This window comes from Rhinolophus sinicus, chromosome 14, assembly GCF_057876585.1.
Source record: "Rhinolophus sinicus isolate RSI-liver-muscle chromosome 14, RSI-T2T, whole genome shotgun sequence".
NCBI classification, from domain to species: Eukaryota; Metazoa; Chordata; class Mammalia; order Chiroptera; family Rhinolophidae; genus Rhinolophus; species Rhinolophus sinicus.
The window spans coordinates 70,532,299-70,676,477 of NC_142514.1; the positions used below are offsets into that span (position 1 = coordinate 70,532,299).

The 144,179-nt window shown below is 35.9% G+C and overlaps 2 protein-coding genes, 1 non-coding gene and 1 pseudogene across 14 annotated transcripts; 2 read left to right on the forward strand and 2 right to left on the reverse strand.

Annotated features, from left to right (window-relative positions):
* Positions 1-629: 629 nt before the first annotated feature.
* TMED5 (transmembrane p24 trafficking protein 5) lies at positions 630-16,337 on the reverse strand. 2 transcript variants are annotated; one of them, XM_019752756.3, is made up of 4 exons: positions 15,863-16,337; positions 10,735-10,832; positions 6,331-6,514; positions 630-3,657 (listed from the first exon to the last, which is right to left on the reverse strand). In XM_019752756.3, exons 1-4 carry the CDS (start codon positions 16,049-16,051, stop codon positions 3,439-3,441), a joined length of 690 nt encoding a protein of 229 aa, XP_019608315.1. In that variant the 5' UTR covers positions 16,052-16,337; the 3' UTR covers positions 630-3,438. The 2 variants fall into 2 exon arrangements, with proteins under 2 accessions (XP_019608315.1, XP_019608321.1); XM_019752762.3 differs by having other exon boundaries at positions 3,461-3,694; positions 15,863-16,248.
* On the forward strand, positions 16,108-105,243 carry CCDC18 (coiled-coil domain containing 18). Of its 11 annotated transcripts, none has more exons than XM_088791330.1 (30): positions 16,108-16,242; positions 17,363-17,533; positions 18,646-18,782; positions 19,284-19,458; positions 21,342-21,500; positions 21,893-21,999; positions 23,411-23,539; positions 30,227-30,323; positions 31,890-32,011; positions 32,902-33,193; positions 34,831-34,955; positions 35,798-35,958; positions 41,760-41,980; positions 43,690-43,800; positions 44,254-44,385; positions 46,748-46,882; positions 47,041-47,118; positions 54,812-54,928; positions 56,902-57,069; positions 60,354-60,496; positions 64,901-65,064; positions 65,287-65,500; positions 69,268-69,367; positions 73,374-73,490; positions 74,496-74,639; positions 75,973-76,176; positions 77,890-78,027; positions 81,513-81,713; positions 90,806-91,273; positions 97,196-105,243. In XM_088791330.1, the coding sequence occupies exons 3-30, from the start codon at positions 18,649-18,651 to the stop codon at positions 97,208-97,210; spliced, it is 4,371 nt and encodes a 1,456-aa protein (XP_088647456.1). In that variant the 5' UTR covers positions 16,108-16,242; positions 17,363-17,533; positions 18,646-18,648; the 3' UTR covers positions 97,211-105,243. The 11 variants fall into 11 exon arrangements, with proteins under 11 accessions (XP_088647456.1, XP_088647458.1, XP_088647457.1 ...); XM_088791332.1 differs by having other exon boundaries at positions 17,369-17,533; XM_088791331.1 differs by having other exon boundaries at positions 16,117-16,242; positions 17,359-17,533.
* Positions 31,286-31,359, reverse strand: TRNAV-AAC (transfer RNA valine (anticodon AAC)). The gene has a single exon. It is a non-coding gene; the product is annotated as a tRNA-Val (tRNA).
* LOC141572390 (archaemetzincin-2 pseudogene) lies at positions 79,560-80,591 on the forward strand (annotated as a pseudogene).
* Positions 105,244-144,179: the final 38,936 nt, after the last annotated feature.

Sequence of the window (144,179 nt, forward strand, 5' to 3'; positions counted from 1 at the left end):
TCTAATGAAACAAGCCTTCCAGAAGCCCAGATACCTGAATGTGGTGGGAGTGTAGAAGCAGAAAGGTGCCTTAGGAATTCCCCCAGCGTGTAGAACTGAGGAAGAGTGGCTTGTTGAGATGATATGAAGAAAATGACCAATAATACACCAACCTCCCGCAAGTACTGGACTTTAAAATATGCCATTTTAATTAAGTTTTAAGGTGTTACTTAAAATATTTCTACAAATGAATAGGCTCAATGGAGTTTTTATTTCCCAAGGTCACCCAGTTAACGAATGGTCCAAGGGTGATGGACACCAGGATCCCAAATTGTGTTGGTTAATTTACGATTCTGGAGTCATATTCCAGAACTAAACAATCCATTTCTGGGGAGGTGTAGAGGAGTGGAACAAGCTCCCAGACTTTCAGAACTGATGGTCTTTGTCTCTATTATGAGCACCTTTTAGTTACAATGCATGTTTGGCAACAGATGAGTACACATATACAGAAATCCAATGCAGCGTAGAATAATAAACAATAAGAAGTGTGGAGAACTGGGTTTTTAAAGAGAAGGGAGAGCACACTTGCTAAGATAAAATCAATGAAGACGTTAAGGATTAGATAGCATTTACAATGACTCATAGATAAGTTAGACTTAAAAATTTTTATTATATATATTCAGTGCAGCATTCATTGCTCATTTAATACGGCTGTCTGTTCACAACTGAGGCAACTGGAGCAACACTGCATTATTACACTTCAGATGAATAACCATTACATGCATGTTCAGTTTCTTAAAAAATTTCAGATAAAGAATTTTCATTGGGGGAGGCATACAATTACAGATACTCAGTCTTTTGTCAGTTTAAGACATAATGATGCTTACGAAGGATAAACAACAAAATTACATTAGAATTTGTAATTTATTTCAATGTTATTTCAACCACTTATTATTTACCCTCTATGCCTTGGCATTCACATGAAAGCGTATCATTAATGATCCAGATGTAAATCAGCAAAACGCTAGGCCTTATATATTGTAGTATTTTAAAAGTTTAACTAAAAACTGAAGAGAAAAAGCTATTAGTGATAGCTTAATCAATTTTAGCATAATTTTAATTTTGAAATTGAATACTGACATTAAACCATTTGAGGCAGATAATACACCTTTAGAAATATTAAAGAATTTAGTCTTTGCTTACAAATTATTTTGGTTAATAAAGATAACATACTTTTTAAATCATCTCTTTTCACTTCGTGTCTATAAAAATAAAATTGTCCTCAATATTCCTAAATTCTTTGTTTTCCAAATAAGGCTATTGTAAGAAGTTACTGAATTGGTATAACATCAGTGGTACAAATCATGTAGAAGATGATATAACAAATCGTTAGGTAAGGAACCAAGAGTACAGTATAGTAACTAGCCTTACACAAGAGGTAGAATTATTAATCACAGCTTTATAGAAAAGATGCAGTAGTTGATATCTGTACTGTTTTATTAGTTATAGTACTATAAGTTTGCTTCTCATTATGAGGTTAACAGAAGAGGGAAAAGGGAGGGCCCCTCAGAGGCAATGATCTTACTAGCCCTTGTTTTGCATGTGCTACAGGGGCTTCTGAACACTTAAAGCACTTTCTCGGCTAATGAAGGTAACTGATCATATACATATTGCATTTCTCTCATTTTTAAAAAGCTTCAGAGTAGGGTAAGGAAATCTAAGTTTCTGTTCTCTCAAAGGCATAAGGAGGGAAATAAATCTTTTAGTACCACTCTGAGTGTAAATTATAAATAAAACCATTCTCTCTGGATGTCATTTATTGCTTGAAATTCCAGCGGTCCTAACCTACAAGGGTTCTACACTCAGATTTGTAAGTTGATTGTTTCTGACTCATTTGTCATAAACAATATTACAAATGGATATAACCTAAAAATTCTATTTAATTCATGATGTAGCTAAATTACTAGTATTTGAGTAAGACTCCACAGACTGCAATAAGCTAGGATGGCACAGACTTTACATAGAATTAATCACGTATGGAGTATTTAAACCTGGGTTTCCAATCCTTACTTGAATCAATAAAATGATCAGAAGTCATTTCATGAAAGTTATAATAAAAATTGTAATAAATACGTGTACTGTGTTTCCCCGAAAATAAGACGTAGCCGGACAAGCAGCGCTAAGTCGCATTAGCGCTGCTTGTCCCGCTACGTCTTATTTTCGGGGAAACACAGTACCCAGTGCTAAACCTTACAGTAGGGCTTATATTTCATAAAATGTACCTGAATACTTATAAAAGATTATTCAAAACAGAATAAAACAGTTGTAAAAAATAAAACTCAGCCAAGTAATACTTCTTCCAGTTAACTGGAAATTAGTTCATGATTTGTATTAGGATTGGGTCATGATGAGCCAATCAGATTCCAGATACTTAGTTTATTTAAGTATCTAGATATTGATCAGATATTCTCAAGCTTACCTCAGTTTTTTTCTTAATTTTACTAGTTCTTTTTTTACTGATTTTGAGAACTCAGAAAAGGAGATATTTGTTAGGCCCAGATCCTTCTAGCAATATTTCCTTTACAACTGCTGGTAATAATGCATTATCCAAGTCAATAAGATGACAAATAATAGAAAAATAAAATTTATTTCCCTCAGATTTAATTTTCAAATCCTATACCTTAGTTAAGGATTAAACAGAATGTATACTTAAAGAGACTGAACAACCTTTAGGTATTCTTCATGTCAAAGAAAATTTGTCCTAATTTTAATAAGTATAACTTAGCATTTTTAAGAATTATCAAAATGTCAGCTTTTGGGAGTATAGGATAAATATATAAAACTGATACTTTTTGCTGATATTTTAAATTGAAATATATTTGGTTATAAAAGTCTCACAAATCTGCTTTTCACAGCAGTGCTTCGATTTACATTATAAGAGAGATGCCATGTGTAAAACAGAAGAGTTGAGTCTTTGTCTTCTAAAGATATATTCAATCCATGACTAGGTAATTCTCAGGTGTTTTATAACTTGATATATTGAAAATGTCTACAATTAATTTGTAATTGCCACATTTACAAAGAAACTTCTGAGTAAGAGAATCTTTTAAAAACATTGTTCAGTGTTGCATTTAGGCCCAAAGTTCATTTATCAGTCACCTATGACATTTGCAAAATTTTTTTAAACTTTGGAAAATGCCATTATTAATATGGCTTCTTTCAGTTATACTTTCCAAAATACCTGTTATACACGTAAGTACAACTGGAGCAATACGATTACTTGCACAGAAGAAAGTGAAGACTTCTTTCTCATTAAAATTATACTTGTTTCACACTATGGTAATGACTGAAAACATCTTGGAAAAGACATTTTAGAAAAAAACATTTCTTGACTGTAATAGTTTATTGCATTTTTCTGTCATTTTTTTTTTCCAATGTTAAGTACACTAATTTGGAATGTTAAGTTCTACTTTTCCTCTTATCTTCAAATAGACTCTTCAGCATGTAAACCTGAATGGCTGACACCACTACCATTACCATTAAATTAACCAGAGACCAGAAATTGACTCTATCAAAGTTGCTTTCTTGTATGTTTCGATCACGAGCTTCAAATGCTCTAAGCAGAGTTTGGATATGACCACTTTTGCTTAGTCTGGACTTGATACTGTTGATAGATTCCTGGGGACAAAGAAAATAATTTTATTATAAAAGAATTCTAATTTTAAGTTAATTTTAAAATGTGTTTTATAGTACTGTGATATTCATATTAGTTTTATATCCAAAACAACTTTAATTAAGGAACAAATACTACTTAGATTACCTAAAGATCTTCTGTAAGGTTATATAATAGTTTGGATATACATACATATATATATATATATATATATATATATATATATATGTATTGTTTATAAATAGTGATTTAACAAAGGAGCACAGCTACTGTGAATTGAAAATAAAAAATACAAAAATGTATTTGAGTGGAATAGTGCCAGGAATTTTACATACTTTATCTCTTTCTTAGCCCTTGCAACCATAAGAAAATGATTAAGTTTTAAAAAATCTACTTGGCAAACAGCTTTTAGGTATTTATCTAATGCATTGTGTGTTAATATTTTCTTCTTTGAGTGTTAGTTTGGTCCAATTTAGTATTTAGTAAAACACCCAATGTTTTTATCTCACAAAGTAGTAGTGAAGTTAGAAAATATTCTTAGCCTTAGATGTGTATACTATACATCCAAAAGTATAACCTCTTTTAAATACAAACATGTTCCAAGATCACATTCATTAAACAAACTTATTAAAATGTATTCTAAGTTGCATGTCTTCCAAAAAAACTATTTTACAGTAGGGACTTGGTCAGAAATAATTTGAAAACTATAGACTATATGAATATAAGGTATTAATTTTACTTAATTTGTTCAGAAATGAAATGATGTCAAAGTATTTATATCAAAAATAAAATACTAGAAACGGATTTTCCTGGAGTGTCACTAGCTTAAAATCCTCATTTAAGCAAAACAAAATACAATCAAAATTTCAGACTGCTGTGTTAAACTTACAAAACCACAAAATGTAACATTTATCAATGGGCATATTTATAAAGCAATGAAAATACTTTCAAAAAAATGGGATTCAGATCCTCAAAAAGAGCAGGCATAGTTCTCTTCAATATCCTAATGATAGTTAAACATAAAATTATTTATTCAAGTTTGCTATTGTGATACAAAATTTGGAGAAAGTAAGTGAAAAAAATTCCTGAAAGACATTTCATTTTTCTTAAAAAGGGATTTGTAAGTATTTTAAGTCGTATTTAAATCTGAATTTTCTGGTCATTTTGTTTAACTGTATAAATAAAGTCAATCTCTTGAGAATGCAGTGAAGTACTAATAAGATTTATACTTGTATTTTGTTCTTGTACATCTTAAATGAAGAGTATATTCATATGATTGAGATTTTAAAAGTGGGTGGGAAGATGGAACTATGGATCCATCATTTCCATTTTCACTTTAAGGCAGTTCATTATCTATAAAATGGAATGAAAAGGAGGGAGGTTGGAGCTAGACTAACAACTAAGTCATTTTCCAGTTCTAAAATTCAACTAAGTTTAATGCACATATGAAATCATGGTGAAATAAAAAACTGTCATGGAAAAAACTCATGCCAATCAAACTTAATCCTTTCAGTTTGTATTCAGAGTAACACCGGTGGAAAAGGTAAGATTAAAACATTGTGTGCCGGACACTTACACATGCTTAGATCACATTTCATTCTCACCACTCTAGAGGTAGTATCCCCATTTTGCAGGTTAAGAAACCAAGGTTCAGAGAGGTCAGGCACCAAGGAATTACGCATGTGATACCATTTAATATTCCAAATTTTAAAGCTAACTATACATACATACATACATACATATATATATATATATAGTGTCTTCTGCTGTTTGATAGTTCCTTTCCTAAGAAACTGCAAATGGAGAACTGACTAGGTGGTGAACTATATACAGATGATATATTATAGAAATGTACACTTGAAACCTAATATAATTTTACTAACCAATGTCACCTCAATACAATAAAAATTAAAATAAACACGGAAATAGTCAAAATATCGTATTATAAAATAGTTTGTGTTATAAGAGTATTATAAAGTTTCAGACTTGCAATAACCATGTTATTTCTCCTGCAGGAATTTCTACAATAGAAGTATATGTTATTTATAAATAACACTGAGTAAATTCTATCATTTGATTACATCTAGCTGCGATTGAAGTTATAACCTTGCCCCCATCATTGGTAGTACTATTATTAGCAAATAGGTTCTTATACATGCACGTTTCATTATGTATGTTTATGAGAAACAAAGCATAAAGCAATTCAAGCAAAGACGCCATATCCTAAAAATTTTTACTCCCAAGTGTAGTGCTAGTTTCTGTAACTGCTAGGTCTGGTCTGAGTATTGCAAACAGTGTTCCCAAATTAATCAAATAATATCAAATTTCATGTTATAAAAACGGTGCTGTGAGAAAAACGCCTTTACATCTTAAGTGTTTACAAATTACTCAGTTTAATGCTATGTGCAAGTATGCTACAGATCATTACATTCTTCTGTTAGGGAATATTCTAACGGAGTTTTGTAGTTAAGAGTCTGTGTTCAAATTTTAGTTCTCCCTCACTCTGGTTATGTGATCTCCCTAAGCTACAATTTCCCCATGGGCAAGATAGAGCTAATCCTCAGCGTTAAGTAAGGATTACATGAGACAATGCAGATAAAATTCTTAGCTCACTGCCTACCACATAGTAAGGTCTCTGGATGTTAGTAATTTTTATTTTATTAAAATACCATACTGACCAGGATGTCTTCCAGTTTCATATCCAACATATCTGTGCCAGTAATATATTTCTTCCAGTCCTCTTGTTCTTGCCCCTGTTCTCCCATATTATCCAGGATTAATTCAAAGAAAATAACCTTCTCTGAAATGGTGCTGAATGTATTATCAAAACAGAACATGTAGTCACCAACTTCAGTCTCTACCCTGTATTAAAAAAAGGACATGTCTTCAGTTATCTGTATTTCTATTTGGGATCAGAGGAGAAACTACTACAGATAGAAGAAATGGTTTATAATAATTGCACAGCTTACTGGTAGACTTCCTTAGTTTTTAAAGATAAATTTATAATTTCTTGGGAAAGAGACAAAGTGGAAATATATATTCAGGTAATATATATAGAGGTGTGCTTAGCCTTTACTCAGTAAACTATGGTAAATGATGACCTAATTTTTGGAAAAGGATAGAATTAAAAACCTAGATACATGATACCTCACAATGAACTTCAATATTTATGTTATTAAAATAATTTACCATGAGTTCAACTCATGCAAATATGACTATAAACCTCCCTTCCATTGAGTTTAATCTGTAAATTGAGTTTTGTTTTCAAAAACAGTAATGGATTTTCCTAAATACTTTTTTCCAGGCCTCCTACCAATTAAGTACATCTTTGTAATACTGTTCACAAAGGTTAGGGATGAGGTTAGTGGCCAAAAACCAGAGCTTTACTCTCAGTGGCATTGTCTTTACTGAATAAATGCAATTCACATTTAAACTAACCTTATGATCTTAGTTTCACATTGGCTTCACATTCAAGATAACTGGCCTGGGCAGATTTAATTTATCAAAGTGGATTTCTAATAATTTTTTTTGTGGAAAGAAACTTTAACAAGGAAAATATTGCACAGGATAATGACATTTATTACTGCTATCCACAAAAAACACTGTTCAAACTCTGTTTTACCTTTTGTTGTGATTATTCATGGAAGGTTAGTCTAAATGATTTTGAAATTGTCTTATCTGCAGTATGCTGGATTGCTAAAATTTTGAGGTGGTTTGTATTATTTTTCTATAGCATTCTGAACACGACATGTGATTCTCATCTTTTAAGCCAATCTCCATCTCTTCCCTCCCCATTTCCAACTCATTATTTTTGTTTAAACATAGAAGTTAACTACTTTGAAATGTGACTGACTCTTAACATATATACGATAAATAAAAATATCCAATATTTATATACCCCCTTCAAAATTTACATCCTATTTGATAGTAGGCATACTTTACTTTTCCAAGGTAAGTAAAGTAAGAGTTACATAGATGAAGACACTTGCCCATGATCTCACAGCCTGTTATAGCCATAGACAAAGCTTGGTTTTCTGACTCGCAAGTTAATTGATCTTTCTACAATACTGCTCAGAGCCTGTCTGCATTCTCTGCAATCTCCTCAATCATGGGGAACAATTTTAAAAGGAAAAAAACGAAACAAAATGTCATGCCTATTACATAAAGTTAAATTTAATGTTAATAGCTCTTTAACTTTTTATTTTGTTTAGTCTTAATTTTATTTAACTCAACTTTAGCTGTTCTTAACCCAGCATTGGATAAAAAGGGTAAGCTTTGTACCTACTCTTTATATACAGAGGGTACCAAAAGAAAATGTACACACATTTTAAGAAAGGAAAAAACTGTATTAAAATTGTAATACTCAATGTATACCCATAACGAAAGATGAACACAAGTCGTGTGTATAAATTTTTTTGGCATCCTCGGTAAAATGTACGTGTGTGTGTATGTACACATACATACATACACAGTACAAAACCATATTTAGTATATCTGGTATTAAAATTTCATGGGGAGATGATTAGGAAAAAATATCGTAAAAGGTTGCATGGAGATGGGTAAAAATGAAAAAAAGTTTGAGAAACAGTGACTTAAATGTCTGAGCTTTGGCATGTGTGTAAAGATGATGTTTATACTACTTTACAGTCATTCGTATATTAATCTCTAAATCTGTGTCGAGACTGCTTTTAGTAGAAAGGAATTTTATTACTACAAATAATACAAAATATACAAATAAAAATGCACAGACAAATTGACTAAATTTTCCTGTCAAGTATAATAAAGAGTTAGCATAAGTAGTCCAAAATGTGTAAGTTCTGGAGTGAGTTGGGGTAATATTAATTCAGTTGTTTAGAAAAATGAATTTATGTATAACTCCTCTTTACAGGCAGTACTAGACAAACAAGTATTATTAAAGCTTTAAAGGGCTCTGTTTGGAGAAATTTTTACTAACCCTCCCTGACTTCTGGAAGGACAGTATTTGTTTTAAAGATTTTAATGCTATAACTGAGATTTCAGTTGCCTTTAAAAAGTTAATGTAGCTAAAGATAAAATTTTTATTGAAATCTAATTTTTAGAAAGTAGATATGTAAATTTGGTGTAAAGATTAAGAGTGAGTTAGACCGCGGGTTTTAAATCCTGGCTTTGCTGTTTACTAGCTGTATAACTTTCATCAATGTACCTAACAGCTTTATGCCTCAATTTCCTCATTGGTAAAATGATAATTTCCTCATAGAATGGTGGTGAATAATATATATTAATACATGTAAAGTGCTTAGAACAGTGACCTGGCACGTCAAAAGATCTCAATAAATATGAACTCTTATAAAAACGCATTCTTGTCTCCCAGTGTTATAATGGGAGGTAATTCTATGCATTAAAGTAGTAAGATACTTTTGTCCCCTAAAAATTAATATTTATCTCGAAAAGAAAGCAGAAAATTGGAGAGAAATAAAAACTGACAGAAATTCTATACATTTTCTATTCTGAAATTTAAGGATGAACTACATTTCTAGTTCTTGCTCAGATACCTATCAAAGAGAAAGCATAAACTGACTTTTTAAATCACTTCGTCTCTATTATATTTATTAATATATGCAGATATTTTTTTCTGAGCTCTGCACAGGTAAAATGCCATTTTAAAAAGCACTTTGAAATGACTATCTTAAAAATTATGGTGGAGATATCCCCTCCCCCCTCACCATTCATTCATACATGTATTTAGTATTTACTATGAGTTATGTGCCAGGTACTTTGGTTATCAAAGACCAATAATTATAGTAATAGCTAGTACTTACATAGTGCTATGTGCCAGGGATGTTCTAAGCATCGTATGGTAGAAATAAGAATTTTGGTCCATCCTGCCTCCTCCTCTTAATAAATGTGTATCCCTGCAGACTTATTTAACTTCTCTGAGCCTCCTTGTCTGTAAAGATTCCTTGTCTGTAAAATGGGAATTAGGGGATCAAAGAATCTATCTCATAGTGGGTTGGAATGATTAATTTAGAAGCATATATAAAGCAAAGGCTAGTTTATGACAAATATTAGACACTCGGTATTCATTCTTCCTATAAACTTAGTTTAATTTTAACACAGTAACAATACTGAGTAAAGAAAGTAATATAGTAAAACAATAGAATGGAACAGGGAACCACCAAAGAGAGATGAAAAATGGAAGTGAGATGTAAGAAGAGAATATATATGGCTTTTTGTCAAACTTTAAACTGAAAGCATTATAACAAGTATTTTCTTTCCATATGGTTTCCTATGGTGAGAGCTTTTACTTTCAGGTCCTCTGTCTAAAAAGAGTGAGGTCTGAGTAAAAAAAAAAAAAAAAAAAATTTTTTTTACACTGAGATGTACTTTAATGTTTTAAGAAATACAAGAATGGACAAAGATGATATAGCCAGCAGCTCAAGAAACTTTAGGATACATACTTGGAACAGTAACTTATAGTTAAAGTAATTTACACCGTGTTTCCCGGAAAATAAGACCTAGCCGGACCATCAGCTCTAATGCGTCCTTTGGAGCAAACATTAAGACCTGGTCTTATTTTCATATAAGACTGGATCTTTAATATAATATGTAATTTAATATAATATAATATACATAATAAATATAATATATATAATAAATATAACATAATACAATATAATAGGCCCGGTCTTATATAAGACTGGGCCATATATTAATTTTTGCTCCAAAAGACACATTAGAGCTGATGGTATGGCTAGGTCTTATTTTCAGGAAAATACAGTAGTTACTTACAGTAATGGGAAGCCTGTGCTAGCCAGAAAGGCAGGTTTAAAATACCACAAGAGATTGAATGCAATACCTACGGAATACTCTTCTATTTAACCAGAACAAGGGAAAAAAATTTAGTTAGGATCAATGCCAAATGCCTGAACAAAAATAAAATGGTTAATGGAAAAAACTTTTAGAACACTATTGAAGACTGTTTAAAATGCTCCCGTGGAATAATTTAATACTGATATTTAGTATCAAATGTACTAAATTTCCCTGCTCTGCAGATAGCCTACTGGTATTATTTAGACCAAGGAATCAACTAAGAGATTACTTACGTATGAACTCCATCTGATTTTCTTTGTTCAAAAACTAAGGTTCTTCCTTCTGGAGAAGCAAGATGGAAATCAATATCTAATCCTGCTCCATCTAAAACCTGTAGAAAAAAGTACAGAAGAGAAGAACACATATTAAAAATTCTGGGAAAAAAAATAGATCATATGGTAAAAAGATTTTCTTTGTAAATCCAGAGGGGTAAGAAAGTCAATGGACTCATGTTAGAGCTAGAAAGGAGCAGAAAGATCAAGTTCAATTCCATTCATTTTTGGAAGTGATCCCTTTCCTACCAATTCATCTTGGCTATCACTTAAATTTAGGCCTTATGGGTGCTACTGAAATAATCTTCCTAAAACAATACCTTCATTGAGAAGCCCTGCAGAGTAAAAAGAAACACAGAAAGGAGTTCAAATGGTGAACCTTTTACTTAGACAATTTAGGGTATGCTATGTAACTTTTCTGCATTTGTTTTCTCTTCAATAAAATCTGAATAATAATTAGCTACTTCGCTACTTCTTAGCCTAGAACTCAAGACCTCCATAATCTGACTCCAACTGACTTCTTCAATGTATTCATTCCCCAATATGAACTGTATTTATTCCCCGATATGAACTGTATATTCGAAGTAGGCTATTTATTTACTGTCCAATGAACACAATCTATTCCTTTATTATCCCAAAATGTCCTGCTGCTGCTATCAGTTAACAATTACAACTTATGCCACACATTGCCTTTTAAGTGCTCTATGTGGATTAATTTTTTTCCTCACAATAACTCTAAAAAGTAGGTCTTATTATTGTTCACTCATTTCAGTAAAATATAAAAAAACTTGGGCACAGAAGTAATTTTCCCAAGATGATACAGCAAATAAGTGCCATGGCCAAAATATGAACTCAGCATTCTGCTTACAAGTGTTCTTTTTTCTCTTATATGACACTCCCATTTTATTTTTCTTAGTGCCTTTAATGGAATGATATAAAAAGATTATCTGCTCCTGTGCTCGCTCTACTTACTGATCAAAAGAATTGGTTTCAAATGACTAGCTAAATACACGTAATTCTTTTTCTTCTTTAAATCTCAGTAAAATGAAGAAAACATATAATACAAATAATCTGTAACAACACTGGAAATCTAGGAAGGCATTTCTGGATGATCACTGAGCAAAGGATAGATCTAGGTACCAACATCTCAAAACTCAAGTGTCCACTGCCAACAAATGTCATGATAGCAGAATGAACACGGATGGAGATGAAAAATCAGAACTAGAAGGAGCCAAGGACTTCTCAGAACAAGGTGAAAAAGTATAGGTGAAAAGTATGAAGGAAATGGTAAGACCCTTCATGAAGAACAGAGCTAAAGATTTGAAATGATCCATCTAATAAGCATTTCAAAGGGGAGAACCAAGAGAAACGAAGGGAGAAAATTATCAAATAACAATAAAAATTCCTGCTTCAAGAGATAAAATTCACTAAACTGAAAGTGTCTAACAGATTTGAAACAGGATAAATGAAAAAATATCCAAATATCCTACTTGAGTTTTCCAACAAATCTAAAAAGAACCGACGGTGTTTCTCGGAAAATAAGACCTAGCCAGACAATCAGTTCTAATGTGTCTTTTGGAGCAAAAATTAACATAAGACTGGGTCTTATGTTAATTTTTGCTCCAAAAGACTCATTAGAGTTGATTGTCCGGCTAGGTCTTATTTTCAGGGAAACATGGTAGAAACGTCCAATGACAAGTAGTAGAGTACTACAAAATAACACAATGGAGCCATGTCTTCAATGTTCCCAAGTAAAAAAATTATAGTATTTACTGAGGTGAGCAAAAAGTAAAACCATTTTCAGATCCAAGGACTCAAAAAATTCCAAAAGAATTACTCAAGGTTATCCTCCAAAAAAAAAAAAAAAAAAACACATTAAATCAGAAAACGAGCTATAACAAAATGAAGCAGATTTCAGTAAAAATAAGTTTAAAAGATATTATTGGTAGTGGCTATTAGGCTTAATGAAATTTTTTAAAACGGTATTTAAGAACACAGACGCTAACTTAAAAATATATAAAGCAAATATTTAAAATATAAATTACTTATTAAAAAATAATACCATAATTTGAAACTATACTTCCCAATGATTTCAATGGAACATGATGGGCGGGTACCATTTTCCCGTCTGTAAGCTGTCGTAGTAATAGTGTGCCAGTCCCTCAAAAGTAGTCTTCTGTCTTCTTCCTCAAAACTTTTGCACATACTGTTTTTTTTAGCTATCACTTTGTTCTACTCACCCACTTATGGCTAGTAAGCCCGATTCTTCTACACATCTGAACTCCATTTACTCTGGAATGTCTTCTCTCAGTTACCAGATAAAATCAAATCCTCCTATTGAATACTCTCATAGCTGTATGCATGTACATTCATAGCACTTATAGGATTATAATTTCACATTTATTTGTGTAATAATTTGATTAACGTTTGTCCCCATACAAGACTGAGGGCACAGACTATATTCTCACTTATCATTGTATCATAGCACCTAGCATATTGCTGATACAAATTAAGCACACAATAAAGATGTAGATTTTTAAATGAATGCTCTAGTTTATTCATAAGATATATGTATTGACATTTTAAAATGTCAAGAACTTAATACAATGTGGGGCTTGTCAATTATCCTAAAAGTGTCCTCCTAAACCTGAAAAGTAAGAAATAGTTACAATTTTTCAGTAAGTCACAGTAACCCAAGGGCAATGTCTGTAATGTTGGTTCCCTGAAATTTTATAAACTAAGACAAAAACCAGTAGCTTGTAATTAATGGAAAATTAATCATGGAGTAGGAAAATGCAAACAAAGGGCTGAAGATGATCTCTGTTCTACAAACCCCTCTGGGATTATAGATATTAAACGATTTTACTTCTCAGCGGAAACAAATTGTGTAGGGAGAATGCTTTGGGAGAACAGTCCCTTTAAGAGTGACTAAAAGATGCAAAGTATGTAACACAAGAAGTGTAAATGTAAAAAAACTAACATTCATTTTATACCAGGGGTGCCAAAAAAATGTACACAGGTGGACACTTTGGTCAATCCTACTCAAGCAGTGGTTCCTAGTAATCAGAAGTGTCTGGACGCTGATGGTAACCACTTTGAGCACCTCTTGTAATTGCAGAAGTCAAACGTGACTGGTATTCATCTTTTGTTATCGGTATATATTGAGTATTACAATTTTAATACAGTTTTCCTTTCTTAAAATGTGTACACTTTTTTTTGGCACCCTCTGTATTTACTATGTGTCAGGGATGGTCTATGAACACTTACTAACTCATTTTTTCAAATCTATGAAGTAATTATTACTATTATCCCTGATTGAAAAGTTGGAGAGTAAGTAACTTGTTCAAAGTTCAAAAATCACACAGGTAGTGAGAGGATTTCAACCCAGCCATTTTATCTGTAGAGCTGGTGGTCTTAATAATAAGAGGTCAGTAGTTAAAATAGATTCCCTCCCTAATACCTGGTTAAATACTGAGGAATTTTTGAATAACACGAATTGTTTTCTTGGAGTATTTCCCTGATTTCCTTGCCTCTAATTTTGAGTTTCTTAAACTCATCTTCCACACTGTACCCAGTGATCTACCTGAAAAACATTTTTGACTATGTTTCCATGCTGTATAAATTTTTAATGGTGCTTGCACAGAATAAGGGCAAAGCTACTTAGCATGGCGCACAAGGCTAAGATCATGATGCAGCCTCCTCATCTCTCTAATCTTGCTCTTTTACTCCTATCCTGACTTTCTAGTTTAAAGTCTAATAAAAACTCAGCACTATATACTGCCCACTGCCAAAACACACACATTTTCAGAACTGTCTATTTCTTTTATTCTTTTTCTTGAAATGTCCCTCTTCCTTTCATGTTTGTCTCACTTAAGCATCTTTCTAGATTCAAATTTATTTTCTCCAGGAATCCGTTTCTGAAATGTCAGAGAAGTGGCCCTCCTCTAATAACACTTAACTATATTTTATTGAAATTTCCTGTTTATGAGCCAGTACCTTAAATATTAAGATCCTTGAAAACAGGGACTCTTGCATTTCCTCCCCACCCACAATTACTGGCACATGGTAACTGTTCAGTAACTGAACTGGAAATCAAAAAAACGTTGAGTTATGGCCTGTTTTGCTCACTATGTGACTTTAGATACTTTACTCTCTATGCTTACCTTATAAATCTATAAATAATCTGAAGTCCCTTCGGAAGAAAATTCTACATAACTTTGCTCTATATGTGACACTACCTGTTACTGAAAAAAATTCTCTACATCATCTTTAAAAATTAACATCTGATTATAAATTAAGTAAGTTATCAAAAATTTAAAAGATGAACCGCACCAATGCATCTTTTTTTTGCAGTGCTACCTAGAATCGTGGGAATTAGCTGTGTGAAACTAACAAAATTTCTTCTAAGAAATTACTCTCTACCAGAATTACTACATAAATTAAGGCTATTCCCTATATATTATGCAGATACTAAAAAAGAAACAATGATATGGGAGAAATACTTACAATGCTAAATGAAAGGTTACAAAGTTTTAACATACAATTAGATCTTCTTTGATTAAAAAATAAGATATATAACTGATAATGTACCATTAAATACATCAACAGCCCCTTTCACAATTTTCCAAAATCGGATTTAGTCATAATTACATGGTCACAAGTCAAACATCCTTAACTGAAGCAATGAGAGTGAAGATGTGGGGTGAATAAATCAAGTGTCATCATCTCGTCCAATGATGAAGGAGAACGTGTATCAGTCCTGTATTGTGAAATTCTCAACTGGAGCGTGTACTGGCTAACAACGCGACAGGCGTATTATGAAACAGAAAAACCTCCGACATCACCAGTACTGGCCTCTTTCCGACCGGAGGAAAGGGGAGAGGGAAAGTTAATTCCAGGTCTCGCCTAACTTCTCGGTACCCGGCCCACCGAGAGCCCAGCCTCGTGCGCCTGCGCAGAGCTGGCCGGCTTCCCGGGCAGCCCTCGCCTCACCACCCCGGCCCGCCACAGGAAGTTTTTAAGCGAGTGAGGGGCGACGACACGGCGAGCTGGGCTAAAGGATGGAGGCTGGCTCACTCTCCGCACTTACCTGGTACTCGATCTCCAGCGAGGCCTTCAGGGGCATGGGCTGGTAGAAACACTCCCGCTGGCCAGCCGGAAGGGTAAACGTGAAGTCGCTGTCTAAGGAGTGCGTGAAGCCGGCCACCCTAGGCAGCAGCACTGCGAGCAAAGCAGCCAGGAGGAGCACCGAGAAGGGCAGCCAGATCTTGTCGCCCATCCCTGCCGGGGCGATCTCGGGCTGGAAGAGGCGTGGGAGGTGTGGGTTATTGGCACCTTGGCTCCGCTTTTCCTCCCTGGACTCCTCGTGGTTGGCAGTGAAACCTGGAGCCTGAACAAACTCCAGGTGGCGGCCGCGGCGGCGGCGGCGGCAAACGCTCCCTCAGAGTGGGAAGCGCGGACCTTCAAAGGGTAGGAACTGAGGGCGGGGCCAGTAGTCCCTTTCCGCAACCTCCAGTCTCGGCTCCCTCGGGCGGGGCGTCAGCTCCGCTCGCCTCACACCCGGACCGCCGCAGGTTCCCATGGTTTCCCCTACACCAATGGGTGTCTTGGGAGTAACTGTGGGAAATGTAGTTCCGAGAGTGGAGTCTGGGACGCGCCTTCAGACCACGATACCCAACAGGCGCCGCGCCCCTTGCGCGGCCTCACGTTGAGCTTGCGCGGGAGGTGGGGCTGCGTCCGTGAAGCGCTTCACCAACGGCTCCCGCGTCGGTTCGAACTCTGCAGGCGGGTTCCTCTGGTACCTCCGCGTGTTGTGCTTGATGGTTGCACCACTTGGGCTGGGGAAAGGGTCCCAGGCTTCCGAACGCAGGCGAAAGCGCGGCGGCTTCTGTCATCGAGTGGATCTCTTTCCCGATTGCGACTTGGGTGGTGGGCGACTGCTCCCTGGAGGGTGGAAACAGGCCTACTTGGGAGAATTTTGTTCCTTTCCCTCCTGGCATCCTCGGATACCCCTCGTCTGGTCCTCTCCCCTTCTGCGCACGCTGCTCTGCAGGGTTATATTTTGAGGAAAAATGGAGAGGAAGATTTCATAGTTGCCTCAATTTCTAGATGAACGTAGGATCAATTCTGTCCAATTGAGCGTTCTTGATACCGGACAGTACTGTATAAAGCTATGACTTTCCAAAGTGAGAAATCTTTTTTGACTACAGCACTTCCTGTTACATCGTTGTGATGAGTGTGCGTATATACAGCTACAAATGCATTGTTATTTGGGTCAAAAAATGACGTTAGGGCTTGTAGGTGCATGATGTGCTTTTCCACGTATGTACAGGCAGTGAAGGTAAACTTATTACTACTACAAGGAGGAAAACAATCTTCATTAGACAGTAAATGGCCCACTAGGAAAAAATAATATTTGAATATCAAACGTATTCATTGATACTAAAGGAGGGTTAGAGAACTCATATATTAAAATACATAGAGTATGTCAGAGATAAAACCTAATTTAGTTGGACCACAATGTCAAATGACATTTTAGAACTTACCCAAATTTTCTTTACCCCTTTTTCCTTCACCATCCTGGAGGAAGCTATAGGTGTTGAAAAGATAAAGCAGAATGAGGACCTGAGCCGTTGACTTATCTGGGAGAGTCTTCTCACTTAAGCGGAAGCGAATTTGTGGGGAAAACGGAAAGAGGATAGAAACATTTTCTCTAAGATTACATAATATTTAATTTCCTGCCATAGTTTCTTCCAATAAGGTGAGAGTTTTTAATCTTCTTCAGAGAAATTTTGAGTAGGGAATAAATTTGTTATGCTGTTTTAGCTGGGGGAGGGGAAGGAAGGGCAGTTTTGTAATCATTTGTGCACTGAAAATACTGAGCTTCTCTAAGTGCCTTACAGTCCTGAACATAATACACAGGACTGCTGGTCTTTTGGATCTTTAGGTGTGGTCAGAATTCTAGAAGAGTGATGAAAGAGAGATGCTACAATGGCAAAGGTAAATGGGATCTGAAAGAGGACTGTAATTTTAAGATTATGAAGAAAGATCTACAGGAGTAGTGGAGATTATAAAGCCTTCATTTAATTGTATTAATTATGAATAATAATGTGTTTTCATACATAATTGTATTATTAATAAAATGTTGCCCTTTATCACGATTTTTATGTGCAAAGGTATTTAGCAGAGAATTTCACAACCCTAGAGATACACTTTTGTTGAAGAAACAAAGGCTTTTATTTATATATTTCTATGAGTTAACTTGCCAAATGTTATTTTGATCTCTGTGGTTGTGATGTGAATGTGTGTAATTTAAAAATTTTATAACCATTGTGAATGAGAGAAGGGGATAATCTTTATCTGGTAATAAATTGCCTTTAGCAAAATATGAATGATACTAATTTTATCAGATGTTTAGAGCTTGTAATGTGATTATGTAAGATCAAGCACCTCATATTGAAATTGATCTATAGTAAGAAAATTGCGATGTGGCATAATTATAAGGTCTTTGGATTCTGATGACTTAGGTTCAAATCTTGGTTCCTTTAGTTTGTGTGACCTTGAGTATGTTATTTAATTTGTCTTATTCTTAGTTTCTTCATCTTTAACATGGAATAAAAATACTTAGTTCACACACTTGTTAGAAAAATGTGGTTAGGAAAGGGGAACTATAATAACTAGACCCTGGCTTTGTTTTGTTTTGTTTTGTTTTAAATCACCATGAAAGATTTCACAACATCGGAGAAAGAAAAATAATGAGTTAAATTCTATTAGTAGAAAAGAATGAGTTAAATTCTGTTAGTGTTGGAGTATTTTAACTGACACCAAAGATTCTTTCTTTCAAGGTACAGTAAATTCATTTCTTTTTTTTAGGAAATGGCATCTAATTCACCAGACTACTATAATAAAGACAATGAAGAAGAAAGTTTGCTTGCAAATGTTGCTTCCTTAAGACATGAACTGAAGATAACAGAATGGAGTTTGCAGAGTGTAGGGGAAGAGTTATCCAGGTAAGTAAGTAGAATCACATATAGAATTCAGAGTATGACTTTAATTTATGAATGTAAAATGTATGAATTTTATTATTACTTACTGTGTTTCTAATATGTCTCTAGAATACGAAATAATGTTCTATAATTTTGAATATAACTCAGTTTAGGAAAAAATAGAAATATTAGAAAATCATTTACATATTAGGAAAACACCTTTCATGTATTAGGACTCTGTGAAATACATGTTTTGGGTGTAATTAATCTATTATGACTATTTTTTTAGTCTTAAGTAATTCTAGCATAGAGGCTCTCGAAATTCTACATAGATTGGTAGTTTAAAACTAACTGGTCTATTTAAAAATTTGGTTGAAACATTGCCTTAGGTTCATAACTGTGAATCTGATTTCCAGCAGCATTTCAGGTGCTTTTCTTTCTGTTTTCTTATATAATATACAGAAATTTGGAGTTGAACATTTAAACTACCTAAGAACTAAAATGTATTTTTTCTTTTTTCTCTAGTGTTAGTCCAAGTGAAAATTCTGATTATGCCTCTAATCCCTCAAGGTCTGAAAGGCTCATTGTGGAAGATTTTTCTCAGCCTAGCCAGCTTGGACTTTTGAATTACTCACCTTATAAAAAAGTTTGTAAACTGCCCAGTAGCAGTACTGTTTTTCAAAAAAAGCCAAGAGATAAGGTTATTGTTTTTAGACCTCTTTACTTAAAAGTAGTGTTTGTTTTTGACCTGTCTACTTAAAATAGTTTTTCTTTGAGTTTTTTTTCTTCAAATGCCTTATTCATGTTTTCCAGTCTTTTACTATAGTGCTAAAGACTTGTTGAATTTAAATATAATGGTTATGGTCTTGTCTTAACAGAAAAATAGTTATTTTTGGTGTATTATTCTATTTTTAAACTTTTATATTTATCGCCTTTTTGCAATTAAATGTTTTGTTTTCTCAAATAAATTAAACCCCCTTGATTTTAACACTATGCCGTATACATAATAGGTAATCAACTATTTATTAAGTTGTTAAAGTATGCTTACTGTATAACCTGGGTCAGAGTGCTTTGTGATAGCATTTCACATTTTTTATTGTGAAAATAGAAAATGATATTCTATTTTCATTATTGCTGAATTTTGTGGATGATCTTAGATATCTTCCCTGGTCTGGAACTCGTCTGTCTCTCTGTGCTTCTTTCTTATTCAGCCGTATAAATATCTCCCTGTGTTTACCCCTCTACTTTAGTCAACCCTTTATCTGCTTTTCTACTCTTCTTCCTGTTCTTTATTACCCGAGTATATATATGGTTGCATATGTAGATCATAATCTTGTTTGATAAAAATTTGCTCTTCCCACTTCATGCAGTCAACAATTGAGAGATTATCTTTTTGTAAGAAAGCTGTTTAATGAAGCTGTTTGACTGAGCCTACATTTTAGAAAATGAATTCAAGTTCCAGGTCAACAAAGATTATATCATTCTGGGAAACATGATCTATATCCTAATTCAAATTGCTGATTATTTTTTTAATCATATTTATGCCTTAGTTGAAATCATTGTTTTTCCCGAAGCAAAATCGAAAGAGAAATGACAAATTGGAGGAGAAAAAATATTGGTAATGCCTATTAAAGACAAAAGGCTAATCTTTTCCATACATAAAGAGCTCCTTAAAAAGATCAACAACCCAATAGAAAAATGGGCAAAAGACATGTATAAAAAAGGAAATTAAAATGATCTTCAAACCAAAAAAAAGTTCACTTTCACTCATAATAAATTTGCAATAAAATTATAGTTAGGTACCAGTTCTTATGTAACAGATTGTTAGACATCCAAACGTTTGACACTATTTTGTTGGTAAAAATAGGTGGAAATAGGCACTCTCATATTGCGGTAGGAATGCAAAATTATATAACCCCTATGGAGAGTATTTAGTAATTTTTGCCAAAATCACAAAACTGTGTTTACCCTTGACTTGTAAATCCCATTTCTAGAAAATTACCCTATAGGTACGCTTGCATAAGTGCAAAATGAGGTATTGTTTGTCTCAACAGAAGATTAGAAATAGCTCTCAAGTGTCCAGTAATAGGGGATTGATTGAACAGACATGTAGTGGAAACTGTAGTTGATGGAAAAAAAAGAATAGGAGTTTCTCACTGTATTGATTGTGGAGAGGTTGCCAAGATGTATCACTTAAGTAAAAAATGCCGAGTTTAGAATGATATACAGTCCTTTGTTGGTATCTGCGGAAGGTTGGTTCCAGGATCCCCTACAGACACCAAAATTCGAACATGCTCATGTCCCTTATGTAAAATGGCATAGTGTTTGCATATAACCTATGCAATCCTCCCATATACTTTAAATCATCTCTAGATTACTTACAGTACCTAATACAATGTAAATGCTTTGTGAATAGTTGTTGCACTGTGTTGTTTAGGGAAGAATGATATCTCACCAACATTCACTAAATATCTTAACTCATTTTTTGAGCTCTTAGTCATTTTATTGATAATTGTTCATCATTTTACAGTAACATGTAATGCTTAATGGAATAAAAATAAATTGTTCTTTTTCATTTTTCAGATATCTTTTCCATCTACCCCCGTGGATCAGGAGATCAAAAGTCTTCGAGAGAAACTTAATAAACTTAGGCAACAGAATGCCTGTTTGGTTTCACAGAATCATTCTTTGATGACTAAAATAGAATCTGTCCACTTTGAATTAACACAGTCAAGAGCAAAAGTATGTTTCTTGAATTGGTGATTATGTCAACCGAATCTTCATCACTTAAAGATTTATAATTGGAAAACTATTCCTTGTATTGCTTTAATGTGTTATGTATAATTTTTATTATGATAATATAGTATCAATATGTTATGGAATCAGTTTCATATGACTTTAGTATCTGAAAATGAATCAGGGGAACTTGTATAGTCTGCATTTAGATAAGTCAGCTTCTTAAAATCTTAAGATTACCAGTTTCTGTGGTTCTTTGTACAAAGGAAATATAATTTATTTATCTTCCTTTTTAAAATAATACATTCTCATTGTTGAAAACTTTATAAATTTGAAAAAAGAACAGAGAGAAAGGTTAACCAGTTTCCACCATCTAGGAACTACCTTATTTGTTTTAGGTCTCTATGCTTGAATCTGCTCACCAACAGGCAGCCAATGTGCCAATCTTAGAAGAACAGATTATAAATTTGGAAGCAGAGGTTTCAGCTCAAGATAAAGTTTTGAGGTAAATATACTTTTTATGACTTTAAAATTTTTATTTCCTACTTCTGCTTTTTGATGTATCTTGTTAAATCTTGTTCTCCACCCCAATAAGTCTATAGTGGCTATAGACTATTTTACAACATGTTGAATCTGTGTTCAGTCCATCATAACTCCACTTGGCTGCAGTATATGGGGGCTAAAAAAGACTAAATCTAAGCTGAGATACTTATTTACATGCTTTTATTAAATATGAACTAGTTCATTTCTTGCCTTACATAGTAATGTATACTCAGTACAGCAAGGAATTAGGCAATTTATAATTTATCCTCTTCTGCTTTGAAATGAGATATATATGCATATTAAATAGCACATTACTCCATTTTAGTGATTCTCAAATTGTAGTTCTGGGATCAGCAGTATTAGCATCATCTGGAAACTTGTTAGGAGTGCAAATCTCAGGTCCTATTTCAGACTTACCGAATCACAAACTCTAGGAGGTAGGACCCAGCCTTCTATTGTTTAACAAGTCCTGCAGCTGATTCAGATACACACTAAAGTCATCTTTCATGACCATTAGAAATTTGCAATTTTCTTTGTAATACATATTTTATGTTTATTCCTAGGTATTTTATAGTTTTGGTTGTTGTGAATTTGTTCTTGTTTTGTTCATTGGTGGTGTAAGAAAAGGCTGCTACTTTTTGTGTAATATAATTATTTTGTAATTGGACTATTTGTCATACTCTTATTATAATAATTTTTCATTTGATTCTCTTGGATTTTCCAGGTAGTTAATGATATTAGCAAAAAAAGAAAATTTTGCCTTTTCTTTTATATATTTATACTTACTATGTTTTCATTTCTGCTTTTTTGCAACTCAGAAAAAAATCATTGGATATAGTGGTGATAACAGTCATTTTTATCTAGTTTCTGAACTATATGGTAATGCTTCTAGTATCTCAGTATGAAATAGGATATAAGCTATATATGTATCATTTGATGGAAGTATTCTTTTATTCCTTATTTAAACTCTTAGTTAACAAAGGATAAATATGCCTTTTCTCTGTCTCCTATTAAATATTTGTTTCTCTTAACTCAGTGGTTTAAACTAATAGAATTTCTAATGTTGAACTTCCGTGTTTCCCCGAAAGTAAGACCTAGCCGGACAATCAGCTCTAATGTGTCTTTTGGAGCGAAAATTAATATAAGACCCGGTCTTCTATTACTGTAATATAAGACCAGGTCTAATATAATATAGTATAATATAATACAATATAGTATAATATAATACCGGGTCTTATATTAATTTTTGCTACAAAAGACGCATTAGAGCTGATTGTCTGGCTAGGTCTTATTTTCAGAGAAACATGGTATTCTTGCATACTGGCATAATCTCTTTAATTAATAGCTTTTAAAAAATATCCTTTGTTTTGTAGAGAGGCAGAAGATAAATTAGAGCAGAGCCAGAAAATGGTAATTGAAAAAGAACAGAGTTTGCAGAAGTCCCAAGAGGAATGTATAAAGTTGAAGGTGGATTTACTTGAACAAAGTAAACAAGGAAAAAGGTATTGTGTTTTTAAAGCAAGTAATTGTTTTTATAGGGGAGAATAGAATCTATTACCTGTTTAAAATTCTAGCTAAGTTTTGAAGTGAAAACTTTTCAGAAATTTGGCAGTAGAACAACTTTTCTTTTTTGTCCATTTTTTTTTCATTAAAATTTTCATGTGTGGATTTTGTTATTGGCATTCTTGATTGTGATTAATTCCTAGAAGCTCGATAATGATTATCAATGTAATGATATTTACTTATTTCTGAAATAAAGTTGCACGACCTCTATAAAATTCATGAGAAACTGTGTTTCGGTCTTCCTTACTTATTTTTACATACGTAATGTAAAAATATCTATTTTGTATAAACCATGTCTTAAGATAAAGTTTTGTAGGTAGCCTTGACCCAGGAATCATTAACTTTGAATGTCAGTTAACTTTTAACTAATATTTAAAAACAATTTTAGTTTAATGAGATTTTACAACATAATAATGTAATTACAACAGCTTCTATGTACAATACAGTAAGATCATAATCTGCATTTTAATCTTGAACAATAAAAATATTTTTTCAAAATTTATACTACCATAATGTTACAAAGAAAGTATGTTTTGACACATTGTAATAAATAGGTTAAATATTTGTTTGCATTTATACTTCTAAAAACCTCTCAAACCCATCAATAAGTCATTTTTTGTTAAAATGGGTTTGGAAGAATATTTTTCCAGCAGCATTTGGTTACTCTAGTTCCAGTTACAATATATATTTGGTAGACAATATTACTTAGTGGAAATACTTAGTTTTTGGAGCCCAACAGCCAGATTTTATCTCTCAGTGGATTTGTTAACCTTGGACAAATGATTTAACCTTCTTGAATCTCAGTTTGTTCATCTGTTAAATCAAGGTGATATTGTCTTGATTAAATGAAGAAAGAAATGTAGGGTGCCTCTTATATAATAAGCACTAACATGTACCTATTGTAAGTGTAAATTGTATGGTTAAATATTCTGAAATTCAGGCTTATTCAGATAAGCTTTTTGTACATGGTTATTTAAAATAGTGAGATAATAGTACATGAAAACTAACTTTATAATATAGCTAAGTAAAAGTACAGAGGAAAGCGACTGGTTCTACAGAGAACTTAAATAGAGATGATTTTTAGGGTAGGATATTGACTTTGTTTTCAGAAGATGAGTAAGTGGGCATGGACAGTCTGGACAGCATGTGTAAAGACATAGAAGTATAAAATAGCATCATTCCTGAAGAATTCTAAAGAATTTTATGTCCTTATGAATGGATAGGTGTAGTAGGAAATGAGGCAAGAAGACATTTGATCCGGACTGTAAACGGCTTTGTTTGTTACACCAAAGGATTTGTATTGTAACCTGCAGAGCATAAATAGGCAATTGACGTTTTTAGGTAGAGGTGTTACATGAAGACTCTTAGAGCGTTTTGAAGAACTAGAATGAATATAGGCTTCACTAGAATTCACTAGAATGAAATTCAAAGATTGATATCTTTGCAAAGACATTTTTGGGAGGGTGCAGAAGATTAATCACAATGGATTAAAAAGTGTAAAGGCAGAGGTTGTTTAGTTTTATGCTGTTTATAAGAGACATACCTAAAATATAGAGACACAAAAAAGTTGAAAGGAGGGAGAGAAAGAAATATTTCAGGCAAATATCACTAAAACAAAGTAAATACAGCTATATTAATATCACACAGACTAGATTTAAGTGCAACAAGCATTACTAGAGTTAATAACACATGATATATTTTAAGTAACACTTAAGCAGGAAGCTATAAAGATTCTAAATTTGTATGTATCTAGTAATTTAGTCTCAAAATATATAAAGAAAAATAACAAAATTTCAAGTAGAAATGAACAAATCTATACTCATACAGCATTTTTACAAATTTACAGGAATTGTTAGATTAAACAACAAAAAAGTAAGAAGTTGAAGATGAATGACAATAATCTTGATCTAATGGATGTAGATACGGAACACTGTACCTAACAATTTGAGAATTCACATTCTTTGGAGCACTTCTAGAACATTTATAATCTGTTACCTCACTATGCCAGAAAGCAAGTTTGATGTCATAGATATAACCTTCTCCGACTACAGTACAATTAAATTAGAATATACGCCCCCAAATCGTGTATGTTTGGAAATTTGAAATCAGACTTCTTGTTACTTATGGACCATTGAAGGATTTATGAAGACAATTAGAAAACTTTTAGAACTTAGTGAGATAAAAAATATTGTATATCACATTTTATGGACTGTAGCCAGAGATATTCTTAGAGGAAAATTTTTAAGCCTATGCATATATTAAAATTAATATATGACTGAAAATGAGTGAGCTAAAACATCCAGTTTACATAGTCAGTAAAGGGACATCAGGAGAAAGCATCGACAGAAAAATAGAAGTAATAAAATAATAAAGGTGAAATGGATGAGCAGAAAACAAAGAAATGAGAAGATTACCAAAACTTAAATTTTGTTTTTTCTTAATGACCAAGATAATGGGCATCAGACAAGATTAATCAAGGAGGAAAAACAATTTTGGGATTGAAAGGGGACTCCTAAATTATACTTTTTGCTGTGATTTAAAAAGACCAAACTATATGAACCATTTTAGGATGATAATTTGAAAATTTAGAGTAAATAAATAATTCCCCAACAAAATATGACTTCACAATACTAACTTAAGAATAAATTGAAAACCAGAATAAATATAGAGCCATTAGAGGTATTGACTCAGTAGTAGAAAATTTGCCTACAAAAAAGCAAACCAATCAAAACATGATAACAAAAGGCCAGGGCCATTGCGGCCCCCAGTGGCCAAAATGAAAAAAACTCACAGTATTAAGCTTTGGCAAGGTTGTGGAGTAACTGGAATCCTCATATATTTCTAGTTTTTTCCTTCAAAAATGTCAGTGTCATGAAAGACTAAGAAAAGCCGAGAAGATGTTTCAAATTGAGACTAAAGAGACATAACTAAAGCAGTATGTGATCCTGGAAAAGAAGGAAAAAAAAAAAAACACCTATAAAAATATTATTGGAGTAATTGATGAAACTTAACATGTGAATTGTATATTAGATAATAGTATTGTATCACTTTTAATTTTCTTGAATTTGATAATTGGGTTGTGGTTGTGAGGCAATGTCCATGTTTGTAGAAGATGTGTGCTCAAGTATTTAGGAGTGAAGGTTACTAATTAGAATGTAGTTCAGTGCAAAAAAACTCAAGTGAGACATATAAAGCAAATGTGACAAAATGTTAAAACTTGGTGAGTCCACATTCCGGGTGTGCCAATTTGAAATTTTAAAAACAAAAATTCAAAAAATGATGCTGAGAGAATTGATTATTGATTTTAAAAATTAAATTAGAGCCCTGCCTCATATTATGCCTGCATATTAAAAAAATTTTTCAGATGTAATAAAGATCCAATTGTGAAAAGTAAAACTTTTAGAAAAACTATAGGGGAGTAGTTTCCAGAATGTATCATGGTAGGGAAAACTGTATTTAAATGAGATCCAGACAGCATAAATATTACAGGAAAAGACTGCTAAATTTTAAGTCCATTAAAATAAAAACTTTATGTTCTGTAAAACACAGCATTTAAGAACTGAAAAAGACAAGCCAGGTACTTGGGGAAGTATTTGCAAATAATATAATTCACAAAGATTACTACCCAGAATTTATAAAGAACTCTCACAAATCAGTAAGAAAAAGGTGGGGTGGGGGGATCCAGGAGTAAAAGACAAAGCATCTGAACGGGTGAAGGACAGGAATCCCAAATGGCCAATGAAACAGGAAATTGTTCAAGATTACCATCATTAAAAATGCAGATCAAAATTACAATGAGGTAAAACTACAATAATCTCACACTATTGGCAAACATTTTTAATTTGATAATAATATTAACTTACTGAGTGTAAGTTACTATGTGTAAACACTTTTCCAAATGTGTAAAGAGTAACTTGGGGCCTGCCCGGTGGCTCAGGTGGTTGGAGCGTAGCTCCTAACATGGAGGTCGCCCGGTTCGATTCCCACATGGACCAGTGAGCTGCGCCCTCTATAGCTAAGATTGTGAACAACAGCTCTCCCTGGAGCTGGGCTGCTGTGGGCAGCGGGAGGTTGGAGTGAGCTGCCGTGGGCTGCTGAGTGCTGCCGGACAGCGGCCGGCCGACGTCTGGAAACCCACTGCCTCAGCCTGGGGGAGCGCAAGGCTCATAATACCAACATGGGTCAGGGAGCTGTGTGCTACACAACTAGACAGAAACAATGGCTTGAACCGGATTGGGGGGGGGGGGGCTGTGGAAGAAGGGGGAAAAAATAAAAAACAAAGAGTAACTCATTTACTCCTCAGTCAGATGAGATCAATAACATCCTCATTTTACAGATGAGGAAACTAAATTAGAGAAAACTTAGAAATGTTGAGGTCACACAGAAAGTAGTAGAGGTAGAATTTGAATCCAGATGCTGGCTCTACGGCCCACTGGATTGAATACCATGCTAGAGGTAGCCAAAGTAGTTAAGTAGAGAGATTTTGGGAACAGGTTACCTCTCAGTGCCTCATTTTGTGCGCTTATCTTCATTATAGATTGTTGGGAAGCTTAAATAGGTTACTATTTTATTATTACGCTGTACTGGTTCTCTAAGCGTAGGTGAAGGTGTGGTTCAACAGAAACTCATACACGTTTCTAGTTGGGAATGTAAATTGGTACAGCTGCTATATTAATTTTTTAAAAAGGATTGAATAAAGTTGAAGTACTACCTAGTACTTTCCTAGTACTACCTAGTACCTTCAACTTGGAAATAACCTTTTGGAAAATATGTAGCAATTCAGCTCATAGTTATTTATCTTAAAGAAACTCACACATACTGCCAAGGAGCTGTGCACCTGGGTGTTCACTGCAACGTTGTTTGTATTAGCTGGAGAAAACCTCAATGTCTACCATCTGAAAATGGATAAATTATAGTATTTTCATACAATGGAATAGCATGTAATAGATTTTTTTAAATGAACTATGGTCTCATAGGTGAACATAGTTGTTGAATGACATTGATCAAAATCTGCAGAAGGATATTGGCAGTGTGATGTCATTCACATAAAGTATAAAAACATGGGGAAAAGACTATTCATTGAATGTAACATTACACAAATTTTAAGATACACCATTATTTTTAGTAATCACGAAGAAAAAATATCACCATGGAACTATGATACACCATTAATTGTAAAAATACTTATGTTTAGAGATGTTAAAAATGTGACAACAACCTGCCTGTTAAAATAGATGAATGATGTACTATTTGTGAATTTAGGTTAGCATGAATGTACAAAATGTTTGGTAATTAAAAAACAACAACAACAAAGTGATTCTAGGATTACCTTTGTGGAAGAAGTCGGGAATGGGATTTAGAAAGGACTCACAGAGACCTCAACTATAATGTCTAATGTTTTGTTTGCTTAAAATAAAAGGTTACATGAAGCAAAAATAGCAGAGTTAAGATTCATTAAAGTTGGATTGGAAGTACATAGATACATGTATCCATACTTTTCTGTGTGGCCGAAATATGTCATGATTTTTAATTGGTGGTGAGAAAGAGTAGATAAGTGAAACGTGGATAAGTTTGGCTTTAAAGGAAGGATGACAGAGGAAAACAATGTGGGGTTTTTTATTTAAGTGAGAGATATAGGTACCCTTTGCGCTCTGAATTCTAGCTATGCAAATTAAGGAATAGAATATGTTCTCTTAGCTTTTCAGGTAAATTCCTTATTGTTTAAACTTTGTGTTTTTTTAAATCTGAAAGCTTTGGAACCAAATAGACATCTCTGATATTCACAGTTGTTATCCAGACTTAAGAACCATATTCTGAAAATAAAGGATACTTTCACTTGAGTTTGTAAGCCAATAGAGAAGAAACTGAAAATACAGAAGACAGTTCCAGAAAGGAAAGAGCTATATATAAAGCCAATTCACCTTGGATAAGAGAAGAGTTACTAACTTCCCTTACACTGGAAGAAATGTGATGAGAATAGGTTTAAATATAGAAGAGATTCTTGGTGTGGGTATGAAATTTACCAAGTTCCAGCCCAATTGTCTCAATTCAGTGTGAGAAGTATGGGGAAAGGTCAGGGTCAACTAAGGCAACTTAGTTGGGCATAGGACAGTGCGTGGTGGTGGTGGTGGTTGGATTTTGTTCAGATTTTCATGTATCAATAGATGTTACTGTCTTTTAAAATACCTTTTTGAAAATTTAGTTTACCTTTGCAAATCACAGGATTTACAAAGTATTTTTAATATACTAGACAGAGAGGACTGATTCTGTAATACCTGATCTTTGGTAATTTATCATATAGCCTCAGGCTACTTCCCTAACCTGTCTTTTCCCAACTGAGGGAAAAATATTGCCAACACATAAGAATGTATGTATATTTCAAAGTTTATGTTTATAAGTATTTATGTTATATTTTATTTTCCATATTTTTATTTTATAGGGAGGAAATTATTGTAGTCTAATCTTCATTCTTTATTTTGCAGTTTAAGCCTAATATTCTTTTTGATACAGAGAAATCTGCTGCTCTCTAATTATTCCTTAAAGTTAAATATAAATTACTTTGGAACTTAACTATTTAAATGCAGAGCATTTTTTACTTTTATTAATTATCCCTTTTTAAATGTTAGAGCTGAACGACAGAGGAATGAAGCACTATGTAATGCTGAAGAGCTGGGTAAAGCCTTCCAACATTATAAGGAAAAAGTGGCTGAAAAACTGGAAAAGGTAAGAGGCAGTTGTTCAAATTCAATGTTTTGTATTGCTGTCCATATTCTAAAAATAAAGATAGATATAAGTAGAATATGTTTGCTTATGGTTAAAGCAGGGAGTAATTTTTAGGAATCTCATTTATAATAAAATTATTGAAATAAGGAATTTATAAATACTAATTTAGGATGATGTTCACAGTCTTTTAATAATGAGCAGAAACTTTTTTATCCATAGAGGAAAAAGAATGGAGACAAAAGAAACAAAATGTAGAGAAAGATGGGGTGAGTGAGCAGAGGTTGAGCTATAGAAGTAGAAGCAAGAAATTTGTTCCCATCACCTCAGTGAAAATTTAATCAGAGTACATTATGTAGCCTTCAATTGATCCCCTGGACGTGCCACTCTGAGGGGCTCACTTCTGCCTCTCTAAGGGAAGGTTCCTTGAACATGGTCACGTTCAATGAACATAGTAATTCTACATAGCAATATAGTGGCTTGATTACATTTATTTCATATCTTCAGGTAATACCGCATAATAATACCTGTTTGGAGGAAGGCCATGTTGGATATTCAGATGCTGAGCTCAGAATAGAGGTCTGGTCAAGAGACACTAATATGAGAGATTTGCATCTTGAGATAATAATTGAAGCAAAGGAAGTTAATGATTTTGATTAAAGGTAGAATGGCAAAAGAAAAATATTGTTAAAAATTAAGAAATCAAGATCCCATTAGTTACCTAAGTCTTATGTGTGAATTAATCAGATCGCTGTTTTGAAAGCTTTGAAGAAGGTCCCTGTGGGAACAAAATATCATAGAAGGGATTTTTAATAAGGTAATCAATAGAGGGAAGTAGAATAACTTGTAGGGGGAATAGCATTGGGGAGTGGGAGGACTTTATAGAGGAAAATGTAAGAGATAATTTTGTTACACTTCTCCTTAGGATGATCAGTTTCTTTTTTAAAGGAGGGCGCAGCTCACAGTGGCCCATACGGGGATCAAACCGGCAACCTTGGTGTTGTTAGCACCACACTCTAACCAACTGAGCTAACAGGCCACCCAGGATTATCGGTTTCAAACTGCTCAGCAGAGCCCAATAGTTAGGAAGATGTAACAAAGATAAAGTAAGGCAGATCTGCCCAGGCCTCCACTCCCACCACTCCATCCTCGGTGCTTGACTTTTATCTGTTTTAAATTTGGGACTGATTTTAGTGGGAGTATTCTGTGACTAAAATTTGAACAATGACTTTCCAGGAACACTGGCACTAAAGTTACTCTTTAGGAACTTGATGCAGCATCCATTCTAAAATTAGCCTTGATGAGTTGCTTGCCTTGTCCAGGTGAGGTGAGAACACTTTTGCGGTTGCCCGTCTGCCATATGCTCTTAACCATTTCTGAACAGAAGTAGAATCCCCTCCTTGTCCAGGAAGCTCACTTTGCTCCCTTCACTACAAGTATGGGGACTTAAATGGGTGGAATAGTTATTCCACTCTCCTGCTTATTTCTGAAATCACTATTTTTTAGTTCAAAAAACCTGAAACTTATGACCACATGAGTGTGTCTACTTAAAACAAATTATTGTTTTAGGTTCAAGCTGAAGAAGAAATACTAGAGAAAAATCTAATTAACTGTGAAAAAGAAAATAAAAGACTACAGGAAAAGTGTGGTCTATATAAAAGTGAACTTGAAATTCTGAAAGAGAAGTTAAGGTACAGTATCCTATTGTAGAAAAAGGACTTTTGTGTGGAAATGGAGAAGAAAAATTTTGAAATTGAATATTTTGTATATTGTTATTATGGCTTTAAATTATATAAAAAGACGCTTCATGACAGAAATCTTTTTCTAGGTATAAAGTTAGGTTTTTAAATGACTAAACGTGTATTGATGTTAAAATACTTGTAAAGATAGAGTAATATGATCAACATTTTTGCTTTGCATATATTTAGAGAAAACAGATATGATATCCTTGTGGTATGAAGACATTAGCTAGTTAGTAAATTATGTATTCTTCAAATCATGAAGAATCATCTAGTTCAAACTTCTCATTTCAGAGATGTTAAAAATCTGAAAAAGGGAATTGGTGAAATACAATAACATTTTTAAAAATTAGATTGTTCGAATGTTTGACGTGTTTTTATACACACACACACACACACACACACACACACACACACACAAATATTACTGCCTAGTAATTTGTTGATAATTAAACTTTATCTTGTAGAATTGTGGCTGATAGTTCATGATTTTTTTCCATGATCTAAAACTTTCTTGATGCTGCAAAATGTTTATCGGGATTTTGGAGTTAGATCTCCTATTTTAAAAGGGGAGCAAAAGATAGTGGGGTTATCCTGCCCTACTTCTTACTTTGAGACACTGGGCAAGTTTCATAACCTTTCTGTGTCTCAATTTCTTCATCTATAAACAGGGGGTAATAATTGTGCTAACCGTATAAAGTTGAGTGGCTGGCATGCAGAAAGTTGACAGTCAGCAAATGTAACCAGGTATTATTACTTCAGAATTAAGCTTTAAAATATTTTAAAAGTGAGATTAAATATGATTATTGAAAATGAATATATATATATATTTTTCTTCATAGGCAGTTAAAAGAAGAAAATAATAGTGGAAAAGAAAAATTAAGGATTATGGCAGTGAAAAATTCAGAAGTCATGGCACAGCTGACTGAATCTAGACAAAGTATTTTGAAGCTAGAGAGTGAATTAGAGGACAAAGACGAAATACTTCGAGAAAATTTTTCTGTAATAAATGAAAACCGAGAATTAAAAGTCCGTATTGCAACACAGAATGAGAGACTGGATTTGTGTCAGCAAGAAATAGAAAGTTCAAGGGTGGAATTGAGAAGTCTGGAAAAAGTTATGTCCCAGTTGCCAGTAAGTATATGTGAAAAGGAAAATTTTACTGAAGTGCTTTATATTAGATCATCATTTTGTGGTTGCTTTATTTGCTTGTGTTTTTTTTTTTGTTTCTTACATGTCTGTATTTTCAGTCATCAATTTCTTTACTCTCTAGTCCCCATTTCTTTGTATTTTCTGCTATTTCATCCTTTCTCAGTCTTTCAAATGCCATATATAATAATGGCACAGAATATTTAAAAACCAGCTTTACTGAAGCAACAACATTTATATATCACAGAATTCACCCATTTTAAGTGTACTTACTGTTCATTGATTTTTAGTAAATTTACAAATTTTAGAACAATGACCACAATCTAGTTTTCAAACATTTCTATCATCTCCAAAAGATCCCTGTGCCCATTTATAATTAGTCCCTGTACTCACCGTCACCCTAGGAAATCACTAATCTGCTTTCTGCCTCTAGAAGTTTATCTTTTCTGGATATTTCATATAAATGAAATTATACAGTATATTGTCTTTTGCATCTGGTCTTTTATATTTCTAATGCTTTTGAGGATCATTCATTATGATGTATATCAGTATTTCATTTCTCTTTATTGTTGAATATTGTTCCATTGTATGAATATACTATATTTATCTTTTCACCAATAGATGGACATTCGGGTTGTTTCTACTTTTGGCCTATTATGAATAATGCTGCTATGAACATTTGCATACAAGTCTTTGTGTGGACATGTTTTCATGTCTCTTAAGTAGATAGGATACTGATTATTTGCTTAGATTTTTTAAAAATTTGCTTAGATTTTTTAATGCACTATTTACTTTTTTTTAATGCACTGTTTACTTTTGAAATTTGGTAGTAATTAGGTGCAGATAGCATTTAATTTAAATTGATGTTTCCATTTGACCCAGTTTCAAGAATTACTTGATATGTGATTCTGAAGGTGGTGTGGTAATAAATACTTCATCTGTGTTTCATGCAGTGCTAAGAACAACATGGTTTGAAATGTGAATTTTTTTCATTTCTAGAAAGTTATTTGGTCATAGTTTGAAAGTAGTCGTCTTTTTACAACTAATTTTAAAAAATTCTGTGTTATTCAAACATATAGAAAAGCACAGAGGCCATTGTAGCACAGCATTTGCTAAATCTGGGTAACATATTGCACTATCCATTTCAGGTATTTTTAGAATAAAATTTTACAGATAAATAAAGCCTCTTTATGTACCTTGTCAGATCCCAGTTCTCTCCTCTTCTCCTCAGAGGTAGCGACCATTGTGAAATTCATGTATTTCCTTCTTGTCCGTGTTTTAAATATTGCCACATACAAATGCATCTAGGGGGAAAATAATGTATCCATATATATATGTATATATAGTTCAGTGTGTTTTTGAAAATACTACATGTGTCGCTGTTGTTTTTCACTCAATGTTATGTTATTTGATGTCTCCATAATGATTTAGGTTAATTCAGGTTTATTTAACTATTGTAGTTTTCCCGTTTTCTTAATATTTCATAATGTACTTATACATTCTCCTATTAATTAGCTAGTTTCTATTAAATTCACACAATTTTTCAGACTTGAAGTTCTGAATAAAAAAACAATTGCATCAGAGATATTATAATTTTATATATGTTTGTTTTAAACTTTCAGTTAAAAAGAGAAATGTTTGGTTTTAAATCATCTTTTTCTAAGTACCAGAGGAGTAGTTTGTCAAACAAGGAAGATAACTATATTGGCTGCTGTGAGGCAAATAAAATGATGATTTCGGAATTAAGGTATGGTTTTCAGGTTCTGAAGTTGTGGAATACAGTGTTTTTTAAATTGATAATTAAATTAAGATCTTTAATTGAAATGTTGAAAAATACACAAAAAAGTCCAAAGAATATTAAAATAAGTATCCATGTTGTCACCACTAAGAACTGACTCTTCACATTTTGTGATTTGTTTAAAATATGTCTTTAAATAAAAAATAAAACATTACAGGATAGATAATACATTTTGATTTTTACCACTAGTCCTATTTTCTTCCTAAGTATCCACCATCGTGAATTGGGCACATATTCTTCAATCCATTTTGTGTATGTTTACACTCATACACACAGAAATATACTGTATGTTTATATTGTTTGTAATTTTGCCTTTTCACTTAGCATCATTTTAAAAATTCTTCTACTTTGAGGTAGGTAGAGTAATTGATGAATGCATGGATTAGTGTGGTTAGTTTTATAGCTGTGTAGGAGTGTATCTTATAACTATGTCAGGATTTATTTATTCCTTTATTGATAGTTACCTTGTTTCTAGTTTTCTGTTACAAACAGTGCTACAAAGTATGTACTTATACATGTTAACTACAGTCATGAGAGTTTTTCTAGTGTATATTCCTAAATGTGAAATTGGTGCACAATGTGGTATGTACATTTTCAATTTTACTAGGTACTACCAAGTTTCTAAGATAGCTGAACTAGTTTACAGTCCTATTAGTGGTTTATAAGAGTTTGTATATCGTGCCCAATAGTTGACTAATATCAGAGTTTTAAAATGTTTGCCATCTGGAAAGGTCAAAATGGTATGAGATATTTTTACAGAATCTTTCTAATAATTTTGGCTTCTTTTCTAGGATTAAGCTTGCAATAAAAGAGGCAGAAATTCAAAAGCTCCAGGCAAATCTGACTGCGAGTCAGTTATCTCACAGTCTTATTGCTCATAATGACAACAAAGAAAGTGGCAAATTAAATAGTTTAGAAACAGAGCCTGTAAAACTAGGAGGTGGTCAAGTAGGTGAGTATATTATACTGAATTCTATTAATAAATTATGATCAGATAAATTAAAATTCTTTTAATAAATTATAGTTTTTTTAAAGAAATGATTATCAACTGGTTTCTGTTATCAAACATACTAAATGATCTGTTATTACTAATTATGGGTTGATAAGACAGCAAAATTTATTTCAAAATTCTTGAACTTTGTATCATTCTTTAAAAATGTACTTTATTGAAGCTATGTTACTACTTTATGTTGTGTTTTCATTTTATTCAGTTCAAAATGTCTTCTAATATCTCTTCTGTGTGTTTATTTCCAAGTAGTTAGGGAATTTTTCAGATGTCTTTGTGTTATTAGTGGTAGACATTAGATCATTTCCATTAAACAACTTAATTCATGAATGAACCTGATTTCATTTTTAAAAAATGTTTTGAGACTTGGTTTATTGGCCAGCATTTGTTCTATCTTGATGAATGTTCCAGATGCATTTGAAAAAATTGTGTATTCGGTAATTATTGGGAAGAGAGTATTTTGAATGTCAATCATGTTAAATTGGTTGATAGTATTGTTAGTCTTCTTTGTCCCTAATGATTTTCTGTGTACTCGTTCTGTCAATTAATGAGAGAGTAGTGTTGAAAGCTTCAGATATATATGTGGGTTTGTTAATTTTTCCTTTTAGTTCTGTCAGTCTTTGCTTCTGATGTTTTGAAGATACGTACATATACATTTAAGATTGTCTTCTTGTTGAATGGACACCATTATTACAGTAAATGTCTCTTATTATCACTGGTAATATTTCTTAGTCTGCTTTATTTCTTGAAGTCTGTTTTGTCTGAAATTAATATAGCCTGTCCAGCTATTTTTTTATTGAGAAATAATTGACACACCGTGTATACACTGTATAACATTGTATTAATTTTAGGTGTACAACATAATGATTTGATATATGTACATGCAAGGTATTGCAAAATGATGACCAAAGTCAACATCCATCACCACACATAGTTACAGATTTTTTTTTGTGTTAGAACTTGAAGATCAACTCTCTTAGCAATTTTCAAATATACAATACAGTATTATTAACTGTAGTCACCATGCTGTACATTATATCCCCAGTCCTTATTTATCGTATAACTGAAAGTTTGTACCTTTTGACCACCTTTACCCATTTCACGCCCCCGGCTCCCACCACCACCATCCTTCACCTCCGTCAACTACCACGTTCTCTGTATCTATGAGTTCAGTTTTTTTTTAGATTTCACAAATAAGTGAGATCATACAGTATTTTTCTCTGTCTGACTTGTTTCATTTAGCTCAATGTCCTCAATCAAGGTCAATCCATGTTACAAATGGCAGGATGTCCTTTTTATGACTGAATAATATTCTATTGTATCCATATATATTCCATTTTCTTTATCTGTTCATCTGTCAATGGATACTTAGGTTCCTTCCATGTTTTGGCTATTGTAAACAATGCTACAATGAAATAGGAGTACAGATATCTTTTCAAGATAGTGACTTACTTTCCTTCAGATAAATACCCACACGTGGAATTGCTGGGTCATATGGCCATTTTATTTTTAGCTTTTTGAGGAACCTCCACACTACCGTGTTTCCCTGAAAATAAGATTTAGCCGGACTATCAGCTCTAATGCGTCTTTTGGAGCAAAAATTAATATAAGACCCGGTCTTATATTCTATTATATAAGACCAGGTGTTATGTTATGTTGTGTTGTGTTGTGTTGTGTTGTGTTGTGTTGTGTTGTGTTGTATTGTATTGTATTGTATTGTATTATATCATATAAGACCCGGTCTTATGTTAAAATAAGACCGGGTCTTATATTAATTTTTGCTCCAAAAGACGTGTTAGAGCTGATAGTTCAGCTAGGTCTTATTTTCGGGAAAACACAGTATTCTCCATAGTGGCTGCACCAATTTACTTCCCACCAAAAGTGTACAAGTCTTCCCTTTTCTCTAAATTCTCACCGACACACTTGTTAATTCTTGTCTTTTTTCATAATAACCATTCTAATAGGTGTCAGGTGATAATTGTGGTTTTGACTTTCATTACTTTGAAGATTATTGATGTCGAGCACCTTTTCATGTGCCTGGCCATGTGTAAGTCTTTGGAAAATGTCTATTCAGATCCTCTGTCCATTTTTAAATTGGATTGTTTGGTTTTTTGTTATTGAGTTGTATGAGTGCTTTATGTATTTTAGATATTAACCCCTTATCAGATATATAATTTGCAAATATTTTCTTTCATTCCATGGATTACCTTTCCATTTTATTGATTGTTTCCTTTGCTGTACAGAGCTTTTTAGTTTGATACAGTCCTACTTGTTTATTTTTGCTTTTGTTGCCTTTGCTTTTGGTGTAAAATCCAAAAATCATCGCCAAGATCGATTGCAAGGAGCTTACCCCTGTTTTCTTCTAGGAATTTTGTGGTTTCAGGTCTTATGTTCAAATCTTCAATTCTATTTTGAGTTGATATTTGTTCAGGGTATAAGATAGTGGTTCAGTTTATTCTTTTTCCTGTGGCTGTCCAGTTTTTCTAACACCATTTATTAGAAGCTACCCTTTTCTCATCATACGTTCTTGACCTCTTTGTCATAAATTAATTTTTCATGTATGCATGGATTTATTCTTGGACTCTATTATGTTCCATTGATCTATGTGTCTGTTTATATTCTGGTACCATGCTGTTTTGATTACTATAGCTTTGTAATATGGACACATGGTGCCTCTAAGCTTTTTTCTTTTTCAAGATTGCTTTGGCTATTTGTGGCCTTTTGTGGTTCCATACAAATTTTAGGATTGTTTATTCTATATTTGTGAAAAATGCCATTGGCATTTTGATAGGAGTTGAATTGAATCTGTAGATTGCTGTGGATATTATGGATATTTGCACAATGTTAATTCTTCCAATCCATCAGCATGAAATGTCTTTCCTTTTTTTTTTTTTTTTTCACTTTCTTTCATCATTGTTATAGGTTTCAATGTACAGATCTTTCACCTCCTGGATTAAGTTTATTCCTAGTTATTTTATTGTTTTTGAATTGATTGTAAATGGGATTTTTTTTTTTTTAAAGATTTTATTGGGGAAGGGGAACTGGACTTTATTGGGGAACAGTGTGCACTTTCAGGACTTTTCTCCAAGTCAAGTTGTTGTCCTTTCAATCTTAGTTGTGGAGGGTTCTGTTCAGCTTCAAGTTGTTGTTCTTTCAGTCTTAGTTGTGGAGGGCGCAGCTCAGCTCCAGGTCCAGTTGCCGTTTTCTAGTTGCAGGGGGCACAGCCCACCATCCCTTGCAGGAGTCGAACCGGCAACCTTGTGGTTGAGAGGACGCGCTCCAACCAACTGAGCCATCCGGGAGCTCAGTGGCAGCTCAGCTCAAGGTGCCGTGTTCAATTGTAGTTGCAGGGGGCGCTGCCCACCATCCCTTGTGGGAGTCGAGGAATTGAACTGGCAACCTTGTGTTTGAGAGCCAGTGCTCCAACCAACAACTGAGCCATCCAGGAGGCAGCTCAGCTCAAGGTGCCATGTTCAATCTTAGTTGCAGGGGGCAGAACCCACCATCCCTTGCGGGACTCAAGGAATTGAACTCGCCACCTTGTGGTTGAGAGCCCACTGGCCCATGTGGGAATCGAACCGGCAGCCTTCGGAGTTAGGAGCATGGAGCTCTAACCACCTGAGCCACCAGGCCGGCCCCGGGATTTTTTTTTTTTAACAAATTTTATTGGGGAATATTGGGGGACAGTGTGTTTCTCCAGGGCCCATCAGCTCCAAGTAGTTGTCTTTCAATCTAGTTGTGGAGGGCGTAGCTCAGCTCCAAGTCCAGTCGCTGTTTTCAATCTTCAGTTGCAGGGGACACAGCCCACCATCCCATATGGGAATTGAACCGGCAACCTTGTTGTTGAGAGCTCACACTATAACCAACTGAGCCATCAGGCCGCCCCTCCTGACACTCAGCGGCAGCTCGTTGTCTTCAATCTAGTTGTGGAGGTTGCAGCCCACCGGCCCATGTGCTAATCGGAATGGCAACCCTGTTGTTCAGAGCTCGCTCTCTAACCAACTGAGCCATCTGGCTACCCCGGCATTATTTTCTTAATTTCTCTTTCTGATAGTTTGTCACTTTAGCTATTTTTGATTAGTGTTTGCCTGGTATGACTTTTCCCTATCCTTTTAACCTGTATGTTTATATATAAGTGAGTTTCTTATGCTCACAGAATGCATATAATTAATTTTTGCTTTTATAACCAGTTAGACATGTTTTGCTCCTCAATTGGCATGTTTAGATCACTTACATTTAATGTAACTATCAGTCTTTTGGTGTTTAAATATGCCATCTTGATATTTGTTTACTATTTATTCTATTGGCCTTTGTTCAGCTTTCCTGTATTCTTTTGGATCAAGTATATTTTAGTAGTCCATTTTTTAATCTCTGCTATTAATTATCTATACCTCTTTTTTTTTAATGGTTACCACATGCATCTTTAACTTATCACAGTCTATCTTCAAATACAATGAACTGCTAGCAGCAGAAATGACAGCAGAGAAAATGAAATGTCTATTAATAAGTGATTAGAGAGTATAGAGAATGATGGATTAGCGAAGGGAATGCCAGTGACTAGAATTGGTGATGAACATAATATATCATAGATGTTTCTAACATCAAAGAATAAAGCCAATAATGTAGAAAGTGAAATATTAGTGACATAAAGAATCGATGGGAAAATAGCTATTTGTGAAACCCTTATATATATATTTGCTCCTTGTTTGCACATCTGTGTGTTTTCATGCCTTTTTAAAGCACTCCTGAAAGTTCAGTTACCTTGAGGTGGGGACAGATATGCATTATAGTGGAGAAGGGGTATACTCAAACAACGAGCTCTAATATAACCTTCAGCAGTTTTTAAAAGTGTCACTGAATTCTCCATCAGTTAATTTGGACTGGAAATCACTATTTTCAGTTTTTGAATATCAATCAAAATATTCTTAATGATATCAAGTTATCCAAATAAATTATAGCATTAAGTTCAGTTTAAGGAGGCAGGACAAGGTTTGGGGTTTTTAAACAGTGTTTGTTTGTTTTTTAATTATTGGGGAATGTTGGGGAACAATGTGTTTCTCCAGGGCCCATCAGCTCCAAGTCAAGTTGTCCTTCAGTCTAGTTGTGGAGGGCGCAGCTCAGCTCCACGTCCAGCCACTGTTTTCAATCTTTAGCTGCAGGGGGCGCAGTCCACCATGCCACGTGGGAATTGAACCAGCAATCTTGTTGTTAAGAGCTCGCCCTCTAACCAACTGAGCCATTTGGCCACCTCTCCAGCAGCTCAGTGCAGCTCATTGTTTTCAAACTAGTTGTGTAGGGCGCAGCTCACTGGCCCATGTGGGAATCCAACCGGCAACCTTGTTGTTCAGAGCTTGCTCTCTAACCAGCTGAGCCATCCAGCTGCCCAACAATGTGTTTTTTTGTTTTTGTTTTTTACAATGACTTCTATCTTAAAAAATGGGAATTTTAAAGGTTGAGAAGTGCTTTCTCTGTTACATAAGAAGAGTCTTTCTGGTATGAAAGAATGGTCTAGAAAAGAGAGATTCAGAAAAAATTATTTCCACTTTGTTATGTATTTAATTTAGAAAGTGACTTACTTACCATGTTCCTTTATTACGTTTTCCTTAATGTAGGTCTCATTCTCCATCCCCTTTAGTATTCTTTAGATCAGAAACTAAACTTTATGATTAAATCTTTCAGCACTGCAATAGGTTTATTTTTTCCTTGAAGTTTATATGGAACAATTTTCCTTTTATATGTATTGGCAGCAAGTACAAAAGATCAAAATCAACATACTGTGAACAAGCAATATGAAAGAGAAAGGCAAAGACTTGCTTCTGGAATAGAAGAACTACGTACTAAGTTGATGCAAATAGAAGCTGAGAATTCTGACTTGAAGGTTAACATGGCCCACAGAACTAGTCAGTTTCAGTTGATTCAAGAGGAGCTGCTAGAGAAAGCTTCAAACTCTAGCAAACTGGAAAGTGAAGTAAGCTTGAATTAACTGTTTATATGTGCTAAATTTTCATACAGAAAAAAAGGTATTGTTGCAGAATTGTGTAAAAATTGTATGTTTAAGTCCAGTTTTATACATTAAAAAAACTTATGGTACCACATAAGTTATAAATTCTTTTAAAATTACATTTGGAAACCTTTGGGTTTTAACCTATGTTAAAAGTAGGAAGATACACTATAATAGCTAAAAGGTCTAAAATTTGGTGGAACTTACGAGGTCAGACAATTAAGTTCGTGAACTCATCCTAGAACAAGTGCTACATACTTCACTGCTGAATATCATTACGCTCACCTTCAAAGTACTCCCCTTGGGAAGATATGCACCAACGCCAGTGCCTAGTCCACCCTTCAAAGCAATTTTGGAACTGTTTTTCTGGAATGGCCATCAGAGCTGTCATCGTATTACCCTTGATGTCCTGAATGTCATCAAAATGTCTTCCTTTCGATATTTCCTTTATCTTCAGGTAAAGAAAGAAGTCATTGGGGGCCAGATCAGGTGAGTAGGGAGGTGTTCCAATACAGTTATTTGTTTAATGCTAAAAACTCCCTCACAGGCAATGCCATGTGAACTGGTGCATTGTCGTGATGCAAGAGCCATGAATTGTTGGCTAAAAGTTCAGGTCGTCTAACTTTTTCATGCAGCCTTTTCAGCACTTCCAAATAGTAAACTTGGTTACGTGTTTGTCCGGTTGGTACAAATTCATAATGAATAATCCTTCTGATATCAAAAAAAGGTTAGCAACATCGTAGCAACAAATTCATGAACTTAATTGTCAGACCTCGTATACTGTGTTGCACTCTGTTATATTTTTCCAAGTCCAAGTTAATGTGTCTAATACACATGTAAAAGTAAAGGATTTGGATTATGTAACTGGAAGGAAAGGAGTGGTAATGGAGGATTTAAAATTTTAGCAAACTGCTAAACATGCAGATTTCTGGATCCTAAGTAGTGATTTTGATTCAATAGATAAAGAGTAATGCTCAGGAATCTACATTTTCAAACAACTGCCTGTGAATCTGGTGCAAATATTCTGTGGGTTACATTCTGAAAAGGGGATAATGTGTGTTTTGTAAATATCTGATCTTCATTTCCACTGATGACTGAATAAGGAGACCTCAGTAAGTAATTGTTGACCAGAACCACAGGTGTATATGTTACACTCAACCTTCAAACCAAAGGGTGTAGCTATCTTTGGGGGCACTTTCTAAATGTCTCAATTCTCATCTTAAAGTTTGTAGTGAAGGGAAAGACCTATGGGATAGGAATTGACTTAAGTAATGGAAAAGGGGATTTAGTCAGCCTATAATTACAGCCATCAGCTTACTTAGAAAATGTCAAGTATTGAGATCAATAACTTTTAAAAAAAATTACAAAATTAGCACAGACTTATTGAAAATACAGAAAGGACAAAGAAGAAAATAAATCATTGATAATTCCAGCACCAGAAATAACAATTGTTAACTTTATTATACTAATTTAAGTCTTTAGCAGCTACTTTTAAGAAATGGGTTAGGGTGCAATCCTATTTGGACATAGGGATATGAATTAAATTATTATGTATTATATTACATAGATGGAATAAGCTGTGTCATATCTGTGGCCTACCCTCCACTATTTGTTTTTCTTCTAAATTGTCAGTTATTTTTAAAAATAATTTTTTATTTATTTCAATCTGTTTTCAGATGACGAAGAAATGTTCTCAACTTTTAACTCTAGAGAAACAGTTGGAAGAAAAAATAGTTGCTTATTCCACTATTGCTGCAAAAAATGCAGAACTTGAACAGGAGCTTATGGTAAAAATGACCTTTTTTGCTACAAATTCCCTATGTCTTTAAGGCACTTATTTTTGATAGCATGTTTGTTTTAGTATCATTATTATAAATTCTACCAAATAGGAAAATATAAATTCTGCTAAACTCTTCTCACTGTTCATTTTTTGTTTCTGTATTTTTGGATTAATCGGCTTAGGTAGCAAGTTATTATCTACATTCTCATATTTTTATCCTAGTATAATTGAAGGAAATAGTGGTAGTTGTTTGATATGCTTTTAAAATAGTTTAATTTCTCATTTTGATATAATTTTTTAAATAACTATTTTGTCTTATAAATTTTAAATAATTTTGAAAATTGACATTAACTACTATGAATCTTTAAAGAATAGAATATCACAAATTTAATGCTGTACTCATGTACGTTTACATTAAAGAAGCTCTCAGTTATGTTTTTAAGTGTTTTTGTATTTCTAGGAAAAGAATGAAAAGATAAGAAGTCTAGAAACCAATATCAATACAGAGCATGAGAAAATTTGTTTGGCTTTTGAAAAGGCGAAGAAAATTCATCTTGAACAGCATAAAGAAATGGAAAAGCAGATTGAAAGAGTAAGATATTAATAATGGTTTTAAAAGTAGATATAATGTATATTTAGAATATAAATGCTAAAAAGAACCTTAAATGAGGAAATTGAAAAATTATTGGCAAGTACTATACTTAGTATCCCATTATTTCTGGATCATTTTACACTGCTTTCTTATATACTATTCCTACCATTTCAGTTTTGTCATTTTTTGACATTATCAAACTAAGTGATTCTGTAGACTCTTTTCCATTAGAGATATCAGTTGCTTGAAGATTGGTGGGGAGTAGAAGCACTGTTAACCCTGGTTTAAAAATAAAGAGTAAAACCAAAAGTAAAGAAGAAGATGTGAGACCAAGAATATAAGACCAAATAAAAAATAGATCATTTGGATATGCTTAATAGTAGAAGGGAGCTTACGAGGAAAAAAATATAGCTTGAAATATAAAGCAATAGACATTATTCGATCTGAGCAACAGAAAGGGAAAGAGATTTGGTAGAAAATGAACAGGGACCTGTGGGACAATATCATGAGGTCTAACATTCATGTCATTAGAATTCCAGAGAAGAGAATGAGATTGGTGCAAAAAAATATTTGAAGAAATAATGACTGAAAAATAACTTTATTGAAGCAAATAAATTTACAAATTCCACAAGCTCAAAGAGGTTAAATCAAAGAAAACCTCTTTCAGATACATCCGAATTCTTGCTGAAAACCAAAACAAAAAAATCTTAATAGCAGCCGAAGATAAATAACACATTGCATATGGAGGAACAAAGATTAAAATTACTGCAGATTTCTCATAAAAAACCATGAAGATTAGAAGACAGAACAACATTTTTCTTTAGTGCTGAAAGAGAAAATCCATCAACCTAGAATTCTATGTCTAGTGAAAGTATTCTTTAGGAATTATGAAAACATTCTTAGCTGGAGGACAATTTAGAGAATTTGTCACAAATAGACTTGTTTTAAAATAAATACTAAATAAATTTCTTCAGACAAAAGAGAAATAATACCAGAGGGAAATTTTGAAACTTAGGAATTTTGAACCTTTGTTGCGTGGGAGCAACAAAAACAGTAAATATTTGGTTAGCTACTATGAACTATTATTTTCCTTTAAAGTGTTTTTGATATTTGTGACAGTTGAAAGAAAAAATTACAACATTATCTAGTAAGGTTTTCAGTCTATGTTGGTGTAATACATTGGACAACTACAATATAAAAGAGGAAGGATAAAGGGATCTATGCTGTTGTCAAGTTTCTACATTTCACTTGAAGTGGCAAAATCTTAATTCTGAGGAAACCATGGAAAGTTAAAGGTCTATATTATAATCTCTGGAGAAGCTACTAAAAAATATACAGATATGGTAAAAAGCCAATAGACAAGTCAAAACGGAATTCTGAAAATATTCATATATTTAAGAGAAGGCTGGAAAGAAGAACCAGGAATGAAAATCAAAGGAGACAGAGAAAACAGTAAAATGGTATGCTTAATCCATGTCATATCAGATACCGGAGGTGCCAAAAAATGTATACAAGTGGACACTGGTCAATGTTGCTCAAGCAGTAGTTCGCTGTAATCAAAAGTGTCTGGACGCTGATGGTAACCACTTTGAGCACCTCTTGTAATTGCAGAAGTCAGCTGTGACATGTATTCATTTTTTGTTATCGGTATATATTGAGTATTTCAATATTAATACAGTTTTCCTTTCTTAAAACGTGTATACATTTTTTTTGGCACACTCTGTACATGTCCTACAACCAGTAAGTCCACTTTTAATTTTGGTCTGTTCCAAAGAAGCTTTAATATATGTACATAAAGAGACATGTACAAAAGTGTTATTATGACATTGTTGTAATAGTGAAAAAGCAGAATATCTAACTTCCTGAGTAGAAGAGTAGACAAACTGTAGTTTGTTGTTACAATGGAATACTGACTGTACTGCCTTAAAAATACGTGAACTAGACCCACATAGATACATGGAAAATATCTATGGATAAATATCTAATTCAATATTGAGTGAAAAAAAAAGTTGCTAAAGTTTGCAGAAATGTTGATACCATCTATTTAAATTTTCAAAACAGAAAACTGTATTACAAATTGTTCATGTATCTACATGTATAATAAAAGCACAAAAAGCATGTGTAAGAATGAAACACAACAGAGAATGATACACGCCAATTTCAGCATCGTTTTGGTGAGGGAGGAAAAGGATAAGACATGGGCTTGTGATTTCATTACTTTTCTAAAAGGCAAATTGAAGGAAATTTGGCAAAATGCAAAAATCTGTTTAATTTCAGTGGTATTTTAACATGTATTGTTTCTGTATATTTAAAATGTTTTAAAATTTGATATAAAAGTTAATAAATTCTTGTTTATTTTTAGCTTGAATCTCAACTAGAGAAAAAAGACCAACAGTTTAAAGAGCAAGAAAACACTATGTCTGTGTTGCAGCAAGACATAATATGCAAACAACATCATCTTGAATCACTAGACGGACTATTGACAGAAAGCAAAGGGGTAAAATCATCTTTATAAAAGTGCTGTTTAAAAGTTGACTACTATTTTATGTTTCTGTAACTACCTTTAGCTTTAATCAAATCACTTGTTTAATAGCCTGTTAGTAGTGCTGAAATATTCATACTCATATTTTTGCTTACAAATCTGTATGTTTTCAGGAAATGGAAAAGGAAAATATGAAGAAAGATGAAGCTTTGAAAGCATTACAGAACCAAGTATCTGAAGAAACAATCAAGGCTAGTATGCTAATACTTTAAAAAAATTTTTTCTCTGGGAGGTGAACACATAATGCAATATATAGATGATGTATTATAGAATTGTACACTTGAAACCTATGTAGTTTGGTTGCCCATTGTCACCCCAATAAATTTGAATTTAAAAAAAGTTTTTTTTCTTAATGGAGACATTTTCTTTTTTTCTTTTTTTTTAAACTAAAGTTTATTAGGGTGACAATTGTTAGTAAAGTTACATAGGTTTCAGGTGTACAATTTTGTAATACATTATCTCACATTATGTGTTTACCACCCAGAGTGAGTTCGCTTTCCATCACCATATATTTGACCCTTTTTACTCTCTTCTACAACCCCCCTACCCTTTTACCCTCTGGTAACCCCTAAACTATTGTCTTAGGTCTATAAGTTTTTGTTCCTTCATTTGTCTTGTTTTTTTGTTGTTTTCAGTTTTATATACCACATATCAGTGAAATCATATGGTTCTCTACTTTTTCTGTGTGACTTATTTCGCTTAGCATTATAATCTCTAGATCTATCCATGTTGTCACAAATGATGTCATCTTTTTCATCTTTTCTTACCACCGAATAGTATTCCATTGTGTATATATACCATAACTTCTTTATCCATTCATCTACCGAAGGACATTTTGGTTGTTTCCATGTCTTGGCCACTGTAAATAAAGCTGCAATGAACATTGGAGCACACGTGTTTTTATGGATAAATGTTTTCAGATTTTTTTGGGTAGATACCCAGGAGAGGGATTACTGGGTCATATGGTGATTCTATTCTTAATTTTTTGAGGAACCTCCACACTGCCTTCCATAGGGGCTGCACCAATCTGCATTCCCACCAACAGTGTATGAGGGACTTCAGTTTTTCACCATTAATTATGATATTAGCTGAGGGTTTGTCATATATGGCCTCTATTATGTTAAGATATTTTCCTTTTATACCTTTTTTATTAAGTGTTTTAATCATAAATGGATGTTGCATCTTGTCAAACGCTTTTTCTGCATCAATTGATATAATCATATGGTTGTTGTCCTTTATTTTTTTTATGTGATGTATCACATTGATGGATTTGTGGATGTTGAACCATCCTTGTGCCCCTGGGATGAACCCCACTTGGTTGTGATGAATAATCTTTTTAATGCATTGTTGCATTCAACTTGCTAGAATTTTGTTTAGGATTTTTGCATCTGTATTCATCAGAGATATTGGTCTGTAGTTTTCTTTTTTTGTTTTTTGTCCTTAACCAGGTTTTGGTATCAGGGTAATATTGGCCTCATAAAATGAGTTAGGGAGTATTGTCTCTTCTTCAAATTTTTGAAAGAGTTTGAGTAGGACAGGTATTAGAGTCTCTTTGGAGGTTTGGTAGAATTCACTAGTGAAGCCATCAGGTCCTGGACTTTTGCTTTTGGGAAGATTTCAGATGACTGATTCAATTTCCTTACTGGTGATCGGTCTATTGAGATTTTCCAATTCTTCGTGATTCAGCCTAGGAATGCTATATGTTTCTAAGAACTTGTCCATTTCTTCTAGGTTATTGAATTTGGTGGCATATGTGATAACTTCCCCTCTTTCATTTCTGATTTTGTTTATTGTCTTTTCTCTTTTTATCTTAGTGAGTTTAGCCAAGGGTTTGTCAGTTTTATTAATCTTTTCAAAAAACCAGCTCTTTATCACATTAATTTTTTCTATTGTCTTTTGTTCTCTATTTCATTTAGTTCTGCTCTGATTTTTATTATTTCCTTTCTTCTGCTGGGTTTCATTTGTTCTTCTTTTTCTAGTTCTTTAAGGTTTAATGTGAGGTTGTTTTTCTGGGATTTTTCTTGTTTCTTGAGGTAGGCCTGTAATGATACAAATTTCCCTCTTAAAACTGCTTTCGCTGCATCCCAAAAATTTTGGTAGGATGTATTGTTTTTTAATTAAAGTTTATTGGGGTGACAATTGTTAGTAAAGTTACATAGATTTCAGATGTACAATTCTGTATTACAGCATCTATGAATCCCATTGTGTGTTCATCACCCAGAGTCAGTTCTTCTTCCATCACCATATATTTGATCCCCTTTACCCTCATCTACCACCCCCCTCCCCCTGGTAGGATGTATTTTCATTCTCATTTGTTTCTATGTATCTTTTGATCTCTCCTCTTCTTTCTTCTTTGACCCGGTTGTTCTTTAAAAGTGTGTTGCTTAATCTCCATGTATTTGTGGTTTTTCCTGCTTTCTTTTTGCAGTTGATACCAATTTCAAAGCCTTGTGATCAGACAATATGATTGGTATGATTTCAATCTTCTTAAATTTGCTGAGGCTAGTTTTATGTCCCAATATTTGGTCTATCCTTGAAAATGTGTACACTAGAGAAAAATGTATAGTCTGCTGTTCTAGAATGAAGTGCTCTATAAATGTCAATTATGTCCATTTCCTGCAATGTGTCATTTAGGGCTGCTATTTCTTTCTTTATTTTCTCTTTGTATGATCTATCCATAGCTGTCAATGATGTATCTACGTCCCCTAGTATAATTGTGTTTTGGTCAATTTCTCCCTTTAGTTCTGTTAGTAGTTGCTTGGTATATTTTGGTGCTCCCTGAATGCGGGCATGAATATTGATGACTGTTATGTCTTCTTGTTGTATAGTCCCCTTTATCATTATGAAATGTCAATCTTTGTCTCTTGTTACCTTTTTTATCCTGAAGTCTGTTTCATCTGATATTAGTATGGCTATACTGATTTTCTCTGGATACCAATTGCTTGGAGTGTCAATTTCCACCCTTTCATTTTGAGTCTTTGTTTGTCCTTGTAGCTGAGATGTGTCTCTTGGAGGCAGCATATGGTTGGGTTTAGTTTTTTGATCCAATCTGCTACTCTGTGCCTTTTTATTGGTGAGTTTAGTCCATTTACATTTAGGGTGATTATTGATAAGTGAGGATTTCCTATCATTCTATCTTTGGTTTTCTGGTAACACTGTGTCTCAGTAGTTTCTTTGCCTTTTTGTTGTTGTCTATTATTTCTGTCTGGTGGTATTCTATGATTTTTCCCTCTGTTTCTTCTTTTATTATGTTACATATTTTGGTTCTGGATTTTTTTTGAGTGGTTACCATATTCCATTTTCTTCAGCATGCTTACTTTCTCCATTTTCATATTCCAGTTCAAGCCTTTACTGTCCCCCCTTTAATGTTTCGGTTATCACAAATTATCCCTATTTATGCTGGTTGAATAGCCTCCTTCAGTGTTTCTTGTAGTGCAGGTCATGTGTTAGAGAATTCCCTTAGCTTCTGTGTGTCTGGAAAGGTCTTTATTCCTCCTTTATATCTAAAGGATATCGTTACTGGATATATTATTCTTGGCTCATAATTTCTCTCTTTCAATCGTTTGAATATTTGATTCCACTCCCTCCTGGCTTGTAGAGTTTCTGTTGAAAAATCTAGTGATAATCTAATGGGCTTTCCTTGGTAGGTTACCGTCTTCTTTTCCCTGGCTGCCTTGAGGAGTCTTTCGTTGTCATTAATTTTTGACAGCTTCTATACAATGTGCTTTGGAGAAGGGCTGTTGGGATTGAGGTAATTAGGTGTTCTATTTGCTTTTTGAATTCAAGGATCCAGTACTTTCCACAAGCTTGGGAAGTTCTTGTCGACTATTTGTTCGAATATACTCTGTTCCCTTCTCTCATTTTTCTCCTTCTGGTATGCCCATTATTCTTCTATTGCTTTTTCTGATGGAGTCAGAAAGTTCTTGTAGCGTTCTTTCATTTCTTTTAAGTCTCAAGTCTCTTTCTCTTCTATCCGTGTCATTTCTAGATTTCTATCTTCAATGTCACTGATTCTTTCCTCCATCTGGTCAACTCTACTACCTAAGCTGGCTATTTCTTTCTTCATTTCTTCTATTGAATTCTTAATCTCCAGAAATTCTATTTGGTTCTTTTTTAAAATTTCAGTCTCTTTGGTAAAATGTTCATTTTGTTGTTTGATTTTGTTTCTGAGTTCATTAAATTGCCTTTGTTTTCTTGCATCTCATTACATTTTTTTAAGAACTGCCATCTTGAATTCTTTCATTTAAGTCACATATTTAAGTTCATTTACTGGAAACTTTTATTTTCTTTCTGAGCTGTCTTGTTACCTTGGTTATTCATGGCTATTAATGATTTATTATTTATCTTCCTAGGCATCTATAGGAGTGGGTTCTGCAACAGGTTGATAGAAAGAGGTCTTTCTTTTGTTTTCCAGTAGGTGTTGGTAGAATGTTTTATTTTCTTTCTGACTGCAGCCTTTTATTCTCTCTCACACTGTAGTGTTATATTTTCTCTGCACTATTGCAACTTCTCACACAATGGGGGGATTCCCTGGAAGGCGGGCTTCTCCTCTGTGAACAGTTCGCCTGGGTCATAGGGTGCCACCTCTGTGGGGGTATGTGGAGAGCTTCTGAAGTTCCAAAGGTCTTCCTGCACCAGATTCAGAGCCCCTGTGTTTCAGCAGCTCTGTTTACTCCTGCAGGGATCCGCCCAGATAGGTGGGGACGGGGGTGAGGTGGGTTGTGAGAGGTGGCCGAGCACAATGGCAATGACCACCACCACAGCCAGTCCTGCTTCCACAGCTCCCTCCCCTTTGCTGGAACTAGTTGGGCTGTGAGTCCACGTCTGTGGACCACAGTTCTCAGAACTGCAAATATTCTGTTCTTTTGATCTGACACTGCTAGTGTTCCACTTCTAGCACTGGGCAGTGGGTGTGGGACAAGCTCTGGGAGGGTAGGGAGGGGGCGGTAGGCTCAGTGCCTAAGGCTTCTGTTCTCTGCTTGGCAGTGGGGGCTTAAACCACCGTTTTCAGCCTTCTTCTCTCAGTCTTTGCTCCCAGGTCTCTGCCATGAGCGTTGGGTTCAGCCATGTTATATGCTGTCCCCTCAGCCCTGTGGGCCATAAGCAGAGCCCTAGCAGTCCGAGTTCTTCCCTCTCCCACAGCTGCGGTAGTTCCAGGAAGCAGCGAGCTCGGAGCACTGAGCTAGGTCTGCATCCTGCGTCTCGCTTCTCCCTTCCCTCCTCCCCCGCTTGCACAATTTGACCACCTTTAGATGATTTCAGTAGTGTGTCTCTTCGTCTTGCCTGTCTGCTTTGCAGGGAGTCCTTTGTGGAGTTATAGTTGTTCAATTTGTTGTAAATTCCAGGGAAGATTTCAAGAGGCTTACACTACCATTTTCATGATGTCACCTACCAAGACATTTTCTTAATGGAGACATTTTTTACTTTTCTCTGTAAGTTTTAAAAATTATTCATATAAAAATTAATTAAGAGGTAAAGATTTTACCTGGGTCAATGAACTTAGTTTCTGTAAGTATATTTTCTTCAATGTGAATTATGATCTTAATTATTTGATAGTTGATAGTCTGGTTTGTAAACCTTTTTTTTGCCTACTTAACCTTTTTTGGCCTTAAAAAGGATTTTTTTTTAACACAATTTTTTTTTTTTTTTTTTGGCATTAGCTACTTATTAACATTACTAGTGAAGAATTAACAGAGCAAGTGAAGGGAGGAAAACTAGAAGCAGTCCAGTTTTGCTTCTTTTTACCAGTTCTGGCATAAGATTAATTAGGGGATAAATTCAGAATTTCCAGAATTCAGAATTCAGATAAAATACAGTGTTCTAATTAGTGTATCTTCATGGTTAAAAGCACGGGCTTTGAAGCTAAATTGACTTAGGTTTCACTTCTGGCTTCGGAGTGTTAACTGACTAAACTTGGATAGATTATATAAGCTCTCAGAACTTTAGTTTCTTCATCTGTAAAATAAGGATATTAATACCCTAGAGAGTCAGTCTGAGGATTACATAAATGAGATACATAAAATGGTTAGTATATACTAAGTTACTCAAAGTTTTGTAACTAATTACTATGTATTAAATATTTTCTCCTTTGCATTTTTAGTGTTAAAAATAGGTTCAAATATACTGCTACCTTTATTCTATCATATATGGCTTGAATATAAAGGATTAAAAAAAACTGATATTTAGTACTTTTTGCCTAGTACCTGTTTTTATTCCATTTTGTGAGTTTGTATAACCATGTAAATACAATATGTTTATCTATAACTTTCCTATAGTATCCTCCAAAACTTTTAATATTTCCTGCCATGTCAATTTATTTTTTCATAAATTGACATGGCATGAAATATTGCGTAAATAATATGTAAAAATAACCTCTAAGATTATCAATATTAAAAAACTCATTGCTATACAAAGGTTGTAGGCATGAGATAGTTTTATTAAACAAAATTTACATTTCCACTTATATTTTTCCGTAAACTACCTAACACATCTAACCTGTCTCCTGGTAAATTATTTCCATATGTTAGTAACCAGGTATGAGACAGGAAGGAAATCAGCAAAAGAATGAATATGATTTTGGATTTTATTCCCTTGGTACCTTTAATAGGCTTGCTGTTATTGGGGGGGGGGGAATCAAAATGAGGAGGAAACGTAGAAACAAAGTTTCTATGACTCAAGATATACTAAATGATTCTTAGCATATAGGATATTTGTAGCAACAAAATAGAAGTTTGAAACCTAGTTTTCTCTTCTTGATCATGTTATACCACCTTTCTTTCCTGACTTTAGGCCATGTTCCTCTGCATGCTTCAGTGTGTTCTTTGCATAAAGTATATTATGAATTTTCTATCTGCATGTGAGTTATAAGGATTAAAGTTATATCATTTAAGTAAGTAAGTTAGAAAAATTTCGAAGCCCTTTTATTTCTGCTGAATTATTAGCTCATGCATTGGCTTACTTATTTAAAAGGTCATCTTTCTTTTCTTGCAGAGTATCTGCTGTCCCCTATACCTATTGAACAAAGGTGGGACTAAGGTGAATTAAGCGAGGCAAAATTTAAGGAGATGTTTACTCTCACGGTCGTACAAGTAAAGGGTCAGAACTTGCATGATCCTGAGAGTGAGTGCCTCCTTAAATTCAGAGCCCTAGCCACCTTCCTTGCGTACCCTAGTCCTAGCCTTGTTACTGAATCATAATTTGCATTTCAGTGGGATGTCCAGGTGATTTGTGTGCCCATTAAAACCTTGAGAAACACTGCTTTAGCTTGTTCTTTTTCTTTCTAGGGCTGAATTATAATTTGCATGTTCCGTTTGGTTCTTCAGATTCCCCTAAACTCACTGTCTCCTATTCCTCATGACATTGAAAAGTCTAAGTCAACTAGAACACCACATGGGTTATACTGCATTCCTCTTACTGCTTCACATCAGGAGGCACATAATGTCAGATCACCCCATTATTGGCATTGCCAATCTTGACAACCTTATTAAGGACAGTTGGCCTGACTGTCTTGCCAGTCTTATCTCCCAAATGTCCATTTCTTACAAATTCATACTCTTCATACCCTAAGCCAGTGCCAGTTGCTCACCATTCCCTTTTGCAGTGCCTTGACTCTGAACATACTCCCTCTCACTTCAGTGCCCGTCTTCATTTGTTCATGTCCTGTGTATTCTGTAGGACTCCAGTCTCAGGTTTCCTAGTTTGCAATGAAAAATTAGTTTTCTGAATAAATCTCTTCTGCAATAGCATTTTACATCCTAAGTTGGATTGTATATACACTGTTTGATATACAGCAGTAAGGTAACATTAGGACATAAATCTATAAAATATTGAGCTTATAATGTGCACTCATTAATAATAGTTAATTTTCCTTTTTTTCCTGCTTAGGTCAGACAGTTGGATTCAGCATTAGAAATTTGTAAGGAGGAACTTGCCTTGCATTTGAATCAATTGGAAGGAAATAAAGAAAAGTTTGAAAAACAGCTAAAGAAGAAATCTGAAGAGGTAAATTAACATTTCCTTTATATATATATAGCATATTTTTCAAGTGATTTCTTTTTGAGATATCGTTTATTTTCAAGATACTTTAAAAAGTCCATCTTTATGTGGCTGATATAAAAAAATTCCAATAAAATGTACATTCCAATTCTATGTTCTTTTAAAAATAAACACTATTTCAGTACATCACAAAATATGACACCTTAAAATTCTGATTCTTTTATATATTTAGGGGAATCAGAAAATTTAATTATTATTAATATGACGTGATTCTAATATAGATGATTAGTACTTAGAACACTGTTTTAGACTTAGAGGTATAAAATTCTTCAAATTTTTTCCATTTTGATTTTGTTCTTTCTAATTATCCGAAGATTGAGAACTAGAAGTTCAACTTTCTTTATTGAGACAAGTTTCTCAGATGCTAGTTAGAAGACTTTTTTGAGTTATCTTATTCTGTTTTCTCACTGTTTACCACTTTGCTTTCAACATAATAGGTGCTCATTAAACGTTTGCTCAAAGGAATAATCTTAATGGAGAATTCCTTTATTTCTTTGTTAGAATTTATAATATAATATTTAAACCTTAAATTCATGTTTAGAAATAGTTCCCAGCAAATCTTTGTCAAGGTGACTTGAATGTATCAGAAAGTTCCAACCAGAAAAACAGAAACCCTTTTATACCTTTAAAATGGAGGGAATTTTTTACAGGAAATTAAATACACAGGTGATGGAAGAGTGGAAAAGCCAAACAAAGCATGCTAAGGTGACTCAGAGATTATCATAAGCAGGGACCCATTGCTAACCTTAGGGATAGAGGAACATCAGGAAGAGTTGATGTGACTGTTGTCCAGTAGCAGAACTGCCTAGTGGAGCCAGGGCCACGGAGAGAGTCTGTCTAGTAGAAACGGGGCAGGAGAGGAGGAGAACTGCTGCTACTGGCCCCTCCCATTTGCCAGATCTATCTGTTATCCAGAGGGCAACTTCCTGCAATACACTGAGCAGAGTAGGGGCAGGCAGAGGAAGATCTAAGAGAAAATATGTAGTTGACGAGCACTCTAGATTTAGATGCATCATGTAATTAAGTATATAACTTCAGAGGTTAAAAAAAAAGTATCTTTATATTTCTTCCCTTCCTATTTCTTTCTTTTTCCTTCTATTTCCCTCCATTAAAGCTTTTATCAAACAATGGCAATGATAACAACAATAATGTAATAAATAGCACCTAATACTTATACAGTGCTTTCATGGCTATAATTTATTAATTTTTATTTTTTTAAACTATTATTTATTTAAGTGTGTTTTTCCAGGATCATCAGTTCCAGGTCAAGTAGTTGTTTCAATCTAGTTGTGGAGGGCGCAGCTCATAGTGGCCCATGTGGGGATCAAACCTGCAACCTTGTTAAGAACACTGCACACTAACTGACTGAGCTAACCGGCCGCCCATCATGGTTATAATTTATTATCATTAGGGGGAAAAGATACATCAGATGAGATGTGGAGAATTCATGGCTTCCTATGTTCTCTCCCTCCTTCTGGGGAGATATATAGAACATGCTCCTTTCTATAGCAGTGAAATGTGGTAACGCGTCTGCAGTATTTCTGCCCAGGGTAGCCTGCTTATGACTCAAGGATTTTTTACTGGGGGGCTGATCTCATAGGAACAGCCACAAGTATCAAAATTCCAGACTCAATGCGCTATGATTCAATGCGCTAGCCAGGCAAAACAATCTCATCTCATAGGGAATGTTTTAAAACCCACATTCCCAGACACAAGCCAATAGCAAACCCTATAAGCAGGCCCTTCTAACACATCTTATCAGAAAAATGGACCCTGTCCTTCCACATAATAAACTATAGCCATAAATGCAATTATCCCACATGACAAGTGTGGGAGATTAATAAGGCAAACGGCTTTGACATCTTGTTGCTTTTTATTTGAAACATATCATTGTAATGAGAAATGTATATATTTGTTAGGTATATTGTTTACAGAAAGAGCTAAAGATAAAAAGTCACAGTCTTCAAGAGACCACTGAGCAAAATGTTATTCTACAGCATACTCTTCAGCAACAGCAGCAAATGTTACAACAAGAGACAATTAGAAATGGAGAGCTAGAAGATATTCAAACTAAACTTGAAAAACAGGTATATGTTATTGGTCAAAATTATTTTATTTGTATGAAATACAATTTTTTAAAACAATTTTTATTGAGGAACAGTGTGTTTTTCCAAGACTCATCAGCTCCAAGTCAAGTCGTTGTTTTCAATCTAGTCGTGGAGAGCCCAGCTCACTGGCCTATGTGAGAATGGAACCGGTGACCTTGGTGTTATGAGCACTGTGCTCTAACCAACTGAGCTAACCGGCCACTCCTGAAATAGAAATTTTTACAATTGATAATACATTTTTAGATATAAAATTGCTATTTAACACCAAAGATTTCATATTATAAGAAATATTCTATATTAACATTGTAAAATGGATATAGTTCTATTCCTATGTAATGTGACCATCTAATACCATGGGCACATTTTTGTCATTCCCTACAACTTAGTTATAATTTAGACTTCTTTATTCCATCTCTCCTTTCTCCTTGTATTTGAATATAATTCCTATCTAAATCATTATACCTTCTAATCCTTTCTTTTTGGATCTGGACACGTGTGATAATCCTTAAAGAAATGCCAAAGCAATGCACTAAAAGAAAAATCCCAAAGGGTACTATTTATTTCTAAAAATAAGTTGCTATTCCAAAGAAAAGTCCTAGAAAAATTTATTCTAGAATCTAATCTTTTCTCTCTCATTCATTAACAAATTCATCTGAATTCTTCAGACAAATATTTCACATATTTTGTTGTATTACTCTTTTCAAACTTTATAGAAACATATACATCAGGAAATGATGGTTCCCTGTAATCTCACAACACCTCACCTTTATATCATTTATATGACCTTTTATCTATATATTCTGAATTCATCCTGAGGCTCTCCAATGGAACTAAAGAATCTCCTTTCAACACATTCAAACATATGAGGCAGGTATTACGTATTTTCTGTTTTAGAGACATCACTCCCCATCCCTTTTGTTAAAGTCTAAACCTATTGCTTGATATGCCTACTGTACAGCTTTATCCTTTGTAACATTTCTTCATCTCATCTGTGTTAGATTCTCACTTCCTAAATCTCTTGTCACTGACTCTGGGTTTTGCAGGAATGATTATAATTCTTGTTCCTTCTGGAGTTGTTCTCATTTCTATAATGCTGTTACAGTTTTCTTCTGTTTTTCCCCCCCTAAGTCTACCAGTTCATTTGTATTTTTCATTTGATGATTGTATTTCTTCACGACATTTATTTTAAGAGATGTTTGTGTTCTATCTTTAACTTCTTTGAGGGTCTAAAGGAGTTTATATCTAAAAATTTCTTCAGTATTTGGAGTAAAATTTTTAGTAGGTATTTTTCTAGCTTTCATTCCTGTTCCACTATGCATAGATCTTGTCCTGGATTCTTTCAGATTATTACTCATTTTTAGATTTTTTTTCTGCTTATGAGGGTGCTAATTAAGCACAGAGTGGGTAGATTTTTCATGGTTCCCTTCCCTTCATCCCTGGGTACTATTTTTTATTTTGAATTTTCATAAGAGTTTATTTGAGCCAAATTATGACATATGCCAGGGAGCAAGGTGTCAAACCCTCCCTTCCCGGGTACTATTTTAATTTTATTCTTGGAACTTGAGTTGGGGGTGTGGATATTAATGATTTACAATCTGTATTTAGTTCCTCGGTGGGAGGTTTTAGAAGTGCAAAGAGGATATTAAAGTTATTATCCAGAGGTTAACTTTGAGAGCTCAGTCATGTAAATAAATGTTCTTTGAAAACACAGAATGGCTGAGATTAACTAGGGAGAGTATAGAATGAGGGGTGAGAAGATTGACTTGGACAGATCTCTGAGGGATGTGGTGTATGGAAGCCAAGTAGGTATTTCATGAAGTAAGAAATGATAGTTGGTGTCATTGGCTACTGCAATCAATGTCAAGTAAATTGAGGGTTGAGAAGTATCCATTGGAATTGGCAACATGGAGGTCATTGATGACAGAGCACTTTCTGTTGAATGACCAGATTGCTTCGGGTTGAGGAATGAATGAGAAGTGAGAAAATGATACAAGCATAGAAACTCTCAGAAGTTGGGCTATGGAGGGGAGGGACGAAAAGTAGTTGGAGGGAAGTAGAGTATAAAGGAAAATTTTTTACGATGGGAAGATCTTGAACGTGCTTAAATGCTAATAAAAGAAACCAGAAGAGAGATTGAAGATACAGCAGAGAGTAGTCAATTGTATGAGGTTCCTGAGAAAGTGGATAGCAATTGAATCCAGAATACCTATGAAGCAATTTGACTTGTACAGGAGGAAGAATACCTCCTTCATGGTAGTAAAACAGAAGGAAGAATAAATAGGAGAACATGCAGGTTAGGTTTTAGCAAATGCAAGTTGTAATGTTTGAGGGCAGATGAATCTAGAAATCCTTCACTGAATGAGCAATTTGTGAAGACGGAAAGGAATATAGTTTGACAAGAGAAGAAAGAACATTTCAAATGGAAATAATGAATAGGGGAACATTTACCATTATTTTATTCAATTCTTTTTTTTTTTTAAGGAGAGCGCAGCTCACAGTGGTCCAGGTGGGATCAAACTGGCAACCTTGGTGTTATTAGTACCACGCTCTAACCAACTGAGCTAACTGTTCAATTCTTATAAATCCTAGATTAGTGTTATGATGTGGCCCCTTATATAAATATGTGTATGAATGAAATGTCTTTATTATTAAAAATTGTTTTGCTTTTATATTTCAAAACATTACAGTAAGTCCTCACTTAACATCTTCAATAAGTTCTGTGACACTAAAGTGAAATGATGTGTAATGAAATCAATTTTGCCACAGGCTAATCGATGTAATCAAAAGTTAGGTTCCTATGTACCTCATCGATGTTACAATAAACACCTAGGGTTTCCAGGCGGGAATTCCCACCCGTTCTCAGGAATTTTTTCACTTTCCCGTTCCCGAATCCCGAGAAAAGTTGGTCGGGAAACCGGGAAAATCGACTCCTTGAACCCAGGTGGCTGGTAGTATCGGCCGTCACTTTGTGGAAACAATTCATCGTGGAGAACAGAAAACAGTTTATATCTTGGGATTTGGAACCAGAAAAGCGAAAAAAATTCCTGAGAACAGGCGGGAATTCCCTCCTGGAAACCCTAGAAACAGCATTGAATGAAATGGCGTTTTTCGAGGACTTGCTGTACTTCCTGGTCTGTACACTGATTTTTGTCATACATCTTGAAACTGAATGGTAGGCTAGGCTACAAACTTACATAAATATTTTTTTCTGAAGAATATTGAGCTGTGACTGAATTTAAAATACTTACTGAAAACTTTACAAGGTATCAAAACTGGAACAAGAGCTTCAAAAACAAAGGGAAAATTCAGCTGAAAAATTGAGAAAAATGGAGGAGAAATGTGAAGCAGCCGCACATGAAGCAGATTTGAAAAGGCAGAAAGTTATTGAGCTTACTGGCACTGCCAGGTAAAATGAATATGTTAGTGTTTATTATCTTTCTGTTTAAACGTCAGTAGTACCTGAGTTTCAATATCAGATAATGTTCAGTGAAGCTTTTGCTTAAGGAATTAATTTCTCTACTACGGTCTGTGTTCCTATAATGTTTTGTTTATACCTCCCTCTTAACCTTCCTAATATAAGTTCCTTAAGGCCAAGATAATATCTGGTTTATTTTAAGGGTTCTCTCACAACAATTAGCATAATACCTCATAGGCACTCAGTTGTAGTAAATTAAATTGTGAATAACATTAAAAGTTTCAGACAAAGATGTAGTCATTTATAGAAATTGGGTCTAATTATTTATGAGAGGGAATAACTTAACAGAATAAAGCAGTGGTTCTTAACCTTGACTAAACCTTGACTGAACATTAAAATCACCCAGGGAACTTTAAAAAGTACTGGTGCCTGGGTCTCACCTCTAAAGATTCTGATTTGTAGTTTTCAGTTCATGTGTCCCTTTTTAATTAGTCAAGAAAGGGACACATGAGCTGAAAGCTATACACAGCTTCCCCAGACCTCTTCTACTTTGTCAACAAAAATTGGCATAATAATATACTCATAATTAGCCCACCATTCTACCAGTAGGAGTCAGGAGTTAATTTATGCACTTGAACTAAAACCACATGTCCCCAGGCTCCTTTTCCCCCACTGACCAGAGTAAAGATAGAGCCTTTTGCTTTGAGTAGCAACTTGTTTCCCCAGATGTCCTCAACTTTCTCAACAGGGTCAAGAGGGTGTCCTATGTAAGACTAAGATCACAGTTCTTCGGATTCTTCAGACCTTCTTTCTTCCATTGACAGGTCTCTATCCACAACACAGCCTCAACACTAGTGTATACCTTAATTCCTCAAAGATTAATCACAGTATAACTGTATCCTTGCTTATGCGAAACACCACAAGGAGCTAAGATTTCCAGGTCAACCGTCATCTCTCATACTAACCTCTCCATGTATTCTCTTCCGTTCTCCCGTTCGATTCCACCCTTTGAAAGACTTCCACTGTGTCCTCTGAAATTCACAATCCGTCCTGAGAGACATACCCTATGTTCTCCACTTCTTTTTCCTGGTGTAGAAATAGAAATCCGACTCTCCCCTGAGGACATTGTGTCTTTCCCTGCAGCCTTCTAAAATAAAAGCTTTTCCCCACAGTTCTTACACCACAGGGTCAAGATGTAGAGTAGTATACTAGTCATGTACTCCATGAACCTCATGTCATCAGATTATACCATCCCTCACTGTTGCTGACACCTACAGGCCACCTGACTTACTGTTGCTCTCTAACACCACTTCTGTCGTTATTTGGGGGGATTTCAATATATATCTATCTAGCTGATCTTGCTGACATCTTAGCCTCTCATTTTTTAAAATTCTTCTCTAATGATCATGATTTCTATCATACCTCAGCCATGATTTACGCTAGATCTTGTCATTTATAATGTCTCCAATATTTCATCATAATCTAAATATTAGTGTATCTACCCCTATGTTATCATCTCATTCCCTTTTAATACCTCAAATTCAACAATCTGTGGTCTCCAGACCTCTAATCCATCAGTTCCACAACTGTATCAATCCCTGATGCCTCTCTTCTCTCTTTACCCAGCTTAAATTCTTATTAGTTATTAAAATCATTGATTTGCATATACCCATAACTTCCCCATACCTCTCTCTTACTTTGTGATACTCAGCCTAAAATTCCAACTCAGACTACTCCATCTTTATAGAGGCTGGAGAAAAATAGAACCACACTGACCAATCTTGCTTTAAATTCATAATTTCATACTTTAAGTGTTCCCTTAATGCTGTCTGACAATCACAATGTCACTCACTCTTGTAGAATACTCTTCTACACCTTTGCCTTTTCTTTCAAAACTCCAACACCCCATCCCCATTCTTGCTTTTTGTTGCACTGAGAAAATTGAAGCAGTTGTTTCTTCCTTTTCTCACCCCTACAATTTGACTAATAGACAAAAACTCTTCATGATATTGGCAAGTAGGCCCATTCACTAGGAAAAGTAAGTCCCAAATACCAATAGGAAACTTATAAACTAGATAATTAAATTTCATAAGAAAGATGCATCCTAGTTCCAAGGAATCTCTTCATGAAGCAAGGTTTTCTGTTTCTTTGTTTCACTATTGCTTCTTTCAGTTCTGGAACTACAATATACAAAACTTTTTCTCTCCTCAAAAGTATTAGAGTTAAAATATATCTGTTACATATATATCTGATATATAATATATCTGTTATATATCTCCTAGGATCTGTTTTAACATTAAAATATCTTCAGATATAAAGAAAGGAAACTAAATGTATCGAGCACCCTGTATGCCAGGCAGTATACTAGGTAGACGCATTAACTCAATCTTCAAAACACCCACATCGAGTTTTATTATCCCAATTTTAAAAATAAGGAAGCTGAAACTCAAAGAAGTTAGGGTATGAGATGCACAATTTGATGTGCTCTAAAACCAAGTTTTTTCTGTTAACACCACTACTAAAAGTTTCTTCTGGTATTACATGTATAAATGACACTGCGTGTGAATAATCCTAACCCTGGTTTCTCAATCCTGAGGCTCATATAGCACTTGTTACATTTCTCAGACTGCCTCCATAGCCATTTGAAAATCTTTTTTACATTTGAGGAAGCCACAGAGTCTCAGCTTTAGTTCTAAAAGTTTAGTATTACTTTTGCATAATCCTTCCTTTGGCCCTGTTCCCAGCCTCACAGTTATTGATTCCCCACAATAACTCTGTGACAGTAAGGTGAAGTATTCTGGAAAAACTGGTGGGTTTAAGCCCCGTTGTAAAATTTTGGAAGTTATGGGAAAATTTTTAGTATTGGATTATTTATATAATAGTTAAAAATTTTAAACCCGTAAATATTTATTGTATTATAGTAATGCCTCATTTACGTAGCATCGGGATACAATGCCTAGTTGCTCATAAATAAATAAGACTAGACTTTATCTTTACCAAGTACTGAAACTTTAAAATAAAACAAAACTTTTTTAATAGAAATTGTCCAAAATATATATTTTCTTGTCATTTTTATTTTCTCTGATGTCTTGAGGTTATCATTATATACATCAGTTATTATACTGTGCTAGATATGAAACCTTGAGGAGTATAGAGCTCTGTTTATTTTTTACTAAATATCTTTAGACAGTTGTGCTTTTTGAGTTCTTTTATTTTTAAAAAAAGATTTTCCCCAACTCCTTTACTGACAAGCTGCCACCTCTTGGTACTACTGTATGCCAGCCTCTTTTGGTTATTCCTTTTTTATTAAGTTTTCTGTCTACCCTAACAGAAAAGAATTAGTCAAGCTGAAAATCATTTCCCTAGGATTTTAAACATGTAAAAGGGTCATTAGCACGTGTCTAATCCAATAGTTCTTAACTTTGTTGGGCCATGGACATATTGAGGATATGATAAAAAGGTATGGATACATACATAACTTTGCATGTTGTCTCAGGAGTTTTAAAGTTTTCCTCAGTTTCACTCATGGACATTGAAAAAAACCTCTTGAACAAATATAAATTCGTCTTAAGTTGCCTTTAGCAAAGAAATGCTTCTACTTGCAAACTCAGTTTATGAAATGTCAAAGACCAAAAGAGCAACAACAACAAAATTGGTTATGTAAAAGAATAGTAGCTCTGCCCACGGTTCTGGATGACATTAGCAATTGTGTAATTAGTGAATATCACTTTGGAATTACCAGCAAATGGACTTAAAACTTCCTTTCACTGTGTTGATTAGCCTTTAGGTAGCGAAGCTTCCTGATTGGAATAAGCCCTCTCACTGTTAATAACTGTTTATATTATCCTAGACAATTCACTTAACCTTCCAGTTTCCTCATCTGTAAAGCAAGCACTAGTCTAAGAATCTCTAGTCCCTTTTAAAGCTAAAAAGGTAGCATTAATAACAAACGCCTGAGTAAAAATGACTGACTTGGGTCTCCTATAAGTAGTGCTTGTATGGTCTTTATGATGAATATTTTGATTGCCTGGCTTATTTATTTTCCGTGTTGCAGATAATAGAAATTAATAAGAATGAGGTACCTATCTGTGGATGTTCTCTCTCCATATAAAGCTTTATAAAAGTTAACTGTCGTTAGATTGAAAAGAATGCTAGCACTGCTAAATATTACTAGGTAATACAGTTGTATTTAGTGGTGTGTAATTAATTGGTGCAGAGTAACAGTCTTTTGGTTGGAGCATTTTCAACAGTATAATAGGTGACTTAAGATTCTGACTAGACATTTTGCTGATATTTGTCCTCATATAACTTGAAGTCTTTGTTTGGTCAGAGATAAGTCAGTTGGTTTTTAAGTTTCCAGATTATCATTTTATTTTATTTTTTGTTTTTAATTAGGCAAGTAAAACTTGAGATGGATCAATACAAAGAAGAGCTGTCTAAAATGGAAAAAGAAATAATGCACCTAAAACGAGATGGAGAAAATAAAGCAATACATCTCTCTCAGTTAGACATGATCTTAGAACAGACAAGGACAGAACTAGATAAGAAAACAAATGCTGGTAAGCAGGAGGTTAGCTGAGCTTAGCTGCCTGCTTGTTTATATTTAAAGAAGTGGACTAAAGTAAGAATTTGGGATGGTGGGGTTGGAAGGGACAATGAGTGTCACTATTTTGCCTCTGGTAGATGAATAAAATTGAATATTCTTAATTATAATTATTTACAAAGTTCTTAATAATAAATGTTTTATATGTACTTTTAAAATAATTCTCTTCTCTTAACAGCGAAGGAGTTAGAAAAATTACAGCACCACACTGAAACTGAACTAACAGAAGCCTTGCAGAAACAGGAAGTACTAGACACTGAACTACAGAATGCTCATGGAGAATTAAAAAGTACATTAAGACAACTCCAGGAATTGAGAGATGTACTGCAGAAGGCTCAATTATCATTAGAGGAAAAATATACTACTATAAAGGATCTCACAGCTGAACTTAGGTGAGTTAAATACTAAGAAATGCTATCACAATTCAGGTGATTCACTTTTATTATTCGGAATCCTTGGGTCATACAGTAAAGTTTGTTGTTGAATTCTAGATGTCCAAACTTCTCACTGAGGCTCTTCCTGGTCAACCTGTCCCTAGCTCCATCTATCTAATTCAGCAGTTGCTATTGGCTAAGGTTTCATCCTTGGTCTTTGGACCATTTTACACTGGCCCACTCCTGTATTCTGTAGTGGGGAAAAAATGATCGGATCAGCCTACAGCAGTGGTTAATAGCAAAATAATATTAATAATTACAATATTGTTCTTTGTATTAAGCCCTTATTTTGTGCCAGGATTATGCCAGGGACTTCATATATGATCTTAGTTCTTTACAACAAACCTATCAGATACATATTTTCACCTTTTTATACTGAGAAAACTGAGGCTTGAGAAAGTGAAGTAGAATGCCCAAAGTCAGATAGAGGGTCCAGAGAAGGGAATTAAACACAAATCTATTCAGCGCTAAAATCCTGGTTCTTAGATTATCAGCTAGCATAAAAAGCTGTTCTAGCACACATTACGGTAAGTGGGGGTGGAGAGCCAGACCAGAGCCAAAGTGTAGGAAATAGATTCCAAAAAGGAAAACAGAATTACAAACCAGGATGTGAAATGTGGAATGAAAGAACAGAATAGAGAGCAGCAAGATGACCCAGATGTATCTCATGATTCAGTGTAGGGCTCCCTTTTTTCTACCCACAAACTCATTTAGTAAATTTCATGTAGCTTTAAATACTGTATCTTCGACTTTCAAACCCATATCTGCAGTAATGATCTGTTCCCCAAACTCCAGGCTCAAATATATAATGACCTACTTGTTATCTCCACTTAGATGTTTTTAAGCGGCTTCTTCAGCTTGGCCAAAACAGAACTCTTTTTTTTTTCCTGCCCTCCCTCTCATTATCATACAATAGCTCAAACCCGAAATCTGTTTATTATCTGTGATTATTTTATCTCTTTTCCTCCCTTTTCCATTCAGTCTGTTAGCAAGTCATGTCAACTTTATTTCCAAAACATATTCTGAAATCCATTGATTTCTTGGCCTCTTTTCTATTAACACCATCATCATCTCTCACCTGGTCAATTGCTGTGACTTTCCAACTGGTCTCCCAGCTTAAAGTATTGACCCTCCCCACAATCCAGAATGGATTTAAGTTTGTGATTTAAAACATCAATCAGGTCATATTGCTCTGCTACTTCTAATGGCTTCCCAAAAGATTCAGAATAAAACCCAAGCTCCTTGGAAAATGTAGATCAAAACCACAATGAGATACCACTTCACATCCACTAGAATGGTCATAATAAAAAGAAACAATCAACTGTTGCCCCCACCCACACACCCCCTCCAGAGAATAATAATTGTTAGCAAGTGTATGGGGGAACTGGAACCCTCATACATAGCAGGTAGAAAACTAAAATGGTATAGCTGCTGTGCAGAAAACTTTAACCACAACAGGTTAAACATAGAATTACCATATAACTCAGGAATTCCACTCCTAGGTATGTACCTAAAATAATTGAAAATAGGTTTTCAAACAAAAATTGTGCACATATATTCATAGAGGCTGTGTTCACAATAGCCACTATGTTAAACAAGCCAAATGTCCATCAGTAGTTGAATGGATAAACACAATATGGTGTATCCATACAAGGAATGTTATACAGCCACGAAAAGAAAGTACTGATACATGCTACAACATGGATGAACCTTGAAAACATTCTGCTGAATGAAAGAAACCAGAGACATGTTGCACAATTCCATTTATATGAACTATCCAGAATTAACAAATCCATAGAGATAGAAGGCAGATTAGTGATTGCCAGGAACTAGGGTGAGGAAGAATAGAAAATGGGATGGGTTTTCTTTTGAAGTGATGAAAAAGTATTGGAAATAGTGACGATGATAACACAACATTGTAGATGTACTTAATGCCACTGATTGTATACTTTAAAGTGGTTAAGATGGTATATCTTATGTTATATGTATTTTACCACTATTTTTAAAAAATCTATGTTCCTTATCCTGGAATATAAAGCCCTACATGGCAAGGTTCCTGCCTAATTCTCTAGCATCATTTCATATTGTCCTCCTTGCTCTGGCCTTTGTGTTGTCCTCAAAAATTACCAAGTTTTTTCCCATCTTTGATCTTTGCTATAGCTCTTTCTTTGGCCTGAAGTAATGGTTGTATGGCCAGCTTCTTGCCCTTCACATTACCTCAGAGGGCCCTTCCCCGACTGTCTATTCTAAAGCAGCCACCCAGTCACTATTTCATTACTATGTAATGCTCTAACATAGTACTTTATATTATCAGATTTTTCTTGTTGAGTTGTTTATTATTTATAGTCCATCTTCTCCTCTGGATCCAAGAAGGTAAGCTCCACGTGTGATGAAGAACATCTGTCTTGTTGACTATTAAATCCACAGTACCTAGAACTCTGACATATAGGAAGCATCCAATAAATATTTGCTAAATGGTTAAGTGGGTGAATAGATGAAAGAAGTAAAACTGAAATCTTAAATTCTAGCTAATAGCTCAATTTTGGAAGCTCAGTTGTTTGCATAGATAGCGTTAGAGTTTTCTTTAGAATTCATTTCACATTACTTTTAGAATATTAGTTTAGCCTTATATTTTATAAGTCTTGACTTTTAGGAGATCATAAACAAATTCAGAATCTGCTTTTTAAAATCGGTACCTTTATTCAATATTGTTTCATATTTAAGACTGGAAACATCATATGAAGATTTTCAAGATCAACATTTTCAGACTTTGTCATATTAGAATGTAGAGTTCCAAATTAAAATTCTCTGATCACAGCCTTCAGAGTGGTAAAAATCTTAAAATTGTGTTAGTACTGAGCATTTTTATAATGTAAAATTATACATTAGTTAGGTGTTTTGGAAGATGAGAATTTATAAGAAAATATGTTTATAAAATATATGTATAAAATATATTTATAAAAATATTTCTATAGTATACGCCATTACTTCACTGTATGTATGACATCATTTTGAATAAAATTCCCATGAGAAATACAGTGGTCGTTTTCTGAGCTGTGGACATCAGGGATATCAACCATGAGATAAATGCCTCATTCAATTGTAATAAACTCACAGCTGTTATATAGAAAAGACTTTCAAATGCTCTCTGATCTATAGATGAAAAAATATGGAGGTATATATCATATATATGTATATATATGTGATATGTATATATATATATATATATATATTTTTTATTTTATTTTATTTCATTTTTTTTTAAGGAGGGCACGGCTCACAGTGGCCATGCGGGGCTCGAACTGGCAACCTTGGTGTTATCAGCACCACACTCTAACCAGCTGAGCTAACCAGCCACCCCATGGATATTTTTTTTTTTTAATTCTTACTCTGGTTCAATCTTACACCCTGGGAGTGCTTTAACATTTAGCTTAATTTGTGTACAGTAGTAGAGTTTGAGTTAACTTTTGCCTTTTTTTTTTTTTTTTTGCCAAAACACGCAACCCCAACTTTTGCCTTTTTAGAATACTCTATTAAAGTAATTGTATTAATATCAATCATTTTTCTTGCACATTATTACTTGAACATGAGCCCTTTCAATCTGAAATAATTTTATGTATCCTATCACTATTAACTTAAAGAAAAGGTAACCTGGTTAACTTAATTTTTTAAAATTACAATATTCCTAATACTTGCTTTGATCTTTTTCCTTTGATACATTTCAGAGAATGCAAGATGGAGATTGAAGACAAAAAGCAAGAACTTCTTGAAATGGATCAGGCACTTAAGGAGAGAAATTGGGAGCTAAAGCAAAGAGCAGCTCAAGTTGGTTTTCTTAATTATATTTTAATGAAATTTTCTGTTAAAATACAATCACAGTGTTTCAGAGGTCTCCGCTTTTGGGTAAAATGGACATGTTTATAGCATGTTTAGTTTTTGTGCACATAAATATTTTAAGAATTAGGAATAGATAGTTTTTCTTTATCTTGCCATTTTTATAGCAAGTGGATTTTTGAGAATGGAGGTTAATTTAGTATCTGAACCTTTTGCTCTCTTATATTACTGTATATCAGAAGAAAATGGGATTAAAGGAGTTACTTGCTCAGCTAGTGTTTGTTGGAGGAGCCAAAATATTCAGAAGGTAATATTTACCAGCATCTTTTTTGAAGACTTTATTTTTCAGACCAGTTTTAGGTTCACAGCAAGATTGAGCAGAAGGTCCAGAGATTCCCTATATACCCTCTGCCCCCACAAATGCGTAGCCTCCCCCTTTATCAACATTCTCCACCAGAGGTGGTACATTTGATACTATTGTGAACCTACATTGATAGATCAGAATCACCCAAAGTCCAGAGTTTACATTATAGTTTACTCTTGGTGTTTTACATTCTGTGTGTTTGGACGAATGTATAATGACCTGTATCCACCTTTTCATTCAGTATTTTCATGGCACTAAAAATCCTGTGTGCTCTGCTTATTCATCACTCTCTCTCTTCCCGCAACTCTGGTAACCACTGATCTTTTTATTATCTTCATAATTTTGCCTTTTCCAGAATATCATATACATCATTTGAGTTATATAGTATGTAGCCTTTTCAGATTGTTTTTCTTCATTTAGTAACATGCTTTTAAGGTTCCCTCATGTCTTTTCATACCTTGATGGCTCATTTCCTTCTAGCACTGAATAATATTCCATTGTCTGGATCTACTACAGCTTATTTGTTCACCCATTGAAGAACATTTTGGTTACTTCCAAGTTTTGACAATTATGCATGAAGCTGCTATAACATTCATGTGCAGCTTTCTGTGTAGACATATGTTTTCATTTCCTTTGGGTTAATACCAAGGAGTGTGATTGCTGGATCATATGGTAAGAGTATGATTAATTTTTTTGGTAATGAATATATATATATTTTTTTAAGATTTTATTGGGGAAGGGGAACAGGACTTTATTGGGGAACAGTGTGTACTTCCAGACCTTTTTTTTTTTTCCAAGTCAAGTTGTTGTCCTTTCAATCTTAGTTGTGGAGGGTGCCGTTCAGCTTCAAGTTGTTGTCCTTTCAGTCTTAGTTGTGGAGGGCACAGCTCAGCTCCAGGTCCAGTTACCATTTTCTAGTTGCAGGGGGCACAGCCCACCATCCCTTTCGGGAGTCGAACCGGCAACCTTGTGGTTGAGAGGACGCGCTCCAACCAACTGAGCCATCCGGGAGCTCAGCGGCAGCTCAGCTCAAGGTGCCATGTTCAATTTTCAGTTGCAGGGGGCGCTGCCCACCATCCCTTGCGGGAGTCAAGGAATCGAACTGGCAACCTTGTGGTTGAGAGCCCACGCGCCAACCAACTGAGCCATTCTGGAGGCAGCTCAGCTCAAGGTGCCATGTTCAATCTTAGTTGCAGGGGGCAGAGCCCACCATCCCTTGCGGGACTCGAGGAGTTGAACCGGCAGCCTTGTGGTTGAGAGCCCACTGGCCCATGTGGGAATCAAACCGGCAGCCTTCGGAGTTAGGAGCATGGAGCTCTAACCGCCTGAGCCACCGGGCCGGCCCAAGAGTATGTTTAATGTTATAAGACACTTCCAAAGTGTCTTCCAAAGTGGCTGTATCATTTTGCATTTCCACCAGCAAGAAATGAGAGATCATGTTGCAGCACATCCTGGCTAGCATTCACTGTTATCAGTGTTTCGGATTTTGGCCATTCTAATAGGTGTGTAGTATCATCTCCTTGTTTTAATTTGTATTTCCCTGGGGATACATGATGTGGAGCATCATTTCCTATGCCTATTTGCCACTTTACCTTCTTTGGTAATGTGTCTGTTAAGATCTTTGGCCAATATTTTAATTGGGTTGTTTATAATTTTACTATTGAGTTTTAAGGGTTCTTTGTATATTTTGGGTACCAGTCCTTTATCAGATTTGTTTTTTTGCAAATATTTTCTCTCATTGTGTGGCTTTTCTTCTCATTCTTTTGATATTAGTTTTCACAGAGTAAAAGTTTTTAATTTTAATCAAGTCCAGCTCATCAATTATTTCTTTCATGGATTGTGTCTTTGGTATTAAAGCTAATAAGTCATTGACACACCCAAGGTCATCTAGGTTTTCTTTTATGTTATCTTTTAGGAGTTTTATAGTTTTGTGTTATACATTTAGGCCTGTGATCCATTTTGTGTTGATTTTTATGAAGGGTGTAATGTTTATGTCTAGATTCTTTTTTTTTTCTGTGAATGTCCAGTTATTCCAGCACCACTTCTTGAAAAGACTATCTTTTCTTCATTGTATTGCCTTTGCTCCTTTGTCAAAGATCAGTTAACTATATTTATGTAGGTTTGTTTCTGGGCTCTCTGTTCTGTTCTACTGATCTATTCACCTTTTCTTTTACTAGGACCACACTGTCTTGATTAGTGTAACTTTATAGTAGTTAGAGTTGAAGTCAGGTAATGTCACTCCTCCAACTTTGTTCTTCTCTTTCAATATTGTCTTGGCTATTCTTGGTCTCCATATAAACTTTAGAATCAATTTGTCGATATCCATAAAATAACTTGCTAGGATTTTGATTGGAATATCCATGAACATTGACTCTTTCTCCATTTACTTAATTCTTTGATTTCTTTCATTGGAGTTTTATAGTTTTCCTTATATAGATCTTGTATGTATTTTGTTAGATTTATACCTAAGCATTTTTGCTTAGGTATGTCTTTGTCTTGTTTTGGCATTACAGTAATTGTGGCCTCACAGAATGAGTTAGGAAGTATTTCCTCTGCTTCTACCTTATGAATGAGATTGTAGAAAATTGGTATAATTTCTTCCTTAAATATTTGGTAGAATTCACCAATGAACCCATCTGGGCCTGGTGCTTTCTGTTTTGGAAAGTTATTAATCGATGATTCAATACCTTTAATAGATATAGGCTTATTCAGATTGTCTCTTTTTTCTGAGTTTTGGCAGATTGTGGCTTTCAAGTAATTGGTCCACTTCATGTAGTTTTATTAAATTCATGAACAGAGAGTTTTTCATAATATTCCTATATTATTCTTTTAATGTCCATGAGATTTGTAGTAATGTCTCCTTTTTCATTTCTGCTCTTAGTAATTTGTGTCTTTTTTTTTAGTTAGCTGGGTAGAGATTTATTGATTTTATTGATCTTTTCAAAGAAACAACTTTTGATTTTATTGATTTTCTCTATTGATTTCCTAATTTTCATTTCATTGATTTGTACCGTAATTATTATTTCTTTCCTTATGCTTACTTTGGATTTAATTTGTTCCTCTTTTTCTAGTTTCCTAAGGTAGTTTAGATGATTGATTTTAGATATTTCTTCTTCTTTTTTTTCATTTCTTCTTTTTTTAATGTTTGTCTTCAGTGCTGTAAATTTTCCTCCAAGTACTGCTTTTGCTTCATTTCACAATTTTTCTTAAGTTGTATTGTATTTAGCAGCTTTTATCTATCATAAAATGAAGTGAAGTCTGAATCATTTTATTTCTCATTCATGAACATAATCATGTTTTTTAAGTTTCTATAATATATATAGAGGGTGCCAAAAAAATGTATACACATTTTAAGAAAGAAAAAAACTATTAAAATTGTAACACTCAGTATATATTGATAACAAAAGATGAATACAAGTCATGTATATACATATTTTTGGCATCCGCGATATAGGGCTCAGGATCCAAAATTAGTAAGCAATGATTATTTTTCTCATTCTTTTTAATAATTTACTTGAGATGAGTTTGTTTCAGTTATACCCACAATAAATCATTCTAAAACACATTCCAAGCACACAATTTTCCACATTAGAATAAAATTGAACAGCAGTTTAATGTTACTTTTGTATTTAGGTTACACATTTGGATATGACTATTCGTGAGCACAGGGGAGAAATGGAACAGAAAATAATTAAATTAGAGGGTACTCTGGAGAAATCAGAATTAGAACTTAAAGAATGCAACAAACAGGTAAATCATGAAAAATGGTATATTTTAAATTGTTTATAAAAAATTACTAAACTGTAAGCATCCATTGTTCACATAACATAGCTTTTTCATAGAATGCATACAATAAAAATACTTCATAATTTTAATCATCTTGTACATGCTACTTTATATTCCTTTTTCTCCTCTTAGTATTTTCCCTCAACTCTATTGAGGCATAATGGAAAATAAAAATTGCATATATTTAAGGTGTGCAATGTGATGTTTTGATATACATACATATTGTGAAATAATTACCACAATCAAGCTAATTAACATATCTTCACCTCCCTTAGGTTTTTTGTTTGTTTGTTTTGGTTTTGGTGAGAACACTTAAGACTATTCTCTTACCAAATTTTAAGTATACAATGCAGTATTAGTAACTGTAGTTACAGAGCTATACATTAGCTCTCCAGAACTTACTCATCCTGCAAAACTGAAACTTTGTACACTTTTACCAGCATTTCACCATTTCCCCCACTTCCTAGAACCTGGTGACTACCTTCTTAATGGTATTTTGAATATAGTTTTTCTTATATCGATGTATCCACATACTTATAACGTATGCATGTCTGAAATATCTCTGGAAGGATTTGCAAGTAATTCTGTATACTGTGGTTGCCTCTAAGGAAGGAACACAGTGCGATGAGGACTTTTTCAGTATATTTTTTATCTCATGCACATATTACCTATAAAATTATTTGTAAGGCCAATGTAACATTTGTTGTTTTATTGTAACCTAATTTTCCTTTCTTATACAAATATAATTGAGGCTTTCATCTCTTTTAGCATATTTTAGGTATACATATAAGCATCTTATTAAGTGCAAGAATTCTGATGTTTATGCCTAAGTTATGGTTGTCTTAAAAACACATTTTTGTATTTTGCTATTTTTAGATATACATGTTTAAAGCTTGATTTACTTGGATTGCAGTTATAATTAAAGAATTATTTTTCCTTAGTTATATTAATATTCTGTTTAAAATTCAGATAGAAAATTTGAATGAAAAATTGCAAAATGCCAAAGAACAGCTTCGAGAAAAAGAGTTTTTAACACTACAAAATGAACAGGAGATTAGTCAACTGAAAAAAGAAACTGAACGAACACAACAAAAGATGAAAGAAATGGAAAGTGTAAGCAAATTATTTTCCTCCTAAGGAACAAGTAGTATTGTCTGAAGAGTGACATCAATCTTTATGTTTTAAACTGGTTTATTTTTAATATACAGAAACTGTACAGTAAGTATTTTGAAGGTAATTGTTTGAGCCAGATACCTATCAGTTTCTTTGATCTAATTAAATATTTTATTCTGATGTTCTAATGAGTTGCCAGATGATGTTTGATGACTTTGTGTCATCAGTTTGCATGTGTGTTGAGTAGTGAACCAATTCCACCCACTGCATTTTTAAAAACTGATACTGTTTCTAGTAAGAGCTTTCATAGATGTAACTTTCTCTTATTTTTAAATACAGTACTGAACTTTAAAGCTTTGTATATAACTCTTTATTGTATTTGACTAACCATTTGATTATCCGTCTCCTCCAGTAGAATATAAACCCCATAAAGGTGGCCATTTTATCTCCTTTGTTCACACTTGTGTCAACACCTAGATTAGTACATACCACATAGTAAGCATAAATATTAGTTTAATTATTCTGTACATAAATCAAACAGGGTCTCTGAGAATAAGTTTGGGCCCTAGTGGGGGTAAAAATGATTACTGACCCTATCACTTTATGTTCACTAACAAGGATGGGTAAAAATATTTATATCAGGTTTATATTATGATAAAACAGAGTTGAACCCTGGGCTCCCATTCCAGAAATCAGAGTCCTAGTAATTTGTACTGGTTTCTTCTTATTAGTCCTAAAATCAAGTGTCATTACCTACCACCTAAGTTAACTTACCAAGCAAATTTAGAACTAACTTACTTTTCACTGATTTTTTTTTCCTCTAAGAAACAATACTTTATGAGGGATTTAACTGAGTATTGTCAAAATATTTCAGAGAGAGTAGCAATCCCAGTGACAGATTTTACTTTCACAGAGAATAAGTCATGAGCTTAATCCAGCTGTGTGGATTAATGTTGGGTTTTGATTGTTCATGCCAATATATTCTCCATCTTTGATATGGATAATCAAATATTAAGTTGTTTTTTCTCTTTATACTATATTTTGTCTTGTTACATTCATGGTAAAGGATTATACAGTTTGCATATTAAAGTCATGCAAAATATACCAGTGAGTTGCAGATTTATTACAAAACTTTAGTCGTTTTCTTGTCATTAAAAAAGAAACAAACTTTCTGAATATCAGTTTCACTGTGGGTGAGATTCATTGTTATGTTAAATTTTACAGAGATTTAGTTGAGAAGGGGAAAGTCACTTATTAAAAGAGAAATCAAAATAAGAAATAGGTTATCTGTATCATTTCATTTTGAAGCCAGCAAGTATCTTGTGTATTTCAGGTTATGAAAGAGCAGGAACAGTATATTGCAACTCAGTATAAGGAGGCCATAGATTTGGAGCAAGAATTGAGGCTAACCCGAGAGCAGATGCAGAACTGTCACGCAGAACTGTTGGAGGCTCATCGTCAACAAGTCCAAGCACAGAGAGAAATAGAAAGGCTCTCAAGTGAACTGGAGGAAATAAAGCAACTCTCTAAAGAGAAGGTAATTTGTATTTTAAATAAATTTACCTAATTGAAAAATCTTAATTTTACTGTTCACTTTTTTGAACTGTTGAATACAGTCCTTACTAAAGTTAGCGTTGCACAACAATGTGAATGTACTTAATACCACCAAAGTGTACACTTAAAATTGGTCAAAGTGGTAAATTTTGTGTTATGTTATTTAAAAAGAAAAAAAAAGTGTTATATTTAGCATAGCTTTCTAATGTAACTAGGAAGTTCCTCAGAACTGAGTTTTGGCCAACCTAATTAGCTGTCAGTTAATTGAGTTATAAAGCACTTTTAAACTTTCAAGTGAGTTTAAGTTATCACTTAAAGAAAAAATAAAGCTAATAAATGTTTTTTGAGTAAAAGTTTTTATATTTGTAGCCACTCTTATAAGTGAAAACTGATTATTTAAATGTATAACTACTATGAAACCTGTAGTCCAGAACACTTGGGGAAGAATAGTGCTTTTAAGAAGCAAGAACACTCATAAATTTGATTTCCCCAGTAATTGGTAGAAGGTTAACAACTTGGCTTAAACATATTTAGATTGGTACACATGGGTTAATTACTTAGACTTTGAAAAAAGTATATTTATTGGTGTTCTAGAAAGTTCTTATGATTTTTTGCTTTCTATAATGGTTACTAATTCAGAATAGGAATTAAGTTAAATATTCTTATGCTTAATTTTAGTTAACCTGACAATGTTTTTGTTCACATTTCTGGATGGTTAGATCAATAAAGAACATTTTTATTAAAATATGTCAGGCATTTGGGAGTCTAACAGAAGGGAAGCTATCTACTTTTGTCCTTATCAGTGGTATCTAAGTACAGTGTGATTGATTTCATATGATAAGCTCAATCAAAAAAGTGAGTGAATGTGGGAATTATTTAAAATGATATTAAAAAATATTCTATGTCAGCCCAAAACTCTAAATATACATTCATATGTTAATCTTTTAATGTGGAACCAAATCTTGGTTCTTTGTGTATGGGTAGGGTCATTTGATTAGAATTCCACCTAGTCTTTCTTGCATAAACCATACATACTCATATTCAATCATCTGTAATTCCAATATTGGTTTCTTTAAAGTGAAAGAAGAATTAAAAGACATTTGTAAATCAGAGAATAGCATCTCTTATATTTTTTTCTGGGGCTTCCCACAATGTTTTACAACTATTTTGACTGCTTCTACTTGGGGAGCAAATGTTTGTGATTCACTCATTGAGTGGTTTCAAAGCATGTAACTTAGTTTTCATATAAAAACTGTTGCATTCATTCTTCATCAGTGTTCATAATGTTTAATAAAATTATGTAATTACAGTAACAAGCACAGCTAACATAAATAGGTTTGGATAAATACACAACTGACTTGATAAACAGCACATCTGGTAAACAAAATTGCATGGACATGCCTAAGAGTAGACTATTACCTATCTGCCAAAGTTCAGCATGCTGTGGTTATTAGTTTTACAGAAAGCATTGGTATTGAACCTATGATAACAAACAATATGTCAATACTCTTCCATTAGTACTAGTCTTTTAAATGTCTAGATTTTAAAGTGTACCGTTTAATAAGTTAATTTTGTATATGAGTGTTTATAATATTATAAAAGATTAAAGTACTTCCCATAAATGCACTGGATTGGCCACTCTATAGTTAACAAATAAACAAATCATATAGCCTTTACTTAATATGTCATTTTTAAGGATGCTCATGGAAACCATTTAGCTGAAGAATTGGGGGCTTCTAAAGTACGTGAAGCTCATTTAGAAGCAAGAATGCAAGCAGAAATCAAAAAACTGTCAGCAGAAGTGGAATCTCTCAAAGAAGCTTATCATCTGGAGGTAAAGACCATTTTAATTTGTACCATTACTCCCTGCTAAAGTGGGGACCTATATGGACAAAAGTATAAGTCTAGCTCTTCAATGTTCAGTATAGAATAACACATTGTAGTCTTTATTTCTGGTCGTCTAAATGTACCACTTTTACTTCATATCCAGTGAACTAATATGCTGTGGGGCCAGGAGCTTTAATCTTGAGCCAGGTAGCCTGGTTATGAATCTCAACTCATCTCTTAGCACTTACGTGACATTGGGCAATTAACTTAACATCTCTCTGTAAATGGACATAATAAATGTGTCTGTTTCGTAGAACTGTGTTGAGGATTAAATGAATTAATATAATTAAAGTTCTTACACCAGAGCATGGATCATCATCGTCATCATCAGTTATAAAATAGCACTTGCCAAAACTAACTCAAGGGATTTAAAAACTAACATAAGTAGTTTCATGTGATGTGAATATGCAATTCTTTATAGTTTCCAAGATTTGTTCTGATATTTAGATAGAGCAGCAACACCAGAACCTGATACTTTGCTTTTTATTTATGAGTATATCTGAGCCTTTATAGAAATGGGTATTGTTATCAATTAGAATAGAAGTTCTTGTCTTTTTAAAAATTACATCGGAAGAGATCCAAAATTTATTTATAAGACCTAAATAAATTACTTAGGAAGTTCTAATAAAGCATTTTTCTCTTTGGCAAGGCTTGCAAATACATTTATATTAAACACCTTTCAGGGAATTTGGTAACATCTTTGTGAAGGATTGATCAGGCTTGTGGTCACTATGTCTTACTTAAATGCATTTAGATTCAGATCTCTCTGAAAACGTGTCTGTGAAACAAAACACACTTGCAAGCTAAAGCCAATCTCAGGCCAAGAATTTACAACCTTTGATCTTTAGAGACAAATGTGAATGCTGTTGGATTCAGCACAATTATTTAATTGATATTAGCTGCTCAACTTAGTGACCATCAATAATAATTAGTCCATCTCAAGTGTTTGCTAGCAACTACTCATACACTTTTATTATATGATCTCTATTCTACGTTTATTTTTAATTATCCAATTTTTTCCCTTTAGTTTTGTGAGCAACCTGAAATTATTTATAAGCAGATAATACATAAAGTGAATTGTAAAAATTGGTTCTGGTATCGTGTAATATTTGGTACTAATTTTTTATATGTATGATATAAAAATATGTAATATGGGCACATGTGCAGGGTCCCCTACAGGTGGTGTCAAGGCCTGTTAAGGGTGAAGGTACTTGGTGCAACACTTTTCTGGCCAGGCTTAGACATGCATGTCCTTGTAAGCCTCGTGGTGCAATAGCTGTTGGACCCATTCAACAGAAGAATGAAAGCAGTAAATCGGAACATGATGTGAGTGGAAGAGACGTCTCATTATGCAAACAGCACAGCTCTCTGAACAGACACTAAAAACAGGTCTCATTTCAAAGAACCCAGCACTTGTATCACAGTATGAGACGTGAGATGCTGGGGAGCAGTGTTTGATGAACAAAGTCTTCCAGTCACATGGTGATCTCTTTGGGCCCATTTCCTTGCATCTGCGATCAAGTGGATCACCTTCCATCCAGAGGCTCCCCAAGACTTGGAACAGTTTATCAGTGATCCTTAAAGAAACATACCCTTTCTAGAGAAACACAGTTTTTATATACAATGCATTAAATCTCTTAGAAAAAAGACCAGAATTCTCAGTAAAGAATATATTAAATGGTTCAAGGACTACTGTGCAGCATTTTTCTATGGCTTGACAGTAAAACTCCTGGAACCAGTTTGTGTCTCTGCAACGAGGTGTTTCTTTAAAGTCAATGATATCTCACAGACCTACAAATTCATGCAGGGCATATCCTGAAGTTCTTACAAAAGCAGAATTCTAAAGATGCCTTCCATGATATGGGAATAGCAATGATTGATCTGTAACCAAGAGACTCCTGGAATTTTGTCTTTGGATAGGCCTCTTTGTCAGATGGTATGGAATATTCAGTTTTGCCAGGTATGGCAGTGTTTTTTTAGCTCATGCTATGAAAGCAAAGTGAAAAACTGCAGAAAATATCTTCAAGTGACTATTCCATTCTTGATAACTATTACATTCCTGAAGTGACTTGCGTTTTGCTGCTTTGATCCCGTAAGTCTTTATAACCCATGAGATTGGACACATGTTTGAACTTCGACACTGCCAGTGGCTTGCATGCCTGATGTAAGGCTCCATCCACTTGGGAAAAGCTGACCAATGCCCCAGAAACCTTTGCCCTACCTGTTGAACCCAAGTTGCAGTGTACTGTTGGCTTCAACATAATAGAAAGATACGAAGTGCTGGTGAGGTGGATTGATGATGAATCTGCTGACACTTCTGGAGTCACTCTAAAACATAGTCATGAGGATAAGTGAACTTGCCAAAACCTTTAAGGAAGCCTTTAAGCAATGGAAAGAGTGGATAACAAAATGCCATTGCTGTTCTCCAAAAATAAGGACTTCCAAACAGGAGTAATTAAAATAAATGCTTACATGCTAAAAGAAAAAAGAAGTAATGTTTTTCTCTTTTTGGTAATTGACAAAGATTTATTTTTAAAGGTGTATATTGGTTGAATATAAAAATGAGACAATATGTCATTAATACAGAATTAGAAAAGGGATCAATAATTTTTAAAAGTATTTTTTAAAATACAGGTTTCAGAATTGTTAGAAAAGTCACTTAATAATTGCAATACATTTTTTAATGAAAATGATATTTTAAAAAGTTTGTTATTTTGGAAAATTTTAAACATATTCAAAAGTAGAGAGAATAAATGAAAAAAAAGTAGAGAGTATAAATCCTCCCATATTTATTATTAACAACGCTTGGCCAATTTGACTTCATCTATAAGTATTTTGACCATTTCTTTTATTTAAAGGAATACTCTGAGAATGAAAAGGGAGGCTGTTACTAACTAACCAGGACCCCAAGGCATAAAACCCAGTTAGTTGTAGGCAAACTGGGAAGTATGCTCTCTATATCTTTAACCTCACTCACTTCCCTTCCCCCTCCGCCTCCACATATCACATATTATTTTGAAGCAAATCCCAGACATCATTGTTTCATCAGTAAGCATTTCACTAACTATCTCTAAAAAACAAAGGCTATTTTTAAAAATAAATCACACCTAAAAATTGACAGTAATTCCTTAATATCATCAACTATCCAGTCATTGTTCAAATTTCCCTGATTGTCACAAAAATGTCTTTATAGTTGATTTGTTCAAATAAGGATCCAAAAACAGTCCATTTTTTTTTTCAGTCTTAAGTAAATTTCAGACAGTACATTACTCCTCCCCCTTTTTCCTGTATTATGTTATTTGTTGAGAAATTAGATGTTTGTGACTAAAAACAATTCACTTTCATTTAAGTGGAAGTGGAAAGTATTAGAATGTTGTTGAAACCAACTCCACACTATTTTCTTCTTTTCCTTTTCAATTTGGGGCTATATAGATGATTTCACATCAAGAGAACCATGAAAAGTGGAATATTTCTGCCGACTCTCAAAAGACTTCTGTTCAGCAACTAAATGAACAGTTGGAGAAGGCAAAACTAGAATTAGAAGAAGCTCAGGACACTGTAAGCAGTTTGCACCAACAAGTCCAAGACAGAAATGAAGTAATTGAAGCTACAAATGAAGCATTACTTATTAAAGTAAGTAAACACATATAAGTATGTATAGCATATGTTGACATCAGAATGTCCAAACCTGTAAAAAAAATTTTATGAGTTTATTTGAGCCAAACAGAGGACATTCCTGGAAGCAAAATCTCAACAGACTGAGGAAAATGTTTCCCAGAATGACAGTTGCAGTTTCTTTTATACATTTGGATTTAAGGAGGGAATGTAAGGAAGATTACATGACATGTGGAGAAAGCAAGGCAGAGAAATCTCTATGATTGGATTACAGGATAGTTAACAGAATTATGTGCTTTCTTGAGGGTGGTTATGCCTCTGAAAAAGAGGATTACTCTGGCGTTTCAAAGGTGTGTTAATCTAGGTGCACAAGAACAATGGGTAGGGCTTGCTTAGGGCGAAGATAACCTTTTATTGGGAAGTTCCAGGCCTGAGGCCTGACTGTCACCATGATCTGCCCAGGTAGGAATTTATGATCAGATCATCCTGAGGTTACTTTCCATTAGATTTACTACAGAGCTCCTTTTTCATCCATTCATATCTATGAAAAAGTAAATTTATGATTTATTTTCCCAGTCTTATAGTTTGTAGAGGATTATATGACCAAATATTGACCTATTTGAAAAGCATTTTATTTAGAAGACATTAAATTTGGTAATTATTAATATGATGTGTATCATATTACCACAGGAGAAATAATTTATAAATGTTTAAACACAAAGTTTTTTTTAATTAAAAAAAATTTTTTTGGTGACAACATTTTACTCTCTTAGCAAATTTCAGTTACACAATACAGTGTTACCAACTATAATTACCATGTAGTTTATACATTAGATGCTCATGTAGCTGAAGGATTGTACTCTTTTACCAACTTCTCGCTATTGACCTATGGCAATCACTTTTCTGTTCACAGTTTATATGAATTTGACTATTTATTTATTTATTTTTAAGGTTTCACATGGAAGTGATACCATGCAGTACCCTTATCTAGTTGTTTCCTTATCTTGGCTATGGTGAATAATGCTGAAAGGAACATGGGAGTGCAGATATTTCTTTGATATCCTGTTTTCATTCAATATATACCCAGAGGTGGTGTTGCTGGATCATATATATGGTAGTTCTATTTTAAATATTTTGAGAAACCCCTATGTGTTCCCTAGTGGCAGCACCAATTTACATTCCTATCAACAGTGCACAAGGGTTCTCTTTTCACCACACCCTTCCAACACTTACCTCTTTTCTTTGTAATGATAGCCATTCTAACAGATGTGAGATGATAGCTCCTCACGGTTTTGACTTGCATTTCCCTGATGATTAGTGATACTGAGCACCTTTTCATGTACTGGTTGGCCATTTGTATGTCTTTGGGAAAATATCTGCTCTGTTCCTCTGCCCATTTTAAGTTACATTGTTTTTTTGCTATTGATTTGTATAAGTTCTTTATATATTTTGGTTATTAAACCCTTATCAGAAACATGATTTGCAAATATTTTCTCCCATCCCATAGTTTGCTTTTTAATTTTATTGATGGTTTTCATTCCTGTGCAGAAGCTTTCTAGTTTGATGTAGTCCTGCTTGTTTATTTTTGCGTTTGTTGCCTTTGCTTTTGGTGTCAAATTAAAAAAATCATTGCCAAGCCCAGTGTCAAGTAGCTTACCCACTGTTTTCTTATAAGAGTTTTATGGTGTCGGGTCCTATATTCAAGTCTTTTTGAGTTAATTTTTGTATGTGGTGTAAGATAGTGGTCAAGTTTCATTCGTTTGCATATGGTTGTCCAGTTTTCCCAAGACCATATATTAAAGAGACTATCCTTTCCCCATTGTATATTTTGGCTCCTTTGTTATAAAATTAATTGGCCATATATGCATGGGTTTATTCCTGGGCTAACTACTCTGTTCCATTGATCTATGAGTTTATTTCTATGCCAATACTATACTGTTTTGATTACTATAGCTTTGTAGTATAGTTTGAAATCAGGAAGTGCGATGCCTCCAACTTTCTTCTTCCTCAAGATTGCTTTGACTTTTGGGGGTCTTTGTGGTTCCATACAAATTTTAGGATTGTTTATTATATTTTTGTGGAAGATGCCATTGAATCTGTAGATTGCTGTGGGTAGTATGAACATTTTCACAGTGTTAATTCTTCCTATTCATGAGCACAGAATACTTTCCATTTATTTGTGTCTTCTTCAATTTTCTGTTGTCAGTGCCTTACACTTTTCAGTGTACAGTTCTTTCACCTCCTTGGTTTAATTTATTCCTAGATATTATTTTTGAAGTAATTATAAATGGATTGTTTTTTAAATTTCTCTTTCTTATAGTTCATTATTAATATGTAGAACTGCAACTGCCTTTTATATATTGATTTTGTATTCCTGCAACAAAGAATTCCTGAATTCATTTATTAGTTCTAACAGGTTTTGGGTGGATTCTTTAGGGTTTTCTATATAGACTAGCCTGTCATCTGCAAATAGAGACAGTTTTACTTCTTCCTTTCCAATTTGGTTACTATTATTTCTTTTCCTTGACCAGTTGTTCTTCCTAGGACTTCTAGTACTGTGTTGAATAACAGTGGTGAGAATGGACATGTTTGTCTTGTTCCTAATCTTAAAGGAAAAGCTTTCAGCTTTTCACTGTTGAGTGTGATGTTAAATGTCAACTTAGCATATATGACTTTTATTATGTTGAGGTACGTTCCCTCTATAACCACTTGTTGAGAGTTTTTATCATTAGTGGATATTAAATTTTGTCAAATGCTTTTTCTGTATCTATTGAAATGATCATATGATTTTTATGCTTCACTTTGTTAATGTGGTGTATCACTGATTGTTTTGCAAATGTTGGACCACCCTTCCATCCCTGGAATTAATCCCACTTGATCATGGTGTATGATTCTCTTAATGTATTGTTGAAAGTGGATTGCTAATAATTTTTTAAGATTTTTACTTCTGTGTTCATCAGAGATATTGACCTGTAATTTTCTTTTCTTGTCTCAACCCTAAAGAATCTATGAAAAAACTGTTAGAACTAATAAATGAATTCAGTGTCCTTGTCTGGTTTGGTATCAGTGTAATGCTGGCCTTGTAAAATAAGTTTGAAAATGTAACCTCCTCTTCTGCTTTTTGGAAGAATATGAGAAGGATTGGTATTAATTCTTTCTAAAATGTTTGGTAGAATTCACCAGTGAAACCATCTGGTCTTTGAAATTGTCTCTGATTTTACTTGAGTCCTCCCTTTTTTTCTTGGTAAGTCTAACTAAAGGTTGTCTATTTCACTTTTTTAAAAACCCAGGTCTTAATTTTATTGATCTGTTCTGTTGTCTTTTGAGTCTCTATTTAATTTATTTTCACCCTGATCTTCCTTCTACTAATTTGGGGCTGAGTTTGTTCTTCTTTTTCTAGTTCATTAAAGTGTAAAGTTAGAGTGTTCATTTGTGATATTTGTTTTTTAATGTAGGCATTTATCATTATAAACTTTCAGCTCGACTTTTTTCTACATCCCATTCATTTATCTCAAGATAATTTTTTATTTTCTTTCGAATTCTTCTTTGACCCATTAGTTGTTTTGTAGCATGTTGTTTAATCTTCACATAATTGTAATTTTCTGGTTTTCTTCTTGAAATGGATTTCTAATTTTATGCCATTGTGGTTGGAAGATGGTTGATATGATTTTAGTCTTCTTAAGTATATTAAGACATTTTTGTGACTTAACGTATGATCTATCCTGGAGAATGTTCCATGTGCACTTGAGAAAAATGAGTATACTCCTGTGTTGGATGGAATGGTCTGTAAATGTCTGTTAAGTACATTTGTGCTAATATATAGTTCAAGTCCAATGTTTCCTTATTGATTTTCTGTGTGCATGATCTGTCCATCAATTAAAGTGGGGTATTGAAGTCCCCTTCCATTATTATATTGCTGTCTATTTCTCTCTTCAGGTTTGTTAATGTTTGCTTCATATATTTAGGTGCTCCTGTGTTTTTCAGGTACATATATATTTACAAATGCTTTATCCTCTTGTTGAATTGACCACTTGATCATTGTATAATGACCTTATTTGTCTCTTGTTTTTTCTCATATAAGTATAGCTAGCTACTCCAGTTTCTTTTGGTTTCCATTTACATTAAATATATTTTTATAACCTTTCACTTTCAGTCTTTGTGTGTCCTTAAGATTGAAGTCAGTATATAATTGGATCTTTTTTTTTTAATCCATTCTCCTTCTTCCATTTGATTGGAAAATTTAGTCTATCCGTATTTAAAGTAATTATGGGTGGATATGGACCTACTATTTATATTTTGTTAATTGTTTTCTAGCTTTTTTCAATTCCTTTTTTCCTTTCTTCTCTTGCTCTCTCTTTTTGTGTGTGTGTGTGATTTGATGATTTTCTGTAGTAGTGTGCTTAGATTCCTTTGTATTTATCTTTTTTGTATTTACTATAGATTTTTTTGCTTTGTGGTTACCATGAAGCTTACATTAAACATCTTACATTTATAACAGTCTATTTTAAGCTGATAAGAACTTAATTTTGAATGCATACTAAGGCTTTACATTTTTACTCTCTCTTCAATTTTACATTTTTGATGTCACAATTCTGTCTTTGTATCCATTAGCAAATTATTATAATCACTGTTACTTTTAATACTTTTTAACCTTCATTCTAGAGTTATAAGTGATTTACCCACTACCATTACAGCATCAGAGTATTCTGAATATAACTATATATTTAAGTTTACCAATGAGATTTAAACTTTCATGTTTTCCTGTTACCAGTTAGTGTCCTTTCATTTCAGCTTGAAGAAGTCCCTTTAACATTTCTTGTAAGTCCAGTCTAGTGGAGATGAATTCCTTCAGTTTTTGCTTATCTGGAAAACTATCTCTCCTTCACTGCTGACAGGCAACTTTGCTGGGAAGAGTGTTCTTGCTTGGTAGTTTTTTCTTTCTGCACTTTGAATATATCGTGCCATTCCTTTCTGGCCTGTAAAATTTCTCTGATTATCTAAGGCGGGAAGTGGTTCTCTTATATGGAACAAGTTGTTTTTCTCTTGCTGCATTTAGATTCTCTCCATAATTAACTTTTGATAATTATGTGTCTTAGTGCAGGTCTCTTTGGATTCATCATATTTGGAACTTTCTGCGCTTCCTGGATCTGGATGTCTGTTTCTTTCCTCAAATCAGGGAGGTGTTCAGCCATTTTGTCTGTGAATAATCTTTGTGCTTCTCTTTCTCTCTCTTCTCCTTCTAGGACCCCTATAATGCATGTGTCTGTTTCCTTGGTGGTGTCCCATTAGTCCCTTAAGTTATCTTCACTCTTTTATTCTTTTATTTTTGCTCCTCTGATTGGATGAATTCCACTGCCTTCTCTTCAAGTTCACTGATCCTTTCTTCCACTTGATTTAGTGTGCCGTTGAACTCCTCTTTTGAATTTTTCAGTGCAGTTATTGTATTCTTCGCGCTGTGATTTCTGTTTGGTATTTTCTTAAATTTTCTTCCTCTTTGTTGAAACTAGCACTGTGTTCATGCATTATTCTCCTGACCTTGGTCAGCATTTTTATGATGGTTATTGGTATCTAGGTCAAGCCTATCACCTCTGTTTAGGTGTTTCTCTTTTAGGTATTTCATTAGGGTCTGTTTCTGGAAATTTATCTTGTTCTTTTGTTTAGAACACATTGACTCTCTTTGTTGGTTTCTGTGCATTAGATAAAGCAGCTACTTTTCCCAGTTTTGATGGAGGGGTCTTATGTAGGAGATGTGCCTTATCAGTCAGCCCGACCTGAGCTCCTTGTTGTCTTTCAAACCTTTGTGATCGTCCAAAGAGCCTTCTTGTTGTTAGTGGCTCCTACTGGTTGAGGGACCTGTCAATATCCCAAAATGGAAGATCTCAATCAGCACCTAGATGCAGGCTGGTTGAAAGCTGAACTCTCATGCAACAGCTGGGAAAGCATGTAGTAGGCCATAAGTATAGTGAAATAGCAACATACTGGTTGCTCACAGTTGTATATTATGCTTAGAATACCTATCTAACTTACTAGATTTCAATAGGTTAGTGTTTCCAGATAATTTATATAGTCACATGCTGTATTTGAAGCCTGAACCTCAGGCAACAGCTTTTAAAGTATGATAATAGACCTCTTTCAGGGAATGATTGGTTCATGATCTTCTTTTTACCTGCTGAGTCCTATGGGTATAGCTGTGGTGTGTCCTCCCAACCCTGTTAAGAACTGTTTCTTTGCTGTAGTCTTGTGGGTCTCATGGATGCAAGCCCTGTTAGCTTTCAGAGCTAACTGTTTTGGGGACCCATCCCTCAGGTGAGAATCTTAAAAACTGGAGCAGTAGATGTGGGGTCCAAACCCTTTACTCCTCAGGGAGAAGTTGGGAGTCAGGTGTTCCTTCTCATTGTATGGCTTTGTGCTGGGCATGGGATTTATAGCTCGTTGTGTAGCCAGCTATATAGATTTGGTGTGTTGTGGGAAGAGCATCCTATGTTACCATCTTGGCCCTGAACTTATACAAATACAAACTTAATCATAATGTTTACTTTAGAGGATTTTATACTTGGTGTATTTAAAAAGTAGCATTTTTCAAAAGTAAAGTTCCTTTAAAAATCATAAATTAGAAAATGCAAGATTGTTTTTTATTCTTTTATTTTTTACTGGGTTTGAATATTTATGTCATTTTTCAAATAGCTCATTATTACTTATTCACACCTACTGATCATGGCAGTTTACTTTGGAATTTGGAATTAATATCAATATTGAAGCATAGAGATAAAAATTTTAATATTACTTCAAAACTGCCAATATGTATGATTAACCATTGTTAGCCAAGACCTTAAAAAAAGAACAATCTCACTGATAGTTGTAAAGCAATTAATTATTTTATAGCAAAATGGAAATTATTGAAAAGCCAAAAACTCTAAAATAATACCTTAGAAATATTTCTAGTTACTAAGCTGAGCACTTAAATTTCTTATATAATATACTTGATATTCACAGTACTAGAGGAAAGCTGAATAGACAATCTAAAATTATGTTTCAGTTGAACATTATTTTTGCTTTTATTGAAACATTAATATACCTAATGTTCTGGGGATTTACAACATTTATACAAAATTATAAAACTTTATTGTGAAAAATTCACTCTAAAAATGTAAAAGGTTCTACTTTGTATATCCCTTGTCACAGTGGTTATCTCTGCTGACTTGTTAGATATTACCAATGAGATAAATACAATTGGATTGCACTTGTCTATTATTCAGAAGTTTTAAACTTCATCTGCTTTGGAAATTACCAAAATATTGGGTAAATAGCAGCAGCAATTCTAAAATGAAATGTACATATAGAGATATTAGAACATGTACCATGCTTAGCCAATATACCAGTCAGAAAACAGAATTCATTTGTTTTCTGACATTAGCTCTCAAAATCAGTGTCAACTGGCTCTAAAGCCTAGACTGAAGAGGAGTTTAGGAGGATAAGAGAGAAAGAAGTAAGAAAAGCTAATAGAGCAGAAGCAGGCATAACTGTAACAATTAGAAGTAGCTATAAATAATGGAAAGCAATTCCATTAACAGCAGCATTAAACGACAGAGAACAGAAACAGAAGTGAGGGAGAACAGTCTTTGAGGCAATTGATCTTTCCAGCTCATTTCCTTTAGTACCCTAACTAGTGCCTCGTATTTGATGGCAGCTGGAGCGAAGGCAAAGCTAAAACCTTTAGTACCCTACACTACAACAATAATTACAACAGTGACCTTAAGAGAAAGTTGAATTATATTCATTGTATTCAGTATACTACATTTTATTGTAAAAGTTAGTGTTAAATGGAATCCTACTTATCTGAGATACTACATTTCTCTATGACTAGATAACCTACAAGAGTTTAAAAAAAACAAAACAGTTCCCCACACAACTGTATATATATCAATTCTATAGCTACTTTATTAATTATAAGAATGTGAGTACAATATTCACTACAAAAAATTGGCACTCCAGCCACTTACAAAGTTTATCTAGATAAAGTAGTATAATGACATCAAACAACTGAAATATATATGTTAAACTTTGGTTTGTAATGTACACTGTAGTTATGACAGTTATAAGCACAGTATTTGGAAAAAATAGAAACTATCAGATTTGAAGTGGCTGATTTAGAAATTTATATCTCATGGACACCCATAAGAAAAAGAGAATATATTTGAACAGGAGACTAGTACACAAATTATTTATTTTTTTAAAATAAAATGTCTTGGGGCGGCCGGTTGGCTCAGTTAGTTAGAGTGCAGTGCTCATAACACCAAGGTTGCCTGTTCCATACCCTCATGGGCCAGTGAGCTGCACCCTCCACAACTAGACTGAGAAACAATGGCTTGACTTGCAGCTGATGGGTCCTGGAAAAACACACTGTTCCCCAATATTCCCCAATAAAAAATTAAATATAAATAAACTGTCTTCTCTTCACTTTTTTAGGCTTTCTGGCTTTCCAGTATATGTGGTCTCATTCTTAGGATCCCAAAACAGGGTCAGTGACCCAAAGGAAGGACATGGAAAAATCATAGAAATGAAAAGTTTATTTAATAAGGATAGATTTATTAAGTATTATTAATCACTTTCTTAAATGTCTTTCTTTGAAAATTTTTTAGCATAATAAAGCTTTCTTATAATGAGGACATACAAAGCAGAATCGCTAATACACATTTATTTATTCCTATTAGAAATTCTGAAGGGAGTTTTTGTGTGTGTATATATATATGTTAGATGAACAAAAGATAGTGTATCTCTACACTTTTGCAGAGAAATTTTTAGATATAAGGTTTCTGTCTTGACTAGAAATTGCTATTGTCATTAACACTAAAAAAAAAAAAATTCTATAAGGAAAATCTAGTTTTCATGGCATTCCTTAGTGTAGTTTAAATATATTTCAAGTGAAATATGTAATTGTCCAAAATGAAGGGTTTCAACAGAGCTTGAAAATTTCTGATGAGTTGTTATAAAAGGAATTTCTGTACTGAGATGCAGGTTGACTTAGATGACTTCTAAGAGTCTGTGATTTTCTAAGTAATTAATTTAACAGAAGTATATTGAGCACCTACTATGTCCTAATTTGTCTATAGGAATCAGAATTAACAAGATTACAAGCCAAAATTTCTGGACATGAAAGGGCAGAAGACATCAAGTTTCTACCAGCCCCTTTTGCATCTTCAACAGAAATTATGCCTGACATTCAAGATCCAAAATTTGCTAAACATTCTCACACAGCTTTTTTCAAGTGTGGAAAACTGCGTCGCTCTATTAGTGCCAGTGAACTTAGTTTCAAAACTCACAGTGATGAAGATCTTTCTGAAGACTTACTGAAGGACTTAAAAAAAATGCGATTAGAACAACCTTCAACATTGGAAGAAAGCCAGAAAGATCTGACTTATATCCCGTCAGACTCATTTAAACCTCTCACATATGACCTAGAAGATGACAGTTCTGAAAATAATGACTTCAGTACTCTTAGTGGAATGCTAAGATACATAAACAGAGAAGTGAGACTATTAAAAAAATCTTCTGTGCAAACAGGTGCTGGTTTAACTCAGGTATGTATTTCATAAATTAGAAGTTATAATAATTTGTCTCCATTGAATGTCACTTTGCTACTGGTAGAAAAATCCATATATTTAATTAAAGCGTGCCAGTAGATGATATACACAAATTGAAACAAGTACAGAAAAATTCATTGTGAGTTTGGAATGCATTTACCCCAGACGAGTAGATGAAAATTTACCTTTGAGAAGTAGCTTTTGTTAAAATAGCCTATATATTTGATTAAATGTAATATCTATATCTGATTAAATAATTCTGCTTCATGTAAGGAAAGCATTTTTAATTCTAGAATATTGGAAAATGTTTTTGGAGTGTCAAAATTAGTTGTGTTCCCAGACTTGCTGGATACCATTCTAGTAAAAATTAAGGTAACCCTTGTTTTGGTCATAGACTTCCACAGTGGCTCAGAATATCCAATTCACATGATTTATTTACTCCCATTATTCTCTGAGCATATCATACTGAAGAGGCAACTTTATCCTACGACACTTGCCTGTGGACACTCAACATTGTTTATAGCATTTAATCTATATTTTACATATGGAAATAAGAATCTCTTTCACATCAGCTTTTTCAAGTGCCCATTTGCCTTGTTTTCAAACATATCATAATAGGGTTGGTGACCTAAACAATTTAACAAGTGTTTTTAGAATGGATCCATTGCAAAGACTGTTAGAGCTTTTTGTTTTTTCATATTCTTCCTTACATTAAAAAGAACTTAATTTACTATTTGTAAGTAGAAAACTATATAAAAGTAGTGATACTATTGGTAAAACAAAATTTGCACATTATGAAATTTCAAGTGTATAATAAACAAGGCAAATGGCGTAATAAACAAGGCAATCTTCTATCGAGCCTGATAAAATTAGTTTCCATATAGCCTTTAAAAGTGCAGTTGTGTTTCCTGTGTATCATTTATTCAGCCATTCAATTTATTCATTATTTATTGAGCATCTACCATATACCAGGTACTGGGACTATAGAAATAAACAAAAATGACCAAGACCCTGTCCAAACAGAACTTACATTTTAATGAGGAGACCATCAATAAACAAGTAAATAGACATGTGTTCTAATGCCAAGTGAAAATAAGTGTTGTAAAGAAAAGCTGGTAAGAGGATACAGTGTGACATGGGTGCTATTTTAAATAGGATGGTCAGGAAAGGTCTCACGAGAAGGTGACATTTGATCATAGTCCTGTAGGAAGTAAGGAAATAAACTATCTCTATATCTAGAGGAAGAGCATTGGAGGAAAGGGGATAACAATAGCAGGTACCAAAGTCCTGAGGTGGTCGCATACCTGGGATGTTCAAAAAACAGCTAGGAGATATATGGCCGGTTTGGTGTAACCGAGAGGGAGGGTAGTAGGAGAGAGGAGAGCGGGGGGTGCCCTAGTGGTCTTATAGTTCCTGTAAATTTAGGATTTTATTTGCAGTGTGATGGGAAGCAATTGGAGGGTTCTGCTTAGGGAGGTGATGTGATCTGATGTAAAGCAGCCACTTTGGCTGCTTTGTGGAGAATGGATGGTAAAGGGACAAGAGCAGAGATCAACTAGGAGGCTACTTGCAATAATCCAGGCAAAAGATGATTTTGAATAGGCAGGAGGATAAATATAGAAGTGGTGAGAATGGTTCAGTTTCTAGATATATTTGAAGGTAGAGCCAACAGGATTTGGTGTAGGTTTTGCGTGGAATAGAAGTCAAGGAAGACTCCAAAGGTTTTTGCCCGAGTAACTGAGCATTTACTGAGATGGGGAATACTAGATGAGTAGATGTGGAGGCATAGAGAAAACAGTTGGATTCTAAATATATTAAAATTGAGATTTCTATTAGATGTCCAAGTGGAGATGACAAATGAGTGATTAGGTTTATGAGACTGAAGTTATAAATTTAGATATAATCAGCATAGTAGAGGGTAGTTAAAGCCATAAAGCTGGATTAAATCAAGGGAATTAATGGAGGTAGAAAAAAGAAGTCCAAAAACCAAGCCTAATTTAGTAAAGCTAAATTGCCTTTGGCATTCAAGAAGCTGAGGATCCGGTAGAGCTAACTGAGAAGTAAAGTGAAACAGGAGAAAAATTAGGAGAGCGTAATATCCCATAAACCAAGTGACAGTTGTGCTTCAAGGAGGGTGAGATCAGCCGTATCAAATGTTGCTAAGTAAAGTGAGGCCTGATCATTGATACCATATTTGGTAATATGGAAGAAAGATGATCGCTAAGTCAGGGTGAGGTGTTGGAGGTTTAAGAACAGGAAGGTATATGAAATAGTTATCTTGGAGAGTGGGAAAATATAAATGGGGAATTCTAGTAATACTGCCAGGCAGATAGTTTTATTGTGTGGAACAGTCCTGCAGAATACATGTGACATCTTTTGTCCCTGTCTATATTATATGCTAGCAACAGGATATCCCTTTCTCCCCATCATAGTGACAACCAAAAAGTACTCTCACAAATATCTGTAATTTTCCGAGATGAGAAGTAAAATTCTCATTTTCTAGATGCTCCCTGTAAGACCTCTGCTCTATTCCAATAACTTTTAGGGTCATAGGTGTGCAAGAGTCTATTTTTAGTAAAATGGAACTTAATTTACATAGGATAAATTGGATAAGTACAGTGACAGATTGTGATCATAGTAATACATAGCATTTGCTATATGCCAGGCACTATTGTAAATGCTTTACATAAATTAACTCGTTTAATCTTTATTAACAACCCTGCAATAGGTACTATTATTATCCTAATAGTACCAAATAGTTCTTCTACTGTGGTAGGTACTGTTATTATTCCCATTACATGGGTGAGGAAACTGAGTCTCTGTTCTTAACCACTAAGTTAATATACTATTAAGTTAATATACTAATATATACATATTACATATACATATAATACTAATATATACATATATACATATTAAGTTAATATGCTATTTGCTTAATTGTATTTATATTTTCTTCAGTATTGTCTAGTTTGGTCTTATAGCTGCTTAGTCAATTAGGGATTAAGAGGATGGGACTTAAAAGTTACTACACAACTGATAGAATGATTTCTAGGTAGATGCATTTGAGTATTTCAAGTCATTTTTCCTATTCTATGATCATGGAAGCTCAGTCCCAAATTAAAATATGCAAAGTATTGTAGCCAGTTCTTTTTTTTTTTATTAAAGTTTATTGGGGTGACAATTATTAGTAAAGTTACATAGCTTTCAAGTGTACAACTCTGTAATACATCATCTATATATCACATTTTGTGTTCACCACCCAGAGTCAGTTCTCTTTCCATCACTGTATATTTGATCCCCTTGACCTTCATCTACCACCCGCTCCCCCCTTACCCTCTGGTAACCACTAAACTATTGTCTGTGTCTATGAGTTTTTGTTTCTCATTTGTTTGTCTTGTTCTTTCGTTGTTTTCGGTGTTATATACCACAAATCAGTGAAATCATATGGTTCTTGACTTCTGTCTGACTTATTTCGCTTAGCATTATAATCTCAATATCCATCCGTGTTGTCGCAAATGGTACTATTTCATTTTTTCTTATGGCAGAATAATATTTCATTGTGTATCTATACAAGATCTTCTTTATCCAATTATCTGTTGAAGGACACTTTGGTTGTTTCCATGTCTTGGCCACCGTAAATAAAGTCCTGCCAAAGAATACACATAGAATTTAACTTTTGTTTATTACTAGTGATACTCTACTGAGTTTTACATTTGCATTAGCCACAGTACTTACAACTTTAAGCTCTCATGGCTCATAACCCTCAGTTGCATTGCCTGTGTTGACTTATTTTTGTCTTGGATGTAAGGGTCTGGCTCTTAGGGTTGCTGGGTGCTCAGTTCAGTGCTCCCTTGGGACCCAGGCTGGGACTGACGCTTGACAAATGCTCATCTGTGAGTTTTCTTCAGTTCTCTTATGGTCATTACCTGCATATTACACCTTAATCCTAAGGGAAAGTTAACTGAAGATATCTCCTCAATGCTTTTTCTGTTGGGCCTTCATTTTTTTCTAATTTCATTGTTTTGTTTTTTAATGGAAGGTGAGAAAATTCAGAGTGAGGACTGCTACTGTTGAAAGAAACTTTGACTTGCTATGGTTTAACTGTTCATGGGCATCTATGTGTATATTAATAAATGTGTACCACTTTGTAAAGTTTTACATAAGATGCTTTATATTGGGATGTAGAACCATGATCTACAGGCTAGTTCTAGTCCTCAGCTTATTTCACCCACTAATAGTCTGACAGTGAATGGTCTCTCATTTCCAAAAAGAATTTAAAATTTTTTTAAGCCAAAGAAACTGTTGTTTAAATGAAATGTTTTAAGGAAATTCAAATATGTTGATCATATGCAAAGATAATTTATCTGATTGAGGGTGTTGTTTCTGACCTTCACCCAGTGACTTGCTCACACTGTTTCATGGCTGCTTATGCAAAGACCCCAGAGCAGCCCTGGATTAACCTTTAAGGAGAATAAGCAGGAGCTTAGGGCACCAGGGAAGCGGCGCACCATAAGAGCACCCTGCTCTAGCTGTCACGCCCTTAACTCTTTCTTTCACTGCCGCACTTAACTGTAGTAGAATTTTTTGGAATTGTCTCCATCTGCCATGTCCCAATTTAATTCGCACTGTTAAAAAATCTTTTTCTTTGGTATCGTGAGTGACTAAAGTTTAAAAGCTCTCGGTTTGAGATGTCATCAAATATTACATTTGTTTCTGACTTATGGTGTGAGTTTCACTACTGTAGAGAGTAAAACCAGCTGAGTCCAGATAGCATTTAATTCATAAGCTGATTTGTGTGAAGGACCCTTACACTCATTATTGTAAGCAATGAAAGGGCCAGGGGACTTTGCTGGGCTGTGTTTAGGGCACCAATTGGCCTTAATCGAGCCCTGCCCCAGAGAGTGCAGTCTTAAAATCCCCTGAACAGCAGAACATAGAAATTGTTTTGTGAGAAGTGCTTCATAAGTGCTAGCTCTCTTTCTTGTGTTGCAGCCCAAACACTAATTTTCCTAATGGTTAACTATGTTGGCAGTTCTGTTCACAATAAAGCCTGTGACACAGCAGTATTCTGCTTTCAGACTCCGACAAAACTTCGGAACTCACAAAAAATTACACATACACACAATGTTGAACACAGTTTCAAAGAGTTCACAGGCTTCAAATAAAGAACTTTTGTTTTAGATTAGAGCAGTGGAAGTGTTGTAAATACCAATTAATTAATCAATTCACAGTTTATTAGGAAGTTATAAGAAGTATTATTTATATCCATCTTATTTCTAAAAAGAAAAAGTAGTTTACAGAATATGATCTATATACCATGCAATAAGATGAAAAATAAAAATTGAGAAAATATGCTATAGGAAAAACAATTAAAGATGGAAAAAACAAGATGAAGTGGAAATGCACTAGAGACATGCTAACATTTTAGATTCCTGGCCCAGGTAAAGACCAAGGTATGACAAGACTGTTTGACCTGCATTTTTAGACTCTCCTGGGACTTCTCCTTTATTGTTCTACTTCTTTATGTTGTGCTACTTCTTTGTGTAAACTTTTTCTCCTCTCTTTTTCCTTTCCTGCTCTATTTTTTTCCTTCTTTCTTTTCCATTGACTTTTTTCACGTCACCCTCCATCTATCTTCCTTATTCTGCCCTCATTCGAACTATGTGACACTAGTGTCTAACTATCTGATTTTTATTCTGTCCCGTTTTTTTTAACCTTGCACTCCCATCCTACCCCTCCCACCAGAATTATTTGCTTTTTACATTCATGTGTTCCATTATTGACTTTTTTTTCACATTAAAAAAAGTAATTTTCACTCTTGCTTTAAATCATGCTTCTGATTGTTACAGTGGGCATTTAATGCTAAATCAATATAAGAATACTTCAGTACTAAGCTATTATTTTGCACTATTCCAGGGAGAGAATTTATAACTAAAAGAAGATGTTGCTGTGATGGAAAACGGGATTTTTGGTACTGTGCTGTGTTTTCTTATATGTAGCTCATACTTCATAGAAGCTGTTATTTTATTGCTTTTGAATAAATATTATATTTTAATATTCTTAAAGAAAGTTCTTTCTTCTAATGTTTACTTATGTTTTTGTGAAAATTAATTCCTTTTATTCATTATTTTTGGTTTAAACTTGCTGCTTTCCTTATCTTTGTTTTTTTATATAAAAATTATTGTTAAAATGCATATGTACATTGAGTAATTTATATTTTCAATCAAACTACCATACTATTGTTTATTTTTCTAGTAATACTTTATTTTTTAAATAAGTAATATGAATTTAGAAGTCATTCTACGGATTCATAATGGTACAGTTTCATAATTTGTTGAGTATTTATCAGGCACTATTTAGGCACTTTACATTTGATAACTCATTTAATCCACATAGCAGTCTTGTAAAGTAGATACTATTATTATTCCTGTTTTACAGGTAGAATTATTTAACAAAGACACAAGTATGTGTTCCAAAGAAATTGATTTGTTATAAGCATCAAGAGATGGACTTTGGGTTAGTGACTCCATTTAAATATGGTTAGATTTATGGTAGAATAAAAATTATGCAGGAAAGTAAAGAAGACATTTAAACGTTTGAATTTATAAATCTCTCAACAGTTCAGATTTGATGTCTTTAGACCAAATATTTAATTTGTAAGTGAATATAAATAAATGATCCTTAGACAATAATACAGAGTTAATCTTCTAATAGTTAATCATTAAAGCCGTTAATATATTGACAGTACCATTTGAACAATGCTAATGCAGAATTTGGAATTACTTGTCAGAGGTGGAATAAAGTTTATCTTTTTACTGCTACTTACTAACAACTTGCTCCTAAGAGTTCAGTCTCCTTAGCCAGCACCCTTATTTCCCTTTCCCCTGTCTTTCGGGCATGTGCCTTGTGAGTTCTTGTTCATAAGATGAGTGAGCATTACTGAGTAGAGTCACAGTGTACATCTGGCACCTTAATAAATTTATAGTTTCCAATCTGAGTTGGACTATGAACAATTTTTGACAAACTTTAACCTCTTCCTTTTCACTTCCTTTCTCTTCTTCACTACAAGTATATTAATACTCATTATTCTTTTCAAGCATCTCTTTTACTGTGTCTCCCACTCTCTTGAGATAGCTTAGTGACGAATAAATAGGAGGTCTTCAGGTCTAGACCTTCATATGCCCATGTACATTCATATTTTCTTCCCTCCTATCTCAGAAAGGCTTATTTCTCTTCAAGGCTAATCCTTCTACTTGGGCACAAAATTCCATTATTTTCCTTTGCCTCCATTCATATAAACATGTTCAAATCCCTTCTCTAGCCTAAAACTACCACCATTAAAACCCCCACCTTTATACTACTTACCCCTCAAGAAAATGCTCTGTCTCCTTATAGTGCAGGCTTATTATTTTGTTTGATCTTTTACACATCCCACTGGATTCATATAGTTGCAATAGAAATAGCCATTTTATGTCCTAATCCATTAACCTCTATGATCCCTGGTACAGTTGATTCACCCAGGATTAGACACTTAATTTGTAGGGCCACAGTCCTTTTTTAAGAATTTTGAAACGAACTGAAAAAGAAAAATCACACTGTACCATCTCTTGTGCCTGGACTGTGAAATGCAAGACTCCAGAGCTCTTGATGGCCATATTTCCTCCCATGTGGGCCAAAGAAGTAATGCAACTAGTCTGGATAAAGGAGGAGAGCAAATGAAGCAGACCGACAGAGAGAAACAAGAAGAAAAATACCGGTGATCCTTGGTTCCACGTGTTTGTGAGACCAGCCACATTGTGGACCTTGCATTCTTAAACACCACAATATTCTCACAGGAAGCTCTTGTCACAAGCTAGTTCAAATTAGATTTCTGTCACTTGGAAGCAAAAAAGCCCTAACCGGTGTACTTTGTCTTTCCTTTTCTCAGAAAATTTCTTAGGAAAAGTCATCTCTCCTACCTGTTTTACTCTCTGTTAATACAATCTGACTTTCACTCCTACTACTCTGTTGCCACTCCCAGTGTCCTATTTTCATACTTTAATTTTTTGTAGCATTTGACCTTGTTTACCAGCTCTCATTTAATATCACTGCAAGTCTTCCCTGATTCTCCTTTTAAAAACAGAGCTAACTTTTACATAATGTTTACTACATTCTAGGCAGTGTTATGAACAGTTTACAAATAGTAATTTATTTAATCTTCACAACAACCCTCTGAGGAAATATCTTGCAAGAAGGTCATGCAACACAGCACTATAGTGCCACGTGATGTAGACATAAAATAGTTTGAGGAAATCTTAGTGAGGAAGGTAGTAGCAGAGTACACACAGTCCCCCAAACTCTTATCCTACAGCTTAAATCCGTCCTAGTCTGCATGCACCATGATCAAAGTTGCAGCCGAGAGGAACCCTGTCTTCATAATATTCTACACACTTATTAGGTTGGGGTGGGCAGAGAATATCTGTGCAGCTATGCACCAATGGAAACTGCCTTGTTAGAAAGGGGGAAACTTTGTTCCTCTGTTGAGTTCATTCAAACTTGTTGATCTTTGCTAGTAAAAGTGTGAGAGGGCAGGGGGCTGAGGGCAGATGAACTTCAGAGCCATCATTATTTGTCTCTCATCAGGTATATACTATTATTTATCGCTATATTTTTACAGAAAACAGGCACAGACAGAAGCGTTAAGTAATTTTTCTCATGGTCATGGAGCTTTCTTTACAAGTATAACATCTAGGATTTGAATCAAGTATTTGATTCTAGAGTCCATGTTCTTAACTGGTATACCAGATTTCCTCTTTATATTGCCTTTCACTTCTCTGAACATCCATTCTTAGTCTACTTGTCTCTAAAATTTTGGGATTTCCTGGGTTTCTGCGTTGGACCTTTCTTATTCTAAAGATATATGTTCTTCTTAGTTAATCTTACCGAGTCCTATTGCTTCAATAAGAATCTTTATGGTAATAACCTCCAGATCTACCTCTATCTTTTCCTTGCAACAGACCTATATATTCAGTTGCTGACTTGGAAAATTCCCTGGATATCCTGTAGATTGTTTTTAAGAAAAATTTAAGTTTATCGAAAACTCAGCTCATTATCTTGCCTCAAAACTTTTCCTGCTTTTCTATTTCCATTTTTGTTTAGATGGTTTGCTTATTTACCGTCATTATTCACCCAGTTCTTGCCGTCAAAGATCATAATCTGATGGCTATCAGATCACTGTTTTCTCTTTCTGCAAAACAGATTAGATTATTATGTTTTAGCCAGCCATACCTGTGGCCATATCAGGATCTGATTGTCATGTGTTCATTCTATGAACTCTTATATTCCAACATCCACATTCTATGACAATAATGTCTTATTCTTTCAGCTCTCTCATTCTCCAATCGCTGTTGATGTTTTTCCACATTATTAAGAACTTATTTCCATTTACCATTGTCCTATATATAGACTCCCATTAAAGAGATAATTTACAAAAGTGGTTAAGAATATGGACTTTGAGTATACAACCTCACACTTCCAGCCATGACTGGATACTAGTATTGCTTTTACCCTCGATGCCTATACAATTATAAAACTGGACAAAATATGCAAGGCAGTTCTTTAGGTATTGAACTACAGGCAGCACAAGGTTGTAATCCTTAAAAGAAGGGAAACATTCAAGGTTAGCCCTCAGTAATTTAAAAAATAAGAGACTGAAAACTCAGTAGGGGTATAGAAGATATGAACACCACCATCAGCTGATTTAACTGAAGGTAAAGAATACCATTCCAAACAACTGCAAAATATGCATTGCTTTCAATTGCACAGGAAATATTGAGAGATCATATGCTGGGCCACAATTTAGGTCTCAATAAATTTCAAAAGACTGATATAGAGTGTGTTCTCTTACTACAATGTAATTAAAGTAAATATCAGTAACTACATATCTAGAAAATCCAGAAAATTATGTGGAAATTATACAACCTTGGGTCAAAGAATGTATAAATAGAAAATGTCGGTATTGTCTTTGGTAATAAAGACAAAAGTTAAAATTGGTGAGATACAACTACAGTGGTAATTAGAGGGAAACTTATGACTCCTTAAGATTTTCATTTCCTTATGTTGAAATTAAAGCTGTTTAATGAGAATACCGATCCAATTCTGTTACTAGAAAAATGTGTGTGTGTGTGTGTGTGTGTGTGTGTGTGTGTACACTGAGCCCATGCAAACAGTATTTGATATATCTAAATTCTAGTACAACAAAAGAATTTTGACAAGCTTTTAGAAATCATTGGCTGTTTTGTATTACATCCTGATTAGTATGCTTATTTGTCTGCCTGGTTTTGAATGGTAGTTATTTTAGCCTGTGAATTCATTGCAAATGGCTGGTTTTTAATGCATAGTCTACTTGACTTCTCTGCTCAATTTGACACTGTCCACTACCATGGTTTGATGGTCTGTCCTCTCTGATCTTCTCAAATACCGTTGTCCAAGGTCCTTCTAACTCTGATCATTCTTTTTCTTTGTTTGTTTTGTTATTTTCTTTTTTTGTAATTCTGATAATTCGTATCTTAGGGTCCCTAACACATCTAATGCAGTGGGTCCCACATGATTTTCTTGGGCCTCTTCTTTTCTTTCTCTAGTGTGCTTATCTGGTGGCCTTATCTATTCTCATGGCTTCATTTATAAACATTGACTTCCAAATCTGTTTCTTAAATGCCAACCTCAACATTGAATTCCAGACTCGTATTTTTAACTGTATTCTGGACACCTCTACCTAGATATACAAAACACATTGTCGATGAGAGAACATCCAGCCTAAGAAAAAGTCTTATAAGAGTTTATTTGAGCCAAACTGGCAACAGTTGCCAATAAGTACAATCTCAACAGCTGAGCAAATGCTCTGGAGAATGGCAGTTTTGCAGCTTATTTTATACATTAGAATCAAAGGAAGAGACACATGAAATTGTCACATACAATGTGACAAAGGGAGGTCACATGAAATTCATTGGTGGTAGATAAGAGATGGGAGAAAGCAAAGTGGGAAAATCTCTGAGATTGGATAAAAAAGTAAAACGGGGAGACACATACTTCTCATACATTGGTGGGTACAGGACAGTTAACCTTTACAGCACATAGAGAGGGTACGTGGGCAACAAGACAACAACGTGGTCTCGTGCTCTGGTGCCGGCGGTTGTGCCTTTGAGGGGTCTGGAAAAGAAAATTAACTCTGACATTTCAAAGGTATGTTATCTTAGATGCGCCAAGACAATAGACAATTTCAAAGGTAATGATGGACCTTATCGAGGAAGCTACAGGCCCAGGGGGTGACTACCCACCATGACCCGCTTTTAGTTAGGAATTTTTACGTGCAGACCACCCTGTGTGGTTACTTTGGTCTCTGGGTTTGTAAGGCCCGCCATGCGGGCCTCCTGAGCTTGTCAGGTTTAGTGTGTGGCCCCTGTTTTGTTCACATTTTATTTATTACCTACCTGGATAAACAAAACACTCTGGTCCTCTAGATTCCTGCTTTTAGTTAATGGTGTCACCATCCATCCATTTTCCCAAGCTGGAAATCTCAGTTATTCTCAATTCCTTCCTCTCACCCTTCTCATATTCAATCAGTAGTGGTGAATGTTCTTTTTCAGATAAATCTTCAACCTGGCCCATCTTTTCCATCCTCTCTGCCTTATTAGCTTAGGTTTGCATCATCTTTCACTTGGACTATCCAAACTAGCCTCCAAATTGGTCTTTCGTTTCCTGATCTCGTTTGTCCTTTACAGTACCAATAGTGTAATCTATCTTTGAAAGAATGCTGTCAATATCACAGCTTGCTTTTGCCTATCAAATAATGCCCAAAGCCTTAGGCTATCAAACAATTTATGACATAGTTACCTTGGGATCTGTTTGGATTGTTATAGCTGTATCAAACATTACTAATAACTTAGTGAAGAATCAAAGTGAAGATTTTTTTCAATCATGTTTAACACTGGATTAAACAGCAAATTCACAAAAAATAGTGTCAAGCTCTGCAGAGCTACCTAAGCATAAATAAAAGGATAGTCTTTACACACAAACGATGAGGAAAGGATTTTTAATAGAATAATGTTTTTCCAAGTACATTCATCAATATGTAAATAGCAATTATTTAGCATTGTATTCACCTATTGGAAAGGTTCAATTCCCCTGTGCAAATTCTCTAGGTAGAATTGGATGAAGATATTGGCAAACGGACAGGAGAAACCTGCCCAAAGGACTAATTACTATTGTCTTAGACACTGCCATTTTATTTTGTCAAAGACAGTTTATTTTTAATAATTATATAACAGGCAAATATTTTATTTTCCCCAATTTAAAAATTTAGCATTGCCGCCAGAGCACACTGAAAAAAAACACCCTCTGTATTAGGATATTAAAACGACGTGAGTTTTTTATTGTTGGTGGTGTTGGTTTTCTAAAAAGTTTAGTTCTTTTTTTTCTAAAGGTCTTTTCCTCCTCAGAAGTGCATTTTAGGATCCACATACCGGGAATCTAAATAGCCACTAGAGGGCGCAAGTTACACAACGACTGAGTAGTGGTCCCTGCCTCCTCCCTTCTGAAATATCTCTGATCAGAAAAGCCAGTGGCCTTACTTAGTAAAATATGTTTATATTCGCTCTCCTTTGTGATTTGCAGTGATACATAAACATGAAACCAGAGATAGCTATGGCCACGCTTACATTTCTCCGCAGCGTAAAAATAGCTTGTAGGATCATTCCAGGGCAAGAGGACCAGTTCAGAGTTACAGTCTTTGTCAACTTTTCTTTGCCTTCCCCATTGCCATGGTTTTTGTTTTTGTTTTCGCACCTGTGAAGTTGTCATATTCTTTCATTGCTCAACTGAATGACTATAATAATGTTAACTGACTTTAAAGTGGTCAAATTTCTCTTTTGCCTCCCATTCTCTGTTTCGTTTTTCTGCCTTCCCTCCCTCTCCTTCCCTCATATATTTCCAAGCATACTTTTCATTTTTATAGTACTTTTTTCAAGTATTTTACTCCTGAAAGCGGTGTTACGAGAAATGGGGAGGCCATGCTATACAAAACTCTAGGAGTAAGAAAAGCCTAACGTAGGAGTCAAGAGAATCTGCCAGTTTCGCATAACCCTCCTTGGGGCTGGTCTTCCACAGCAGACACTGGGGAATGTGGTACTTCATCAATGGGACAGAGAAGAAATCTCCCTGAGTCTTCCTAGAGGAGGAGAGTAAGCAAGATGAGTGGTTCTGAAGCTTTTGGGAATGGAGTTCACAGTGTTAGCTGAACAAGACAAAATTTATTACTTATAGAAGAAGATCAAAGAGTCTGTAAACTCAAGCAAATATAAGAGTTGCCACATTGGTGTCACTAAATATCCATTTAAATCATTTTTCAGCTACAGTAATTAAAACAGCATGGTACTGGCATAAAAACAGATACATAGATCAATGGAACAGAATAGAGAGCCCAGAAATAAATACATGCCTATATGGTCATTTAATCTATGACAATGGAAGCAAGAATTTATGGTGGGGTAAAACAGTCTAGTCAATAAATGGCGCTGGGAAACCTGGACAGACACATGCAAAAAAATGAAGCTGGACCACCTCCTTACATCACATACAACAATAAATTCAAAATGGATTAAAGACTTTAAGATCTGAAACCATAAAACTCCTAGGAGAAAATATAGGAAGAAAGTTTACAGACATTACCCAGAGTAAGATTTTTACTGATATATCCCCTTGGGCAAGGGAAGTAAGAGAAAACATAAACATGTGGGATTACGTCAAACTAAAAAGTTTTTTTTTTACAGCAAAGGAAACCATCAATAAAACAAAAATGGATCCTACTGAATGGAAGAAGATATTTGCCAATGATATATCCGATAAGGGGTTAATATTCAAAATTTATTAAAAAACTCACTCAACTCAACTCCAAAAATAGAAACAACCCAATTAAAAAATGGGCAGAGGACATGAAGAGATATTTTTCTAAAAAGGACATACAGATGGCAAATAGACATGAAAAACTGCTCAACCTCACTAATCATTAGACAAATGCAAATAAAAACCACAGTGAGATACCACCTCACCCCAGTCAAAATGGCTATCATCAATAAATCAACAAACAACAAGTGCTGGTGAGGATGTGGAGAAAAGGGAACTCTTGTGCACTGTTGGTGGGATCGCAGATTGGTGCAGCCGCTATGGAAAAGAGTATGGAGGTATCTCAAAAATCTGAAAATAGAACTACCTTATGACCCAGCAATTCCACTCCTAGGTATCTATCCGGAGAAATCCAAAACTCTAATTCAAAAAAATTTATGCACTCCTATGTTTATTGCAGCACTATACACAATAGCCAAGACATGGAAACAACCGAAATGCCCATTGGTAGACAACTGGATTAAGAAACTGTGGTGCATTTATACAATGGAGTATTCCGCAGCCATAAAGAAAAAAGAAATCTTACCATTTGCAACAATATGGATGGACCTAGAGAACATTATGTTAAGTGTAAAAAGTCAGACAGAGAAAAACATACCATATGATCTCACTTATATGTGGAATCTAAGGAAAAGAATAAATGAATGAACTAATCGGAAACAGTCTCAGAGACATAGAGGAAAACTGAGGGTTGCTAGATGGGAGGGGGGCTGGGGATAAGGGGGAAGGTAAGGGGATTAGAAAGCACAATCGGTAACCACAAGATTGGCACGGGGATACGAAAGTCAATTTGGGGAATGTAATCAGTAATGTAAAGATTTTGTAGGGTATCCGATGGACACTTGTCCCATTAGGGAGATCACCTCAGGGATGATGTAGATGCCTGATCACTGCACTGTACACCTGAAGCTGAAGCTGAACAATAATGAAAGTCAACTACAATTTTATATACATATATATACAAATATATATATATATATTTACAAGAAGCGGAGTACAGCTTTAGGAATAGAGACAGTGGAAATGGCTGTGTGTGATGTCAGAGGGGTAGTAGATGGGGGCAGGGGGGTTGTCACTGTGTGAGGGATATAAATGATAAATGTCTAACTATTACATTGTTTTGTGCACCTGAAACTAATAAAAAAAAGTTTACAAAAATCATTTTTCATTCTTGAAATAATGTTACAAAGAAAGTTTTGTGATTCCCTCAAAATGTCCCTAAAGCATCCATTTATCTTTATAATCCACTATAGTTTTTCATCACTTGAAGTATTTAAATCCTCCTGGGATTAGAAGCTCCTTGTGTTTATAGTCATTTATTTTTTGAAAAGTATTGTGCACTTACTTTGTGCCAGGCACTGTTTTATGTACATCCTGAGACTATAAAGATGAAAACACAGAATCCCCTCACCCTTAAGATTAGCATAGTAAGAAAGGTGGCCTTGTAAAGTGTAATATATCACTCTTGTTGTTATGATGTAAATTGTTAATGCGTATCACCGTTCTTTCTTGTCTGATTTTTACTTTCAGTCAATCTTCAAACATGTTTTCAGTGCCTATCATGTGCCAGACTCTGTGCTAGGATACAGATGTGAATATGACATTGCCTCTGACTCGCTACAAGTTACTGTACATCTCCTCTCTTCTTAAAGCACCAACACTTCATCTTCCCTCACTTTCAACTGGTGATCTCACTTCACGCTTCACTGAAGGAACAGAAGCCATCAGGCAATAAGTACCTCATTTTCTCACCATCAAATCTACTAACCTACCTAACTGAATACATGTACACCCTCTTTTCATGATGAAGAATTATACCCTCTTCTCTCTAGGGTTCTGGATCTCAAGCCCAACTAGTTGAGGATTTTACTCCTTCCATTATCTGCATCAGACCTTAGTATTGTCCTTGAGTAAACTCACCCAGGAGTCCATATCCTCACCAGCGTCTGCCTTGTGTCTCAGCATCCTTTCAAGGTGAGACTTAACATTGCCTATACTTGCTCTCTCCACCTTCTCACTTCTCTTTCTCTGTTCAGCTCACTCCAATCGTGTTCATCCCATTTGCTGAAATGACTTTCATTAGATCTGTCACAATGACTTCAGCTTGCCAAATACAATGGCAGTTCTCAGTCCTCTCTAGTTTGACCTCTCTGTAGGATTTGGCAGAGGTGACCATTTCCTCCTCTTTAAAGCACACTCTGTTTTTGGCTTCCATTACCGTATGCTCTTGATTTTCCTTCTGTATTACTGGAGTTTCTTCTGCGTCACTTCTTCCTTTACTCCACCTCTAAATATTAAAGTGCCCCAGGTCTGTCTCTAGGACATCTTTTCTTTTGCACTTGAACTCACCCCATAGGTAATTGTATTCAGTCTCATTGCTTTAAATACAGTCTACATGCTGATGAATTGCAAAATGATATGTTCAACTCTGATCTCTCCCTGGATCTCCACGCTTGAATATTTAACTGCCTTCTACGTCTCCACTTCTATCTCTTAGTGCATTTCAAAAATAACAAGACCAAAACAGAATTATTGGTCCCCCTCCAGAATTTTTTCCTACTCCAGTCTTCTCGATCTTGAGTAAAGCATCCCAAAGCACCCAGTGCTTTCTCTCATCACCCTGTCCAATCCATCAACAAGTCTTGTTAGCCCTCTCTGCAAAGTGGTACCTGAATCAACCCTCTTCTCACCAGACTGCTACCACCTTGATCCAAGCCACGCTCATCTCTTGCCAGATGACTGCAATGGCCATCTGACTGTTCTCCAAGTTTATCTTCTTGCCACTCGAGAAGCCAAAGAGACTTTTTCAAAGAAAATCACATCACTGCCCTACTTAAAACCCTCTGATAATTTCCCATTGCCATTAGAATAAAACTGAAACTCCTTTGCAAGGCCAGCTTTGTGGACTCATCTGCTAACACTCTTAGCTTACTCACTGCATTCTGACCATATTTGATGCCAAATGCATTTCTATCTCAGGCCTTTGCTCTTTTTGTTCCCTTTGCCTGCCTGGAATACTCTTTCCACAGATCTCTTCTTGTGGCTGCCTCCTTGTCATTCATCATTCACTTCCCAGAGTTGTCAGTGCAAATGTTGTCTCCTCAGATCCCCTCACCACTCTATCTAAAGTATTCTGCCACCCACTGCCCACCTCTAAAGTCATTCCACACCCTATTACCCTGTTCTATTTTTCCCTAAGACTTATCATCCACATTTTTTGGTCTCTCTCATCACTAGAATATAAGGCAAAAGGTGGAGCGCTCATGTGTTTTACTCACCGCTGCATTTCCAGTGTCTGGCATATATAGGTGTCTGTTAAACAATTATTAAATGAATGAAAAACTGAATGAATGAATGTGGAGATATGAAAGCCAGCATATAACAACCCTCAGGGATATGAGCCGAGACAGAGATAATCAAGCAAGAAAGTGGTCCATGAAGATAAGCAGCTATCTAATTGCTGGATACTTTTTATATACCTTGAGAAAGTAAGATATTTTTATCATTCAGATCTGGTACAGCTAAAGATAATTAAACTAAATACCTTTCATACAGCGAGTCTCACATTTCACCCCTTTCTACTTTACAGCTCCATGTGATTCTTCCACACTAAGGCCCATATCTCATGTCTCACCCCCTTTTCAGGCTTATACAATATGTTACTCACAGAACAATAGCAAGTGAATAATTAGGTTGATCTGTATCATTGAGATGCTATAGTTAAATGATGTTTTGGACTTTGTTAATAGCAGGAAACTTGCTTTCATGACTTCTGTGAAATACTCTGATAGTCATCTCGAAATTAATAGGTGTATTTTAAGTAAATTACCAAAGAGTGTCATACGCGTATATCATGATCTTTAGAACTTCCTTTATTTTTTATTCAGGCTTATTGAGGCATAATTTATGTACAGTAAAATGCACCCCTTTACATATGCAATTTTATGAATGTTTACAAAAGTATATGGTCGTGTAACCAGCACCACAATGAAGATATGGGATATTTCCATCAGCCCAAACTTTTCATCTGCCTCTTTGTAATCAGTCTCCTTCCCCTATCCTGTCTACCACTGATTTGTTTTCTGTCCTTATAGTTTTGTCTTTTCCAGAATGAAATCATATACAAATAGTATATGTCCTTTAGATTTTTTAATAATGCGTTTGAGATTCATTCATGTTGTTACATGCATCAGTAGCTCCTTTTTTATTGCTAAGTAGTATTCCATTGTATGACTATAATTTATCCCTTTATATCTTTCTGTGCTAACTGCATTTTGAGGTATGTATTATAGTCAGAAATAAGATTTTCTGGAACACATTTTGGGTTTATTAAATAAACATTTATTTAGTAGAGCCTCTACGATGTGCCTGTGAGTTCTAAGGTGAGTAAGATGCAGTTTTCTTCTGAAGGAGAAATAACAGAGCCAGTGAAAGAACAGGGTGTGAGCTTTTGTTATTGTTTTTAGAAAACCCCTAGTAGAGGGCAAGTTTTGTTAGACTGTGAAAATTTTCTGAAACATAAGCACATATAGTATTTAATTGTGGAACTGTTTCACAAATCTATTTTTTAGTTCTCTTCACACATATTGTGTGTGTGTGTTCAACTTTATTGATTGTAACGTCCCAAGTGAAATCTTAAGATGGGATAATACGGTAATTAATTATTGTGGACATTTGTTTTGGATTAGCAGACATTTGTTCCTATCCAAAACATCCATGGCAACATTTTGTCCATAGTTAATACAAATCCCGCTCTCCTGTAAGATTTGAACCGTGAGCCACCTACCTGACCCCGTGTGCCATTACCAGCTAGGTTACCAAGGTAAGAAGGGTTATTGTTGGCAGTACAGCAACAATATAATTATTGGACCAAGAAAACATGATAGTATTTTTTCTGTATTCATCCTATGAACCCAAAGTAGAAGTAAACATTATGGGCTCTTTGAACCCAGGGACGTTTTCTTAAGCATGGACATTTTGGACAGGACCAAACATCAAGGACCATTTGGTGTGCACCAACTGTCTCCATGAATGTTTCGGACAGGACCACATTTCAAGGACCTTTTAGTGTGGGCCAAATGTCTCTGTGGATATTTTAGACAGGACCAAATGTCCTGCAAGGCTTCTTTTGTCTTTCCAGAACAGAAACACATCTCTATTCTGGGAAATGCTCCCTAAACCTTTGATTCTCATGAAAGCTTCCATCCCTGAGTCACTGACTTTTTGAATCCTGGACCTTCTTGTTTTCCTATCTTAGCTCCTCCTTTGCTTCCCACCCCATTTGCACTTGAACACCAGACCTCACTGTCTATTTTGTGACTGATTCAGAAATAATAGAGCTAGTTTTTTGAATGTTTACTATGTGTCAGGAACTTTGCCTAATTTTTAAACGCATTATCTCATTTAACTATGAGAACCACCCTGTAGTCACAACACAGTGACTCTGACTTTTTATGTGGGGAAACAGATGTTTAGAGATGTTTGAAATTCACATGGCTAGTGTGTGGTGGGGCCCACTCCCTTCCAAGCCCTGCTCGTAGCCCCAGGACCGTGGCTCTCAGCAGCCAAAACCCCATTCCTAACTCAGGGCTCGTCCAGTAGGGCCTCTGGTCTCCTGCTCCGTGGGTGGGGGTGAGGGGTATCCAATGTCTTGTTTTTCCTCCACTATGCTTTGGCTTTACTGGCCTCGAGGATTCTGTGAGTCTTGTTAAATGCTAGGTAGTTTTCACTACTATTTTTAGTTCATTCAGCATTTACCAGAGTGCCTAGCCTGTTATAGCCTTTGAGGGCCTTCAATATAACATTTATCTCTTTCAAAATAGACATGATGCATCTAATCTTCGCTGTCTGTGGTTTGGGGTTTTCTTAGATTCCCCTGTTGTAGATGTGTTCTCCAGGCTCCTATTGCTTTGTTACTCCTTTTTGGAGTTGCAACATTTTGTCAGTGAAACTGAGTTAATTCCTTTCATTTTGTTTAATCTTTTGGCTCCTCTTTTTGTAGTTGATGTTTGTTGGGGACAGGTCTGCTGAACTATTATCCTGCCGATGACACTGCAATGGACTAAATGTTTATGTCCCCACAAATTCATATGTTGAAATCCTAACCCCAAAAGTGATGGTATTAGGCAGTGGGGGCTTTGGGAGGTGATTAGGTCCTAAGGGCAGAGCCTTTGTGAATGGGATTAGTGCTTTTATAAGAAACACCCCTTGCCCATTTCCACTATTTTTGAAAAGACCACTGTCTGTAGAAAGCGGGCCCTCACCAGACACCGAATTTTCCAGTGCCTTGATCTTGGGCTTACCAGCCACCAGAACTGTGAGAAATAAGTTTATATTGTTTATAAGCTGTTCAGTTTATGGTATTTTGTTAAAGCGGCCCAAACAGACTAAGACATATACCTAGAGCAGTGTTATTCAAAATTGAGGACACAACTCATTAGTGAGTTGTGAAACCAATTTGATGTGTTGTGACCAGCATTTTAAAAACAGAAAATAGTATAGAAAATATCAGGGTGTGACATACGTATTAAAGATTAATATAGGGAACATCTGAGCTCTTGCTTCCCAGCAATTGTCAGTTTTGGATCAAATAAACTTATAAAAATCTTCTAAAACAAAAAGGATTAATATAGTTTTGTAAAACTTGTGTTTCAATTTGTGTGTGTTGCAATGGAAAATGTATTTCTTACTATGAGTGATGGTCAAAAAGTTTGAGAATGGCTATCCTAAAGGATCCTCCTCTTTGGAATATACTCAATTTTATTCAAATGGAAGGTCGTTTTTTCATTTTCCTTCTGTAGCTCAACTAAACTACAAATAATGATATTTACTAGATTTTACAGTTGAGCCAATTATCTAAAGAATTGAAGAACAGCTTATAAGTATCCTAGACCTATTTCAATTTATGATATTAAAAACAATTTCATCTCAGATAGAAAATTATAAAGCACTTAGAATATTTCTTATCCCAAAAGACAGTGCATTCAATTTGTGCCCTGTCCTCAGAGGTTTCCCCACCACCAATTCCATATTCCTGGCAGAGGGAATCTGATGGGCCCAGCTTCGAGCAGCTGTTCAAAGCAGCTGGGTCCAATCAGTAATGGCAGAGGTGAGGAGAGAGTGGAGGGGTCACATGATCTAGTGTAGTAAACAGGAGCTATGGGTGGAGTGGGCATTTAAAAATCTGCCTTTCAGTGTTTGCTGGGAATACCCTGATGATGTGTCAAAATTTGTTCATTGGTCCAGTTATTAGGACCATTCCAATAAAGCAACTTCTTTGGCTAAAAGGAATCATTATTCAACCGTCTAGCAAGAGCATGAGTGATTGGGGCTTATGTAAACTGTTCTGGTTCCACCCAGTCCCACAGCGGCAGATCTGAGCATCTCTAAATAAAAGGACTAGAGACTGAATAGCAAGACCCACTGGGAGCTAACCCTGCAGCTCTGAGGCCCCAACACAGATTTATCTCACCTGGGCTCTGACCTCTGCCCATAAATCCCATTAACCAAGGCTCATCCCAACTTCCCATTCATTATGTCTTAACTCCTAAAAAAGATGTCTTGGCCTTATCATCCCCATCTGACCAAGCTCCTAACGCTTTGATCTCATCTGTTCCTTGTGAGTGCCTACCACATGCCAGGCATTGAGCTAGTTACTAAGGATACATTGTTGGTGGAGGACATGGTCGCAGTCACCCTCCTGATGGAGCTCACTCTTCGTTCCTGACCAGGACTGCCATTTAGTCCTAGTGATTTTGTTCTCTAGCTCAATCCTCACTCAAGGGATTTTGCCTCTTGTTGAAATCCTTGCCCACTTTGTCCTCAACCATTCTGTGAACACTGGCTCAAGGGTGAAAGGAAGGGTGTGGGGACAGAGCCAGGAGTGCAGTTTCCAGGCTCTCGGCCTCACGTGGAAAGGTGCTGGCTCAGGTAGTAAATGGCCATCAACTGTGCTTGGATGGCCATCAGCTGTGGCTAGTTGGCCATCAGCTGTAACCAGTGAGCCATTGGCCACTAATATAACTGCTGTGGCTACGCTAGCAGAAAATGGGGGGCCTAGCAAGAAGATGGTGGCTGAGCTAGCAAGAGCGGTTTGCAGCTAGCAAGCGAGACTGGTGCAGGAAGACCCCTTGCTGGGGTGCTGGCAGATGTTTGCTTCCTGTGTCTCCAGCCCAGCTGCCAGCGAGACTATAGTGGTATGACTCCCCTATCTATGGCTCCGTGGGTGTTCCTTTTTGGCCTTACCATGTCCTGCATTCTTATGTGGGGAGTGGGAGCTGAGACCCCGCCTGATGACTCCCTGCATGACAAAGGGTTACTCTGTGTCTGTCCTGTGGAAAGGAACATTTTTCCTGCCTATCAAAAAGCCAAAAACAATCTGTCGTGCGGGAGATCCTGCTTGCTGCTTCATGTGCCGTGCGAGGCGGCCTGTGGGGTCTCTAGTCCCGCTCTCCACATAAAAACACAGGATATGGTGAGGCCAAAAAGGAACACCCACGGAGCCATAGGTAGGGGAGTCATACCACTGTAGTCTCACTGAAGGATGGAGTCACACGACCCGCAACCTGCTGTCCACTTCTCTGTCTGCCAACCCACCAACCGACTCGACTCTTGACTGGACTCCCCAACCAGTGCAGCCGCGGCAGTTATATCAGTGGCTAATGGCTAACTGGTAACAGTTGACGGGCAACTAGCCACAGCTGATGACCATCTACTACCCGAGCCAGCACCTTTACACGTGAGGCCGAGAGCCTGGAAACTGCTCTCTGGGACTCTGTCCCCACACAATTTTAAGAGTGACTGAAACAAATATCAAGTAATTTTTCTTTCTGTAGGAAATCACTAGATTGGCCTATTTTATCTTATCTGCAGAATTCGCTTCTTTAACTTATTAAATATCTCATGCAATCCTTAATCTTCTTAGCAAGGTTCTAGCAAGAAATGTTTTGGATCCAACGATAGTAGCTAGAATAATGGTGTCACCAGCTATGGAAAATTCGGACTACACAAATGTTTTAGTGTGGTAAAGAGGCTTACCTATGAGATGTGTTATGAATAACTTATTACTATCAATAACTAAACTACATATGTTTGAGAGTGATGCTTAGAGTGGATTTAGGGTTATTCCTATAATCAAACCATGCAACATAAATATTTTTGAACATCTCGTAAATATATGCCAGGCATTATGCTAGGCACTGAGAACACAGCACTGAACAGTCAGAAAATCAGAAAGGTTGTCTATTGTGGGGGCAGAGCCCCAGAAAGTAGTTTCCAGGCTCGCAGCCTCACATAGACAGGTGCTGGCTCAGGTAGTAAATGGCCATCAACTGTGATGGGGTGGCCATCAGCTGTGGCTAGTTGGCTGTCAGCTGTAACCAGTGAGCCATTGGTCACTAATATAACTGCTGGGGCTATGCTAGCAGAGAGAAGAGAGAAAGAATGGGGGCTAGCAAGAAGATGGCGGCTGGGCTGGCAAGCGTGGATGGCGGTTTGCGGACAGTGTGGATCCAGCCTCCAGTGAGAGTATAGTGCCGCCAGAAAGAATATAGTGGTATGACTCCCCTACCTATGGCTCCGTGGGTGTTCCTTTTTGGCCTCACCATATCCTGCGTTCTTGTATGGGGAGCGGGAGCCCGCACGACAAATGGCGCAGCGAGCAGGGTCTCCTGCGTGACAAATGGTGCAGCGAGCAGGGTATGGTGCCAGCCAAAGCTCTCCAAAGGACGGTGGAGCAGTCTGTGTGTATGAACACTCAGTCTCAGGAAGACCAGGAGGAGCAGCTCCCGGAGAGCTGGACCCCTGTGGAGGGGTGGGAGGATGTGGACGTTTCTCCCACCAGCACAGGAAAAGCCATGCAGCTGTTGGAGAGATGGAGCCCCGTGGAGAGGTGGAAAGATGTGGACGGTTCCCCAACCAGCACAGGCCGGAGAAAGCAAAGGTCATTGCAGCCCTGTGGGCCGGGGAAGTTCCTGCTCAGGCAGCCCGGATGCAGGACTTATAGTCCCAGGAGGTAACGCTTGCTCCGTGGGAGATAAGGGTGAGGTCAAGGTCATCCCTCACCCCCAGGACAGCCCTGGCGAATGACTATGGACTATGGGGAATTGCCTTCCATCCCTAATTTAATGGACAACTTAACTGTTTATTTGGGAACATACCACCATGTAGTGGAACTGGGGGATATTTGCTTTTGTCTTGACTGGCCGCCATTGAGAATATGTAAGCACCTTGATTGTGAGTCGCTGTTGGTCCAGCAGGGTACCCTGAGAGGCCCAGAGAGAGTGGCAGTGCCTTGAGAGCCCTGGCTGTGTCCAGGAAGTCGGGCTGTTCCCAGAGAGAGTGGCAGTGCCCTGAGAACCCTGGCTGAGTCCAGGAAGTCTGGCTGTGCCCTGAAGATGCCCTGGCTGTGCCCAGGAAGTCGGGCTGTTCCCAGAGAGAGTGGCAGTGCCCTGAGAACCCTGGCTGAGTCCAGGAAGTCTGGCTGTGCCCTGAAGATGCCCTGGCTGTGCCCAGGAAGTCGGGCTGTTCCCAGAGAGAGTGGCAGTGCCCTGAGAAATCCTGGCTGTGCCCGGGGAAAGTAGTGATACCCTAAGAAGTCCAGGAAGTCTGGCCGTGCCCAGAAGTACTGGTGGTGCCCTGAGAAACCCTGGCTGTGTCCGGGAAGACAGGTGGTACCCTAAGAAGTCCAGGAAGTCTGGCCGTGCCTAGAAGTACTGGTGGTGCCCTGAGAAACCCTGGCTGTGCCCAGAGAGCCTGGCTATGTCCAGGATATTGCATTCACCTCCAGGCTCCTCGCACAGGGCCCCTCGCGGAAGACGCTTGTCGCGTAGGTTGTGAGGCGAGAGCCTGTAGGGGTGGAGTGTGGGGGCGGAGCCCCAGAAAGTAGTTTCCAGGCTCTCAGCCTCACATAGACAGGTGCTGGCTCAGGTAGTAAATGGCCATCAACTGTGATGGGATGGCCATCAGCTGTGGCTAGTTGGCTGTCAGCTGTAACCAGTGAGCCATTGGTCACTAATATAACCGCTGTGGCTATGCTAGCAGAGAGAAGAGAGAAAGAATGGGGGCTAGCAAGAAGATGGTGGCTGGGCTGGCAAGCGTGGATGGCGGTTTGCGGACAGTGTGGATCCAGCCTCCAGTGAGAGTATAGTGCCGCCAGCGAGAATATAGTGGTATGACTCCCCTACCTATGGCTCCGTGGGTGTTCCTTTTTGGCCTCACCATATCCTGCGTTCTTGTATGGGGAGCGGGAGCCCGCACGACAAATGGCGCAGCAAGCAGGGTCCCCCGCACGACATCTATATTCATCGTATCTAATTTGTCTCCTCCCATTCTCTTTTAAACCTACTCTAGTAAAGCTTCACCTCCACTACCCTTCTGCCACTGTTTTTATCAAGGTCACTAGTAACTGACCTCTCCATTGTAAAATCTGATAGTCAATCTTCAGTCCAAATCGACTTGACCTCCTGGCAGTATTTCACACAATTGCTCACTCCCTTCTCCTTGAAATGTTTTCTTCACTTGACTTTAGAGACATTACACCCTCTTGGTTTTCTTCCCTAAATGGGGCAGGAGTGGACTCCCTTCTGTCCCCTCAATTTCCTTAAGGCCACTATGCCAGCTCAAGCAGGCACATGCAAACCACTTGACTGAAATGCTGGACAACTTTAAAGGGAATTAGGAATCATTCCTTTTTATATTTACAGTACTTTATTAGGATATAATTTATAAACTGCACAAACCTGATTTTTGGCAAGTGTATACATCAACACTCAGGTCAAGATATATCACCTCAGAACGTTTCCTTGGGCCCCTTTCTAGCCGCCCCAACCCAAGCACAGCCCATTTTCTCCTTTCTACCATCAAAGATTACCTTTGCCTATTCTTGAATTTCATATAAAGGGGATAATACAGTATATACTGTCTTTGTCATGTGCTTCTTTCATCCACAAGGGTTTTAGCCATGTTTTCATCCATGTTGTTGCATGTATAAGTAGTTTGTTCTTTTTTATTGCTAAGTAGTATTCCACTGTATGAATATACCACAGTTGTTTATTCATTCTGTTGATAGACAACTAGGTTGTTTCCTGATTTGGGCCATTATAAATAAATCTGCTATAATAAAACTACTATTATCATTTGTCTTTTGCTGACATATGCATTTCTCTTAGGTATATATCTAGGAGTGGAATTGCTGGGTTATAAGGTAGGTATATATTTAACTTTATTAAAAAACTGCCAGTTTTCCGAAGTAGTTAAACCACATTACATGCCCACACACATTGTACAGTAGTGCCAGTTACTCCCCATTCTTGCCGGTACCTACTAACGGAGTAAACCAGGCCTCCCTTCTGCTTCACCCCCTGTCTTCTTAGTCCCCCTAAGTCCCCCTGGGCACTACTAAAGGGCTATACAACTTTAAAAGGGAGTTATGGAGTCCCGTCTTTTAAATATTGGTCATTCTGGTGGGTCTGCATTGGTTTCTTACTGCAGTTTTCTTTAGAGTTTTTCTGATGACTAATGATGCTGAGAAAGCACATTTTCAGAAGTTTATTGGCCATGTGAATATCTTGTTTATGAAATAATGGTTTCCTTTTTTTGCCTGTATTTACGTTTTGTTTAACTTGACTTGTAGTACTCTGAATAGGAGTCCTTTATCAAATATATGTACTGTGAATATTTTCTCCCAGTTCGTAGTTTGCATTTTTACTTTCTTAATGACATATTTTGATAAACTGAGATTTGAAATTTTGATGAAGTAAAATTTATCAGATTTCTAATTTTTGGTAAATTTCTTTGTGTCGTCCTGTCTAAGAAAGCTTTGCCTATGCCAAGGCAGTGCCATTTTTCCCCCTATGTTTTCTCTTGGAACATTTATAGTTGTAATTTTCACATGGAGTTGTACGATGCTGATTCAAAGACCATCGTTAGTCACTTGGATTACTGCGGCTGCCTCTTGTCTCCTTGCCTCCATCCTTCTCCCTGTTGTCCCTTTTCAACCCAGATGCCATAGTGACCCTTTACAAACAAAATTCCGGTCTTGTCATTCCTCTGATCAAATACTCTGGCAGCTGCCTATTTCATTCACTTAAAAGCCAAATTTCTTGCAGTGGCCCCCCAAGCTGTATGTGACCTGGGGCCCCCATCACTTTCCCAATTACCTTGTTGCTCCCCTGCTGGCTCGCTCTGCTTCCCTCACATTGGCCTCCTTGCTGTTTGTAGAATGTGAACACAGGTACACCCATGCCTTTGCACTGGCTGTTTTCTCTGCCTCACATGCTCTTTCCAGGTATAGGTGCCGTGTTTCCCTGAAAATAAGACCTAGCCGGACCACCAGCTCTAATGCGTCTTTTGGAGCAAAGATTAATATAAGACCCAGTGTTATGTTATGTTATGTTATGTTATGTTATGTTATGTTATGTTATGTTATGTTATGTTATGTTACGGTATGTTATATAAGACCCGGTCTTATACTAAAATAATAAATACAAATTAAAATAATTAAAATAATTAATAAAATTATTATAATTATATAAGACCCGGTCTTATAATATAATAATAAGACCGGGTCTTATATTAATTTTTGCTCCAAAAGACTCATTAGAGCTGATGGTCCGGCTAGGTCCTATTTTCGGGGAAACGCGGTATGAAAAACTCCCTCATATGCTTCAAATCTTTGTTCAGCTGTGTCCTTTTCAATGATGCTGACCTTGACCACTATGTTTAAAATTGTGTTTGTTTCCCATCTTTGCACTCGCACTCTTTTTAATCCTGCTCTATTTTTCCATAGCTCTTAGCACCTCTTACATGCAGTAGTTGTTCTTATTTATTTTCTTTATTATTTATTGTCTGTCTTTCTCTGCTATAGTGTGATTTTGGTCTATTCTATTTGCTGATGTTCACAAGCCCATAAAACAGAACCTAGAAGTAGAAGGCAATTAATAAACATTGGGTGTGTTTGTTTATTTTACTTTTTACTAGTACTAGGCATTTCAAATATGAGACAAGCAGAGAAGACAGTATAATAAACTAACAATGATCAATCATTTCATTTTAACAGTTATTAGTATTTTACCATATTTATTTGTTGTATATTTTTTGCTAAAGCATTTCAAGTAAATTATAGCAATCCTGATGGCTAATCCCTATTACTTCAGTATACATCTCTAAAAAAATAAGGACAGCTTTCTACATAATTCAAATGCCGTTCTATATCTAATAAAATTAATGATAATTCTCTCTCTTATTTTTCACATCTAATTAGAAGCCAAATCTTTTTTTCTTTTCTCTTCTTTTTTTTTTGGTATCTTATTTCCATCTGTATTATTCCTGTTTCCATTATCACTTGGACTACTGCAATAATTATTATTATTGTGATTCATTATATTAATAATGATATCTTATTGTGTATCAGGGCTGCTTAGAATTCTTTATTAACTCATTTAATCCTAACTGATCTTGGCTGCTGGAATATGCTCAGAGCCCAATTTGTAGTTCACCTTTAAAAAGTGAGCATGCCTTGTGGTATGCATATTATATCCTAACCGAACACATCCCTGCTCCCAGCATCTCCAGCTTTATCATATTTTTTCCTTACTTTCCCTGTCAGTCTGTTACATTATAACCCCTACTGAACTACGTTTCCCAGTGTTCACAGACTCAGACTTGTATAGTCCCTTTCCCTTAAATCTGGGCTAAGCCTGTGACTTGCTTGAACCAACAGCATGTAGCAAAAGTAACACTGTGCCAGTTCCAGGCCTCAACTGTAAGGAGGCCTAGCAGCTTCCATTTTGTGCTATTGGGAGCCTTATAGCACCGTCTAAGACGTCTGGCTACCCTGCTGCAGAGACCACATGGAAAGAAGCCACATAGAGCGGCCCCGTACAGAGAAAGAGGACCTGAAACTACATGGAGAAAGAGAGAGAAATCCGGTTCAGCCTTCCCCGTGTCCCAGCTGAGTCCAGCACAAATAGATTATGCAACCATGAGCAAATTAATGAGTTAACTAGGTAGGTAAAGAAGAGATATCCAGATTTTTTCTGAAACATCCTAGCCAAGATCTTCCTACTTTAAATAGTGTTTCTCAAAGTCTGGCTGCAGACCACCTGTATCAGAATAACCTGAAGTGTTTATTTGAAAGGGAAATGTCTGATCCAACCCCAGCATCTCTTGAGCAAGGCTGGGGAATCAGGATCTTTAATGAGACTTCCCTAGTTGATTCACAGGCACAAAAAAAGTTTAAGAATCTGCTTAAGGGCTCTCTCCTACCTGTTTTCCACACTGTTCTAAGTAAATCCTCTTTTTTATTTATTTATTATTATTTTTAACAATGTACTGCTTTACTCTTAGGAGTTTGATCCTGCTGGTTGCTCAAATGCTGGACCAGAATTCTAAATCAAATAATTTCTCTTGGTTGGTATTTTTTCCTCACCTACCCGACTCTGTTGTGCCTGCTTCATTCACTCTGGATCCACCTTATCTTCAGGATTTCTCCTGGTTTTGAGGTGCTTCTCATATTCCAGCTGAAGAAACGCAAGCCTTTGAAGATCTGAAGTCCCTGGCTGTGTAGACTAGTTCTGATTCCCACCTTATTTCTCAGGCTAGCCACATCAGCTCTCCTGATCCTTAAAAGAAATCGTGATGAGAGCTTTTAAAACTGGATGTTGTTTAAGGACAGAAAAATATATGATGGCTTTGTCAATTAGGAGTTGACATTAGTGAACTCAGTGAGATCAATTTCAGGGGTGTGATAAAGGCAAAAGGCAAATGTTGCAGAAGGTTGAAGCATGAATGGGACCTGAAGGTTTTTATCAAGATGGGAAAGACTGAGCATACTCACAGGTGGAGGAGAAGGAACCAGTAAGGAAGGAAAAGTTAACAAAATAATGTGTGTTGAGAAGGTAGGATGATCCAGAGGGATGGGAGTAGGTTATAAAATAAGGTCCCAGAGAAAGAGGGAAGGTGTTAACAGTTTTCTATTGCTGCATAATAAATGATCTCAAACTTCACAATTATTATAGCTCATGATTTTGGGGTCAGGGATTCAGGAAGCCTCAGCTGAGCAATTCTCTCCCACGTGATGTCATATGAGGTTACTTGCCAGACCTTCCAATGGACGGGTTAGTCTGAAAGGTCCAAGATTGCTTCACGCGTATGTCTGATGCCTTGGAGGGAGTGACTTGAAGGAAGGGCTCCGCTGAGAATGTCAGCCAGGGCAGTAGGGAAGGCTCAGGGTGACTGGCCTTCTTGCATAATGGCTCAGGCTTCCAAAGAGAAAGTTTCAAATGTTTTGGACAGAAGCTGCAAGACTTCTTATGACCTAGTCTCTTAGGTCCCAGAATGTCACTTCAGATGAATTCTGTTGGTTCAACAAGGTCACCGGCCTTAGTGACTCAGCCCAGATAGAAGGAAAAAGGATAAGGGCTCCACCTCTCAGTGAGAGGAGAGTCAAATAATTTACAGACATTTTTTAATCTGCAAAAGGGGTGGATGAAATCAGAGAACATAAAAAAGACTTGCCTTGGATATGAAGAGACACCACTGAACTTCTAAATGTTAGAGTATCCAGAACTCTGTCCTCAGTGCTCTCTCTCCTGTCTCCCTAAGTGAGCTCATCTAGTCCTGTTGCTTCGAAGACCTTCAGATATTGATGACTTTCAAGTTTATGTCTCCAGACCCAAAACTCGCACTTGAGCTGCAGACGTGGATATTTAGTAAACATCTCAAATTTAACATGGCCAAAACAAAGCTATTGATTTCTCTCCTACCCTAAGTCTGCTCTCCCCAGCCTTCCTGATTCTAGTAAATAATACAAACATACACTGAGTTGCTCAGGATGCATACTTAGGAGCCCTACTTGGCTCTTCTGTTTTTCTCACACAGCATATTTAGTCCATCCATGAATATCTATTACAAATTCAAATTTATACTGGTTCCAACTTCTAACATATATCCGAAACACAACACCTTCTCTTCATCTCGCCTTTTCTCATCTAAGCCAATGCCATCACCCCTCACCTCTCACTGGTCTCCCTGCTGCACCCTTGACCCCTCGTTGCCCTTCCTCCATCCACATAGCACCCAGAGTAATCACTATAAATGATAAATCAAATAATATAAATATCCTGCTGAAAACCATCTAAAAACTTCCCAATGCAATCAGAAAAACCTACAAACTTCTTGTCAGGTCTATGAAACCTGCCAAATCTTGCTCCATCTGCCTTTCTGCTCTCATCTCCCTCCACTCTTCTTCCCCTGTTCACTGACCTCCAACGAGGATCTTCTTTCAGTCCCATGAGCACACTAAGCTTGTTCGTGTCTCAGGCCATCCCACCTATTGCTCATTCTGCTTAGAGAGCGCCTCTAGATCTTCATTGGTTCCTCCTTTTTATCATTTAGGTGGTAAAAAAAAATGACTCAAATGTCACTATCACAGAGAATCCTTCCCTGACCACTGCAGCTAAAGTAATACCACATCTCCCCCAGTCACCTTCATCTCAGTATCCTATTATAGCTTCATAATATTTATCAGTACCTGAAATTCTTACTCATTTCTTTTTTTTTTAAATTTTTTATTAGTTTCAGGTGCACAAGACAAAGTAATACTTAGACGTTTATCATTTATATGCCTCACATTGTGTGAACCCCCCTACCCCCATCCACTATCCCTCTGACATCGCTCAGAGCCATTACATTTCCACTGTCTCTATTCCTAATGCTGTACTCTGCTTCTTGTAAGTACATACATATACATATACACACACACACATATGTGTGTGTGTGTGTGTATATATATATATATATATACACATATATATACATATATGAGCTTGTAGTTGACATTCATTATTCTTCAGCTTCAGCTTCAGCTTCAGGTGTACAGTGCAGTGATCAGGCATCTACATCTTCCCTGAGGTGGTCTCCTTAACGAGACAAGTGTCCATCGGATACCCTACAAAATCTTTACGACATTATTGATTACATTCCCCAAATTAATTTTCAGAACCCCGTGGCCATCTTGTGGTTACTGACTGTTTTCCAATCCCCTCACCTTCCCCCTTATCCCCACCCCGCCCCCACCCATCTAGCAACCCTCAGTTTTTCCTTTATGTCTCCAAAACTGTGTCTGATTAGTTCATTCACTTATTCTTTTCTTTAGATTCCACATATAAGTGAGATCATATGGTATTTGTCTTTCTCTGTCTGACTTATTTCACTTAACATAATGTTCTCTAGGTCCATCCATGTTGTTGCAAATGGTAAGGTTTCTTTCTTCTTTATGGCTGCGTAATATTCCATTGTCATTTCTTTTTTATGTTTATTGCCTGCCCTCCCTCACTAGAGCACAAACTCCTTGGGAGCACTATACTGTCTTATTCACAGCTGATTTTCCAGTACTTAGAACTATTTTGTAGGCCACAAAATAGATGCACAATAAGTGTTTGTTTAAATGGGATATTTCTTTATTCCGCAAGTAGGTTGAGGAGAGGAAGGAAAACCCTCTGTTCTCTGTGAGATGAGACTTAAAGTGGTTGGCTGATAGAAAGAGGTGGGCAGGGATTTTGGAAGGGTATCTTGCATTAAGGATAAGGAAACATTCTAGACTCTTCTCTCTTCAAAGATTGTGTTGTTTTTTTAATCAGTAGATGAAAGCGTTGTTGTTTTTATTCTAATTAACATTTCTTAAAAAGTAATTTTATGGAATAAAGAATGTGATGTTTGTACTTTTTCAGATAGCATTGGCTTTCAAAAACACCAATCTCATTTTATTTACAATTTTGGCTTAGAAGTGATTTCCCTTAATCCATTTTTTTTCGTTTGTTTGTTTTGCGTTTGTTTCTGTTTTCATTTTCCTCCCTTTCTTTAAAGGATCTGCTATTATCTGGGCCTGACAACACAGGATCAGCCTCAGGAAAACACAAATGTCAGTGCTTTCTGACCTCATTATAGCCTTAAGTGAGTCCTTTCATGCATCCATGTCTGTACTTCCCCTCTTCCCATCAGGAGCCTAGGTGTTTTGCAAGAATCAAATTCTTGTTTTGATATCCATGCTTCTATCTCTCTTTCCCATCAGCAAAGTCTACATCTTTTGCAAGAATCAAATAGGCATATATGCAGTTGTCATTTTCTACATTTGAACAAAGAGTTCTATTCAAGGTATATCTTGGCTGCAAATTTTATTTTCTTACTCATTTTTTTATGATATTTTTCTTTTTTTAATTACCAGTAGTGACATATTTATTATCAATTGCACAATTGCTTTATGTAGTTCTAGTAAAACATTACTTCAAGTGTAAAATATGTCTAGTTAAGAACAAATTATCCATGCTAATAAACAAATTTGACACAAGCCATTATTTACTGAGCTTAAACATGGTATTTGTTGAAAAGCCCCAAGTCATTTCATTTTTGCTGAAGACTCATTTAAGTAATTATGTATTATACTCATTTATTACTGTCAAGATATACCTCTGTCTTTTTAACAAAGGAAATAGTCTAGCATTTAGTTCATGTTCTACAGAATTATATTTATTTATTTTTATTAGTTTCAGGTGTACAAAACAATGTAATAGACATTTACACCCCTCCCAAAGTGACAATTCCCCTCCCCTAATCCGCTATCCCTCTAGTCATATATAACTGTTACAATTCCATTGAAGTTGGTAGCCACAATATTGCCACAGGGACATGAAAGACAGTTTGGGGAATATAATCAATGATGTTTTCTTACAATGACTTTTATACCACTTTTTTATTGGCTCACTTACAGCCTCCTCCAGAATGTTGATGTGAACTAAATGTGAATTTATGAAGGTGATGAAAAGAGTAATTAAGCAAAGAACTACTTCTGACAGAGGAAAACGCTGTTAATTATTTTTCCTTAGAGAAATGCACATATATACATAGCAACACAAAGTTTGGAAGCCAGATCAACCTGCTGGACGTGCTAAACCATTTCTTATCTATTCCAAAAATGGAAAGCAACATGTGTGATTCATTTCTGAGACATTTCAGACAGTCAAATGTGTTTCTATGTGCTATAGAATGGTAATAACTTCATGAGGGCTTTTGATTTGCCTGTTTGGAAAAACCTATGTGCTGTTGTTTACAAGCGTGGCTAAAGAACCAAAATGGACATCGACACCCAACTGTAACTGGTCAGCAGCCAGGTAAACACCTGCAGGGCCCTTGCACCTACCCCAAACTGGGCTTTTAAGACCAGCAGCTCTAGGAAATTAAGTATTGTTCAGATCTCTTGTAGCCTGCGCCTGATCTGGAATCTTGATTAGGGAGCTTATTTTTAGAGTTGTCCACATTTGGTCAACCACATGTCTGGGAGGAAAGAACAAAATATCACTCTGAATATGTGACTGGGATTGTTCTCTTTTGTTGAGCAGCAGTTGGGGGCTGAGAATTTCCCTGATCTATTTCCTCACTTCTAAGCAGATCTGGATGTAAACTATTTCTAGACTAAATATTGGTTTAATTCTTGTAAATCTCCAAAGAGGATTCCACAGCTTGCTTTAGGATGCAACAATTCTCACTCCAAATAAATGTAACCTTTATTTCCCCAGGCCATACTTGGGGCTTTTGAGTACGGGGATGACAAGATCAGTGGTCTTTGGCGCTAAGTTCCCATTCTGATTTCCTTATAAGGACATCCAACTTCTTAAGTTTCTCTCATTCTCATGAGCCCCACTGGTTTTCTGGGCCCTGGGAGCTTTTTTCTTGCTACTCTAGGATCAGCCTCCAGCCAGGGCTCCAGCCGGGACTCTGAAGCAGTCTTTCCCGTTCCTGTTGGGCTTCTGCTCAAAACTGATGAGGGGAGAAGGTAGGGATTCGTATCCCTTCCTTCTAGTGATTAATACCGCTCTTAACTTGTAAATTAGCTCTTAGGCTAACACAATTTAAACCTCCAAGTGGCAGCTTTTTTTCCCCCCCAACTTCACTCTTGTTTTTGTTAAGAACTTGAAACAATTTCTTCAGACATGAGGCCAGAGAAGCACTAATCGGTGTCGTGATAAGCAATTCCTCACAGGCCGACAGCCTCCTCTCCTGGTTTCCTGCCATCGAAGGCAGCCACATCTTTCCCCCAAAATTGTTAGAAAAAGTCTCTTTCTTCTTATTTGGTTTAGGAAATATAATGATGGTATTCTAGGGAATTGACTATCAGTCCCAAATTCTTACTATTTTTTTCCAAGAGGATTTGAGACCCTCATGCAAATATTATCCTCTTCTCTGATAGCTTAAACTTTTGAAAGTGAACTTGTAGATTATACATCTTTGTTTCCCCCTACTTGCGCAAGGTGGGCCTATATAGCATCTCTAACACTTTTCTAAGCTTGAGGGAACTCTCAGTGAGCTGCCTTATTCTGCACAGCAACGTGGCATCAGCCTTTTCTTCCCATGAAGAAGAAATAAATTCCCTCAATTTACTCCAGTCCTTCCACCCTGCACCCAGCTCCTACACAGCCATGATTACAGAGCTCTGGGATATGAGAAACAGCCACTCTCACACCATCTGAAACATGCACTCATGCGCACGCACACGTTTGGGGCCATTGGATTTAAATTATTTACAAAGATGAAAAAATTCATGCTTTGGAGGCAAAAATAGGCAACACTTTCAAGTCAATATTCAGAACTACTTTCTTATTGTCCATTCATTGCAACAAAACAGGATTTTAGATTTGCCACCACCATGATCCCGTCTTGCTTGGACACCTAAGATAATTTCCCTATTTTACTCTTCCCCACATCTAACACATTCCCCACACGATATCCAGTGTTCTTTTAAAATCATATCATGTTATTTTCTTGTTTGAATTCTCTGATGACTGCCCATTTGACATAAAACAGAATCCAACCTCCGTACTCCGGCCTCCACGCCCTGACCTGCCTACCGTCCCTCTCCAGACTCGTCTCATGCACTCTCCCCCAGCTGGCTCTGCTAGATCATACTGGTGCTCTGTCAGTTGCTAGGACCCGACACGCTATTTCCTGAATGAGGACCTTTGTACTTGCAGTTCCACTGCCTAAAAGGCTGTTCTCCTGGCACAGTCCATAGCCAGCTCCTTCTCATTCTTCAGGTTTCAGATTAAATGTCACCTTCACCACAGAGGGGCCTTTCCTGACCACCCTGTCATAATAATTATTATATGACTACGACTTCTATAGGAATAGTGGTAGTCCTATAATTTATAATAATCGATATGGAGAATAGTAGGTCACCCCTAGTATTCTCTATCATTGAACTTTGTTATTTCCTTCCTAACTTAATTGTACTCTATTATTTGTTTGTTTATTATCTGTCTCTCAAGCTTGAATGTTAGCTTCTCACCAGTATCAGCACTGTTTGTCTTGTTCGCTGTTGGGTCCCGATCTCTGGGGATAGTGCCTGCCATATATACTAGGTAATTAGTAAATACTTGTTAAAGGAATAAAGTTTTAGGATTAGAAAGTAATTTAATTTCGGAGTCATCTAATGTATCTAGTCCCTTGCCCCAAACCAGGGCTTTATTTTCAGCCACCTCTAATGCAGAGGCTACCTGAATGGTGGTGTTTGTGCTGGTGGAGAACAAAAAAGAAAATTAGGAAGGAGCTGTTCCCTTCCCCTAATTGATTTTACCTTACTTGTTCTGACCTCAGCCTTGCTTTTTACCACAAAGACAAATAGTCATATGAGTCATGTATTCTTAGCTAAGTAGTTAATCATGAGGCCATGTCTTTGGGGGAGCAAGGGTGTTATAGTTGAATGAATTCTAGATTAATGTTCATATATTTATTCATGGAATCCAAAGATTTTGTCTATTAACATCTCTAATTAGTCCTAATGAAGCATTTTCAAAACCATGGGCTTTGACTCATTAGTGAGTAATAAAATATATTTAATTATGTCACAATCAGCATTTGAAAAATAGATTAGAAAATGTGAGTGCATTGCACATGGTAAAGTACTATCCAGTGAAACTTTTGTTTCAGTCATGTATGTGACTGTGTTTATGTGTGTCTGCTATGTCTTGATGTAAAATATATTTCTGTTTGTGGAATATGAACAACAACAAAAATCTGAAAGTCACTGGCTAAATGAACATTCAGTGCCTTAGAGTAGAAAGGAGGCTATCTGTTAGATCTAGAATGACATTTGGGTTGACCTGGGACTTCTTCAGCAGTTCTGAGACTGTTCAGGATTGGGGTAGATAACAGTAATAATTCTGCCATATTTCTAAACGAAACCACTATCCACCTTATTGCCTAGAAACACTGCTAGAAAAATCTCTTAGAAGCATGGGCACCACATCAGCTATTTGAAATAAACTACAAATACATCATTATTTTCATTATTAATTCTCCATTACTTTTCTTCTCTGTGCCTATAATAGAATAACGTTGGCCCAACAGATTAGGGCCAAAAGGGCCAGGAGTCTGGTAAGAGTTGGGGTGGAAGGGAAATGAGTGAGGAGGTTCAGGAATTAGGCCCCAAAAGAATATTGTGGGTTTTCCTTTTTGTGCCAATTTTCTTCTCACGGCTTTTCCTTTTACAGTGAAATGGGAAGTAAGATCATCCGCTGAGAATGAGGGAGGGGAAGAGGTCCTGAAGGTTTGAGGAGAGGAGAAGGCATGAAGTAGCGGGAGAGTGAATGGATTAAGTTGACTGGGCAGCACAGGAATATGTATTTAAAGTGGGTCCAGTGAGCATGGTACCTGTTCAGCGGGATGCAAGCTTGTGGTAGTCAGAGAGTTGAAGTTAACTACAGACGAAAGGAAAGTTCTGCTTAGGGAGAGGAAACAGTATAAACAAAGTTGGAGTGCCTGGAATTACATGATGTGTAAATATACTTACAACATCTTTTAGCAATCAGAAGCAATTCACTTGGCTCCAATGTCCACCCAGAAAGCCGAGAAACAGTCTGGCACTCTCCTCTTGCAAGTGAAATGTGTAGCACACCACACTGAAATAAAGAGGCTTAACGTCAGCTGCTCCCCAAGTCTTCTGATTCTGGGCTGTGGAATCTTTTCCACAGGAGTCATTTAGGTGTGTCTGACTCAGCCACCTCTGTTCACCTATCTAGATACCAGGCGGAACTTTTAGAACAACAGTGACTGGAAATCACTAAAAAAGGCTAAGTGCCCATTATGGAGTGAGTGCTGTAAACAGTTCACTGGACAGTTCATTTGAGCAAAATTCCAGAATATAGTGACAAACCATAATTAATATTCAGTAGGGGGAATCTATTTCTCCTCAATGAGAAGCCAGGAAAGCTAGGGGCTTATCTCTAATATGTCTTCCTTTCTTGCATTAATCGAATCCAGATTCAATTAATCCTCTTCTGTGTAATCCACTTTGGTTTCTTGTTTTCTTTTCAAAGGAATGGTTTAATCCACTCTGTTTTTATCTCAAGATGTTCCACCTTAAAATGTATACCTTGTTGAATCTGAGTCTTTTTAAACATCTACAAAAATGCTCACTTTCTACTTTGTATTCATTTGCAGTACTTTTTTCTTTCAGTCAACGTATCTTTATCAAATGCTTGTTACATGATCAGCACCACGCCTGGCCTAGAGCTGCAAAATACAGCATATTCTCTTAAACAGGCAGTCACATTGGATTGTGGTAGGTGCTTAAAAACGGGAAAAGATGAAATATAGGTAGAGTTGTCAGATAAAATACAGGATGCTCAGTTAAATCTGAATTTCAGATAAATTATAATTTGTTAGTGTAAGTATGTCCCATGCTATCTGCAACCCTGTGGAAGTTCAGAACAGGAGTTTTAACCTAGTCTGAGGGGATGAGAAATGACTTCCTGAAAGAAGGGACATTGAAACCTCAATTTTACTGTATGTACCAACTCCTTATCAAAGGTGTTGCTAAGTAGGATTCAACTCTCTCTGCCAAATACCTTCTGCCAATTCTGGGGGGGTGGCCATTGTCGCACTCTCCAAAATGTTCTTCCTATAGTGTGAAGAGGGAAAGGTCTTTTAAAATCTTTTTTTATGTAAAAAAAAAAATAGCCATCAAATTGGAGTCTAAGTTGGAAATTCTTTGTCTTCATTTGACAGACAATGGCTGCCACGGACCTTCCTGTAATACTACTTTTAAGTGTCATTCTGGATTATAGCCCCTCAAGGTTTTAAGTTTTACCTCTTAGGTCCATACCCATTTAGGCCACACAACCTTCCTACTGGTATAATTTTCAAAATTATTTATGTATATTCTCCAAATAGAGTACTTCTTGGATTTTATTTTTTAAAAACAAAAAACAGGACTTTTATAAAATATGCTAGAAATGCTATTTCCTTCCTGAGTCTCTTCTGTCCTTCTCTGTCTTTCTTCCAGTGCTATTTCTGACTAATGTGCATTGTAAGAATACCAGATGTTTAATTTAAAAAATAAAAAAGAGAGAATACCAGATGTTTCTGGGGAAAACAACAAACACTACTCTCAATAAGTGGTATTAAAAATGCCAGAATATATTTATTTTTTTCAGTGAATAGATTATTTCAATAGCCCATTTTTAAGCATTTAAACTTGTTACCACCAAATCTAACAACATTAGATGTGAAGGTGACAAAATCAATTCTTTTGAATAAACTTGATCATGGTCACTTGTAAAGAAAGATTACTGCTTCTTTTCCTAGAGAATATTTAGTCCCAGACCCTCCCCCCCAAAAAGAAACCCAGTACCTCTCTCAACTCTTTTAGTTTGACCTCCAGTGTAGGTGAAGAGATTTATGGAGAAGGTATGTCGGTGTAAATACAGACAGTTACATCCCTGGCTGCCCCTCATCTCATTTGCCTTTCCCAGGGGAGGGGGATTATTCCTGCCGGGAGCCGTAAGATCTATGTAGCACCGTCCTTGGGTAGTATGCATATTCTGGAACATCTTGATGGCCAATGAACTGTTTAACTGGTCTCTCCCCTATGGCAGAACTGTGTACATTACCTAGCACCTGGCCATAGTGATAGGACTGGGGCTAGGAGGTGAGAGGGAATGAGTCTTTCCATGTGGCTCGATCCGTAAAAGTAAATTTGGGCACTGTGACTGCCATCTACTAGCTGCCATGTGGATTGAATAACCGAGAAAGCCAGACGCTGAGGAAGATAATTAGGGTTTCCAAATTCCCGACATTTTGGAACTTTTAGGAATCAAGAACGGGAAATCGTATTTCCTGAGAATTCTCGAGAATTCCCGAAATAATCTTTTTTAATTTAATTTTCATTGATCATCTGTAATAATGGCTGTAACAGTAAATGTTAATAAACAGAAAAGCCATAGAGAAGGTGGGGCAACCAGAATTCGTGGCCTTGGCACAGTGTTTCAGAGGTTTGGAGACACTCCTATATGTAAAAGGTCGACGCAAAACTTGAGTAAATAAAATTTCCTAAATAGAGGTCGACCAGAATTTCATGACTAGTGCATCTCTTGCCCTGAGCGCTAAACAGAGGTCACTACGGTATCATTTTGGCTAGGTTTCTGTTATATTTCAGGTTTTCTCAAAATATGAACAATGTAATTAATACAAACTTTATTTATCCAAACCTTATAGTATACAGTGAGTTTTTACATATGTCACTCAATGTATTAACACTCCCAATCTCATTTAAATATTTTATTTATTAAATTACACATTAATAGAAAACAAAAGCAAATATTATTCGTTTGAAAATTTAAAAATACTTCAAATAGTTTTTATTTGTCATTTTTAAAATGAAACTTTAAGAAACATAGACTCATACATAGAATTGCCCAATCATACAATCATGATCTTCGCTTTGTAACAAATATACTTGATGAGGAAAATTTTCTTTCATTTTCTGTAGACTTTGGTTGAATTGTTATGAGTGCATCTCAAAGCATCTTCAAGTTGGGAGTGAGAGAATGCATAGCTTCATATAAAGCTTATTTCCTTCCTTAGAGATGCAAGTGTTTTGTCTGCATGCATAGGGCTAGGCTTCGATGTCAAAATTGATATTGCTTTAGTCAATTCACACTTCAGATCAGATTCTGATTTAATGTCAGAACTCTCTGTAAGGACATCCTTTATTTCTTCTCTTGGAAGTTCTTCTGCTGTAAATGTTCCTTTAAAATGTCTTTCCATTAATGGCTTCGCCAATTGTGCAATTGCATTCTTACTTGACAAGGCAAAAATTCATCCTCTTCCATCTCACGTAGACAACTACCATTGCTCAAGTACTTTGTGAGAGACACAAGATCTCTGTTTCTACGTTTAACCAATTCAAATTTTATTTCCTTTAAAAGCATTAAGAAAAAAATAAGAAAGACCTATATTGTGCAGCGAATATTTATAGCTAAAAAGTGCCACAAAACATTACATGAGATTGGAAATTATTGTAATATTGGAATAAAATATTAGCAGTGCAAGTTGTTTTTAAATAGACTGACACACAGCAGCTTAGAGAGCCAAGAACACTCATATACATCACAATCGTCAGCCACAGACAAAGTAATCGAATGTGGTTGGTAGTATCGGCTGTCACTGTGTGGAAACGATTAATTGTGGAGAACAGAAAACAGTTTGTATTTACACAGAGAAGTATTTGTTTTCACAACCCAGGATTTGACTACACTGTCATATTAAGGTAAACTACCTTAGATTTCCTTAGTTACCTGAAGATGACTCTGTAGTCAAATTCTGGGTTGTGAAAATAAATATTTCTCTGTGTAAATACAAACTGTTTTCTGTTCTCCATGATCAAATGTGCCTGATTTACACGAGCTAAAATTAGCTGGTCATGTGATATCTGATTCTGGTGTCTCGTGTGCATGTCTGGTGTGTAACATTGTCACACAATGTAACTTTAGATAGCGATAAAAAGGAAAAATATCTAAGAGATACATTGTGAGTAGTACTTTTATTTCCCATTGTGGGTATTACTGGATTCAAGGAGCCGATTTTCCTGATTTCCCGACCAACTTTTCTTGGGATTCAGGAATGGGAAAGCGAAAAAAATTCCCGAGAACAGGTGGGAAGGAATTCCTGCCCAGAAACCCTAAAACAATCAAGTGAGAAAATTTCTCTGAGCTCCGCTGACCTTCCTGTTCCAATTCTGATCCTTCTGATGCCTGGCTGTTTAAATTCCTGCCATGGTTCAGTGAGACACCCCTACTTTCTTATAATTTCCCCTATTTTCTACTTAAAATAGTTCAAGGTGGTGTCTCCTATTTGTAAACATAAACATCCGGACTCTAAGTATTGCGTCTCCGTCCTGTGAGACAGTTGTTCCTCCAGCATCATCCTGTGGTGTGCGCACTGAGCTTCCCTTAGCCATGGGATCCACTTAGCAATCTTGCTGGGCAATCAGGTGAGAAAAAGGCATGAAGCAGAGTGGGAAGAACTGGACAGAGCTGAATTCGAACCTAATCACATCATTTATTCGCTGTTTGACCTTAAACGAGTTCCTTTTTAAAAGATTTCTATTGAAATATAGCTAACATACAATATTATATTATTTTCAGGGATACACCATAGTTAATTCAACATATATATACCTAAAGAGGTGATCACCATGGTAAGTCCAACAACCATCTGACACTGTACCATGTTATCACAATATTACTGACTATATTATCTATGCTGTATATTACAAACAAGTTCCTTAAGCTCTCTGAACCTGCATTTATTTATATATTAGCACCTGCCTTGCAAGGTTGAATAAATGAAATCATGCATATAAGAATTCTAGGCACAGAGTAGACACTCCTCATCTGATGGCTACAGATAAAGCGTGGAATGGTGACCCATAAACATTATGGTTTTTGACCCAGTAGCTGTGGTGACACTGTCACTTCATACGCAGGGATGTGTACAAGGCACTCCTCTGCACTAAGCAGTGAGATATTTAGAGACTTTCTGCTATTATTGCTCTGCCACGAGCATCCTTACAACTCAATCTTCATGCACATATTTTATTTTCTTAGGATAAATTCCTCGTAAGCCAAAGTGCAGGTATATTGTCCTGGTTTTTGATGCATATTGCCAAAATTCATTCCAAAAAACTAAACCTAGTTACACATCCACGCCTAGTGTACACCTACATATCAGCAGTTATCCCCCAGCTCCACTCTCCCTTTCTTCCATAATAATTGAGTTTTAACTGAGTACATGGCTGCCCAAGCTGTCTGCCATTTCCTAGCTTCCCTTGTCACCAAATGTGGCCATGAAACTCTTACCATTGGATCATGAGATTCACAACTTCCACATCCTTTACTTAAAAGGGAACTGCTTGCCCTCCAGTAACTCTTTCCCCTTTCCGACAGGATGGAACTTAAACCCAGTTTGGATATGTAAACGAGGGTAATACCCTAGGGGATGGCAGAGCAAAAAGACAGGGACCTCGGACCCTGAACAACTTTATGCAGCAGAAAACCACCCCCTCAGGTGCCTGAAGCACTCATTCCAAACTGTTACATAAGTGTCTCTTTGTTACAGAATCTCAGCCTGGATTCCCCCCCACTCCCGTTTTATTGAGAAATTGACATATATCACTGCATAAATTTAAGGTGTGCATGCAGCATGATGGTTTGATTTACTTATATTATGAAATGATTACCTATAATCCTACAAAATAGATTTAGTTAACATCCATCATCACCTCATATAGATAAAGGAAAAAAATTTTTTCTTGTGATGACAACTGTTAGGATCTACTCTCTTAACAACTTTCCTACATATTGTACAGCAGTGTTTAGTCAGCATGTTGTACATTACATCCCTAGTACTTATTTATCTTATAACTGGAAGTTTGCATCTTTTGATCACCTTCCTCCAATTCCCTCTTCCCCAGTTCCCTGCCTGTGGTAACCATAAATCAGATCTCTTTTTCTATGAGTTTAGTGGGGTTTTTGTTTTATTTTGTTTTAGGTTCCACACATAAGTGAGATCACACAATATTTGTCTTTGTCTGTTTGACTTATTTTACTTAGCATAATGCCTTCAAGTTCCATCCATGTTGTTGCTAATCGTAGGATTTCCTTGTTTTGTTTTGTTTTGTTTATTTGTTTGTTATGGCTGAATAATATTCCATTGTATATACAACTTTTTTGTCCATTCATGCGTTGATGGACACTTAGATTGTTTCCATGTTTCCATGTCACAGTGGGATGAATACATTCTTTATTAATAATAGTAAGACACTTTAGAGCACTAATCAGTTTTATACAATTAGCAGGTTATGTATTACTATTGTATTATCCATAATAGCCAAAATGACACATCCTCCATTTACATGTTCCAGTATTTCATTTTTTAATAAGTATTATTTACATCTGTATTAAAAAAATTCCTTCGTTATAAAAGTGCAACAAGTTTTAATGCCAATCACTCTACCCTTCCTCTTCACAACGGTTCCTTCAGTGTTAATGCGGTGTGTCTTTCCTTACAGTGAGCTACTGAATTTCAGGTATATCATTGACCTAAGCTGATTTAAACATATACTGTAGAGTTACTTATTTCCAAGTAAGAACTTACAGTTGGTCATGTAAATATTTTGTAGGATTATAGGTCAGATTTCTAGAGAGTTAAATTAGTGGTAAAATCCATTATGAAGACCATTGTCAAATTTTTATAAAAGTAACTCCCTTACTATTGCAGTGGGTCCAATCTTAACTACTTCTCTCCTATTGTAGTTTGTCAAAGCTTGTAATATATTACACTATGCGCTGTCATAATACATTGGTGTTAGATTACAGATGAGAGCTTCTAGGTCATATATGGATGATACTAGAAATAAAGTGAATATTAAGAGGATTCATGCAAACTATTTCTAAATAGACATTTAATATTTTCTTTGCTTGCTAAGTAAATCTTAAGTTGCTCTGTGATTAACACCTTCTTTGTCCCCCTTCTCTCAAGTATCACAGCTCTGTGTTGTCTACTGTCCAATATCTAAAAACAGTTGCTTCGTTTATTTTATCCAGTTCTGTGATTATTTATTGTAAGGAGGTAAATCTATTATACCGTCATGGCTGAGCCAGAAGTCTCTATGAAATTTTGAATCCTATTTTTCCTACCTTAATGCCATACGATGAGGATTGTCTTATATTAACATTTTTTGCAGGAAACGAGTAAACTCGTCATATTGCCTCTAGTTGGAACTGGCAAAAATTTTGCAAAGTAAATACATAGAGACCTCTTTTTAAACTAAAACACTGAAAGTTTCATAGAAAAATATCAAATAGATCGAAAGATGTGAATATTTTTACGGAAAGTCTAATTTTGGCGAGAAAATGTCAAAAAAGCCCCGCGTTACGATGCGATTTGGCGGGAAAATGCCCGCTTACAAAGTGTTAAATATTCAGGAATCAAGACAGCCCTAAGAACTGGGTCAGATCATTGGCTCTTCTTCAGTGGCAGTTCACTGATCCTTCACCATGGAGGTAACCACGATTGTCTCCATTTCTGTTCCCTCATCTGCTGCTACCACTAACTCCCTCCGCATCTCTGTATATACATCTCCTCGTATACTGCAGAGCTTCTGCTTTCTCATGACTTTGGTCCACTGGAGGCTTATAATGGTCTCTCTCCATGAATGCTTTCAGCTTCAACTTCAGCTCCTACTACCAACTACTAGCTCACCATCTGTATCTCACGTTGGAACTCTTAAAGAGGCAATCTGATTGTCACCCTATCTCTCTCTGGGAGGAACTTTTTGGGCCAAGGCTTTTTTCCTAGCCATGACAGGGAAAGTAGATGAAAAGCGGAAGTGGGTGGGTCACTCTGTGCAGAACCTGGCCACCCAAAGCTGCTCGTTCACCAAGGGCTGTGGCCAGAGTTCTGCTAGAAGCAGTGGGTGTGGCAAGCACTGAGATTGGGCTAATGGCAGAGATTTACTTACAAATCTATCTCTCCTTCCAAATGTGAGCTTTTGAGGGTAGGAGGCAGTTCTGGAGTGACCTGGGATAAGAATTTGTCTTCTCATGCATCTTAAATACTCCCCAATTAGAATTTTTAAAATACTAATTTAAATTGGTTTTCTTTAATTTCTCTGAATAATATTTTGCAGTAGTTCTCTGGGTAATGAAAATCACTTTGTGCAGATAGTATGCACTTCAGTATTTGTTGACTTCCTTGTGAGCTAGTGAGTCATTGACCCTGAAGCTGGAGCGGGGTTGATTGGCACCTGGAGAACTTAATTGTCTCAATAGTAACATGGAGCCTTCTTGCCTTCTACTTCTTTCCACATCTTTGTTATAGTTATAGGTGGAAATCATTATTTACTGCAGATTTGAAATTCTGATATGTTTTTCAGGGCAAAATTCCTAACCTCTGCCACTATGTGTATAAATATTGCCATAGCAACAATAAAAAAGTAATTATAAATATTACCTTATGAAATGAAAAATTATCTGCCAATTCTATAGCTTTTTAAGATTCAAAAATTTTTTTCTCAAATCAAAACATACATAACCAAATGGCTAACTGATGATTCTTATATATTTTGAAAAGACAACCACTAAGTAACATTATATATTTAATTTTAAAATACTTTTGCTTATAAAAAAGTAATTCCTGTTCATTGCAGTAAAGTTAGAAAATAATGACAGGCAAAAAGAACATTTAACAATCCAGTAATCTCCCTTCCCAATGTTTTATTCTATTTTTCTAGAAACTGTCCAGTGAGTGTATATGTGGATGTGGTGGGGGGGGGGGGAGAGAGAGAGAGAGAGAGAGAGAGAGAGAGAAAAAATTGAAAATTCCCCCAATACAATTTGGTCTGGTGCTCGCTTCGGCTGCACATATACAATTTGGTCTGTATCCTTGTTTTTGTTTTTGTTTTTTCATTAACAAAATATTGTGAACATCTTTTCAAACACATTTACTGCGATGTCATTTTTATTTGTTAAAAATGGATGTTTTGTTCAATAAATTTACCATACTTAATTTAATCAGTCCCCTTTTTATTGGACATTTTATTTTTTTCAATTTTTCACCAATATCAAACATAAACCAAAAGAGATAAAGAAGATAGAAAGAGAGAGGGCAAGGGGTGGAGTGGGAGGGAGGGAACAAGGAAGGAAATTGCAGTAAACATCTTGTGTACTGCACATCATTATTTCCTTAGCATTATTTTGAAGTGCAATGGCTATGTTAAAAGGTATGTACTTTTCAGAAACTTTGTCAAAGAGCAATAGAGAACAAATGTAGTACCCTCTCTAACACTGGATATTTTCTTTTAAAATAATCCTTACCAAGTAGGTAGTCAAAGGTAGTATTTTAATATTGTTTTAATTTGCAGTTTTTATTACTGATGAAAATGGAAAAAAAAATATATTTATTTACCTTTTTTTTGAACTTTTTTATTCCTAAGTTTTTTTACTTACCTGCAGAATTCCTTTGCCCATTTTTTTTGTTTGATTATTTATCTTTTTCTTATTGATTTGTAAGCCTTCTTACCCCTTTGTCCCTTTTTTCCTTTCCAGTTTGGCATATGTCCTTTAATTTTTTGGTGAGCTTTTTTCCCCTACCCATTTGGTGTTTGCCATTTAATTTTTGGTGATTTCTGAAACACTTCATAGTTTTTTACATATTTTAGAAATTAATCTTTTTATTTACATTTCATGAAATATAATTCCCACTCCCAAGATAATATAAGTATTTCTCTGTATTTTCTTTTAGTAATTCTATGGGTTCATTTTTACATTAAACTCTTTAATCCACCAGGAGTTTATTTTGGCACATGGTATATTTTTCCCCCCCAAAAAAACAATTGGCTAGTGATTCCTTTTCTTATTGTATAATTTATACTTTCCTCACTGATCAGAAATGATACTTTTATTATCTATCTACTTGGGTTCTGAATAACATTGAATTTTAATGTAAAAATATAAAGTTGCCTGTCGGATCTAACCATTTTTCCACTCAATCAGCAATTGTGTAGAAGATGAAGAGATGTCAGTTCAAATGCCAGAAAGATACTAAATGAATCTCTGGCTTTTTTAAAATCAAAGAATGTTATAAATATTTTATAACAATGTCATTACTAATAGATTTGTGTTGTTAAATATTCTGTTCTAAATTGTTTATTGCTATGTATCTGGGCTGTAATGACATATACTTTATGATCATATTGTGCTCCAAAAAGCCAATAAGATATTGTTAATGTATTATGTGTGATATATGCATAAATGTATATATTTGTCATCATTATTCAGAAGCTAAATATTATTTATCAATTTGAATGCTCAACAGATTTCATATACATGAGTAAACTTTCTGTAACCAGTCGTAGATCTTAGTTAAATGTATCAATTCATGTTTTTCCAATAGAATCAACATAATTACACCACAGAAATTGAAATCAACTTTGCTATCCTTTAAATTGAAGCTGCAAACACCTAGAAAAGCATCTGTGTAAAAGATGCATTTATCTTTGTGCTTTAGATGTCCCTTTCACCTAAACAAACAAACAAAAATCACAAAAATATGTAGTTTTGATCCAAACAATAACCTTACATTTAGTTTTAACAAAGATAACAGGTTTGACGAATATTGTAAGCTGGGATTTACTTGGGAACAATGATTTTTCTCAACTACTTTGCCAGTAATTTAGCCACAATTAAGCCTCTTACCATCAGGTGCTCCTGAAAATACTATATAATCGATCACTTAATCCATGTAATAGCTCACTACGGTAAATGTTGGCCTTAACCATGACAATGATTTAGGTCAAGTTACATACCCATGTTCATAAGGGTAAATCAGCAGAATTTTATATTAGGTCACTCCAAGGATTGACATATATAATATATAAAATATATAACTCACTTTTCTTCCCCTACTTACATTCTATGACACTTTTAGAGATATTTTGGTACACAGATAAATGTTAAAAATAATACTTGCTATCAAAAACCAAGATTAAATCCTGTGTGTGAACTTGACTAAAAAAAAGAGCTACATTGTGATTACCAAGAAAACGGTCTGTGAATTCCTTGGGCAGAATCTCTAAAGCTTGTTCTTTTCCCAGTGCTCATTTATAGTGAAGAAAACAAGCCATGTGGCAGGGGAATTTAGCCTGAAAAAAGGCTTATTTTCCCCCTTGAGAGACAAATTTGATTTTATCTGTTGGCTCATATTACAAAGTGTGGCTGTTCTCCAAATCAGCACTTGAGGATAATTTTCTTTAAATGTTTCTCACTTTGGTCCCTTTAATCACACTTTCTACAGTGTATTGAGACTATCTACTATTCCATCTCCACAGGTCTCTCACAAATCATTTCTCATTTCACCTACTAACTTCCTGTTCTGACAAGAATCTCTTGATCAATTCCCTCCACTTTTCTTGTAAAATCCAGACTTACATGCTAGGCTTAAGAAAACCAGGCGATACTCTTTCTTTTGGGAGTTTTCATGATTTCACCCCTGTTCCTTGTCTTGCTCCCTTTATGTTTGATTGTCCCAGGCTTGTTTTCTGTCCTTATCTGTCCTCTTCAGTTCACAATCATTGTTATGTTCCCATATGTCAGTCTTGGTATTCATAATCCAAGGCGAGGGAGGCAGATGTGTGGCCCACACATTGCTATTTTTATTCTGTGGTTCAGTTCATTGAGAGATCCATGAGCAGAGGAATTATGCCTATCTTGTGCACCAGTGTACATACAGTGCCTACCATGGTAGGCTCAGTACATTTTCATTGAATTAATAAATAGTCAACACTTAACAAATCTACTTATCAAATTATAGGCATTGTACCATGCCAAAAGAGTATCTCCATTGTATAAATGAAAAGACTGAAACTTATGGGCCAGCCCAGTGGCTCAGGTGGTTGGAGCATAATGGCTCTCCCTGGAGCTGGGCTGCTGTGAGCAGCTGGAGATCGGCGAGGGCGAGAGCCTCTGTGAGCAGCCAACCGATGACCTGACTGCCACACCCCGGGGAGCGCAAGGCTCACAATACCAGCATGAGCCAGGGAGCTGTGTCCTACACAACTAGACTGAGAAACAATGGCTTGAACCAGAGTGGGCGAGGGAGGACTGAAACTTAGAAAAAAATAAGTACTTGTTTTTGGTGACAAGGCTAGTTACAGATGAAGAGCTAAAACATAAATTAATCTTGGGTGTGGAGGCCCAGTGCCTCCACTCAGTCTCCACACTGAATGTGCAGAGACAGTGTGACATAACTACGTAGAAGGTTCATTCTGGAGACAGGTAGTACGGGTTTAAATCCTGACTCTGTCACTTAATAGTTATTCTAAACTCTCAGTGCTTCAGCTTCATCTATAAAACAGAAACCAGTTATTGAACAAATATTGATTAGTTCCCAGTCATTCCACCTCAGGGTCACTCTCCAATCTGTTGCATTGCCTTTGTTTAGTTTGACACAGCTGATGCTGATGGTTACCAAGGGCTTAGACCTCTAGAAATGACGGCTTAAGTCACCCTGGCAGGCAGCATCTTCAGTCAGCTGCTGTATTAGCTGCAAACAAGGCAACTTGGAATGGGTCATCATATTTACCAGTTACAACCTCATTAACAGTAGCAGGAATGAAAAGTCTGCATACATATTGCAGGATGACTGAAAAATTACCGTTTTTTTCCTTTATGAAAATAAGAACCATAACTGTTTTCTTATCCTTTATTTCTGTAGCAACCACTGCAACCGCTGGCCCCAACAATTATTTATATTTATAGAGTGTACTGATAGCAATTATACTTACCATTTAGTTCTTCGCTTACAAGACCACGAGGAACCACACCTAGATATAACTGTGCCATAACTGGAAGAAAAACAGGTATTTTACATCCAGAGATCAGAACTACGAGAATAATACGCCCAAAATGTCCCTTCCACTAGTCGGATGTATCTTTGGGCGTAGAAAGAGAGCAAGTGCAGGGGCTATTGTACTAGAATGACTGGATCAAATAGGTTGGCAGCATTTTTGTCATTGTACATGTGGGGAAAGGCAACTAAATAATAAAACACAACAGAAACCTCTTAGATTAGCCACACAGCTCACAGTGACAGCTCCCTCCCCAGCACAGGGGCGGAAAAGCAGCAAACAGCCACACACGTAACTTGCAGTCAGTCAAGGCTGAGTGACATGGGAGTAGAAATCTGACCCAAACAACCAAACAGATTTTCTCTCCTGGGAAACTGACATTTTGAACCAAGATGCAAAGAGATGGGAATTGTTTACAGCCTGCCAAGAGGGCATTTTACGGATTCTGGCTACTGAATTTCCCTGGTTATACAACAGTTCCCCAAATTCTATACGATACCCCAATATCCTTCTGGTAAAGTCAACTAGCTAGAGTTGTTAGTTGCAATCAGGAGAATCTTACCTACTACACTTCCCTGCGTCGCTTTCTCTCATGCTGCTCTGTGGGGGCGGAGCCCCAGAAAGAAGTTTCCAGGCTCTCAGCCTCACATAGAAAGGTGTTGGCTCAGGTAGTAAATGGCCAACTGTGATTGCATGGCCATCAGCTGTGGCTAGTTGGCCGTCAGCTGTAACCAGTGAGCCATTGGCCACAATATAACTGCTGTGGCTACGAGAAGGAGAGAAGGAGAAAAAAGAATGGGGCTAGCAAGAAGATGGCGGCTGGGCTGGCAAGCGTGGATGGCGGTTTGCGGACAGTGTGTATCCAGCCTCCAGTGAGAGTATAGTGTCGCCAGAGAGAATAAAGTGGTATGACTCCCCTACCTATGGCTCCGTGGGTGTTCCTTTTTGGCCTCACCATATCCTGCGTTCTTGTATGGGGAGCGGGACCAGAGACCCCGCAGGCCGTCCCGCACGACAAATGGAGCAGCGAGCAGGGTCTCCCGCATGACACATGGCGTAGTCGGCAGGATATGGTGCCAGCCAAAGCTCTCCAAAGGACGGTGGAGCAGTTTGTGTGTATGAACACTCAGTCTCTGAAGACCAGGAGGAGCAGCTGCCGGAGAGCTGGACCCCCGTGGAGGGGTGGGAGGACGCGGACGGTTCTCCCACCAGCACAGGAAAAGCCATGCAGCTGCTGGAGAGATGGAGCCCCGTGGAGAGGTGGAAAGATGTGGACGGTTCCCCAACCAGCACAGGCCGGAGAAAGCGAAGGTCGTTGCAGCCCTGTGGGCCGGGAGGTTCCTGCTCAGGCAGCCCGGATGCAGGACTTATAGTCCCAGGAGGTAACGCTTGCTGAGTCCTCCATGGGAGATGAGGGTGAGGTCAAGGTCGTCCCTCACCCCCAGGACAGCCCTGGTGAATGACTATGGACTATGGGGAATTGCCTTCCATCCCTAATTTAATGGACTGCTTGACTGTTTGTTTGGGAACTGTTGTTAGTGGAACTGGGGGATATTTGCTTTTGTCTCTTGACTGGCCGCCATTGAGAATATGTAAGCACCTTGATTGTGAGTCGCTGTTGTTCCAGCAGGGTACCCTGAGAGGCACAGAGAGAGTGGCAGTGCGCTGAGAGGTCTGGCTGAGCCCTGAAGATACCCTGGCTGTGCCCAGGAAGTCGGGCTGTTCCCAGAGAGAGTAGAGCCCTGGCTGAGTCCAGGAAGTCTGGCTGAGCCCTGAAGGTACCCTGGCTGTGCCCAGGAAGTCGGGCTGTTCCCAGAGAGAGTAGAGCCCTGGCTGAGTCCAGGAAGTCTGGCTGAGCCCTGAAGGTACCCTGGCTGTGCCCAGGAAGTCGGGCTGTTCCCAGAGAGAGTAGAGCCCTGGCTGAGTCCAGGAAGTCTGGCTGAGCCCTGAAGGTACCCTGGCTGTGCCCAGGAAGTCGGGCTGTTCCCAGAGAGAGTAGAGCCCTGGCTGAGTCCAGGAAGTCTGGCTGAGCCCTGAAGGTACCCTGGCTGTGCCCAGGAAGTCGGGCTGTTCCCAGAGAAAGTGGCAGCGCCCTGAGAAATCCTAGCTGTGCCCGGGGAAACTAGTGGTACCCTAAGAAGTCCAGGAAGTCTGGCCGTGCCCAGGAGTACTGGTGGTGCCCTGAGAAACCCTGGCTGTGTCCGGGAAGATTGGTGGTACCCTAAG

Bases quoted from the DNA above. Each gene is read 5' to 3' on its own strand.
- TMED5 (XM_019752756.3), bottom strand. From the start codon at position 16,051: ATGGGCGACAAGATCTGGCTGCCCTTCTCGGTGCTCCTCCTGGCTGCT. The intron at 10,833-15,862 runs GTAAGTGCGGAG...TTTTTTCTACAG, and splicing joins CGCTGGAGATCGAGTACCAG to GTTTTAGATGGAGCAGGATT. The intron at 3,658-6,330 runs GTCAGTATGGTA...CTTTGTCCCCAG, and splicing joins TGAAACTGGAAGACATCCTG to GAATCTATCAACAGTATCAA.
- CCDC18 (XM_019752732.3), top strand. The intron at 22,000-23,410 runs GTAAATATACTT...TTTGTTTTGTAG, and splicing joins GCTCAAGATAAAGTTTTGAG to AGAGGCAGAAGATAAATTAG. The intron at 73,491-74,495 runs GTAAATCATGAA...TTTAAAATTCAG, and splicing joins TTAAAGAATGCAACAAACAG to ATAGAAAATTTGAATGAAAA.